This window comes from Sorex fumeus, unplaced genomic scaffold, assembly GCF_029834395.1.
Source record: "Sorex fumeus unplaced genomic scaffold, SorFum_2.1 ptg000018l, whole genome shotgun sequence".
Taxonomy (NCBI): Eukaryota; Metazoa; Chordata; class Mammalia; order Eulipotyphla; family Soricidae; genus Sorex; species Sorex fumeus.
The window spans coordinates 8,896,704-9,040,882 of record NW_026606075.1 but is presented as its reverse complement, the minus strand read 5'-3'; positions in this window follow the sequence as shown (position 1 = coordinate 9,040,882).

The window sequence follows — 144,179 nt, the reverse complement described above, 5'->3', positions numbered from 1 at the left end:
ATTTCAATGGAGGTGAGGTATTAGTTATTAATGTCTATCAGGGGCTGGACAGATAAAGTGTAGTTGAAAAGGTATGTGTTTTGCACTCACCTAATCTGGATTCAAACCTTGACATCACCAGTTCTTCCTGAGTGGAGAGGCAATAATAAAGCCAGAGCACAGTCAGGTTTTGGCCCCCCAAAGAAAAAAAAGGACAGCTATTAAAGAAGTTGTTGTGAAAAATGGTTCTATCATTTCTCCACAGTCATGAAAATAAGTACTTATAGAATTCTAATCATTGATTAGAAGAAATAGCTTTTCTTCTGTATAGAGCAGATACTTTTCCAATTCTGAACAATTGTTACATAACTGTGACAGAATTTTGGCAGAAGTAAGAATTTTTTATCCGTTAAAAAATTACTCATTAATCAGCAAAGAACTAATCAAAGAAACTGCTTCTGTTTTTGTTTCTATCACTTATTATCTTATCCTTTAAACCAGGTCTTCCTGCCCAGTAATTAGTTGTCTAAGAGACCACCCAAAATAGTTATTTTTTTCTGAAATCATTATACTTACTAAGACATCACCTCTTTATGAAGTTACATAGTCTCAAATAAGAAGCTGCATTTTATTTTTAAATTTATCTGTGATCACGATATTTAATTTGTATCAAGGTACTAAAAATTATGCAATCTTGTTTCTCAAAATTATAGCAGAAACTTCTTTTTGTACCTCATCTTCCTAGTGCTTTTAGAACATTTTAAAAAGAAATAATTATTGGATTTTTGAAATATGAAGAAACGATATTATTTTCCTTGTCCCATTCACTCTGCAAACATAGCCTACTCCATATCCAAAATTACCAGTCTCAGTGAATGACACCATCATAGCAGTTGTCATCAAAATTACAAAAATACTCAGAAATCTTTTTACATATGTATTACATATATACAAGGAGCACACTCAATATTTTCATATCTAGTCCTTATTTTAACCCCTTGTCAATAATTTCATACAAATTCTAATAAAAGAAAAATAAACAAAATTCACAATATCCCTCACATCACTGTCATCCCGTTGTTCGTCAATTTATTCGAGCAGGCGCCAGTAATGTCTCTATTCTTCCCAGCCTGAGATTTTAAAAGCCTCTCCTTACTCGTTTTTCCCAATGATTTGAGGCTCTTTCAGGGTCAGGGGAATGATACCTGTTATCTTTACTGTTTTTAGCATATCAAATATGCCACGGGGAGCATGCCACGCTCTGTGCAGGAAACAAAATTACTAAATCAAATTAAGAAGCTAATGCATTGCAAAAGGAACAATGATGAGAATAAAAAGACACTCCAGAGACTTGGAGAAAATATTTGCCTATTCCTCATCTGACAAGTGGTTAAAATATATAAAACACTTTAGAACCTTAACAAAAACAATATCAAAGCAATCGACCCCATCAAAAATATGGGAAAGAAAATGAACAGAAACTTGCTCCAAGTAAACATACAGATATCCAATAGATCCTTCCCTCTATCTCTCTTACTCTCTCTCTCTATGTGTATATATATATACATACATACATATATATACATATATACATGCATATATACATACATATATACATATATACATGCTTATATATATATAATACTGTGTATCTCTTATCATCAGGGAAATGAAAATCAAAACAAGAATGAAATATTACCTCCTACCAGTTAAACCAGCACATGTGAGAAAGAAACAAAACAGTCAATGTTGACATGGATGTGGGAAAAAAGGAACCCTCATCCATTGTTGGTGGGAATGTTGACTGATTAAACTGACTAAAAAACAACAGCGACACTTTTCAAAAAAATAAGAATTGAACTCCCATACTACCCAATAATTCCACTTCTTGGCATCAATATCAAGAGCCCCAAAACTCTACTCTGATAAAGCATTTAGTTCTCAATGCTGTAATATTCAAAATATGGAAACAGCCAATGTCCAAGAAAGAACTATGTTATATATACAAAAGGAATAATACTTGGCTACAAGAAAAGTGAAGTCATGCAATTTCCTTTTAGATGGATGGATCTGAGGAGCAGTGTGTTAAATTAAAAGCAAGGGATATGTACAGAATAGTTTATCCCTCTACATATGGGATAGAAAGAAACACAGTATGGGAAAAACCGATGACCATAGGCACCAAATCATGAAAACTGGTCTAGAGAACGACCATAGTGGGAGGCAAGGGAGTCAGGGATTGGGGCCTGAGGGGTGAGTCTGGTGAGAGAGGGGTGGAACATTGGAACATTGTATGCATGAAACTTTTTCAGTAACAGTAATGTAAATCATGGTGCTTTAAATGTTAATTTTAAATAAACCACTTTTAAAGAAACACAAATTCTCCTAAATTGCCACCTGCACAAAAGCCTTTTTCCCTTCAACAACAGTTTTCAACATAAAATGCAAGTCCAAACAAATTGCAGCTCAGTGACCTTTGGTATCTCCACACAGACTTCAGGATAAAATCAAATGCCTTAGTAGATCCCAAAACTCCTTAGCTACCATTTTTCATACCTTGAAGATTTGTGTACTGCTTTATCTATCCTTTATGTTTTCACATAGAGTTCTTACATCATGATTATCTTCCTCTTATTCTCAATCAAAATTCCACATGCCTAAGCACAACTCTTCACTCTAATTTCTCCAAGATTCTTTCACCACCAAGCATCCAATTTATATGGTCTGTATACTAACACTCAGCCCATTTAGTTATTTTTATATTTCCTGTTTACACTGAACTTTGAACTGTTCTGTTCAAGAAAATTTCTGTTTGTTTCAACTGCTTGGAATTAAATTAGTATCTGTAAAAATAGAAACTACCAAAACACAATAATTGAAAATTATGGAGATTTTGATAAATACCCTGATTTTAATGAAAACAAAAAAATAAATTAAGGAAACAAAAAAATACAAGAGTAGAAATAAAGATAGTATGTTTCTACCATGAATAACTAATGTTACACATCGCATATAGAAAAAATATTAATCACTTAATCACTTAACTTCCCGTTAGTCGTCGATTTGCTCGAGCGGGCGCCAGTAACGTCTCCATTTGTCCCTGTCGCGTGCTAGTGTAGCCCAATGGTATCTCTTCGCTCCGGGAACATGGAGGGCCTCAAACCGATCGTTCATGATCTTGACAAAGAAGTCTGACCATCTGGTAGGTGGGCGGCCACGCGGTCTCTTGACATCCCGTGGAATCCAATCAGTAACAGCTCTAGTCCAACGGTCATCTTTAAATCTCATTACGTGACCAGCCCATCTGATTTTCGACACCTTGGCATATGAGACAGCGTCCCTGATTCTTGATCGTCGACGGATGTCAGAACTCCGGATTCGTTCTCTCATTTGAGTGAAACGTGATATTCCAAGCATAGCTCTTTCTATTCTTCTTTGGGAGACCTGAATGGCGTTCTCATCTTGTTTGCGTAGGGCCCAGGTCTCTGAGGCATATGTTAATGCAGGAAGAACAGTGGAATCAAAGAGATGTGCTCGGAGCCGGAGTTTCTTCGTCCTCTTAGCTATTTCTTCGACGTTCTTGAAGGCGTTCCAAGCTGCTCTCTTCCTCCTGCTCAGCTCGGGTGCCAGGTCATTTCTCATGTTGACTTCTCGACCTAGGTACACATAGCTGTTGCATTCGGAGATGGTCGTTCCATTGAGAGCGAATGGGGCGTCAGGAACAAGGCTGTTTCTCATAAACATTGTCTTCGTAAGATTCAGCTGTAGTCCTACCTTTCCACACTCACGGTCAAAGTCGGCCAGCATTTGTGCCGCTTGGCTGATGTTTGGTGTTATTAAAACAATGTCATCAGCAAAGCGGAGGTGGTGTAGTTGCCGACCATCTATCTTCACTCCCATTCCTTCCCATTCCAGTCGTCGCATGATGAAATATTAGCATATTTTAATATTAGAAATTATATTAGAAATTATATTAGAAAAAATATTAGCATATGGAAACAATATGTAAAGAGCTTACAAGTTATTACTCCATTCAAACACAACAAAAAAGAAGGGCCATTTTGAAAATCACTTTCGCAGACTTTTTCAATATCTGAAGTTGTGAGTTCTGATATTATTCTCAGATCAGAACAGAAGAATAAGAGTAACCTAAGATACAATCTGAAATATTATTAGATGAAGCAAAACACATTTAAAGCTCACAACTGCAAGACAAGGCCTACTGAATCAAGAGCTTAAGGAACTTGATTCTAGAGAGAGATGACAGCAGAAGAGCTTGCCTTTCCTGCAGCTAATCCAGGATTCAATCCTTAATATAGCACATTGTTCCCAAGCCCTATCAGGAGACAAAACCAGGAGCAATCCTGAGCAATGCTGTCTGTAGCAAAAAAAAAAAAATATATATATATATATGTATATATGTATATATATACAGATATGGGCTGGAGTGATAGCACAGCGGTAGGGCATTCGCCTTACAAGTGGCCAACATGGCCGACCCGAGTTCGATTCCTCCGCCCCTCTCGGAGAGCCCGGCAAGCTACCGAGAGTATTCGATATGCCAGACACAGTAACAACAAAGTCTCCAATGGAGACGATACTGGGCCCGCTCGAGCAAATCGACGATCAACGGGAGGGCCTTTACCTTTACCTTTACCTATACACATATATATATATGTGTGTGTGTATATATATATAACACATATATAGTCACACACGGGGTTAGTTTAATTACTATACAATAGAATATTTCCACTGCTTCAAATCTAATAACCATATCAATACTACTCTGTTACAACAATGATTTATAGCTACAAGAGTGGTAAGACACAAACTTCTGTGAAACGTTAGAGAGGCCTTAGTTGAGGGGAGAAAAAAAAGAACCACGGAGAATTCTGAAGCCCCTGATAACTACAACCACCGCACACATAAAACACAATCAAAATCCTTGTCAGATTGCAATAAATCCTCCCAGTGAAGACCTATTTACTTCAACTGCAATCATTCAAAAGAGTGTGTCCGACTTTCAGAGAAAATTACAAGACATGACAAGAGGTAGGAAAAAAGAACAATCAAAAGAAAGAAAGCAATTATTAGAATCAGATGTAGGACTGACAGAGAAGTTAAGGTAATTAATATGTTAATAGTTTTAATGGGGAAAGAAAACACATTCAAAAACAGAAATTTGACATAATTACAATGATGAAGGCTAAGCAAGAATTCAAAAAAGGGCCGAAGAGATAGCTCAACAGGCCAAGAGCATAGTTTTCATGCTAGAGGCCTGATTTAATCCCTGACATCACAAGTTCTTTAAAGCACTGCCTTTTACAATCCTCAAGCACAGAACTAGGAGTAGTCCCAAGAACAGACAGGTATGTGCTCCGAAAAGGAGATAAATAAATAAATAAGTTTTCAAAAGAAGTGATAGAATTAAAAAGAGAGTACAGACATGAAGCATGTTTTTTAATATGAACTCATTAGGAGACTGGCATGCCAAGTAAAGAATTAGTGAAATTTAAGTAAGCCAATCAAAACTTCCCAAACTGAAACACAAAGAAAAGAAACCAAAAAAATATACAAAGCAGCAAAATACTTTCAAAAGACCAATAAATAGACTTAGATGCGAATAGCTCTGAAGAAGCAGAAAAACAAAGCAAGAAAAAAATATTCAAAATAAAATTTCCAAGATTATTGCTGGAACTTAAATCACAGATTAGAACAAATCAACAAACAAAAAGTTTACCTAAGAATGTCATATTCAAATAGCAAAAAGGGAAATATAAAAAGTCTTTGAAGAGTTAGAGGACAAATAACCTTATCTAGAGATATAGGGATAATAAATATAGTTGGCATTTAACCACAATCTATGAAAACAAGAAGAAAGTTGTTACTGTGATCGAGTGGGCCCAGTAACGTCTCCATTGGAGACTTTGTTGTTACTGCGTTTGGCATATCAAATGCGTCACGGGGAGCTTTCCAGGCTCTACCGTGCGGGCGAGATACTCTTGGTAGCTTGCTGGGCTCTTCAAGAGGGGCGGAGGAATCGAACTCGTGTCAGTCATGTTGGCTGCGTGCAAGGCAAACGCCCTACCGCTGTGCTATCCCTTCAGCCCTAAGAAGAAAGTGATGTATTTAAATTGCTAAACATGTTCATTTTCGGAAACTTCATTTATTCCAAATAGAATGAATCCAAGAATCAAAGAAATGTAAAAGAAATTTATATAATGCTTCTTGACCACAAACCCAAGAGTACTCAGGGATTACTCTTGGCTTTTTTGGCTCTCTCTATACTCCCTACATTTTGAAAATTAAAAAATCATAAAAAAATAGGCAGTCAACAAAAGCAGTACTGAGAAAAAATTTTGTAGTATTCACTTTATAGAATAGAAAGAAGAGACTAAAATAAATGACTCTCCTGGTTAGGAAATAAAAAATAAAATCATGGGACTTCCCGCGAGTCCACAAGTTGCCACCATGAGCTGCTCTCTGGCATGACCATGGCCCCAGAGGCACACGAACCTAATTTGTAACCCAGCAGCTTTTGGCAGAAATGTGAATGAACTATGCATTAAGCTACGGTGCCGTGCTCCCCCAGGAGGGAAAGGGTGTCTGTCTCTTCCGCCTTCCCCCACTCTCCCCCACCCCATGGCGGCCACCACCTCAGAGCTAATTGGACAGCCAGGTATGAGCCGGTGGTGACGGGGCAACTGCGGCCTCATGGGATGGAGGGTGGAACTGACACATCCTTCCCACCCCACCGAGACCATGAGTTGCCCTCCCCCCCCTCCACGAGTGGCTCTCCAGCACGGCCATGGTCCCAGAGGCACACAAACCAATCTCAGAACTATTCAGCTTTTGGCAGAGGTCCCTCCAGACTTAATTAGTAAAATATCAGAAATCCAAAACCGCACAGCCACTATACATCACATGGTCTTCATAATCAGCAATAGAAAACAAATTATTTCAAGATGCCTTTTCAGCAAGTTTGATTGATGAGGGAAAATTCCAAATAATGATGGTGCATCTTTTGCCAAAATGATGAGTATAGTCAAAGTAGAGAGTTAAGTGGAGATCATCTGCCTCACAGGCATGGGGGCAGGGGTTGGGATGGGGGTATGTTGGGGTTCTTGGTGGTGGAAAATGTGCACTGGTGAGGGGATGGGTGTTTGATCATTGTGTGACAGAGACTTAAGCCTGAGAGCTTTGAAACTGTTCTCATGTGATTCAATAAATAAATTTTTTAAAAATTAAAAATTAAATAACATTTTAAAAAATCATGGTTGCTGGAGTGATAGCACACCGGGTAGGGCATTTGCCTTGCACACGGCTGACCCGGCTTCGATTACCATCACCAGGGATAATTCATGAGTGCATGAACCAGGAGTATCCCCTGTGCAATGCCGGCGTGACCCAAAAAGCAAAAAAAAAAAAAACACAACAAAAATAAAATTATGTATTTCAAAATAAAAATTAAAACTAAGACCATAAATTAATGAAATTTTAAATATAATAAAGAAAATTTATTTTAACTTTACTTACTTGTTTTAAAGGGCTGGAGCAATAGCACAGTAGGTAGGACATTTGCCTTGCACATGGCCGAATGGGGTTCGATTCCTCTGTCCTTCTTGGAGAGCTCGGCAAGCTACTGAGAGTATCTCGCCCACACAGCAAAGCCTGGCAAGCTACCGGTAACATATTCAATATGCCAAAAACAGTAACAACAGTCTCACAATTTGTTGTGAGACGTTACTGGTGCCCACTCAAGCAAAATAGATGAACAACGGGAGGACCACCATGCTACTGTGCTATTTGTTTTAAAAATGATAAAATTTATAAAATCTTAAATAATCCACACAAAGTATTAAGAAAAGAGTATTTATCATTATCAAAGACAAAGCACTGTCCTGTAGCACTGTCCTCCCATTGTTCATCGATTTGCTCAAGCGGGCACCAGTAACATCTCCATTGTGACACTTGTTACTCTGTTTGGTATATCCAATACGTCACGGGTAGCTTTCCAGGCTCTGCTGTGCGGCGGACGAGATACTCTCGGTAGCTTGCCGGTCTCTCTGAGAGGGGTGGAGGAATCGAACCCAGCTTGAACGGGCCGGCTGCATACAAGGCAAACACCCTACCCCTGTGCTATTGCCCCACCCAAAGACAAAGCATATGTAGCGATATGATAATCATCATTAAAACAATAAGAGGTTGGAGAGATAGTAGATGAGTAAGGTTCTGGCCTTGCACATGGCTGAGCTGGGTTCAATCATCAGCACCTCCTGTATTTCCCCTAGCTTTTCCAGGAGTAATATCAGAGCATAGAGCCAGGAGCAAGCCCTGAGCACTGCCAATTTTGGCTCCCAAATCAAAATAAATAAAATAAAATAAGGGCTGGAGCGATAGCACAGCGGGTAGGGCGTTCGCCTTACAAGCGGCCAACATGGCCGACCCGAGTTCGATTCCTCCGCCCCTCTCGGAGAGCCCGGCAAGCTACCGAGAGTATTCGATATGCCAGACACAGTAACAACAAAGTCTCCAATGGAGACGTTACTGGGCCCGCTCGAGCAAATCGACGATCAACGGGAGGGCCTTTACCTTTACCTTTAATATAAAAGGATAATAAAAGAATACAAAATAACACTACACTCACAAATTTATTAATTTAGGTAAAAAAGAGCAATTCCTTGAAAGTCACAAATAAATAAAACTTATGCATAAAAAGTAGCACTGTAGCACTGTCCTCCCATTGTTCATCAATTTACTCGAGCAGGCCCAGTCACGTCTCCATTGTGAGACTTGTTGTTACTGTATTTGGCATATCAAATATGTCACATGTAGCTTGTCAGGCTTTGCTGAGCAGGCGAGATACTCTCGGTAGCTTGCAGACTCTCCAAGATGGGCGGAGGAATAGAACCTAGGTTGGCCAGGTCGGCCACATGCAAGGCAAACGCCTTCTGTGCTATCATTCCAGCTCTCCAGCCTACATAAAAAGTACAAAAGTACATAAGCAAATAGCCTATACCTATTAAAGTAATTAAAACATCAATGGATGGCTTTCGTTTAAAAAAAAAAAAAGACAGCATCAAATCCAATGGTTCCACTGATGAATTCTCCCAAAAACTTAAGTGATAAAACCAAGTCTTCATCATCTCTTCCAGCAGAGAAACCAATTAGTTCATCTTAAAATTCCAGCATTAACCAAATATCAAAATATAACAATATTATCTAAGAAAAAAATGCTTTAAGCCAAACTATCCATATTCTGCTAGTGTGAATACTTTGGTATCTGAATAACAAACACTACAGGGGTTGCCCTGCTTGTCCCCAGAACTCCCTGTTCAAGCAGCATTGTGTCATAAGGCCTGAGCCCTGAGCAATTCAAACTTCTCCTGTTGGCTGGGTACTGTTGACTGGGATCCCCAAGACCCATAAAGCTGCTCTGAAAACCTCCCCTGACCCAAATTAGAATATCTGCAAAACCTACATCTAATAGTTAATGGTGAGAGATTGTATACGTTCTCCCTAAAGTAAAGAACAAGACAAAGATAATTCATCACCACAACATTGTTGTAGAATTTCTAGTTAATTTTTTAAAGCATGCACACACACACAGAAATTGCGAAGGTAAATAAAATTGTTTGCTTTCAATTTCTTTTGTTCTGGAAACTGATTTATTTTCTGGTATTACCTGATAATTTATGTAGAGGATATCAAAGGATTACAAAATGTTACAAAAATATTTTTAAAACTTTTTAAAAACCAACCTCTTGGACAGAATAAGCAAATACGTGACATTTTAACATCTGACTCTAATTACAAGGGTCAATTGTTTTCATTCTAGAAACAATGAAACACTGGAAATAGAATTTTAAAATACCATTAGTAGTATATAATAACAAGCTATTCTGGTATGTGAGTCTAATAAAATATGTGCAGGGTCCAACTGCAGAAGTTACAAAACACTGGTAAAAGAAATAAGATATGTAGGGACCAGCAAGGTAGTATCACAGGAGAGTGATTGCCTTCAATGATCTGACTTTTGTATCAGGCATTAGAAAGAAGTCTGAGTTCATTTTTTTTTTTTGCATACAGCCACCCTGTTTTTCCAGAAACACTTGTTGAAGAATCTTCCCTTGTTCCACTTCATATTTCTTATTTCATATTTCCCTTGTCAAAGATTAGGTGATATATATTTGAGAGCTCATGTCAGGACATTCAACTCTGTTCCACATGTCTGTCTTTAATTACAGTACCATGCTGTTTTAATTATTGCTGCTTTGTACTACAATTTGAAGTTGGGGAAGGTGATACCTTCCATCTTCTTTTTCTCAAGGATTGCTTTAGGTATTCATTGGGGGAAGGGGAAGGGTTGTTGTTTCAAATAAAGCACAGGAGTGTTTGATCTATTTCTTTGAAACAAATATCATGGTATTTTTATATGAACTGTTGAATCTGTACAATGCTTTGAGGAGTATTACCATTTTGACAATGGTAATCCAATCCCTGAGCAGGGGATGTGATTTTGTTTTCTTGTGTCCTCTTTAATTTCTTGAAGCAGTGTTTTGTAGTTTTATTTGTATAGGTCCTTCACTTTTTCAGTAAAACTGATTCTGAGGTACTTGATTTTCTGAGGCATGATTGTGAATGGCATTGTCTTTCTGACATCTCTCTTTACTCTTTCATGATTTGTATATAGGAATGCCATGGACTTCTGGGTATTGATTTTGTAACCTGCCACTACTGCAGAAATCCATTGTTTCTAGGAGTTTTTTCATGGAGTCTTTAAGATTCTCTACATATAGTATCATGTCATCTGCAAATAATAAGAGCTTGACTTCTTCCTTTCTTATCTGAATTCCTTTAATATCTTTATCTTGCCTAGTTGCTATACCTCCAGTACTACATTGACTAGAAGTGGTAAGAATGGGCAACCTTGTCTTGTGACTGATTTTATAGGGAAGGCTTTTTCCCCATTGAGGATATTTTTTGCTGTGGGATTGTGGTAGATGGCTTTGACTATACAGAAGCAATGACCAAGATAAAAAGACAGCCCACAGATTGGGAAAAAAATATTTACCCGGTGCCCATAAGATAGGGGTTTAATATTCAAGATATGTAAGATCATAGGTAGAACTTACAAGAAAAAACATCAAACAGCATCAAAAAATGGGGAGAACAAAAACTTTGTCAAAGAATTACAAATGGCCAAAAGACACATGAAAAAGTAACACATATTGCTAATCATCAGGGAAATACAGATCAAAACAACAGTGAGATATCATCTCACACCACAGAGACTGGCAAATATCAAAAAGAACAAGAGCCACCAATCCTGTCATGGATGCAGGGAGAAAGGGACTCTTCATTGTTGGCAGGGATGCAGACTGGTCCAGACTTTTTGGAAAACAATATGGGCATTCCTCAAAAAACTAGAAATTGAGCTTCCACACAACCCAGCAATACCACTTCTAAAAATATACCCTGGGGTTCCAAAACACACAGCAGAATGCTATCTGTACTTCTATGTTTATTCAGCCCTATATACAATATTCAGAATCTGGAAACAACCCAAGTACCTGAGAACAGATGACTGATTAAAGAAACTATGTCACTTCTCATCTTTTGGCCAATAATAGAATACTATGAGCTGTTAAGAAAAAATGAAGTTATGAAACTTGCTTATAAATGGATGGCCATGGAAAATATCCTGGTGAGAGAAAAGAATCAGAAGGAGAGGGATAGACATAGATAGAATGATTGCACTCATTTGTGGGATATTAAAAAAAACACAATATGAGACTAATACCCAAGGACAATAGAAACAAGAGTCAGGAGGATTGGTACATGGTTGGAAGCCTACCTCAAATTATGGGACAGAAGGCAGTTGTATTAGAGAATTGACTACCATGACAAAGATAGTTGGAAATGATCACTCTGGATTAGAACTGCATTCTGAAAAGGAACAATCATGATAACTTCTCATCTTTTGTCCAATTTGTATTTCTTCGTTGAGAAAGTTTTTATTCATTTCTTCTTCATATTTTTTATGGGGTTGGATGTTTTTTCCCTTGTAAAGTTCTACCAGTGCTCTTACATATCTTGTAAGAATATATAGTACCTCTATTATAAACCATAATGCCTCAAACCGCAATGCCCCAAAGGAGAGAAAAAGAAAAACAGAGAAAGAGAGTAAAAGAAAGAAAGTGCCTGCCATAGAGACAGACTGAGGGTGGAGGGTGGTGGATGGTAGGAGAAAAACTGGGAACATTGGTGGTGTGAAATGTACACTGGTGTAGAGATGGATGTTGGAACATTGTATGACTGAAACCCGACCATGATCAGCTTTGTAACTCTTTATCTCACAGTGATTCAAATAAATTTTTTTTATTGAACAAATAAATAGCATTGTAGCACTGTAGCACTGTCCTCCCATTGTTCATCAATTTGCTTGAGTGGGCACCAGCAACATCTCCATTGTGGACTTGTTAATACTGTTTTTGTTATATCAAATATGCCACGAGGAGCTTGACAGGCTCTGCTGTAATGAATAAATAAATAAATAAATGTACTTTGGCATCCTGGTGTACTCTTGACACAAAGGAAAAGAATAATTGTTAAAAAGCAAAGATAAAATGAATAGACATGTACCATAATCATGCTGTATCAATACTACTTGATTCTTTTGATAAACACACTATACAAAACATAAGATGCTAATAATAAAGGGAAATTATATAGAGTATAAATAAGCGGTTTACTTGCTTTACAATTTGTTCATACAGCTGAAACACTGAAATAACTTTTTAATTAAAAGGTAAAGGTAAAGGCCCTCCCGTTGATCACCGATTTGCTCGAGCGGGCCCAGTAACGTCTCCATTGGAGACTTTGTTGTTACTGTGTCTGGCATATGAATAGGTCAGGGGAACTTGTATAAATGGATACATCTTTCCAAGGAATTTCCTTACTATGAAGTTGTTAAGACATTTTCTGGGGCCAGAGAGATGTTACAACTGGAACTTGCCCTGTACTCAGCTGACCCAGGCACCCCATACAGTTCCTGAGCTCTTTTGGGAGAGATCCCTGAGCTCAGAGCCTGGAATAAGCTCTGAGCACACTGGGTGTGGTCCAAAAAACAAAGAAAAAAATGCTTTCAATTATCTGTACATAACTTATTTATGTTTTGCTTTGTAATTTTTGGGAGAGGCAGGTTGGAGTCACACCCCTTAGTGCTCAAGGGTTCTTCATGGATCCATGCTATTTATGATCCAAATGGATAGCACAGTGTGTGCTCCTGTTTGTACAATGTGTGCTCCAGCCCACTAAGCTCTCTCTCTGGCCTTTAAACATAATAGATCTTAATATACATTGTAATTCATGCTTTAGTTAGCAAATGTTCTAAAGCATTTCAACAAACCCTGGCATACAAGCTTGACCTTTGAAATTTTCATACATTTTGGCATAAGAAAAAACTGATTCCTTGTAATGAGTTTGATCTTCTGCTATGCAGCCCATGACCGTGACTAATCAGGCCTGGCAAGGAATCGTTGTCTTACTCACCCCACACCAGCACCAGCCTGGCCCACCCAGATCTTCCTCTCTACCTCACTGCTCACTCTGGTGAGGCTCCAAAGTGTAAACTGATTTGGTACCTATAAGCCTCCCGATGAGCATGGGTGAGGCGGTCATTGGCCTAGAACACTTGCATCTAGCCTTTTCTCCTGCAGAGATGAGAATGCCGTTGAAAGTAAAGCAATCTTGAGTTGAGCTTTCAACAAAAGAACTCCAGAAACAACTGAAGCAGAACCAAAGATCACTCAGTGTCTTCATTTCCGTTGCACTATATGCTAAGCGATCTTCTCAAATGTTACCTCACGTCATCTCCTTAGGCACATACCCTAAGGGAAGGTCTTAGCAAATGTTGATCAAAGCTTGGCAGGTAAGGTCAGTGTGGTCCAGGTGCTAAATTACCCCCAGGAGATGCAGGTGCTGAAACTACAACCAGAGTTTCCAGCTCTTGGAAAAATATCCTTGACCACATTTATACCCTCTATTCTTATGCTCAGTGGGGACAACCAGAGGTCAAAAGAGGCCTCAGGAGGGCAAGAGTGAGAAAGAGATATAGACAGTCTTTTCTTGGCAGACAAATATTCATGTTTATGAGTTAGAAGCCTCCGGCTCCCTCCCTTGAATCAAAGCCTGCTGCAAATCAGACTGCAGCAGGATGTATTTGTCTTTCCCTGCACATTATTATTTTATTGTTATTGCTCTCATTCCTTCCTAACTGTGAGCCAATGAGCAGAATTATTTTTATTTACTCTGATTTTTTGGATGCTTGAATATATTACTTCAATATAGTTTATAATCCCTATAATAGCACATAATGGTTATACTTTAGACATTTAAAAGCAATTGAGCACATTCAATATGCTTGTGACATATAACTTTATAATGCTCTATCTCTTTCTGTATTAAATGTTTCATGTTAATAAATTCTAGCCTATTTTGTATGTTTCATATTTGAATGTATAAACTCATAAAAGTAATAATAACTGGCATGCATTTTTCTATTATACCTATAATGTGAAAATGTAATTGAGAACAGTTGATACCAGAGGTAAAGCTCTATAATTGAGGAAAGTGAGTAGAAAATAAAGATATCTTAAATTCAGTTTAAATAGGACTCTGACCAGATCCAAAAATAAAATCTCATAGATACATTTGAGTTGGGCTGGAGCGATAGCACAGTGGTAGGGCATTTGCCTTGCGCGCAGCCAACATGGCCGACCCGAGTTCGATTCCTCCGCCCCTCTCGGAGAGCCCGGCAAGCTACCGAGAGTATCTCGCCCGCACGGCAGAGCCTGGCAAGCCACCCGTGATGTATTCGATATGCCAAACACAGTAACAACAAGTCTCACGATGGAGACGTTACTGGGCCCGCTCGAGCAAATCGATGAACAACAGGAGGACCGTGACTGTGACATTTGAGTAGAATTTTTCCTAGTGTCAAGAAAAAAATATCCTCTACATTATGTTGGGCTCTGCAGATGAATACAATATTTAATCCAATCTTCTGATAAACATAACTTTTTTGTGTAAATTAATTTTTACGCAAAGTCATAGTTTCAATATCATCTAGGTCACTAACACATGAATCCCAAATTAAGGCTTTGTCTCATGAAAGCTCTGTCATCTCACTCACTAACAAGTTCTAGAAGAAGAAACAATAACGGAGATGAGAAAGCATGATGCTATGACATCATCCATTAGGTGACTCAGAACAGAGTGCCAGAACAGAGCTCACAAGCCTGGTGTTTGTTATTGTTAACTGTATCCGCTGTTCCCCTTGTCCCACCAAACAGATGCTGGAGGATAGAAAAAACGAGTGCTGCTGGCCAGAGGACGGTCACCAGAGGAAGGGACATCCTTGGAACTCACTTTGAGTAGCCTAGACGTCTCTTTATTTTTCCAAAAGAAACACATATCTCATTGTACAACCATAAGAAAACTAGGTTGTGAAACAAAAGGAAAAGCAACTTAAATAAACTGGCCAGGAAAGTTTCAGGAATTTAATAAGCATATTTTTAGTTGCTAAATTTAATCCCTGTGTCTGCACAGAATAACCCTTTACTTTTGTGCTGAAAGCTTTTCTCTCTGGGTCCACGACAACATTCCTGCTTTATAAAGCTAGACTGAGTCATAAGAACAAAAGTATTTCCATCAGTTTCCTTCATTGATAGGTTCCTTGGTCTAATTGTCACTGTCCTCTTGTTGTTCATTGATTTGCTCAAGCAGGCCCAGTAATGTCTCCACCGTGAGACTTGTTGTTACTGTGTTTGGCATATGGAATATGTCACGGGGAGCTTGCCAGGCTTTGCAGTGTGGGCGAGATACTCTCTGTAGCTTGCCGGGCTCTCAGAGGGGCGGAGGAATCGAACTCAGGTCGGCCATGTCAGCCGCGTACAAGGCAAACGCCCTACCCGCTATGCTATTGCTCCAGCCCACCTTGGTCTAATAAGGTATTAATTTTCTGAACTAGATTTTGTTTTTCCTGTGATAACTTCAGGAATTTTCTTCTTTGTTGGCACTGCACAAATAATACCAAGTGAATAATAGCAATACCTCGCGCCAAGTCAAGGAAAATATGATTAGCGCGTGTATAAATTACTTATGAGAAAACAGTAGTTAACTTTCAATAGGTGTTTAAAAATGACTATTTTGTTAGATAATAAAATTTTGATTTTTAACGATTCTATGTAACTTAATTGAACTTTTTATGACTGTGGTGGCTAAAGTCTCCTTGAATAGCATCAAAACCAGAATTATACTAATATTTAATTTTAAAAGTAATTAATTTATAATAAAAAGATTTTAATGCAATTTAAAGATTTATTTTTTACTGTTTCTTTTACTGTTGAAAATAAAGATTAAATTATATCATTAGAGCCCAGCAAGCTACCGAGAGTATCTTGCCCACACGGCAGAGCCTGGCAAGCCACCCGTGATGTATTCGATATGCCAAACACAGTAACAACAAAATCTCCAATGGAGACGTTACTGGGCCTGCTCAAGCAAATCGATGAACAACGGGAGGGCCTTTACCGTTACCTTTTACCTTATTAGTAGAGTATTTGGGATCAAAGAATAAACCTTAGATAAGGAAAAATGGCTAAACTAAGATAGTTGTGGGTTGCATATTTTTGAGGGTGGTGGTGGAATTGGGTCACACCCTGACGATCTCAGGACTTACTTCTTACTCTCAGTTTTGTCTTTATTTATATACAACATCTAGCAAGTACCACAAGTGTTGCCACTCACTTCCAAATTCCTAATGCTCTGAATAAATTACAGTGTGCCATTACTCACCTGCAGCAATAGAAAAATGCTGTATTCCAGTGACTTCGAAGAATGATTATGGTGTAAACACACACAATCACATTCAGTTACTCATCCATATTCCTTTTAAGCTAGGGCTCTGTTAAATGGAAGATATACTTTTACTTTTTATCTTTCTATAGTAGGCCATTTTATTCCAAAGTTGGAAGGTATGTAAACCAATTTTATGTTTTTTATATATTTAGGACCATAGAATTAGATACTAAAGAACAAGAAATTGTTGTTATGCCTCCTTAGAGATATATTTCTTCACTCTAATGCTCATCACTTCTACAACAACTTTTTTTTAAATCTTCCCAACTTGTCCATTAACTTCTTGAGTCAAGTGACTATGATTTTTATCTAATTCTATTTGCCTAACATGAAATATAAGACACAGAAAGTATTCAATAATTGAAATTATTGGAAGACATATATGAAGAGTAAATGATTTGATATGTGAATTGTTAAGGAAATTAAATTGGAGAACTGATGAGAATTAAAGACCATCTAATAAAATGTTTTTTGTTTCTAAATTCATTTCTAAATTCACTATTCTATAAAACAAACTTCAGTCCTTTTACCTTCAGAGAAATGAAGAAGATTGGTTGAAACAAAAAGAGGTACTGTTCCACTTCTCAGACTGAGGATTAGAAGGAAAGGGCTTAGTACCTCGACCAAGGTTCAGAGCATTAATAAAGTTCTCAATACCATCAGGAATTAGAACAAACTTGGCAACTATAATAGAGAAATAATGCTAGATATGCCTCCACCACAAACTCAATTCTATCCCTGTTTATGGGAAACATATCACAAACAGCTGGGTGCTTGCTTTGAATTTTTAACAGGATAGAGATAAATCTCATGTGGTGCCAAAGGATCATGGGGATGGCCAGGTGCAAGGCAAGTGCCTTAATCCCTGCACTATCTCATAGGTCACACAGGTTAATATAGAAAGTATCTTTATTTAAGCTTTGTATAAGTTCTTTTGGATAATACGAATCCTTACGTTAAGATCTTATTTCAAATAAAACTTCAAAGAAAAATTATATGGCAACAAATTTTCTCTTAAGAAAAACTGAATTGAGGCCAGAGAGATAGTACAGTGGGTAGGGTGCTTGTCTTCCATGTGTTTGACTCATTGCCTTCCACTGTGATTCTCCGAACCCCTTGTGGTCCCCTGAGCACTGCCAAGAGTGATCACTCTGAGCACAGATTGATATGCCCCCCTAAAAGAAAACTGAATTGGTAGTAATAAACACATTGAACACATTGTTATATTTTTTAAATAGTGTACATGTTCTCAGGATTTTAATAGAAGCAGAAATCGTTTCCAGTTCAATAAAGTTTGACAGAATATATGTATATGTTTAAAATTTGAAATGTAGGTCATAGTCTTGAAGCACATTTAGGGATGCACATGTTAACTATTCTCTGTAAAGCATAGAAAAGTTTTTAATATGCTAAATATTAATTAAAAACAACAATCACATAATCACATAATCACATAAGTTCCCGTTAGTCGTCGATTTGCTCGAGCGGGCGCCAGTAACTTCTCCATTTGTCCCTGTCGCGAGCTAGTGTAACCCAATGGCATCTGTTCGCTCCAGGAACATGAAGGGCCTCAAACTGATCGTTCATGATCTTCACGAAGAAGTCTGACCATCTGGTAGGTGGGCGGCCACGCAGTCTTTTGACATCCCGTGGAATCCAGTCAGTAACAGCTCTAGTCCAACGGTCGTCTTTAAATCTCATTACGTGACCAGCCCATCTGATTTTCGACACCTTGGCAAATGAGACAGCGTCCCTGATCCTTGATCGTCGACGGATGTCAGAACTCCGGATTCTTTCTCTCATTTGAGTGAAACGTGATATTCCAAGCATAGCTCTTTCTATTCTTCTTTGGGAGACCTGAATAGCGTTCTCATCTTGTTTGCGTAGGGCCCAGGTCTCTGAGGCATATGTTAATGCAGGAAGAACAGTGGAATCAAAGAGATGTGCCCAGAGCCGGAGGTTCTTCATCCTCTTGAGCTTTTTCTTCGACGTTCTTGAAGGCGTTCCAAGCCGCTCTCTTCCTCCAGTGCAGCTCGGGTGCCAGGTCATTTGTCATGTTGACCTCTCGACCTAGGTACACATAGCTGTTGCATTCGGAGATGGTCATTCCATTGAGAACAAATGGGGCGTCAGGAACAAGGCTGTTTCTCATAAACATTGTCTTCGTAAGATTCAGCTGTAGTCCTACCTTTCCACACTCACGGTCAAAGTCGGCCAGCATTTGTGCCGCTTGGCTGATGTTTGGTGTTATTAAAACAATGTCATCAGCAAAGCGGAGGTGGTGTAGTTGCCGACCATCTATCTTCACTCCCATTCCTTCCCATTTCAGTCGTCGCATGATGTTCTTGAGGGTGGCACTGAAGAGTTTTGGTGAAATGGCATCCCTGCCGCACCCCTCTCTTGACATCAACGATCACTTCTTTGTAGAATGGTGAGATCCTGGTAGTGAATCCACAATACAGCTCATGGAGGATCCTGATGTATTGGGCTTGAATGCCCTGATTGGCTAGGGCTTCAATGACCGCTTCCATCTCAACAGAATCAAAGGCCTTCTTTAAATCAATGAACGTTAAACAGAGCGGCATCTTGAATTCCCGAGAAACCTCAGTGAGCTTGGTTATCGTGTGGATATGGTCGATGGTGCTGAATCCTTTGCGGAACCCTGCTTGCTCGCATGGTTGTCCTTCCAATGTTCTGCCAATCCTATTTAAGATGACTCGAGTGAACAACTTGTAGATGACAGACAATAGGCAGATCAGGCGATAGTTGCCAATGTCATGGATGTCTCCCTTCTTGAACAGTAGTATGGTCCTGCTGGTTTTCCATTGGGACGGAACCTTGCATTCAGACAGGTAGCGAGTGAAGAGCCGAGCCAGTGTATTGATGAGTTTTTTTTTATCCGGTAAAAACAACAATATATCAACTAGTATCAACTATATACCTGAAATTTAAAAAAAGCAATGATATCCATGTCTCAAAATATTAGTTTATTTGAAAATTAATTTTCTGGTGCTAAATACCACCATAGAGTGATTCCAAACTCAATTTAAAATATAAGTTTGGTCCTATTCCATAAGGTTAGTTTTGGGTAAAGTCACTTAGTTTTTCTAGATATTACTATTTTTATTCTTGAAGTATTGATAAGATGTATTATCATTTATTCAGTATAGATTTTTGGAGATGGTGGATTCATTTTTTTTTTGTTTAGTGGCTACCTTTGAGTCAGGTTGATATTTTACAGGTAGACCTCATAATATCAGTCTTATTGTAAACTCTGACTTTTCTTATATTTCAGATCCATGTCATGAAGGAATATCATCCAAACCATATTGTCTTCAAATATTTCTAGTTACTTCCTTCAATACTTACCAGAACTTTTTATCACAAATTCATCTTTAACTATATAGCTAACCTTTCTATGCAAACATTCTCCAAATATGTAAAGCCTAACATAGCTTTATCCTTCTACCTTCTACATTGTATTGCCTAGAACATCCAATTATTTTTCCTCCCATTCTCCAAAAATATGTTTGTTTCTTTACATGATTTCATACATATATAAATAATTCTGCTATTATTTTTTATTATTTCTATTTGTGTTTCATTTTCTTCATAAGATAACATATTTGCTTTTGCTCATTTGGTATATTTTTCTAATTATTTTTTACAATGCCATGAATTAGACCCAGGTCTCCTAGATATTTTACCACTGAGTCACATCCCTGGCCCTAAAATATATTTTATATTTTAAATGAAATATCAGAAAGTCTCTATACATATAAGAGCACTGTTTTTCTTGCCTAAAAATATTGTCATTGGTTTTTAATAGTCACTTTTCTCAGCCCAGAAATCCATGCAATAATATCACTTTTCTTAAATTCTTTTTTTCCTTTTATTTATTTTTTACTGAATCACTGTGAGGTAGACCCTTACAAAGCTGTTCATGATTGGGTTTCAGTCAATGAATTTCCAATACCCATCCCTCCACCAGTGTATATTTCCCAGGACCAGTGTTCCAGGTTCCCTCCCATCACCCCCCATCCCTCACCATCTGCCTGCCTCCATGGCAGATGCTTTTATTCTCTCTCTCCTCTCTCTCTCTCTCTCTCTCTCTCTCTCTCTCATTGTGGTTTGCCATATTGATACTAAAAAACTCATAAAGAATATCCCTTACCTACTTTTAACCCTCAGATCTTGTCTAGCATGATCATTCCCAGCTATTACTGTGGTCTCTTTATCCTACCTACTACTTTCAGCCACAAACACACTTGTGTTTAGTTCTAACCACTTACCAGTTCTTCTAATCCCTGTTTTTCCTGGCCATGGATATTCGTCTTTTACTATATTTTTATATACCACAAATGAATGTAGTCATTCTATATTTGTCCCTTTCCTTCTGGATCATTTCACTTAGCATGATATTCTTTATGTCCATCCATTAATAGGCAAAAGTCATGACTTCATTTTTCCTGAAGCTACATAATATTCCATTGTGTAGGTATGTTATGTGATTTTTATTTATTCATTTTTCTTCTGGAGCGATATCACAGCGGTAGGGCATTTGCCTTGCACGCAGCCAACATGGCCGACCCGAGTTTGATTCCTCCGCCCCTCTCGGAGAGCCTGGCAAGCTACCAAGAGTATTTGATATGCCAGACACAGTAACAACAAAGTCTCCAATGGAGACGTTACTGGGCCCTCTCGAGCAAATCGATGAATAATGGGAGGACCGTGACCATGATTTCTCGGAAAGCCCGGCAAGCTACCGAGAGTATTCGATATGCCAGACACAGTAACAACAAAGTCTCCAATGGAGATGTTACTGGGCCCGCTCGAGCAAATCGACGATCAACGGGAGGGCGGCCATTTTTCTTCTCAGTATAATTTATTTATTTATTAATTGAATCACCATGAGGACAGTTGTAAAGCTTTCAGGTTTAAGTCTTGGTCATACAATGATCAAACACCCACCAGTGCACATGTTCCATCACCAAGAACCTCAGTGTACCCCCATCCCAACCCTCCTCATGCCTGTGTGGCAGATGATTTTCACTTTACTCTCTCTTTACTTTGATTACATTCAATTTTTTGACAGAAGATCCACTATTATTATTTGGAATTTTCCCCCAACAATCAGACCTGCCATAAAGGCATCATTAGATAATTTGTTTTCTATTTGCTGATAATGAAGAGCATATGATTTTGGATTTCTGGTATTTTGTAAGTAAATCCAGAGCGTTTTCTGCCAGAAGCCGCTGGGTTCTGAGATTGGTTTCTGTGCCTCCTCTGTTCAGGAGCAGAGGAGCTGGGCGTGGGTGGCAACTCGGGGGTCTCATCTCGGTGGGGGGAAGGGTCAGTTCTGCCCCATAGTTTTCTTAAATTCTTTAAGGGAAATTATTTACAGTCTTTGAGAATTATTTTCAATAAGTTTGCAACTATTTGCAAGAAGTTGTGTTTTTTTTTTGTCTATTTGAATTGGGGACTTTTTCTTTCTCTTTATTATTTTTATTTATCATATCTGACCCATCAATATATCTTTAAAAATTTTGTATTTTGAATATTCTTTCACTCATAAACATGTTTCAGACCTTATTAATCTAAAATTTTACTTTGTTTATGTTTTTACTCTGTATTAAGTGTTTAATGGACTTTTTAAATCAAAACTATCTCTTTTTAATGATCTATATTTATCTATACTTCACTATGTCTCATTTAAAATATTTTCCACAAATCAGCCTTCCAAGTCATAATTATCTGTTCATCAGTGTCTATAATCATATTGTTTTCATCTTAATAAAAATACAGTTACTTTTTAGAAATAGGCTTGATTCTTCTTCAATATTGCATCTCATTTATTATCCTTGTGTAAGACTTCCTCTTTGTAAGAAGTTTAGAATAGAAAAATATTATTGGCCTATACCAAGATTTCATCTTTCCTCAGCTATATCAGTAATAAAGTCTATTTTAATATCTTATTTTTCTTCTTAATTAGATTTTAGTATTGGCAGCAAATTGTTGCTATGTAGAATGTAGATCTGCTGTTGGCAGATATTCTGATTTCCAATGAAATCCAAATATGCTCATTTCTCTGTGCAGTTTCCCCAGACCTCAGTGTGGAAAGCCAAGCAATTTTAGGCAGTTTCTGGTGACCATAAAAGCATGGTCTACAAGACATATTTACAAGCTCATATTTGGAAATCCAACAAATACTGATTGATACTTTAGTTTTTAGGAAGACATTTACTTAAATTCTCAAAGCATTAGTTTCTGAATCCATAAAATAAAAGATCACAATGTTACAATATGTAAATCATAAAAATCAGGCAATGGATCTTAAACAGAATTAAATAAGCAGAGGTTATCTAATAAAGTTAATATTATTGAACATAATATTCCTTTTTGTTACTGCTGCTGTGCTTTGTTTGCTTGTTTGGGGGTGTATCTGGCAATTCTCAGGACTTACTTCTGACTTTGTGTTCAGGGAACATTCTTTGCAGTACTCAGGAAGCCAAATGTGGTAAAGGAAATCAGATTTGGTGGACTTGTGCAAGACAAGAGCCTTAAACCCTGTACCATCTCTTTGAAATGAGCATAGTATTCTTAAGGCTGTGGCTATTAAATTTTATCCCCTATATCTTAATAAATAGATATTAATAACTCAACAACTACCAATTAAGTGAAATATTCATTTCAGCAGAGCAAAATTTAATTGAAAAAGTTAATAATTCCAAATATATATAAACTGTAGCACAACAGAGTTAATTGCTATTTCATAAGTTTGTAAAATTACTGTAAAACATAAGTAATTATGAATTGGTTTATACATTTTCCTAAGCTATTTTATAAAAATTTTAGATAAAAATATCCATTGCATAAAATATTTTAGATACCAATAGTTATATTAGCTAGTTTTATTTACATACAAGTAATTATTAGTTACTAATTTATACAAATATTTGAACATTGTAGTTCTGGGAGGAGAGGATAGAGAGAAACAATACTTTTAGAACTTTTCACTGGTTCACAGAAGTTTATAATTTGGTAAGAAAGTATACATATAAACCAAAAGGGGTGAATAAAATATGCAGAACGTGAAATGGGAAGAAAACTGTAATTAAAGCACAAAATACCAACAACCCCAACTTTTCAAATAATGCATTGGTTTCCTGAAAAGCAATGTTTAAAATCATCTTCCACAGCCATAGTTATTGGCAAAGCACACTAACAAAATCACAAGGTTGGGGCTGGAGCGATAGTACAGCAGGTAGGGCCTTTGCCTTGCACACGGCTGACCCAAGTTCAATCCCCGGCATCCCATATGGTCCCCCAAGCATTGCCAGTTGTAATTCCTGAGTGAAGAGCCAGGAGTAACCTCTCAGCATTGCTGGGTGTGATCCAAAAAGCCAAACAGAAAAGAATCCAAAATCACAAGTTTAAAGAATGAGCTCTTGAGTTAGTCTTTTAAACACTATCTTATTTACATGTCTGAAGTCACTGCTCTACAATAATTTTATTTTATTCAAGAATACTTGGAAGCTCAGTCATTAACATAGTTCAGCTCTATTTTAAATTATTTTTGGTATGTGAATGTGGAGAAAGTTGGAAGCAGTTGGGCCATACCTGTCAGTACTCAGGGATTACTCCTTCTTCTGTGCTCATGGATCATTCCTGGAGGCACTTGGGGGTTAATATGGATTCCTGAGATTGAACCCAGGTCAGTCATGTGTAAGCCAAGTGTCTTACCAGCTATAATGTCATCCCTAAATGCCTTATTATTTATTTTATGATAAAAGAATCTCAGACTGGATTTAGTTCCTTGTTTTGTACACATTTTTGGAGGGGTAAAGTTCAATGGAAAGTTATGCCATTTCTTTATACAGTTTAGATACATTTGAGTGAATTAAAAAGTTTAAGAACTCTTCTGTTATTCAAGCCTTCTAGATTTTCTAGTCTTCTCAGAACTAAAGAATTCTTCATAGATTATTGGTCTATGGCTTTTCCTAATTCTATGAAAATTTGGATACTATCAACATGCCTTTAATAAGGACAGAAAACTAAATTAATAATGTTTAGTTTGTAAAGTGGGCTGGAGTGATAGCACAGCGGTAGGGCATTTGCCTTGCACGCAGCCAGCCCGGCCGAGCCAGGTTCGATTCCTCCGCCTCTCTCAAAGAGCCCAGCAAGCTACCAAGAGTATCTCGCCCGCACGGCAGAGCCTGGCAAGCTCCCCGTAACGTATTCAATATGCCAAACACAGTAACAACAAGTCAAAAAAAATGGAGACGTTACGTTACTGGGCCTGCTTGAGTAAATTGATGAACAACAGAACAGTGTTTGTTTGTTTTGTTAGTTTGTAAAGTGCTTAAAATACATATAGAATAATTTCATTTCTCTTTCAAAGCTTTAGTCCCAAATGTATATAATTGAAAATAATTTCATAACACCGAAATGAAATGAAAATAAAAATACATTTCTCTACATGCTATAGTGTATGTTGAACTTTCATCTGCTTGCATTTTGTTTGTGCTTATGTAAAGTTTTACATTTTTGTCATCAATATGTTACATTGTATTATACTAGCAAATAAATCTAGACATAAAGGTGGTAAATTATACTCTTTTACCAACAATTTAGTTGACTAATAAAATCTGATATGAAAATTAACAAAGATCTGATAATTTAATAAAAATTTACTAAGAGCATTTGCCTGGAGTAAATTTTTACATGAAAAGCATTGGCAATTTCCTTAAAGAATAACGAGATAAAGAACAATGTATTTTCATCACAAGTGAGAAATAAGTTCACACATGGCACAAAAATTCTAAATTGCAAAAACGTTTTTCTTTTGTTGCCTTTCATTCTCTCTTTTAAAAAAATACTCCAATTGAGTTTCTCTAATATTTTGATCTATTTTAAGTTATTCCTATATCTCTACTTTATTTTGAGTAGTGGGAAGAAGAAATGGTACATAGAATTAGAAACATACAAAGAATGAAGACTTATGCATACAGTAATGAGTATACTCAGATATTTGGGGTTTACATGAGAAAAAAGTTTTATTTGTATAATAAAATAAATAACAAACTCAACTTATTGTGGATATATAAATTACCATATTCATATATATACATGCTAGTATATTCTTTACTGTCTTTATGATCAAGTATAGCTTCTGCAGGTAATAATAATAGCTTTGAACTACAATTGAAACAACTTAAAGCAAAAAATATAGAAGCCAACTATACAGGAGATTTAATTAGCAACAAACGGCTTCATAACTTCTGAGACAAAGACTTAACAACTCCATGATCAGATATAATAATTTTCACATTTAAAAATCATATTTAAGTACTTATTGATTTTAATATTGGAGCTTTGATTTCTAATCAATTTCAACTTCAGAATTGTATCAACAGTTGTGGCATTTGTAAACATTAAAATAAATAAAAACTTTTTTAAAAGGATTTAACTCTGTGGTAGCTAGGGGATGATAAGCTCAAGTTAGCACTACTGTCTTCAACCAAAGTTAACGACACTTAAAATCACTGGACAATGAAGAAATGTTTCCAAGCTCAGAGGACACTAGGTATTGTCTAAATTTCTTTTCTACCATTTCTACTATATACTCTCTCCTCTTTTTTTGTTTTGATTTTTTTGGGATTTTTCTACAGTTCCCAATTTTGTGAAGATTTCTATTGTTAAATAAACTTCACTTTATGTTCTCTAACAATCACATATAAAAATTACAATTTTGTAATATTTTTATTGCACTGACCTACTAAAATTCCAGCCAAAGTATCCTCTCACACCATATTAAATTCATGTTCAATATATACTTGATTGCTATATATTAAGATATATTTATATGTGTATGATATGCATGAAAAATAGATTTATAAAATATATTTGAAGATACAGATTCCAAGTTGTTTTAACTCAAATTCAGTCACAGAAACCTTTCGTGTACATACAAAGTATAATTCTCAAGATAGAAAATTGAAAAATAAGTCATGCTTTTGCTAACTATTATGCATATGTGCTTAAAGCATAAGTTCATAATGTCGGAAACAGCCAAAACCCTATAAGTAATCTAAAAAAACAATAACACATGAGTAACAAATTATACAGCAAACATAAATGCCTGGAAAGGGGGAGGCTTCAGAATAATCAGCTAATACAATTCTATGCTTGTAACCATTGTTCACAAACAGGCTTAGATATTTTTCACCAGGAAAAATAAACTCTTATCTTTGGATTGACTCCCATGTGACAGAACCAAGGCGAGGTATTTATTGCTATTCTATAACTCTTTGAAAAAAATCAATTCAAAAGGGAAATTCTGAAGAAGACCCATCTTCTTATTTTTCTGGTACTCAGTACTCTGAAATGAACTAAAGGGAAAAAAGAAAATGAAAGAGCTGCAGAAAGAAGCAAAGAGATAGAGAAAGTAAGTAAAACCAATGCTTCCAAACATCAAATCAGAGAGTGTTGCTCTTGTCCAGGCATTCCCTGGGAGTTACTCAGGACAAGAATCTGGTCCACTGAGATCAAAGCCAGGAAGAACAAAGAAAGTCAGAGTGACAAACAGCCTACTAGGGTGAAATAGCAAACAAGAACTCACTGGAATGAAGGGAGAAAAAATCAGCTGTTCAGATTAATCTCTTATTTTCACCATCAAAGTCAAGATGGAACTTGCTGTGCCCCTAATGACAGGTGAGAACTTTCCCAAAATTAAACAACCTTAAATCAATACATATTTTTTGGCTCAGTCAGACCAGGTCATTCTTGTTCCTGCCCATGCAGAGAATCCCATGCAGAGACAAAGTTGTATCTATTTTCACAGTAGAGCTCCTGAAACAATGATTAGCTAAAATTTTGGAATAGTATCACACATACTAATTTGTTCATGATACTGATTTTTTTCTGTTGTCTGGCATACAGATTGTTCACACATAATACTAATAGAAAGAGATTCATTGACTTACCCTGTTCCCTGATTATGTGGGACAACTAAATATACTTACATCCGTATGGAGAAATTCCTTTTTCTAAAAGTGAGTTAATCAAAAAAATTATTTTTATCATCCATAATTTATACAGTGTCCTAGAAATTTTGCCCAGTTGAGTAACAGTAATCTAACTTAATAATGGAAACAAACTTATGGGTACTGTGAGTCTCCTGCCCCCGCGCCTGACTGTCCTCGCCGGGGCCCCTTGGAGGGGGGCGGGTTGAGTTTCCCTGCCCGCCCCGACCAGGGCTCCGGCAGCCAAAGACCTCCAGAACCAGCCACAACCATGCTGAGACCACTCTCCACACACATGAAGGTACCAGTAGAGGAAGAAAAGCATGCGGGTCCCCGGGGCTGAGATCTCCAAGCCTGCTCGGATCGAGGCTGAGCATCCTCCACCCAGATCCTCCATCTTCCAGTAGGCGGGGTCACACCCACCAACTGGCCCCCTCACGCCGTGTAATCCCATCAGGGGCCAAGACCCAGAGACTATAAAACCCAGCTCCCGGAAGCGCGGCCGCAAATGTGACTGTGCAACATCTTATTATCCCATTCTTACTTTGGACAACCTGGCAGACTACCGAATGTAACCGGCCCACATGGCAGAGTCTGGCAAACTCCCCGTGGCGTACCCAATATGCCAAATATCAGTAACAATGATGGGTCTCATTCTCTAACCCTGAAAGAGCCTTGAATATGGCACTTTTTAAAATCTCAGGGCTAGGACGAAGGAGACGTTACTGGTGCCTGCTCGAGGCAAACGACGAACAACAGGTTGATCATGATCGTGATCGTATTTCTAACTAGATAACTCAAGAAAATATTCAATCATTGTAAAGATCGACTCCCTACTCCTGCCCCCCTCCTAGAAGGAATTGTGACATGTAGGGCAGAGTTGGCCTGATGTCTTGTGCAATGTTGTATAGCAAACAAGAAGGGCTTTTCTGTGTTCGTGTATTCTTCAGGATCTTTGAAAGTCTATGGCTATAGAGTGGCAAAATTGTGTCCTAGACTATTAACACTTAAATCTGCATTCATTCACCTCAATCACTGTGAGAGTTATCCAAATCACCATGTCAAAATTCACATGAAAGGTAGCATGTTTATTCTTAACCAATCTCTGATGGCCCCCAACCACACCAGTAATTAGTTACCCTCATTGCAACAAATATTTGTTCCTGTCTGATATGAGCATGCTGTGGAGAAATGACCACACTGTCCCAAGCTCAAAAATTTTGCCTCTTTTTTTTTCCAATTCATTTTTATATTCATCTGCAGAGTACAGAAAGACAAAACAAAGCACTAAGCATTATTGAACAATGACAAACTCTTGGTTTGGGGTTAAAAAACTGACAAGCAGTGAGGAGAAAGAAAAAAGGTCAGGGGTAGCATAGGGAAGTGGCAGCAGACCATTGGCACATTGGTGTAGGGATGTATCACTGTCATCCTTTTGTTCATCGATTGCCCCAGTAACGTCTCCTTCATCCTAGCCCTGAGATTTTAAAAAGTGCCACATTTGAGGCTCTTTCAGGGTCAGGAGAATGAGACTCATCATTGTTACTGGTTTTTGGCATATTGAAACACCAAGGGGAGTTTGCCAGACTCTGCCGTGTGGGCAGGATACTTTTGGTAGCCTGCCAGGTTCTCCGGAGTAAGAACTAGATAATAAGATGTCACGTGCGCGCTTCCGGGAGCAGGGTTTCATAGTCTCTGGGTCTTGGCCGTTGACGGGATTACATGATGGGGCGGGGGGCAGTTGGTGGGTGTAACGCCTAAATACTGGAAGATGCGGGATCTGGGTGGAGGAGGTCCCAGTCCCAATCTGAGCAGGCTTGGAGATCTACGCCCCGGGTCCCACACACCTGGGTTCCTCTGCCAGTTCCTTCATGTGTGAAGCTCGTCTGAACGTGTGGAGAGTGGTCTTAATCATGGCTGTGACTGGAACCAGAGGTATTCAGCTGCAGGGGCTCTGCTCGGGGTGGGGAGGGAAACTCGGGGTAGGGATGAAGATGCGATAACTTTGTTAATTACACCATAATCTTTAACAGTATTTTAAGTTTAACAGTTAATCTTTAACAGTATTTTAAATTTTTAAGTTTATTTGCATATTTCTATTATTTAAAAAAGCATTATACTTAGGTAACATTATACTTAAGTAACATTATACTTAGTGTTACCTAAGTATAATGCTTTTTTAAATAATAGAAATATGCAAATAAACTTAAAAATTTCAGAGAAAACCTTCAACATATTATATAATTTTGGTATGTGAATATGTAGAGTTCTGTAATTAGACAACAGTATGCATCAAAGAGAGACATCTTACTGTTTAACACTTCTAATAAATGGTCAAAGATATACTTTTGGTTTAAAACAGCTGGGGGGAAAGAAAAAGGAAGAAGCAAATTAGAAGTGACATAAGGACAGTGAAGAGGGTTTGGGGCACTTTGATGATGGTAAAAGTGAATTAAGTTTATACAAAAATCATCAACATTAACACATTTGTAACCATGTTATCTAATCTAAAATAAAGTAAAAATTAATTAGTTCGGGTCAGGAAGATTGTTCCATAGTTGGAAGCCTGCCTCATGATGGGATGGGGGGAGCTTGAAGGAGGGGGAGCAGAAGGCAGCTGGAATAGAGAGGGGATCACTAAGAAAATGAGGGTTGGAGGAATGGGTCGGGATGGGAGATGTGGCCTGAAAGTAAATAGAGGAGGAAGCATGATAACCTCTTAGTATCTGCATTGCAAACCATAATGCCCCAAACCTTGCCTCTTATTACAAACTTCACCACCAGTGCATATGCTCTGAGATGTCCTATATGAACAATCTCACAATGATTGAAGAAAGGATGCAGAATATACCAGATTAAAAATGATAATTTAATTTTTATTGTTTTGTTTCTAATTTATCTTTCCTTTAAACCCTAAATATCAAAGGTTACACATTTTTATTCAATTATTTAAAGATTTTCTGAGAGAGTTGTTGACCTCATGGTTGAGAGTACCATCCAGAAAAAATATCACTCCTATACTTTAGAAAATAGGATCTAAAGCCTAAAGACTTGATTTTATTTTTTAAAGAAAATTTGAAAGTTACACATAAAAAATGTACAAAATGGACCAGTTTTCAAATAAAATTCTAAGTATATAATAAATACTAAATAAAGGCCTTGTCCAAGAATTTATGTGGTTTCTCACTGTAATATAGAAAGTCAAAGCATCCTTGGGTGGGATCACTCAGAAAAAACTGCAATTTATCTGAAAATAATTTTAGGATATTAACCATATTATGTTTTGTATTAAAAGTTTAGATACACAAAAGCGTTAAAAATGTTCATTACTTTTTCTTTTTCACCACACCAGGATGAAGAGTATCATGAGACCTATACTAAGTCAGATTCTTTAATTTATTTATTTATTTATTGCTTTTTTGGGTCCCACCTAGCAATGCACAAGTGGTTACTCCTGACTTTGCACTCAGGAATTACTCCTGGCTGGCAGTGCTCAGGGGACCATATGGGATGCTGGGAATCAAACCCTGGTCGGCCACATGCAAGGCAAATGCCCTACCTGCTGTGTTATCGCTCCAGCCCCCGAAGTCAGATTCTTGTACCATTATCCTGCCAAATAAATAGACATTTAAAAAATGCTCTTTTATCCTAAGATATGTCTCCGAACAATAAGCGGTGATATTTAATAAGTGGTGCAGAGCAATTAGAATTCAGGAACAACTGAAAAGTTTAAAAGAATGAAGGATGATTATTTGCAGTTTCAATAAAAGATTTTATGAATAACACTACATGGCAACTACCCTGAACCAAACACAGTATAAAATCCTGTAAAAAGTCCTTGAATCAGTGATGGCTTTCCCCAGTACCTATTTTCCATATGTCTAAAAAGTAGGCAGGACTTAAGTTCAAGAGTGTCAGGTACGGGGGAACAAACCAACACAACAAATACTCCAACCCTCCGTGTCTCTAAAGGTTTTTTTTTAGTGAAAGGTAACCACCACATGTTTTCTGAGGAAATTAATTTAAAATTTTAAAATAAAAGGAAATTGTCTCTTAGAGTGGCTGAGATGGAGATAAGAAGGGCCGCCTAGAGAAGACTGACAAGAGTACAGCAGGTAGGGTGTTTGCCTTGAGCACTGCAGATCTTGGTTAGATCTTTGTCATCCCATATGGTCTTAGCATCACCAGGAGAGATTCCTGAGTGCAGAGCCATGATTAACCCTTAAAGACCCCCAAGTGCCCCCCCCGCCAAAAAAAAGCAAGCAAACAAAGAGACGTCTAAGAAATATCTTAGGCGCGCAGGAATTCAGAATTTCTGGGAAAGATATCTGATAATTGTGACACAAGAGCCTTTAGTTGCTCTTACTCACCTCCTCAAATTTTATTTCTTTGTTCTAGGTGGATATTGTGTTTTAGAAGACCCTAGTCAATGGGCTGGAGCGATAGCACAGCGGGTAGGGCGTCTGCCTTGCACGCAGCCAACATGGCCGACCCGAGTTCGATTCCTCCGTCCCTCTCGGAGAGCCCGGCAAGCTACCGAGAGTGTTCGATATGCCAGACACAGTAACAACAAAGTCTCCAATGGAGACGTTACTGGGCCCGCTCGAGCAAATCGACGATCAACGGGAGGGCCTTTACCTTTACCTTTAGTCAATGTCAGTTGAGATATGCCAGGAGTCATAGGGTATCTATGTAGGAAATAAGTGGACTGGAAGAAACTTTCGGCTTGAAGAAGAGTTAAACTTCTCTATATCTCAAAATGAGAGAAAACAGAAGTTCAATTATCACCTACTAATCTTCATTAATTATGAACCTGATAAATAATAAGCATCACAATTTGACAGTTATTAAACAGGCTATTCATAAAGTTTCCTGTGAAAAACGTATCTGGATCATCTAGAACAAAACAATTTCATGTACTAAAAGTCATTTCAAAGAGACCTAGATTTGGTTCTTCACACATGCACACCTCCTAATGAAAATAATATTAATTCTTTGTAGATAATTTAATCAATACCAATGTCCTTGGGGAAAAGAATATATTCTATCTCAACACTTGAGTAATCTTGCCTACGGCAGATAATCATTGTCAATAAAGATATCCTATTAATTATTTTGTGCATTTATTCAACCAATAATAAACAACTACTGTGTCAGACATGCTTCTACGTTCAAAAACTGAACATTTCTCAAAACAAAATTCCTTGTCCTCTTGACATTGATGGTAATCACCATTTCAGTTTCTAGACTGTTCAGGAAATTATGTAAGATTTTGTAGCAGCAGCATGTTTTGTTAACCATTTTCACTTGAAACACTCTAATTTCCCTGAATATATTTTTATTATATTTTGAAAGTTATTTTCAATGTGTTTTATCTTGTTATTTATTAATCATGGAAGTTACATAATATTATAAAATAATAAAACATTAAATCAATTCTTTTTTTAAATCCTATTCATCCATATCTTGTATTGCTTTAGAATATTAAAGTCACTCCACTCTATTAATTTGACTAATGTAAAAATTTACATGTCATCTTCAAATCTATCCTGTAAGTCATTCTATTGATTCTACATTCTAAATTCTTTTTTAGTATGCCTTTCTATTTAGTTATTGCTGGAACCATCTGGTTTAAAGACTCGACCCTAGTTACTAGTTACTTAGATCCATTGTCGTGCTACTCACTTTGTTTCATTCCTTTAAAAAGATACATCCTTAAAATAAATCTTTTAAGATTAGGTTATTTTACCAGTTGGTATTTTACTGAACACAATATGCCCATCTACTGGAATCCCCTTTGACTTTCCAATAAAATGTCTATACTAAAAGTTTTTAACATGATACATTATAAGTGGGAATAAATTTAGTGTGTTTTCTACTTTATTCTCAATATTTAAATTAAAATTTCATAATAAATCCACCAAAGACATGAAGATTCAGTGGAAAAGGTGATAATAGAAGAGTTTTTTAATTCATCAAAAAATTACTATAGTTAAATTGGATCAAGTTTCACAAAAGATGGTGAAGTTAAAAAACTGCCCTTAAAAAGTTTTTACTTAGGGCTGGAGCGATAGCACAGTGGGTAGGGCATTTGCCTTGTACACAGCCGACCCGGGTTTGATTCCTCCATCCCTCTCAGAGAGCCCAGAAAGCTACCTAGAGTATCCTGCCCACACAGCATAGCCTGGCAAGCTCTTAGTGGTGTATTCGATATGCTAAAAACAGTAACAAGTCTCACAATGGAGACTTACTGGTGCCCGCTCAAGCAAATAGATGAACAACAGGAGGACAGTGCTACAGTACTACATATCAAAGCTAAAAATGGAATAATAAAAATCAGTATGTTATGGGGCTGGAGTGATAGCACAGCGGTAGGGCATTTGCCTTGCATGCAGCCAACATGGCCGACCCGAGTTCGATTCCTCCGCCCCTCTCGGAGAGCCCGGCAAGCTACCGAGAGTATCTCGCCCACATGGCAGAGCCTGGCAAGCTCCCCGTGACGTATTCGATATGCCAAACACAGTAACAACAAAGTCTCCAATGGAGACGTTACTGGGCCCACTCGAGCAAATCGATGAACAATGGGAGGACAGTGATGACAGTGATGACAGTATGTTATGAGTAAAGAAGATAAAAATGAAGACATGGAAGAGTAGATATTTAAGATTATATAAGAGGGAGAAATTTAGAAGAAAATACTTAGACGAGAAAAAAGTGTCCTTAATAATTTAGAACTGAAATGGGCAGTCTTTTTCTCACCTTTTTATTTTATGCATTAAACCATATTTTATCTTCCCACAGTTGGTCAGCGCAATATACCTCAAAAATTTAAGTTTGGGCATTATCTCCAAAATTTTATACATTTCAGTTTTATTATAAAAATTATTACCTCATGTAATTTTTGTAATACTTTTGCTAAAATAAGTAATATTTGAGGATATTATCTAATAATATTCTTAACTTTTTGCATGACATATTTTGTAAGCTTTAGAATTTTAAATAATTTTATTTTTCACCAGAGGCTTGCGACATTGTCATTTTCCTTCAAGTGACACTGTATTTCTGAGTTCAATACTATCTTCCCCAAATTCATGTCCGTTTTAAACTCAGAATAAAGCTGGGGGTAGAACTCAGCAGAAGAATGCAAGTATCACAAAGTGTGAGCCCTGGTCCCAGCATCACAAAACAAACAAACAGAAAACTCAAAATGAAAATTTAATGGAAATCTGGTTTTACAGATGGGTGCACTGAATTAATTTGGGCTATTTATTCATTGACTGTCCTTATAAGTAGATATAACTGGGCAGAAATACAGACACACAGAGATAATATCATATTACAACAGTCATAAAGCTTTAAGTGTTGCTTGTATAAGCCAGCTACAATTATTAGTAGAAAGATTAGAAAGATGCTTTCCTACAATTTCAGAATAAAGATGATCTTGTTGCTCATTTGCTTATAAACCTCTATCCTCCAAAACTATAAAATATAATTTTCCATTATTTTAAGTTACTAGTTTGTAATAATCTGTCACACCAACTATAGGTAACTAAAGTACTAATTATTTTTACATTAAATTATTCGGAAATGGAATTGAAGAAAACATCATGATGACTTGGGTTAAAAAATTCAAACATATCTCAATAACATTTATACAATAGGTATGATTGTACTGTCTCAAATTTTCCCCTTTCCTGAGTCAAATATTGTAGATTAATAAGTACATTTAGAAAACTACCAATATCTATGTAATTGAAACATAACTAGAGTGAGTAATTCAGTCCAAGGATATCGGTCTTCTTCTTTTTTTTCCCTTCCATGCAATAACCACTTCTACCACAAATAAAATAGATAAAGCTTATTCATGGTATCACAAACAGACAGGATCAAACCCAAGGTCTCTGGAACCATTCAGATCACCAGAGGCTTGCAACAGTGAAGACGGTTAAACTTTACTCTCAAACGCTTACTTCAGAAATGGTTCAAAATCTATAACCTAAAATGAATTAATCTTTCCAAAGGAAAGGGGACCTTGGAATACATTTTTCATTCCTCTCATTTAAAAGATAAACTGAAATAAAATTAGTTGAAGGAGCTTTCTCTGATAATATATTATATCTTATATCTTTCACTTAGCAGTCTGGAATAACATTTTAATATGTCAATGGGTTGAAAGTAAATTCAACAGTAGAAATGGAAGATTATTATGAATTGTGTTTATAACCAACAGTGATATTATAGTAAAACACACATATAAAATGCAATAAAACATAATCATACAAAATACAGAAATAAGACATATACACTCATATATAAGTATTTATATATGTTCATATGTACACACACACACATATATAATGCAAAACTGCCTTTGAGGATCAGAAATATTCGCACAGAAGTACACCAATCCAAGGGGGCCAAGATTCAAGCTTCATTTATGACAAAGAGGACATGATAATTAGATAAATGTTTCAAGTACAAAATCAAATTTAATGCAAAATATTTCAGATGTCAGACTTGATAATTTTAAGTAGATGAGAATGAACAATATACTAGATTGTATTAAATGATTTGAATTTATTTATGTGCTTAAAATTATATCACAATCACTACAATATGAGTTTTGATTTATTTTCTGATAATTCCATTTGCCATTTAAGTTTTGTGGGAAAAAGTAACAAGAAATAAATTTATAATATGACTTTCCAGGAGGCAGGCTGGTGGGATGGCAGGGTACCTGGGGTGGCAGGTACACTCTTGGAGAGAAGGGGACATTAATGGTGAGATTAATGTTGTAACATTGTATGCCTGAAACAACTCTACCATGAGAAACTTTGTAAATCACTATGTTTTAATTTTTTTAGGGGGGTCACACCTGGCCATGTTCAAGGGTCACTTCTGGCTTTGCACTCAGGAGTCACTCCTGGCAGTGCTCAGGGGACCATATGGGATGCTGGGAATCAAACCCTGGTCGGCTGCATGCAAGGCAGATGCTCTATCCACTGTGCTATTGCTCCGGCCCCTAATTTTTTTTTTTTAAAAGAATTGAAACAAAAAAAGAAATACACTGTAAATAAGAAGCAATCAATAGTCAAGTTCTGACCATACTTGCCATCAAGAAGAAAAATAATGGCTAGGTGAATAACAATGAATCACTGTATTTACATAACTATCATTTTCCTTTGTAATGAGGTACCCTGGTGAGTGTTGTAACACTTGTCAATTAGTTCTAATTACTGTTTCTGCCTTTGAATGCTTGACTCTATTTTCAATTACAATTGTGCATCTTAACAAGTACAATAGTAGATATGCTGGCAGGAAGCCTGATACATTTTAACCCATGAAATATGTGGCCCCTCCATTACCACCCAATTTAGGTAAGCAGTGCCATGATTTTCTTTCTTTTTTTTTTGGAGGGGGAGGAACTAGAAATTATATATATAATATATTATATACAATATATATAATTATATTGTATATAATATATATTATATATTATATTATATATTGTGTATATATTGTATATAATATATAATATATATTATATATGTATATACATATATATAATTTTATTTATTAAATCACCGTAAGAGCAATTACAAAGCTTTCGGGTTAAAAAGTCTCAGTCATACAATGGAAAACTGTCCCTTCACCAGTGCCCATTTTCCACCACTAAAAACCCCAGCATACCCCACATCCCACACTCTCCCCCTACCTGTGGGGCAGATGATTTCCACATTACCCTCTCTTTACTTTCATTACATTAAATATTTCGACCAGACCCACCACTATTATTTGGGATTTTACCTCAACACTCAGATCTGCTGAAAAGGCAACAGTAGACAATTTGTTTTCTGTTGCTGGTTAAGCATAACATGATGTTGTGCAGCCACAGGAGTGGCCCCGCAATTTTGGAATTCCAAAATTTTAACAATAAATCTGGAGGGATTTCTGCCAAAACCTGCTGGGTTCCGAGATTTGTTCCTGAGTCTCTTGGATCATGGCATTTAAGCAGCTTGATCAGGAGCCAGAGAGGACGTTTGTGGACTGCGACTTGGGATCTCACTAGGGCTGGGAGGAAAAGGCCGGCTCCACCCCCATCTCCTGAGACCCCGAGTTTCTTGTCACTGAAGGCCCAAACCTGACTGTCCAATGTCCTCTGGAGGATAGCGGCCACTGAGCCGTAAGGGGGATCAGGCCAAGGCAGGAAACCTATTCCCTACTGGGGTGGCCCAGCGACAGTCACCTATTGCAGGGACCGGGTGCATCTCTGTCAGAAGCCATTGGGTTTCAAGATTTGTCTCTGAGTTTTTGGGTTCTGAACAAAAGCACAGCAGCAATTTTGGGGTATCTGGAAGTCTGAAGGGGCCATCAGGCTTCTGATGCATTCGCCTCACAGGTACAGATTGACCTGCTGGCAGCACCATACACCCCAGAGCCATGATTTTCTATCTGTAGAAGTGGCAGTTTCTAGGACATCATATGGACATTGAGGGATGAATTATTGGCTACCCTCAAAAACACAAATCAAGCTTCCTCATATAGACTCAGAAACAACTAGAAGTTTAATTAGAATAATTTTGTACAATTTCACCTGTTTAATTGTTATTGCTTGGTATATACATATGAACTCTGAGAGCAGAGGTTTAAGAAATGAGTAAATGGAATGATCACTTAATCACTTAACTTCCTGTTAGTCGTCGATTTGCTCGAGTGGGTGCCAGCAACGTCTCCATTTGTCCCTGTCGCATGCTAGTGTAGCCCAATGGCATCTGTTCGCTCTGGGAACATGAAGAGCCTCAAACCGATAGTTCATGATCTTGATGAAGAAGTCTGACCATCTGGTAGGTGGGCGGCCACGCGGTCTTTTGACATCCCGTGGAATCCAGTCGGTAACAGCTCTAGTCCAGCGGTCGTCTTTAAATCTCATTACGTGACCAGCCCATCTGATTTTCGACACCTTGGCAAATGAGACAGCGTCCCTGATCCTTGATCGTCCACGGATGTCAGAACTTCGGATTCTTTCTCTCATTTGAGTGAAACGTGATATTCCAAGCATAGCTCTTTCTATTCTTCTTTGGGAGACCTGAGTAGCATTCTCATCTTGTTTGCGTAGGGCCCAGGTCTCTGAGGCATACGTTAATGCAGGAAGAACAGTGGAATCAAAGAGATATGCCCGGAGCCGGAGGTTCCTCGTCCTCTTAGCTATATCTTCGACGTTCTTGAAGGCGTTCCAAGCCGCTCTCTTCCTCCTGCACAATTCGGGTGCCAGGTCATTTGTCATGTTGACCTCTCGACCTAGGTACACATAGCTGTTGCATTCGGATATGGTCGTTCCGTTGAGAGTGAATGGGGCATCAGGAACGAGGCTGTTTCTCATAAACGTTGTCTTCGTAAGATTCAGCTATAGTCCTACCTTTCCACACTCACAGTCAAAGTCAGCCAGCATTTGTGCCGCTTGGCTGATGTTTGGTGTTCTTAAAACAATGTCATCAGCAAAGCGGAGGTGGTGTAGTTGCCGACTATCTATCTTCACTCCCATTCCTTCCCATTCCAGTCGTCACATGATGTTCGCGAGGGTGGCACTGAAGAGTTTCGGTGAAATGGTATCACCCTGCCACACCCCTCTCTTGACATCAACGATCACTTCTTTGTAGAATGGTGAGATCCTGGTAGTGAATCCGCAATACAGCTCACGGAGGATCCTGATGTATTGGGCTTGAATGCCCTGATTGGCTAGGGCTTCAATGACCGCTTCCATCTCAACAGAATCAAAGGCCTTCTTTAAATCAATGAACGTTAAGCAGAGTGGTATCTTGAACTCCGGAGAAACCTCAATGAGCTTGGTTATCGTGTGGATATGGTCAATGGTGCTGAATCCTTTGTGGAACCCGGCTTGCTCGCATGGTTGTCCTTCATCTAGTGTTCTGCCAATCCTATTTAGGATGACTCGAGTGAACAACTTGTAGATGACAGACAGTAGGCAGATCGGGCGATAGCTGCCAATGTCATGGATATCTCCCTTCTTGAACAGTAGTACGGTCCTGCTGGTTCTCCATTGGGACGGAACCTTGCATTCAGACAGGTAGCGAGTGAAGAGCCGAGCCAGTGTATTGATGAGTACTGACGGCAGGTTCTTCAGGTGTTCAGGTCTGACCTTGTCTGGGCCGGGTGCTGTTTGTTTCTTTACTGATGAAATGGCATGTCGGATTTCGGAAGGGAGAACGTTGGGAACGACACATCCATCCTGTGGAATTTGGTATGTCGGCAAGTGGACATGGCTATCGAAGAGATTTGAGTAGTAGTCATTGATAATCTTCTCCATTGCCGTTCTGGAGGATGTGATGGATCCATCAGGACGTTGGAGGGCAGTCATCTTGGTCTTGTAGTTGGCAAAGGATAGGCGGGCGTTACGAATACTTTTCCTGGCTTCTGCCGCATCTACCAGTACTTCTGCTCTTCTCTCTTTGAGGTCTTCCTTGATCGCATCTCTGCACTGCTTTGCGAGCTCGGACATTAGCTTGTGGTTGCCTGAGGCATACGCCAAACCACGCTGGCGAATTAGCTCAAGAGTTTTCGAAGATAGGCGATTTTTTGTGGCTATCTCTCTTTTGGCGTTCCTCGCACATTCATGGAGGTACTGAACCAGTCGATCGTATTCCTCCTCAATGTTGTCAACAATGGCATCTTCCCATGTTGCCGCAATAGTACCAAAGAGTTCCCAGTTGTTGGTCGTTCTGGGAGTAATCTTTTTGAACTTTGCAGCCCTTTCTCCCCGCTCTGTGAAGTAGAATTTTGCATGAAGGAGACGGTGGTCCGATCCCATTGGAAATTTTGGGACAACAGTGACATCGGTCAGGCAAAACCATCAACTGAATATGATGTGGTCTATTTCGTTGTGGAATCGTCCACCGGGAGACTCCCATGTCCATCGTTTAGATTCTGCCTTCTGGAACTCTGAGTTACCATGGATGGTCTTGGTCAACATGATGAACTCAGACAGTCTCTCATCCTGTTCATTCCATTCTAGGCCATGGGTCCCAATGTGAAATTCTTCAGCTGATCTTCTCGGTCCTATCTTGGCATTAAAGTCACCCACAATGATCTTGTAGAAGGTGTGGTCTTCTTTATAGAACTTCTCTAGCTCCATGTAGAACTTCTCGATTTCTCTTTCATCATAATGAGATGTTGGTGCGTAGACAACGAAGATAGAAACTGCAGGCAGTGAGCCACATCTATTCAAGTGTAAACGTCCGATTCGGGTTGTTAGGAATTCGAATGAATCAATGCTCTTGGCCAAGTTTGTGTTGACAAGGACACCGACGCCTCCAACACCTCTTTTATCGCATGTTCCGAGGAACAATTCTTCTCCAGTGTCGAAAACAGCATGGTGAGATTCGTGCCTTCTTGTCTCGGTCAGACCAATGATGTCGCGCTTGATCATTCACACTTGTACCATCAGGTCCTCGATGGATGCATCTGATACTAGGGTACATGCATTGAAAGTACAGACGATCATTTTTGTCTTCCTTCATTGTGGCAGCCTAGTTCGGCCTTGAGATTTTGTCGGCCTCTCCTTTCTCATCCTTCTCAGTGCTGCCATGTCGGTGAAGCCTTCAGGGTCAGGGGAATGAGACCAGTTGTAGTTACTGGTTTTGGCATATCGAGTACACAGCGGATAGCTTGCCAGGCTCTTCCGTGCGGGCGGAATACTCTCGGTAGCTTGCCAGTCTTTCCGAGAGGGATAGCGGCTTTTGGGGCGACCTCTAATCACCCTTGTAGGTGTTACCATATTTGAACCCTATCAAATATGGTACGACAATTCCGGAAGATGGGTATTTAGTGTCTTATGATGTGTCGCACTGCTGCGAAGTGGCCACGCGGGTCCGGAAAGCATCCTGGAGTGTGGCGGCGGCTGGGTAGTGGAGGTAGTATTGATAGTGGAAGTCTGCCAGTGGGGTATTTATCTGGGTAGGGTGGGTATTCATCTGGGTAGGGTGATACTACCTCCACTACCCAGCCGTCGCCACACTCCAGGACGCTTTCCGGACCCGCATGGCATCTCTGGCCGAGACTCACGCACGACTGAAGACCCACAGAACAAGATAAGCGGAACTCTCTGAGACCTTGGACTCCAGGCTCGGTGGACCCAGGGACAGAGCTTCTCTGCTTACTCCCATCACCACAGGTGACAAAGGGATTCCAATCAGGAGCCCCACCCTACCCTGCCCTGTCTGCTTCCATCAACCACCCAGGGATCGAATTGAGCACAGAAGACCCACCCTACCCAAATGGGATGATGCATAAAGTAATTAAAATACAAATTGTGAAATAAGCTTTGTCATTTGTTAGTATATTTGTAGTAAGTTGTGATTATCTAGAGATGTGAAAACTGAATTTTATGTGCTTCTCTAGCTTTTCTATGCCAATAGAATTCAGATTTTTTGAGAAGTTAAAAGGTACTAATTTTTTTTAATTTTATTTTATAAAGTAGTTCACAATATTTGATTACATTTAACACTCAAACACCAATCCCACCATCATTATACCTTCCCACTACCATATTTGGGATGTTTCCATACCAAACCCCAATCCCTGCCCCAATGTGGAACCGAAATAATATTATTTTGTATTTTTTGTTATAAAAATCTGCTGATAGTGCTAGAAAAAAGTATTCTAGGAGGAAAGAGTGTGAGGATTATTGTATTTCACCCACAGTCCATTAAACCCTTCTATAAGAGATCAATAATGTGTTGTTAAAGGTTGAGCCTTGTGTGTTTCTTATATATATGTCCATATATATATTTCTCTATATGATTGGTTGCCTCCTATTTTGAACCCTGTCAAATGTGGTGAAGTAATCCTGGAGTATGGGTAGAGCATTTGGTTCAAAGTATCATGTGGCCTTGAATGCAACCCTGTGGTCCAGGAATACATGCACTTGTGGGTGAGACTTCACACCAAGTGTGTGAAGAGCGGCTGTGAGTGTGGTAGCAGCTGAGTTATGTAACTTTTCGGCTGCCAGTGCTGGGACCCTTGGGGCAGGGAGGAGTCTCATCTGTCCCCATCCAGGTTGCCCCTGGTGCCAGATCCAGTGGCATGGTTATGAAGAGCATAGTGTTGCTACCTTCCGGGAGAGAAGGACATGCTATCTGCGTGGTGGCCAATGACGTGATTATGCGGCGCCAGCCAGAGGTGGGTTATGGGCATGACTGCTGAGTCACCATAGAAAGGGGGATAAAGATGGGATGCCATAGAAAGGGGGATAAAGATGGGAATCTTCATTCCTGGTCCCGTTGAGAAAAGGCACTAATTTTTACAAGGTGTTTCGGAAGTATGAATTTTTAGGTATCTTCTTTTAAGAGACTCATGAAAGAGTCTAATTAAGTGTTAATGACCATAGTTTCCTTTATCTTACTTTAACTGTTCTGTATACACTTTCATCTCTATACACTTTCATCAGTGTATAGAGATCTCTGCTCTTTTAGTCTTATGAAAGAGGAGAGCACTATAAATGAATAGAATATAACACTAAAGGGGAGTGTTATAAATGAATAGGGTTGAGCAAGGTTCCATTTATTTCTCCAAAGACCTTGGAGAGATTTGTCAGTTCCGCAAATAGGTCATGGCCTTCTGGGAAATCGCTGATTGTGCATTTTACCTGACTCATAACAAAGTCTGAACAGACATCTACCAATAAAGTAAGACTAAACTCTCTGCTGATTCGAAAGTCTATCAAATGTTTCCTTTTCAGGGATGAAAAGAGAAAACCATCAATTTTATATATCAGAAATAGCAACCGTCTTTTATATCCTGATTTAAGTTTAGAAACCAAAAAATATTTTTAGAAGATTTTTCTTTCAATATCTCCTTGTGAATATAAGATTATTCCAAGGTTTTTTAAAAAAGGAAAGTTTGGAAATCAAGTCAAAATTTCCTCATGAGAAATAGAAGGAAGAAAGTTTTCTGCCACTCAATTCCTCTTTTGCAAACCACAGAACCCAAAAGGAGAGAGAGAACAAAAGGGAGTGCCCTGCCACCGAGACAGGGTGGGATGGGGGGATGGGGGTGGGAGAGATTCTGGGATTAGTGGTGGTGGAGAATGGGCACTGGTGGAGGGATGGGTACTCGATCATTGTATAACCCAAGCACAAAAATTCGTAAGTCTACGACTGTACCTCATGGTGTTTCACTAGTAAAATTTTTTTAAAGTAAATAAATAAATAAATAAAATACACACACACACACACACACACACACACACACACACAAAGAAAGTTTTCTGGCCTGAGAGATAGTTCAGCAGATAGGTCTGCTTGCCTTGCATGCAGCCAACCTGGGTTCAATTTTGTCGTCCCATATGGTCCCTCGAGCACTGCCAGGAGTAACAAGAGTAAATTCCTGAGTGCACAACCACTAGGATCCCCTAAGCACAGCCGGTAGTGGCCCAAAAATAAAAACAGAAAGAAAAAGAAAGGTTTCCATTATCTCTATTAAGAAAAATTTTATTTCTCCAGTTTTCACCTAAAGCATTTTAACACTCTTAAATCAGAAGTAACAATTTTAATATCTTAAAATTGAATAATATCAAGTATAATATCAAGTTTTCACTGATCACAAAATTGAATCAATAAATAATGGAAGAACAAGAGAGAAAGAAGGAAAGAAACGAAAGAAAGTCTATTTTGCATGGAAAAGCTAAAAAGCTAATTTTATATATACATATATATATATCAAGATACTCCTGAATCCATTAATATACTGTCAGACTTTTTTAAAAATAATTATTTTAAATGGAAGCAAATTTTTGAAAGTACAACCTTCACTTCCATATATACTCAAGAAACCTTAAACAGTTATTTGGAAAAAAACCAAACAGGCAGAATTAAGTTATTGTGGGATATACAGAAGGTGGTGGTGGTTGTTTATTAAAGTTCAAATAACTTAAGTTTTTTTTTTAAATCCAAACAGAAAGTATAATCACATCTGATAGTTTGAGAAAATAAGTGTTTCTTTAATGAAGAATTATACCAAACTATGTTTTAGGTTATAAATTACTATGATAAACTGCTGAATTACCATTATACATTGATTCATCCTTTTTGGAAGAAAAATGCAATTTATACTAAATATTTTATAACTTATTTATAAAATTTTCATCATATACTAAGCATTATTCTAAGTGCTAATAGTCTAATAAAAACTACATATGGTAGGTACTAATATATTTCATTTAATTAAAAGGTCATTAATTAAAAGGGATATTTATACATAGACACACATATATGTATAATCTTAATTTAATCAATTAGTTGAAATTATTTATATCTGAGGTCCAATGTGTCTTAGACACTTTTGAGTACTTGTAAACCATATTGATTCTGAGTGGTTAAAATTTTAAGTATTTGAGTTAAAAATGTGCGTTCTTTGTAGGCCAGAGAGATAGCCCCCAAATGGCCACGGTGCTTGCCTTGCATGCAACTCACGAGGATTCGATCCTGGGACCCCAAATGGTGTCCTGAGCACCACAAGAGTGAACCCTGAGAACAGAGTCAGTAATAAAACCCCAAACCCTGAGTATTTAAACTGGAACCAGAAAACCAAACCCCCCAAACAGTGTTTTCTGTAAAATTTTTGACTAATTTATCAAGACTATTGGTGATGCAGCACTTTTTTATAGAATTCTTTTATTTGCTTTCTCATTTTCCACACTTATTCTATAGCATTTGTGACCGTTTCCTTCCTCCACTCCGTCCTAGTAAATGAAGGTGTAAACAGAAAGCTTCCAGAGGAAAAGATGTTGCCCATCACATGTCTTATTTATTGTTAGACCTTGGGATTCATATACAACATCACAAAACAGTAATAATTTTCTTAGAAAAGGAAAGGAATGGTTTCAATAAACAACCACTGTTCATATCCTCAATTTAACATTGGCAACCGGTTTGCTGAATGTCAGGATGGTCAATACGGGTATCTAGTTACATAACAAGTAATAATAGCAGAAATCTCACAAAAGTCACCAATGGCACGTAATATCTATTGTTCAGACAATAACTTAGAAGAGGATTTCAACTTCAGAAATATTGAACTACACAATAATTTAAAAAAAACTGGGGCTAGAGATACAGTACAATGGGTAGAGATCTTGCTTTGCAAGCAACTGACCCAAGTTTGATCCCCAGCACAGCACATAATTTTTTGAATATATCCAGTAGTGATCCCTGAACACAGAGCCAGGGGAAAGCTTTGAGCACTTCCAGGTGTGGGCCAAATTATTTAAAAAGGAAACAATCTGAATATGAGAAATTAGAAAAATATTAATGATAGCTTCATAAAGTTTTGACATATATAACCTAGTTTGACTAAGTAGCTACACAAATTTGGGTAGGTTTTAAAACTTTAATGTTCACTCATTATTAAAATTAGTATAATAAAAGCAGCCTCATGTTTCAGGATTATATTGAAAAATCAAAACAGTAATAAGGGATTGGGGGAGAAACCTCTAGTGGAGAAAAAAATGCGTAGCATGCACAAAATCCCGAGTTTGTTCCTGGTACCACCTAGTCTCACAAACAATATGAGTGAGCCAGGATACCCAAGTATTGCCAGGAATGGCACATTTTAATAAAATATAAAACAGTAGTAGCTGATTCATTTCTGCATTTTCTTTCTTTCTTTCTTTCTTTCTTTCTTTCTTTCTTTCTTTATTGAATCACTGTGGGAAAGGTTACAAAGCTTTCACGTTTAGGTCTCAGTCATGCAAATATCAAACACATTTCCCTTTACCAATACTTATTTTTTACCATGAAGAACCCCAATAAAACCCCACCCCCACCCCTCCCAGTCCCTGTGAGGCAGATGAATTCTAGTTAACACTCTATCTGCTTTGATTAGATTCATTGTTTCAATAAAAGATTCACCACTATTATTTAGAGTTTACCCCCCCCATCAGACATACTGAAAAAGCATTGTGAAGTGATTTGCTTTCTACAGCTGGGTTCAAGAATTAAATGTTGGTTTTGGATTTTTGCAATTTTACTTATTGATCCTGGAAGTATTTCTACTGAAAGTCAGATAGTTAAGAAATTGGTTTCTGTGCTCTGGAGTCGTGGCCGTGCTGGAGAGCCACTCGTGGGGGGCAACTGGTGGCCTCGGTAGGGCATGAAGGGCGGACCAAAACGCCCCCCTTCCCATGAGGTTTTAGTCGCCACCACACCCCCGGCTCATACCTGCTGTCCACAAGGCTCCCATGCGGCCGCCATCTTTCTTTCCAGAGAAGAGAGGGCAAATGGGGCAACACCCTTTCCCCTCTGGGCAGACATTATGGACTGGATTAACGCATAGTCCGTTCACTTTTCTACTCCAAGATGCCGGGTTCTGCATTAAGTCCTTGTGCTTCTGGGGCTGTGGCCATGCTGGAGAGCCGCTCGTGCGGGGCAACTGGTGGCCTCGGTAGGGCGTGAAGGACGGACCACAACGCCCCCCTTCCCATGAGGTTTTAGTCGCCCCCACACCACCGGCTCATACCTGCTGTCCACAAGGCTCCCATGCGGCCGCCATCTTTCTTTCCAGAGAAGAGAGAGCGAATGGGGCAACACCCTTTCCCCTCTGGGCAGACATGATGGCCTGGATTCACGCATAGTCCATTCACTTTTCTGCTCCAAGCTGCTGGGTTCTGCATTAAGTCCTTGTGTTTCTGGGGCTGTGGCCGTGCTCCAAACTTAACTCTGATTTTCAGGGAGAAACGTTGGGTGGTTTACTTCCCATTGAACACTTTGTATATAGAGAAATGTCGCGCGGCCGCATAAGCGGCCGCGTGGTTTTGAGGAAAAGTCCTAGTTCCCGCATACTCGAGCTGTGCTTGTAGAGGCTTCTGGTCACCGGGGTTCCATCTGGGGGAGGCAGGATGCGGTACCTACCCCATCTGCGACTTCCCGATGATCTCGGCTCTTTTTGGAACCTGTTTTTTTTTTTTTCCTCCGGGAGCTGTGGATCCCACCCTCCATGTGGCCCTTCTCTTCGGCTGTATGCTCTCTGCATATTTAAAGGTAAAAGGTAAAGGCCCTCCCGTTGATCGTCGATTTGCTCGAGCGGGCCCAGTAACGTCTCCATTGGAGACTTTGTTGTTACTGTGTCTGGCATATCGAATACTCTCGGTAGCTTGCCGGGCTCTCCGAGAGGGGTGGAGGAATCGGAGAGGGGCGGAGGAATCGAACTCGGGTCGGCCATGTTGGCCGCTTGTAAGGCGAACGCCCTACCGCTGTGTTCTTTAGAAATTCTAATAAATGGTTCAAAGACTTAGTACAGAAAGTAAGATGCTTACTTAAGATGCTTGCATGCAGCCAATGTAGGTTCAATCCCCGCAACACATATGATCTCCCAAACACCGCCAAGAATGATCCATGACACAAAGCCAGGAATAAGTCCTGAATACTCCAGGGACCCTAAAATAATAAACAAATAAAAATTTTATAAATACATAATTATATATAAATATTGAGATGGAAATGTATATATAAATAAATATGTGTTTCATGTTAAAAATTAGAAACGTTGAGATTTCTATTATGTTATTTATATGAATTATGGTTAAATGGAAGCATCAGAATATCACATAACTTTTCCAAAGTTGAAATAGATACATATATGCTAACGTAAATAATAACCAAACTACAGTAAATGAGAGAGCAATTTTCTAGAATGACTCACTTCTAAAATATATAAGCAAGTAAGTCATTTGATCACTTGATCACTTGACATCCCGTTACACATTGATATGCTCGAGCAGGCACCAGTAATGTCTCCATTCGTCCCTGTCACATGCTAGTGTAGCCCAATGGCGTCTGTTCGTTCTAGGAACAAGAACAGCCACAAATCACTCATTCAGGGTCTTGACAAAGAAGTCTGACCATCGCATTGGTGGGTGGCCATGAGATCTTTTCACATTCTATGGAATCCAGTTGGTAATGGCTCTAGTCCAGCAGTCGTCTCCAAACCTCATTAAGTGTCCAGCCTATCTAATTTTGATGAGTACTGATGGCAGGTTCTACAGGTGTTCAGGTCTGACATTGTCTGGGCCGGGTGCTGTTCGCTTCTTTAAGAGAAAATGGCGTGTCAGATTTTGGAAGGGAGAACACTGGGAACAACATATCCATCCTGCAGAATTTGGTATGTGGGCAGGTGGATGTGGCTATCGAAGAGATCCGAGTAGAAGTCATGGGTAATCTTCTCCATTGCCCTTCTGGAAGATGGGATAAATCCATCAGGATGTCGGAGGGCAGTCATCTTGGTCTTGTAGTTGGCGAAGAACAGGCAGGCATTGAGAATGTTTTTCCTGGCTTCTGCCGCATCTACCAGCACTGCTGCTCTTCTCTCTTTAAGGTCTTCCTTTATCACTTCTCTGCACTGCTTTAAGAGCTTGGATGTTTACTTTCAGTTACCTGATGCTTGTGCCAAGCTACATTGCCGAATGAGCTTGAGAGTTTTTGAAGACAGGTGTCTTTTTGTGGCCATCTCTCTCTCGGCATTCTTCGCACAATCATGGAGGAGCTGAACCATTTGATCATATTCCTCATCAATGTTGACAATGACGGCATCTTTCCATATTGCTACAATAGTGCCAAAGAGCTCCCAGTTGGTGGCCATTTTGGGAGTTCTCTTCTTAAACTTTGCAGCCCTTTCCCCCTGCTCTGTGAATTAGAATTTTGCATGAAGGAAATGACGGATCTATCCCATTTGGAATTTGGGGACAACAGCAACATTGGTGAGTCAAAACTGTTGATTGAATATGATGTGGTCAATTTCGTTGTGGAACCGTCCACCAGGAGACTATCATGTCCAATGTTTAGATTCAGACTTCTGGAATTGTGAGTTACCATGTATGGTCTTGGTCGACATGATGAACTCAGACAGTCTGTCACCCTGTTCCTTCCATTCTAGGCCATGGGTCCCGATGTGGAGTTCTTTGGCTGATCTTCTCGGTCCTATCTTGGACCTACAATGATCTTGTAGAAGGTGGTCTTCTTTATAGAACTTCTCCAGCTCCATGTAGAACTTTTCGATTTCTCCTTCATCATAATTTGATGTTGGTGCATAGACAATGAAGATAGAAACTGCTGGCAGTGAGCCACATCTACTCAAGTGCAATTGTCCAATTCAGGTTGTTAGGCATTCTAATTAATCAAAGCTCATGGCCAATTTTGTGTTGACAAGGACACTGACACCACCTACATCTCTTTTGTCGCTTGTTCCCAGGTACACTTTTGTCCAGTGTCAAAAATGGTGTTATATGATTGATGCCTTCTCATCTCAGTCAGACAAATGATGTCATACTTGATCTTTTGCACTTTCACCATCAGGTTCTTGATGGATGAATCCGATGCCAGTGTGCGTGCATTGAAAGTACAGAGTCATTTTTGTCAACCTAATTCTGCCCTGAGATTTTATCAGCCTGTCCTTCCTCATCCTTCTTAACTCTGCCATATTGGTGGCACTTTCAGGGTCACGAAAATGAGACCCATTATATTTACTGGTTTTGGCATATCAAATGCATCACGGATAGCTTGCCAGTCTCTGGCGTGCGGGCAGGACACTCTCAGTAGCTTTCTAGGGGTCCTAGAGGGATAGAGGCTTATAGGGTGGCCTCTAATCCCCCTTGCATGTGTTCCCATGGTTCAAACCATATTTGAACCCATTAAATATGGTGCGGTATTCTTGTATTAAGTGCTTTATGATGTGTCGCTTGGCTGTAAAGCATCCTGGAGCATGGGGGCAGCTAGGTAATGGAGGTAGTGGAGGTCTGCCGGGCTGCTGGGAGCAGGCAAAGGATCTCTGTACCCGGGTCCATTGAGGCTGGAGTCCAAGGTCACAGAGCTCATCTCTCTGGCTCTGTGGGGCTTCACTCATGTGTGAGTCTTGGACCGAGTGTCTGGAAAGCATCCTGGAGTATGGAGGTGGCTTGGTAGTGGAGGTAGTGGACCTCCCAGCAGCCTGGAAGACTTCGGCTGTCTCCACTACCTCCACTACCAAGCCCCCCCCCCCCATGCATCCGGACGCTTTCTGGACACTCGGGCCAAGACTCATGCACGAGTGAAGCCCCACAAAACCAGGGAAGTGGAACTCTGTGACCTTGGACTCCAGGCTCAAGGGACCCGGGAGCGGGGAACCTCTGACTTCTGCCAGCAGCCCGGCAGACCTCCACTACCTCCACTATCTCCACTAAACAACTGCCCCCACGCTCCAGGACACTTTCCGGACACTCAGGCCTAGACTCACTCATGAGTAAAGCCCCACAGAACCAGGAAAGCAAATGAGTCATCATACAATTTCATATTTAAGTTTCATTATATGAATGCATTCAAATATAGTTTTAAAAATGGCTCAAAGGTCATCGCTAACATTTAATAGCAGTTGTATTTGAGGAATTAAATTATCGACACCTCTGAAAATTTCCTACTTTTATTATTTTTAAAAATTTTATTTTTAATTTCCTAATTTTAATATCTTACATTGAGTTCTAAGATCCTTATAAACAGGGAAAAAAGTGAGCTATAAACTAGCTATGTTAAATGATTTAAGTATATATACCAATAAAAAGTTCAGGAAAAAATTAATGTAATAACTTCCCTGAATATTTAATTAAAAATTAAATTTTCTTGGCTAATTATAAATGGATGCATTTATTTTTTAATATCCTCTAAAATTCCTTGCTCTACTCATCCTTTTTTGCTATTTTGCACCTAAATTCAGAATTTTTCAACCCTAATATCTCTTATCTAGCTATGAGAAACTCCTTTTCTCCTCTTTGTATAAGTAATCCAACCAAAACTGTGACCCATTTCTGAGTTTATTCTCTAAGTATGAAGTAAAATAACCATCTCTAACTTTTTTTCACAAATGATGTTTGGCTGAAAATCTCTTCGTAGAATTTCACTTTTACTTTCCTGGATCAAGATGATAGAAACATACAGGCATTTGCAACATGGATGCTCTCTTCAGAGTAAAGCCCCAGATCTTCTCTTTAAGAACACATTTTGAGTCTGCATGTGATTTTCCAAACTTTAGTTAAGCAAAATTTATTGCATATAGAAACAAAAGTGATAGATATTAACAGATGGACAAATAGATAATGTGGCATTTTATGATTAGAATATAATTTTTAGTGCTGGTGCAATAGTACAGCAGGAAGGGGGCTTTCCCTGTATGAAGCCCACCAAGTTCAGTTTCCAGCACCCCATACAGTCCACTGACCCCATCAGGAATGATCCCTGAGCACAGAGCTAGGAGTAAACCCTGAGCACTGCCATGTGTGCCCCAAAGACCTAACAAATTTGACATTTAAAATATTTCATATAATATTATTTTAAATACTTCCCTAAAGAGAAAGCCTGAAAACAGAAGTTTACAATGATCTCCAATTAATAGCATTTCTTTACCACTATTTTATTAAAATTTCTTGCTTATCAACTAATGCAAAATTTTCTCTAACAATACTCATATTCCTCTTCAAATGATTCTTCAATTCATGTATTAAATTGTAGGATTCTTAACGCAAATATCTTGACATTTATTGTTAGCATTCAGATATGAATTGGCACAAGTCTTTAGAGAGGTAATTAAGAAAAATATTCCTTATTCAGGTTTCTAAATTAACATCATAATCATACCACTAAGAACTAGTAAGAATATTAAATTTTTAACTAAACTTAACTAAGTGGTTTAGAAGGTTTACCCTGTAATGTATTGGTAAAATACATGGTGTGAAAAAGTGTATTCTGCTCTCTAGAAAGGAAAATAAAAGTTCTAATTTATAGCATCTGCCAATCTGAAGGTGTGAACTATTGATTCTAACATACAACTCTAAAAACTTCCTAAGTTATTAATAATCAGTAAGCTTTAATACATCATCTCATTCCATCCTCAAAACATTATTTTATAATAAAAGTTATTTCCCTCTTTTGTAGATATTCAAACTAAAATAGACAGTTGTGACATAATTTGCGCAGATTTCTTTATGCCTTTATATATTGATCATAATTATAATCCTTTTCAGAAAACTGCAAATCAGAAATAAATAATAAGGTAAATAGGAAAAAATTTACTCTAAGTCAAAAATTTCTTATGGTGCGCTATTTGCCAAGAAAACTTACTACAGTAATAGATTCCAATGGCATGAGTAAACTGAATGGTTAAAAAATCATTCAAGTCTGAAAATAGAAAAAATAACAGTACATGCTTAATATAATTGTAAAGATTTTTTAAATTGTGTTTAGTGGCCCCAAAGTAAAGAGTTAATTAATTTTCTAAAATTGCTGGATCCATATTATGGTGATTGCTGGTTGGAAAAAGGAATAATTTTTTGTAATTATTAATCATTTAGTAAGAAATACCATGCTATAATATAATAAATATTCCTGTAAAAGAGTTAAAAAGAATAACTTATGGAAGATTTAACAAAATCTTCCGAAGCAAATGATATATAGAAAGAATTGCATTGGTGAATTTTCCATAATAATTATAAGCATTATCCTTTGAAGAAAATCATAGATCTAACATAGCAACAAAATTAATTACTAGGAATATGGATCACTCCACACTAAAACTTGAGTTTGAATCTCAGTATTTCCAATTGGTTCTGTTTATACATAAATAAGTTATTTATCGTTTCTCTGAAAAAAGAAAAAAAGTAAAAATTTTCCAGATTTCAGATTCAAGTGATATAAAGGTGATGTAATATCTAATATTATTTGTCTAATGTCTCCCTGAGTAACTATATTTACTGTGACAAGGATTCCCAATGGAACAGTTGATAGAAACATATTATGGGTCTTCAAATTAACACCAGTGTCAGGGAGAATTTACATGATTAGAATTTCTCTTAGCTTAATGTTCTTTATATTTATTTATTTACTTTCTTATTTATTTATTTTCTCTTTTTTGGTCAAACATAGTGATTCTCAGGGGTTAAACTTGATTCTGAACTCAGGAATTACTCTTGGAGTTGCTCCAGGACCATAAGGGATGTCGGGAATAAACCTGCATGGGTCAGCCCAAGGTAAACACCTACTGGCTGTACTATTGCTCTAACCCCAGCTTAATATTCTTGTTTGATTATTTTCCACCATTTCTAGGGTTGAAATTTATTTATTATTTTTATCTAATAAAGGCAACATTTTTAGGATGATCTCTGTTTAGAACATCCCACATATATGAAACCTTATGCTCCAAATTACAAGGGAGATGAGGACAAGTCATTATCTTATAAAACAAAATAGAAATCTAACAAGGAACGCATGTCCTATCATAATGGATTGGGAATGCAAGGCTTCATTTTTATAGGGCAATAAATATAATTTGTCTCAGGAGTTGCTCTAAGCTTTTAAAAATCATTTTTTTATCTTTGAGTTTTTTTGAGAATAATTATTTTCCTTCATCATTGTCATTTTTCCATTGTAATTTCTAATTCCCCAATTTCCCTACTCACATTATCTTCTTTAACATGTTTTTTTTCTGTCAATTCCATTAAGAATTTGGTCAAGAATAGTAGCTTAATTTTTCCTTCTTCTGGATCCTTACATAGTACCCGGCATATAAAGGAAACATTTTATATATATTGCAGATAAAGGTTATTTTTTCAGTGAAACTCTCCTTTGTGTAAACTAGCACTAACATCTAAGACAGAGGGTGGTGGTTGGGAGAGAAAAATGTATGTTCCTTAAAAAAAATTTGACTCCTACTTATTATCTAGTTTGAGGTATTTTTGTTCTTTTTTTTTCTTTTTGGGTCACACCGGGTGATGCACAGGGGTTACTCCTAGCTCATGTACTGGGAAGTTACTCCTGGCAGTGCTCAGGGGACCATATGGGAGGCTCGGAATAGAAAACAGGTCGGCTGCGTGCAAGGCAAATGCCCTACCCGCTGTGCTATACCTCCAGGCCCGGTATTTTTGTTCTTGATTATTGTTTTAGCATAATCTGAATACTGTCGAACAACATGTCTTTTTGTTCAAATAGAGTTATTTTCAAGAGAGATTTTGAAAAGAACTTAAAGGGATTTTTCTCTCAACAACTGGCAAGCATGATTTACTAAAATAGTGGATGGGGAGTGATAAATTAGTATGACAGTAGGATCTTTGAAGTCCATAGAAAAAAACATCACATTTATGAGCCAGGGGCATAGCTATATACCCAAAATATAGATTCAACAGAACTGAAAATATGAGATCTAAGAGGCAACCATTGGAACTTTGTAATATGTCTGTCAAGTTGACAGGTGGAGGTGAGTGAGGGGTAGGATCCAGAGGGAATCTGGGAACACTGATAGAAAGAAGTTGACATTGGAGGAGAGATGGTTGTTGAATTATTGTATGCTTAAAGCTCAACCATCAGTAACTTTGTAAAACATGGCTCTTTAAAAATTAAAAAAAAAAGCATCACATCAAAGCTCCCCTCTTCTACATTAAACCCAATGATTGTGTCATCAGTCACATTAATGCAAGAGATTAATAGTTTATTGAATTTAAAGATGTATCTTTTGATGAACTATGAATCAGATACTGTACTCCATCTTTCTGGATAAACCATACAGTGAATACCTTTCTAAACCCCCCCCTCCCCTTCACCCCCACCGACCCGAGCCTCCGCAATTGGCACACCTAAGTATTGTTCCTGACTGAACAGATCTTAAGATTCTATTACAATACATAATCCCTGTGATACTAGAAAAATAAATTTCATGTTTGGTCAGTTCCAACCCCAAAATAATATGTTTCAATTCCTCATACTTATGTTCGGTTTTGGTATAACTCCAATTTGCTAGATTAAGAATTCTGAGCTCTAGAACACCAGGTCAAAAATGTTGCCACCTACATCTGTTTCCTGCATGGTGAACTTTGCCTCCAATCCCCTTCAGGGCATCAGGCCCAGGGGATGTGACCCTCTCATTTGTGCACACTGGGCCTTTGACCAATTACCTCGCAATTCCAATGACCTCACTATTACCTCCAATTACCTGACCAATTGCCTCACAATTCCAAAATGCACAACCACACAAGCAACCAGGTAACAATAGTACTCCATTTTCACACAAATTCAAAGTCCTGTTGGAAACTCTCAAACTTTATTCTAGCAACACACACACACACACACACACACACACACACACACACACACAACACCATTACAACATGAGACTTCGGTCCTGATAGACAGTACAGTGGGTAAGGTGCTTGCCTTGTACATGACCCACCTGTGATGGATCTCTGGCACACCGTATGGTCTTCCCCAGCACTAATATGAGTTATCTCAGAGCACAGAGCCAGAAGTAAGCATTGAACATTGCTGGGTAAGTGTTCCAAGAATTCAGTACCAAAAATCCAAGACCTCTACAGATACTTGCCTATCTCCAATACCAGTCGGAAAGGTATGTCTGAACACAGACAGCACCAGTGTAGTTCAAACCTTCTCAGTGTGGAATATAACACCTAAGATGAAAGGGAAATTAATGAACATAGAGATGGCAAGAGATGACAACTAAAACCCAGGGAAATAACCAATGATAGCATACCTCTGTAATCTGACTAAAGAAGTATTTAAAACTACAATTACATCAATCCTAAATGATTAGGAAAACAACCTTGGTTTAAGAACTAATTTAGTGAGAGCTAAAAAAAAGAATGAATCACATTATAAAAACTTAATAAAGGACCATACGTTTCTGTTGCAATAATGGTTACCCTACTGGGTGGCTGGCTGATTTATTTCTAGTCTCTCCTTATAAAGCACTGTTAAACTAGAAATGACATAAAACTATAAAGTGAGTTGATCATAGTGAACTTATAAGTATTCCAGAAGATGATGCAGAACATACTGTTAAAAATTAGTACTGCCAGAGAGGAGATAGTAGTATTTAGAACTTTATTTGGATATCTCTGATTAGAGTTGTACATTAATGGGATCATGGAAGCAAAGACACATTAAACATTTGTACTGAAATAAATGGTGTATGGATGACAGAGGTTTGTTTGCTCTATTATAGGTATCAATGCATCAAAAAATATTTATTGTATGACCTGTATTCATAGCACTAAGGAGAAACACTTTTCAAATTGTTAGTTCAAGGAATACAATTAATGAATTAGAGTGTGCCTTATAAAATAGTATTAACTAATGAGAAAAGAATAAAGTTAATGAAATTTCAGAGCAGGGAGAGATAATTTCCATTGAAAATCTTCAGTAGATTCATAAATGATCTAGATTTTCAGTTGGATGGCCAGACAAAAGACACAAAGAATAAGGAAGTGTATTAAGTATAACCCAGGTGTTGTAATGGGAAATAGTAGAAGAGAAAAATAGGAACATGTAAATCATATTTAAAGTGTGGATGAGATGATAATGAGAATACAATGATATATACACACATATGTGTGAGATATTTATTTATCTATCTGCCTTCTCATTCTGTTCATATTATTATTTCTTGTCTTGACTGTAGCATTAACTAGAATTTTGTTCTTGCATATGTTATTTAACCTCTCTTAATCTCAGTTCAACTGCAAAATAAAAAATGATTCTTACTAACTTACTAAGTTGATGTATAAATAAAACTGAATTCCAATATGTTTGGAATAGGGATTAAACCATCTTAAGTACTCAAAGGATATTTGTTGATATTATTTTTTTACTATCATATTCTTTATACTATTTATGTGTATCATTTCTTATCAGATTTTGAGTTCTCTGAGGGCAGAGATGCTAGCTTGTAAATTTCTGGCTCAACATCCATCACAGTCAGGTATTACATGAATTCTCATAAGCATCTCTTAACTAGTTCCTGACTATACATGCAAATACATATTTATATATTATGAATTTTCCATTTTCACATTACCATAAATTCTCTTACCAACTACTCTTATTCTCCCTCCTTCCTCATGCTAAAGGGATTTATTCTCTATTTTGAAAAAAAAAACTAATATATTAAGATTGTTGTTACTAGTTTCACCAATGAAAAGTCTGAGCAGGTAGTAATAGTAACTAGTGATCTATGGTTTGTGGTCTATGATTCAGGCTTTTTATCTCCCAGATCTATATAAGAAGTAAAGCCTGCTCAAATATGAACCCCAAATATTAAGTCTAAAAATAGTAGCTAGTTGACAATCCCTGCAAGTTCCACCCCGATAATTTACATTTCTACATTAAAATACTTTTTGACATTTTTTAAAGTACAATTGTGCCTGCTGAGATCATGGAAAAGACCTATTAACATCTACATAGTCTGGAGGATTAAATCTAAGTTAAAATATTATTCCTTTCCTCAGCCATTTATATTTACCAAAAATGATAGCCATGTAAGACAACTTTGCCTTTTCTGACTTAAAAAAATTGTCTTCTTGCTACCTTTTTTTATCTGAAGCTTGTAGGCAGATTCTAATTTGGCCCTACAAAAAAGTCTGTTTGGCCCTGGGCTGAGGGAAGATGTTAATTTTCATGACTGTTTTAGAATACATCAAAATTCAGTATGCATTTTTTAAGGATTTCAAAGCAATATGCTTAAAACATGCAATTTAGAACTAGAACATATAGAGCATTTAAATATACTCAGGTTAAACCGAGAATTCATCCGGTCTATTATGGCAATAAATAGAATAAAAAGATACTTTGGTTGTGAATGAAACTCTGTACTTAGAAAAGAGTTCAAAGTAAAAAATTAGCTTTATTAATTCTATAGAAGTTTTCCAATATTGAGATTAGAAATTTGGCAGCATTAGAAAGAAGATGTTTATAAAATTGAATATGCATTGTTATTGTTAAAACATTGTTATTGTTAAAACATTTGAAATAATATGACTTCCAGTTTTTAAGGTCTTTAATATCTGAGATAACATTCTTACTTTAGTCAGTAAGCATAACAAAATGGGACTGATACTATGAATCGTTTCACCACAAGGTCTGGTAAGTTAGACATACTGAATAATTCCAAGGGTTCCAACCACAATATTTTTGCATTTCAGTGATAAATTCTTCCTGAAATGTAAGAATAAAAAAAAAACAGTGGGCCAGAGAGATATTACAGTGGGTAAGGCACTTGCCTTGTATTCAAACGATCTATACTCTGCATTTGGACCCCTAGCCCAGGAGTGATCCCTGAGCATAGAGCCAGGAGTAAGCCCTGAGCATCACCAACTGTGGTGCAAAAACAAAACAACACAAAAACTCTAAAGAAAATCTGACAAAAGTCAATTTGTACATTGTCAACTCATATTTTTCGGAACACAGTTCTAATTAGTTTTAACAAAAGTGTTCCTCCAATGTTTGCAGTATCCTGCCCTCCTTGAAATGTCAGATATCAGACTGTGGTTATAGATGCTAAGCTGTTTTTAGAAAACTGAAATGAGGTCTACATGCATTCAATTATATTTTTGCTCCTCCCACCCAAAGTCTATATATTTCTAGTTTCAAAATAAAATCAGGATAAAATACAGAAATTCCCTTATATTCACGTAAAGACTGCAGAACAAGCCCAGTTTAGAAAACAAAAAAGCAAGAGAGAAAATGTGCAATTTCACCTCAGCTCCACTTTCTTACATGAAAACCAATTTCTGCTGATTTTGTTTTCAAAGACAAAGGACAGAAAATCCACCTTAATGTTACCTCTGAAATACAGTATCAATGTAAAGCTTTTACAGAGGCAACAGGATTTCTATCATGGATGTTTTTCTAATGCAAACATGCTGTGGTATGTTATTTCCTGGAAATAGATGTTCTAAGGTAACACTTTTTTAAGGGCATCTATTATGCCAGGCTCTCTGCCAATATTTTACATATATCATTCCATCTCAAAAATGACCTGTAACATAAGTATCACTGAAATACATTCACAAAGAAAGGAGCTGAAAGACACAGACGAAGCTAGTCCAAAAGATAATAATTAAGGCAGGAAAACTTGAGATCTGAACCAGCAGACCAATCAGGGACTTCACCTACCAGACACCTTTGCCTCAGTGCACTGATGTGCAAGAAACGAAAAAAAGTTACAGAGAAAGAGAAAAATCGAATTTGAATGAGGTGAAATTTGGAAAGATAGATATATGTGAATGTGGAACTGAAGGTGGACCTATTTTACTAAAAAAAGCTGAACACTATCATACAAACTTTGTCAATAAAATCTCATTACCATCCCAAATGCAAGAAGGATAGTAACCATGTTTAGATCTCGCTCCTCTTCACCTTCTTTCTGGTAGTATTGTATGATCAGGGGGAAGAATTAAAATGATTGGAGCGATAGCACAGCGGTAGGGCGTTTGCCTTACAAGCGGCCAACATGGCCGACCAGAGTTCGAGTCCTCCGCCCCTCCCGGAGAGCCCGGCAAGCTACCGAGAGTATCTCGCCCGCATGGCAGAGCCAGGCAAGCTACCCGTGACGTATTTGATATGCCAAACACAGTAACAACAGGTCTCACAATATAGACGTTACTGGGCCCGCTCGAGCAAATCAATGAACAACAGGAGGACTGTGACGTGACCATGATTATGTCTGTTTCCTAGACATAACAAGATGTGGGCAAGAGTGATGGTACAATGGGTAGGATACCTGGCTTGCACACAGTCAGCCTGAATTCAACTCATTGGCACCTAATGTGTTCCCCCAGGACACTACCATGAATGCTCCTTAAGTGCAGAGCAAAGAGGAGATCCTGAACATAGTTGGGTGTGAAACAAAAAACAAAAAAAAATTTAAATAAATAAACTGGAAATCTAGAAGTCATCAGGTCATCTGCCTTCCTGGACAGTGATGTGTTTTCTATGTATCTCCTAAAATGCAACTTCTTCTTTTTTTTTAATTAGTGAAACACCATGAAGTACAGTTGTAGACTTATAAACTTTCATCCTTGGGTTTAAGTTATACAATGATCGAGTACCCATCCCTCCACCAGTGCCTATTCTCTACCATCAATGATCCCAGTAGCCCTCCCATCTCCCCCATTCCAGCCCCTCCACCCCGCCCCACCTCTGTGGCAGGGCATTCCCTTTTGCCCTCTCTTCCCTTTAGGATGTTATGGTTTGCAATAGAGGTATTGAGTGGCTATCGTGTTCGGTCTATAGTCTACTTTCAGCAAGCATCTCGCATCCCGAGCAAATCCTCCAAACATCCTTTACTTGCTGTTCCCTTCTCTATCTGAGCTGCCTTTCAACCCAGCATTTTCAGCCAGCTTCCAAGCCATGGAGCAGACCTCCTGGTACTTATCTCAACTATTCTTGGGTGTTCATCTCCCATTCTGTTACTTTATATTCCCCACATGATTGCAGTCTCTCTATGTCTGTCCCTCTCTTTCTGGCTCGTTTCACTTACTAAAATGAAACTTCTAAGTGATCCCGTACTCTCCATACTCTGTTGCTATTTTTCTTTTCTTTTTGGTAGATAAGTGGTAAACTGGGATTTGAAAGGCAGTTTCTGAGTGAGTTGTAACTTGTTGCTATTTTCTGCAAGGGGATTATAGCATATTTACTGTTGCTGCAAAGAACTTCAAAACAGTGGGAGGTATTTATTATATTTAATATAAAAATATCAATATCAGAATGAATGGCAACTTTGGAATTATGGACTCAATCAAGCAACTAGCATAAAGGTCTGTAGTCAGGAGGCACAAGCGGCACCCAGCACAGTGGAATGTGACTTACTTGGAGCGAAAACAAGGCACACCCAAACAGGATGAGTCAAGGGGATGTTTTAAGACATTATAAAAAAGATCAAATAATATAAATCTGCAACTATTTAAAATCACAGCAATGGGGATATGTAACTAACATTCTACTAAAAATAAACACGATTGCACCAGGAATTTTCTGCTAGTCGGTCTGGAAGTTTCAGGTGGCAGGAGGTGAAACACAAAGGTGGTCACTGAAATGACATTGTCCAATGCATTTGAAATCTTTTTGAAGCCTTTTATGAAACTATTTGCAAAACCTCATGACTTAAAGTCGCCATCCCTTAAGAGAGAATTCATACTTTACCAGTTAAATATAAGTACTTTATAGTGCAAATTTTTTAAAGTGATTCATTTGACTTAGTTTTATTATAAAATGAAAAATTAGTTGTATTTGGTTTGTCATTCACTGTTGTTTTCCAAGTCTGCCATAAAATTATCACAAATTAAAACTAGGTGACTTAAGTGACAGTTTTTTATTTATTTGTTTTGTTTCAAGACTAGACACCCAAAGTTTAAGTTAGGTTGATTTCTTTTCAGACCTCTTTCCTTAACTCAAAGATGGTCACCCTTGCATTATGCACTAACACGGTATTGTTTTACTTATACAATTTCTTGATGGAGTCCTCAGCATGAGCTAGGGTTCTCTTCAAATAAGCCCAACAGTAGGATTGATTAAGGTCCCACTCTATTAGTCTCATTTTAACCAAATTACTGCTTTCAAAGCTCTATCTTCTAATATGTTTACATTTTTGAAGAACTGGGGTTGAAGGATTCAACAGGTAAATGTTGAAGGAACTCAATTCAGTGGTATTCATCAAATCACTGGAGTGTTCTGATTTACCTCAATGTTATATTAATAACATACAGGATTTGAATTTGAAAAATAAACATGGGCACAGGCAGAAAGACAAGCATATATGTAAATGTAGATAATATATATGTAATGCCAATAAGATGCAGGCTAGAATGATAGTTCAGCAGGTAGAGTGCTCGCCTTGCAGGTAATCAACCCAGATTTGATCCCAGCATCCCATTTGATCCCTTAAGCGCCACCAAGAGCAATCCTTGAGTGCATAGCCAGGAGTAAGTCCTGAATACCATTGGGTGTAAACCCAAACCAAATGAATACATAAATAAAGCATAGGATGCGTTATATATAATCTTGCTGTATCAAGAACTTAGAGTGTTCTGGGCACTCTGAAGAGGTAATTAAGTGTACATTTCAGCTATTTTCAAGAACAATTCTTTAAGGTAAAGACTGTTATCCTCGTTTTACTAATGGAAAAAATCCCTCTAAGTTAGAAATTTTGCTTACTTTGTCACATATTACATACTAGAGACATACCCTACTTATGAATACAAGTCTAATGATAACCAAAGACCAGGTGTCTACCAATAAATTGACCTATCTCCTGAAATTAAAAGCTTCAGTGATTAAAAGCTGTTAACGCTCAGCTCTGTCAAAGGAGATGTGTTGTAACTGGATAGCAATGTTATAATAAGGTTGTTTTTGAAAATATAAATCTGACTTATATTTGTCTATTACCTAGAATTATTAGAAACGATACTAGGTTGAGGTAAAGGTGGCCCATGAATAGGACAAAGTCCTTTAACAACTTTACAATGTGTAACAACAGAAGAGTTCAGTGTCCAGAGGCACATGCCTTGCATGTACTAAATGCAAAGTCAAATCCCTGGCACTATATAATGTGATTCCATAGTATCACAGATGTAGCTCTGGAGTTTCAGCCCCCAGAGTCACTGAGTGTGGTACTTCTAGATACCAACACTAGTGTGCCTGGTACCTCATCACAGGACCCTAACACTAAACCATCTCAATTGGTTGAGTATGACCATCTGTGACCCCACCCTTCAGACTTCAAAATCTGATCAGAGAGACAGATACATGACAGAAGTGTAATGTCTAGAGACATTTTTAAATCAAGTCTCTAAAAAAGCAAAAAAATAAAAAGTAAAGAAATAATTCAGATTAGTGTTTCTAAAATAGGGAGTAGCATCCCTTGGAACACTGAATGGGTCCAAGGGATCAGGAGTAGCCTAGGGTATAAGTAAGGCATTAGATCACTTTCCGTTTGTTCACTTAAAGAAGGTAAATTTCAGGGTCAGAGAGGTAGTAAAGGGGTTAAGGAACATGCCTTACATGTTTCTAAGCATTGCCAAATGGCCTGAGCCCAGCTATGTCATATTCTCAGTCCCTCACAATGAACACCAGCCTGGTTGGTAGAAGTTCGTAGGGAGTGGAACCTCTTATCTAGTTTATTAAATAAACAGCCAATACCACAATAGTTTTTACCATAAAACTAGAATATCATTGTAAAACAAAATAGACAAATAACAAGGAATCCTGCTTACACATGTTTAAGGAACAATTTTACACTTTCTATTTCAATTTCAACAAAGCTCTGCTGAATTGTTTCATTTAACTTTTACTATAACATTTTTACAAACCACAGTTTCTGATCAATGATGCTTTGGCTATGGAACAAAGTATGTGGTAATACTTATCCTTCTGTACTTTTAAATCCAGCTCTCTATTTACCAAGCATAAAGGCAAACGTCAGTTAAACTACTCTTCGTTCCATCTTTCTGATGTTCAAGTGCAGGAACAATTATCTCCATCAATATTTAATGGTCTAATCCTAAATAGACAGTGTAGGCAATAGCCCTGTTAACATGCTGTTAATTTTTAAGCATAGAGGCAGAAATGGACCACACAGTTACTGAAAATGCACAGCAGTACATTTCCCTAAGGTAAAATTTTCTCTGCATTCTCTGGTTTACCTTCATTGATAATAAGAGAACTAGAAACATTTCAGAACTGTATTCAGTGGATTTAGCATCTTCACTCTTTAAAATTCATGGGGAGAACAATGCATAGCAAGTCTTTCCATTTTTTGGAAATCAAGGTTCCGAAGCTTTCTGATTCAATACACAAATTTCATGACCACACCAATCTGCAGTTCTATTCTGTTAAGTTTAGTCATTTTCGATTTAATACTTTAAGTAGTCATTACATAATAAAATTTGTTGCATAGAGACTTGAAATTCAGATCATTGGACTTCAACTCGAAATCTTGCTTTGAAATATGAGATATAGATGCCAACAACACAATCGTCAGTGGGAAGTTTCATGCAATTATTTTTACAACTACAGCATGGAGGAAGAGAACTTGAGCAGACAATTTCATTAGGAAGATATGTATCAACAGTATGGCTAGTAATCTTTCTCTTTCTTTTCTTTTTTTTAAATAAAAAGGTATCAGGGAGTGTGTAAACAGTAAGTCACAAAAATAATCCCTTGGGAGAAAACAACATGGAAAAAAATAGGTAATGGAATCATACAAAAATTCAAAGAACAAAACCACAAGTAGAAGAAACAAAAGTTTTTTTTCTGTTAATAGGCAAAATACATTCCTGATAACTATATTCAAAAATAAAGTTTGGATTAACTTTCTTTTGAGTGCAGGACTGACTTTCAAAAGCCCTCTATACCCCGAATAACTTGTTTGTTTTGCTTCTTTGGGGACCATACATGGTGGAGCTCAGTGACTACTGCCCTATAAATACTCAGGTTTTGCCTCTGGCAGTGCTTAGGGTAACATGCAGAGAACTGAATCCAGTCTCCTGAATGCGAAGCAAGTACTCTGGTCCCCTGAGCTAGCAGTCTGGCTACTGGAACATTTCATTTTCAGATGAGAATGAATTAAAAATTTTCATCAAATAGAAAATTTCATATATCTTTTATTTTCAGGATGATATATTACTTAAAATGTAACCAAGACACTGCACCGATTGTTCTTCTCTTTTATAGTTCATAATATATAGATATATACCTATATATTATATTTTGTATATATAATATATCTGTATATTATATACATTTATATATTATATACGTATATATTATATTTTGTATATATATTATATTTTGACTAAAGTCCAAAAACATTTATCTTAAGAGCAAATGTAAAATAATTTTTAATATTGTCACACTAGTTTAAAGTAAAAAAGTTTAACTAAGTTGGAAATCTGGTTGACTTGGGTAAATAAGGAAAAATATACTCACTTTCTACAATTTTGAGGAAAAGGGACATTATATCTTTATAGAATTCTATACTTCAAGTAAAAGTGCAGAATGTCCTTGTAAGAATAATTTTTGTTCTTTTGCCAAATATAGTTCGTAAGTACTATGTTTATGTAACCATCTGCCATGTTTACATAACAGAACTCAAATGCAGAAATCTCTCATTTGTCAGAAATGTGGTCATGCCCATAAGGCTATCTATTATATAAATTATTTCAGAGATTAAAATCTTCCTTCATAAATATTCATTAACGTAAAAGCAGGGTCAGAACCAATGTGAAATAGAGGATTGGACAGTTTTGTCTTTAAAAACTGCCTCGTGAAGGTATGGTGCCACCAGCAGGTCAATCTGTACCTGTGAGGCGAGTGCATCAGCAGCCTGATGGCACCTTCAGACTTCCAGATACCCCAAATTTGCTGCTGTGACTTTGGCCAGACCCCAAAAACTTGGGGCAAAGTTTACCAAGAAAGTGAACAGCCAAAAGTTAGGTATGAGGGAAACACATCCACAAACCACCTCAGGCTCAGCTATATAATTGGAGGCATGGCCTCTCTGGTTCCTGATTGAACTGCTTAATAGCCATGATCCCAGAGACTCAGAAACAAACTTCGAAATCCAGCAGCTTTTGGCAGAAATGTGTCCGGTCCCTGCAGTAGGTTACCGGTGCTGGGCCAACCCAGGTGGGAATAGGTTTTGTGCTTTGGCCTGTTCCCCCTGGTGGCCCGGTTGTCGCCATCCTCCAGAGGCCACTGGACAGTCAGGTTTGGGCCCGCACTGACGAGACATTTTGGGCCTCACGGGATAGGGGTGGAGCTGGTCCTGTCCTCTCCACACCAACGAGACCCTAAGTCATCGCCCATGAACTGCCTCTCTGGCTCCTGATCAAGCTTCTTAACGGCCATGATCCCAGAGACTCAGAAACAAATCTTGAAACCCAGCAGCTTTGGGCAGAAATGCGTCTGGACCCCGCAGTAGGATACTGTCGCCGGGCCACCCCCGGGGGGAAAAGGTGTTGTCACTCTGCCTGCTTCCCTCTGGCAGCTTGGTGGCCGTCATCCTCCAGAGGCCATTGGACAGTCAGGTTTCAGCCCGCAGTGACGAGACACACAGGGCCTCACGGGATGGGGGTGGAACCAGTCCTTTCCTCCCCACCCAACGAGACCCCAAGTCATAGCCCATGAATGGCTTCTCTGGCTCCTGATCAAGCTGCTTAACAGCCATGATCCAAGAGATTCAGAAACAAATTTTGAAACCCAGTGGCTTTTGGCAGAAATGCATCCAGACCCCACAGTAGGTTACTGTCGCAGGGCCACCCCAGGGGGAAAAGGGTGTTGTCCCTCTGCATGCTCTCCCTAGGTGGCTCGGTGGCCACCATTCTCCAGAGGCCACTGGACAGTCAGGTTTGGGCCCTCAGTGATGAGACACATGGGGCCTCGTGCGATGGGGGTTGAGCTGGCCCTTTCCTCCCCTTCACGAGGCTACACCAAGTCGCCGCCCATGAACAGCCTTTCCAGCTCCTGATCAAGCTGCTCAATGGCCATGATCCCAGAGACTCAGGAGCACATCTCAGAACCCAGCAGATTTTGGCAGAAATCCCTCCAGATTTCCAGATTTAAGTGTTAAAATTTCAGAATTTCAAAATTGCGCAGCCACTACTGCAGGCACTCGACATCATATGTTATTCATAACCAGCAATAGAAAACAAATTGTCTTCTGTTGCCTTTTCAGAAGATCTGAGTGTTGGGGTAAAATCTCAAATAATAATGGTGAGTCTGGAGTCAAAATATTGAATGTGATCAAAGTAGAGAGAGAGAGTAATATGGAAATTATCTGCCCCACAGGTAGGGGGAGGATGTGGGATGGGGGTATACTGGGGTTGTTGGGGGTGGAGAATGGGCACTGGTCAAGGTATGGGTGTTTCATTGTATGACCGAGACTTAGAACCGAAAGCTTTGTAACTGCTCTCTAGGTGATTCAATAAATAAAAGGATTCAGCACCATCTACCATATCCACACAATAACAAGGCTCATTGAGGTTTCTCGGGAGTTCAAGATGCCTCTCTGTTTAACATTCATTGATTTAAAGAGGCCTTTGATTCTGTTGAGACGGAAGCAGTCATTGAAGCCCTAGCCAATTAGGGCATTCAAGTCCAATACATCAAGATCCTCCGTGAGCTGTATTGCGGATTCACTACCAGGATCTCACCATTCTACAAAGAAGTAATCATCCATGTCAAGAGAGGGGTTCGGCAGGGTGATACCATTTCACCAAAACTCTTCAGTGCCACCCTCGAGAACATCATGCGACGACTGGAATGGGAAGGAATGGGAGTGAAGATAGATGGTCGGCAACTACACCACCTCCGCTTTGCTGATGACAATGTTTTAATAATACCAAACATCAGCCAAGCAGCACAAATGCTGGCGAACTTTGACCGTGAGTGTGGAAAGGTAGGACTACAGCTGAATCTTACCAAGACAATGTTTATGAGAAACAGCCTCGTTCCTGACGCCCCATTCACTCTCAACGGAACAACCATCTCCGAATGCAGCAGCTATGTGTACCTAGGTCGAGAGGTCAACATGACAAATGACCTGGCACCCGAGCTGCGCAGGAGGAAGAGAGCGGCTTGGAACGCCTTCAAGAACGTCGAAGAAATAGCTAAGAGGACGAAGAACCTCTGGCTCTGGGCACATCTCTTTGATTCCACTGTTCTTCCTGCATTAACATACGCCTCAGAGACCTGGGCCCTATGCAAACAGGATGAGAACACTATTCAGGTCTCCCAAAGAAGAATAGAAAGAGCTATGCTTGGAATATCACGTTTCACTCAAATGAGAGAAAGAATCTGGAGTTCCGACATCCGTCGATGATCAAGAATCAGGGACGCTGTCTCATTTGCCAAGGTTTCAAAAATCAGATGGGCTGGTCATGTAATGAGATTTAGAGATGACCGCTGGACTAGAGCCGTTACAGACTGGATTCCACGGGATGTCAAAAGACCGCATGGCCGCCCACCTACCAGATGGTCAGACTTCTTCGTCAAGATCATGAACGATCGGTTTGAGGCTCTTCATGTTCCCAGAGCGAACAGATGCCATTAGGCTACACTAGCACAGGACAGGGACAAATGGAGACGTTACTGGCGCCTGCTCGAGCAAATCGACAACTAACGGGAAGTTAAGTGATTAAGTGAAGTGATAGAAAATGAAAAAAATTTAAAGTGGAGTTTATGCCCAATTCAATCAGCTAATCAGTGACTGAATAAATAGCAGTACTTCTACATAATAAAATAAATAAATAAATAAATAAAACTGCTTCTCTTCTGCTACCCTCCATTAGAAATCTAGTAACTGCTGATTGTTGGGTATGTTTTGTTCTACACATCACGTAGACACTGTTCCTGTGCGTACCTTGTCTTTCTTCTCATTTATTCAACAAATACCTGTGGCACTCCTTCCACAGTGTCATCAGACACTGTTCTAAGCTGGTGTTTATGTTAGTTACATCAATGACGCGAATGGATATACATGTCTACTGGAAAGTATATTTTATGAAGGGAACGGGAAAATAAATAATACAGGCTTTTAGCAAGTAATATAACTACTGAAAAACTGAAAGGTGTATCAAGATGTAGAGGAAGAGTGAAATACAAGGATTGTACCCTCCGATACAGTGGTCAAAGTAGGACTCCTTAAGAGCTAAATTCTGAGCAAAGATAAATATAGATTTAGAATTAAGAGGTAGAAAGTAGTCAATTATTGACTTCAAGTCTGTACTCCAAATCAAGTATTGACTCCAAGTCAATAAAAAATTAATTTCAAAGACATAAACCTCTTTACTTGATAAAGCATACTTTATATGAAGAGATATTAATAAAGATGGGCATTAAATAGTAAGGATATTCATACAACAGGAATACATATGCGTATATATACATATATATATAGGCACTTAATATAGATGTAAAGGTAAAGGTAAAGGCCCTCCCGTTGATCGTCGATTTGCTCGAGCGGGCCCAGTAACGTCTCCATTGGAGACTTTGTTGTTACTGTGTCTGGCATATCGAATACTCTCGGTAGCTTGCCGGGCTCTCCGAGAGGGGCGGAGGAATCGAACTCCGGTCGGCCATGTTGGCCGCGTGTAAGGCAAACGCCCTACCGCTGTGCTATCGCTCCAGCCCAATATAGATGTACCAAAGTATATAAGGAAAATACTAAAAGACCTATGAAGAAACACTGGAACAAATACTAATATTAGTGGAGCTTCACACACCACTTACAACAATGACAGATCTTTCAAACTTTCAAACTGAAAAATATCCAAAGACACAAAGGTTTTACACCGTCTTAGGATAAAAATGAACTTAATAGATATCTACAGAACATTTCATCCTAAAAAATAATAAATATTATCTTAAAGGGATACATGGGGGGCTGGAGCAATAGCACAGCGGGTAGGGCATTTGCCTTGCACATGGCTGACCCGGGTTTGATTCCCAGCATCCCATATGATCCCCCAAGCAGTGGGTCCTGATGGCAGAGCCAGGAGTAACCCCTGAGCATTGGCTGGGTGTGACCCCCCCAAAAAAGTATACATGGAACATTCTAAAGGATATGCCATATGTTGGTACATAAAATGTTTCAATAAACTTAGAATGATTGAAAACATATGAAATATCTTTTCTGATCACAATGGCACAAAATTGATAACAGAAAAAAAAAGTAGTGGGAACCACCAGCACCAGGACACTAAACTACATACTTCTATGCAGCCTTGGGTCAATAATTAAATCAAACAAGAAATTTTAGAATTCCTGGACAGAAAGAAAATACAGATATACATTATTTTAACCATATATTATATCAGACACAAATAATCATATATTAAAAGTAATATTAAAGAGAAGTTCACTGAAATCCAGATCTATAATAGGAAACAAGAAAATATATCAATCTGAGTATACATTCACTTAATCACTTAACTTCCCGTTAGTCGTCGATTTGCTCGAGCGGGCGCCAGTAACGTCTCCATTTGTCCCTGTCGCGTGCTAGTGTAGCCCAATGGCATCTGTTCGCTCCAGGAACATGAAGGGCCTCAAACCGATCGTTCATGATCTTCAGGAAGAAGTCTGACCATCTGGTAGGTGGGCGGCCACGCGGTCTCTTGACATCCCGTGGAATCCAATCAGTAACAGCTCTAGTCCAGCGGTCGTCTTTAAATCTCATTACGTGACCAGCCCATCTGATTTTTGAAACCTTGGCAAATGAGACAGCGTCCCTGATCCTTGATCGTCGACGGATGTCAGAACTCCGGATTCGTTCTCTCATTTGAGTGAAACGTGATATTCCAAGCATAGCTCTTTCTATTCTTCTTTGGGAGACTTGAATAGCGTTCTCATCTTGTTTGCCTAGGACCCAGGTCTCTGAGGCATATGTTAATGCAGGAAGAACAGTGGAATCAAAGAGATGTGCCTGGAGCTGGAGGTTCTTCATCCTCTTAGCTATTTCTTCAACGTTCTTGAAGGCATTCCAAGCCGCTCTCTTCCTCCTGCGCAGCTCGGGTGCCAGGTCATTTGTCATGTTGACCTCTCGACCTAGGTACACATAGCTGTTGCATTCGGAGATGGTCGTTCCAATGAGAGCAAATGGGGCGTCAGGAACAAGGCTGTTTCTCATAAACATTGTCTTCGTAAGATTCAGCTGTAGTCCTACCTTTCCACACTCACGGTCAAAGTCGGCCAGTGAGTATACATTAAATGAGTATACATTAAGGAAACTAAAATGAAAGAAATAAAAAAGCCAAAAGTCACTAGAATGAAGAAGACAACAAAAACATGAGTAAAGGGAAGAAAACTAACTCAAAGGCCTTGAACACATGCTCTAAAAGTTTTGGTAGTCACCCAAGCGCTACCAAGAGTGATGCTAAACAAAGAGATTAGCAGAGTAACATCTCTAGAGGTGAGTTAAAAATAACAAAATTAAAAGAAGAGATTAAAAACTTCAAAAAATACAAAATATAGTTCTCTGAAAGGATAAATAAAACAAACTTATACACAGGCTCACAACAAAAAGAAAGTAAAAATAGACACTAAAGAGAAGTTAGAATAGATGGTATAAAATGCAAAAGCTCATAAGAATATTTTTAAAAAACTTTTGGTGGCAAATGGAGCTAGAGAAGGGATCAGAAAGATGATTATAGTTGAAAATGATAACTCTAGACAAGAACTGAGTACTGAAATTAGGTAAAGGGATATACACGGTAATCTCTCAGTGCCCATATTGAAAACTATAATGCCGAGAAGGAAAAAGAGAGAGATAGAGAATAAAAGTCACTGCCATAAAAGCTGGCTGGGACAAGGTCATGGGCAAAGGTAGGGATAGTGTTGGTGGGGATATTGGTGTTTTGAAGTGTACACTGGTGAAGGGATGGGTATTGGAACATTGACTGAAATCCAATCAAGAACAACTTTGTAATGGTCTTTATCACAGAAATTAAATTAAAAATACACATAAAATTCTCAGAAACATATAACAATCCAATACTAACTCAGATATAAATAGAAAATCTATATCTATTTATCCGACCAATTATAATACAGTGAAAACGGTAATTAAATTTCTCAAATCAAAAATCTAGGACTAAATGGCACCACCCATAAAGTTTTACCAAACTTTCAAAGAACTACTCATTCTCAAACTTTTCTCAAAATTTGTTCATAATTCATTTGCTATGGTAAATTAAATTCTAAAATTGTATATATTTCAATAAATTACAAATTGTAAATTTATCAAGCTAGTAGCTGAGTATACAATAAATGAATATAATATTGAAATGTTAAAAAAAAGTTGAGCAACAGGGAATGCTTCTAACCATGTACCCTCTAGTCAACATTTCTGATTCCAACACTAGAAAAGAATATCTCACAACAATGACTGGAGAAATAGTGCACTGTGAAAGGTATTTGCCTTTCATTTGGCTGACCTGAACTCTTTCCCTGGCAGCATATATAGCCCTCTGAAGCACTGCTAAGAGTAAGCCCTTAGCACTGCTGGCTGTGCCCACTGTCCAACATCCCTCCAGAAATGAAAGAAGAACAAAAACCTTAAATACTACAAAACAACTTCTAGAAAAAAAAAAATAACTTACACAGTTAAGTGACAAGCTATAAAATTAACCAGCAAAAAACCATGTTGTTCCTATATGCAAATAATAAAATAAAAATTAGAGAAGTTAAAATAGCAATCTCATTCACAACTGTGGCTCAGAAAATTAGTACCTTGTAATAAGTTTTATAAAATATGTGAAAAATTTATACAAAAAACTACAAATCACTACCAAAAAAAACGACATGAAGAAATGGAAACATCCTCGTTTGTGAATTTTAAGGACTAATATCAGAATGACAATCTTGACCAAAGCACTATGAAGACACAAGGCAATTCTGTAAAAATACCATTGATATTTTTTAAAGACATAAATTAACTGAAATTTATGTGGAGTAATGAAACCTTATAGTCTCTGGGTCTTGGCCTTTGATGGGATTACATGGCGCCAGGGGGCCAGTTGGTGGGTGTGACCCCTGCCTGCTGGAATATGAAGGATCTGGGTAGAGGATGCTCAGCCCCGATCTGAGCAGGCTTGGAGATCTCAGCCCCGGGACCCGCATGCCTTTGTTCCTCTGCCGGTACCTTCATGCGTGTGGAGAGTGCTCTCAGCATGGTGGTGGCTGGTTCTGGAGGTCTTTGGCTGCTGGAGCCCTGGTTGGGGAGGGGAGGGAAACTCAAGCCGCTCCCGTCCTAGGGGCCCCGGCGAGGACAGCCAGGTGCGGGGGCAGGAGACTCTGCACTGTTCTCTTCTGGGAGCTGGGTTTTATAGTCTCTGGGTCTTGGCCGTTGGTGGGATTGCACGGCACCAGGGGGCCATTTGGTGGGTGTGACCCCTGCCTACTGGAATATGGAGGATCTGAGTGGAGGATGCTCAGCCCTGATCCCAGCAGGCTCAGAGACTATAAAACCCAGCTCCTGGAAGAGAACAGCACAGAGTCTCCTGCCCCTGCTCCTGGCTGTCCTCACCAGGGCCCCTAGGAGGGGAGTGGCTTGAGTTTCCCTCCCCGCCCCAACCAGGGCTCAGGCAGCCAAAGACCTCCAGAACCAGCCACCACCATGCTGAGAGCACTCTCCACACACATGAAGGTACCGGCAGAGGAACAAAGGCATGCGGGTCCCGGGGCTGAGATCTCCACGCCTGCTTGGATCGGGGCTGAGCATCCTCCACCCAGATCCTTCATATTCCAGTAGGTAGGGGCCACACCCACCAAGTGGCCCCTTGGCTCTGTGTAATCTCATCAACGGCCAAGACCCAGAGACTATAAAACCCAGTTCCCGGAAGCGCGCAGCCACATTCATGGCCCTGCAGCATCTTATTATCTCATTCTTACTTTGGGCAAACTGGCAGGCTACCGAATGTAACCTGCCCACATGGCAGAGTCTGGCAAACTCCCCGTGGCGTACCCAATATGCCAAATACCAGTACCAATGATGGGTCTCATTCTCCTACCCCTGAAAGAGCCTTGAATATGGCATTTTTTAAAAAAAATCTCAGAACTAGGATGAAGGAGACGTTCATGGGGCCTGCTCGAGGCAATCGACGAACAACAGGATAGTCGTGATCATGATCGTGAATGAAGCCTTCAGATTAGCCAAAACAATTCTAGGGGGAAAGAATACAAAAGATTTCTGTTTGCCATTTTTAAATTCTACTGTAAAACTGTATTATCAAAACAGTATGGTACTGTGATAGGACAGATTAGTCAACCAGTGGAATAGGATGAGAGCCCAGAGACAGATCCTCAGGTATACAAACAGATAATCTTTGTGAAAAGAGCAGAGTATGAAGTGAAGCAAGGAAGCCTAACCTTCACAACAAATAATGTTGAAAAAAACTGGTCAGCAATATGAAAGAAAGAGGGAAGGAAGGAAGGAAGGAAGGAAGGAAGGAAGGAAGGAAGGAAGGAAGGAAGGAAGAGAAATGAACTCAGTATTTTTCTAGCACCATGCACAAAAGGAAATTCAAAACAGACTAAAGACCTTGATATCAGACTTAAATAAATAAATTATATTAAGAAAAACATAGGCAGTCACTGGATCTTAATGCATCTTCAATGGTTCAATGACATTAGTAAACCAGACAGAAGCAAAAATGAACAAATGAGACTATAACAAATTAAGAAACTTCTTCACTACAAAAGTTGATGATGACCAAAATAGACACCTCACATACTGGGAGAAAAAGTTTGCCTGCCATTTTATGATAAAGGGTTAATATAGAAGATATATAAAGCATTAGTAGGAATTAATAAAAATATAAAACCCACTCAAAAATGGGGGAGAGATAAACAGAAATTTCTTCAAAGATGATATATTTATGGTCATAGGTATATGAAGAAATGCTCTTCATCTCTTATCATTAGGGAAATGCAAATCAAAACAGCAATAAGATAAGAAATGCAATTCACATCAGTAAGACTGGAAAACATCATAGAGAACAGAAAAGAACGCATGTTGGCATGGATTTGGGAATAAAGGAACCATCACTCATTGCTACTTTGAATGCTGGCTGGTCCAATGCTTTTGGAAAACAATGTGGACACTTTTTAAGAAACCCTAGAAATTGAATTTCCATATGGCTCAGCAATTCCACACCTTGCCATCTAACCAAAAGGACAAAACCTCTCTATTCAAAATGAACATTTGTACTCTTCTGTTAATTTCGGCACTATTCACAATAGTCAAAATTCTAGAAATAACCCAAATGTCCAAGAACAGATGACTGGATAAAGAAACTGGTACATATACATATACACAAATGGACTACTACTTGGCTATAAGAAAAGACAAAATTATGCAATTTTCTGCTACAAGGATGGATTTGGATAATTTTATGTTGAGTGAAGTTAGTCAGAAGGAGTATAGACTGAGAATGATCTCTCTCATATGCAGAGTATAAAGAAACATGGTAGGGTAATAACAAATGCCCAAAGGCATCAGAAACTGAGAATAGGTTTTTAGTAGGAAGTTTATCATGGAAGGGAGATGGAGAGAGGAGTAGAATAAAGAGGGAGAAGAAGCAGACACCATGCTGGAGGGTCTAATGATAGATTGTGTCATGCATCAAACCCTACAATTAACAACATAATAAATCACGTGACTAAAATGAAAATTTTAAAACAAAAAAAGCTGCCAAATATTTCCAGTACAGATGTAGCATTGTGCATTCTCATTAAGGTGTGATTGTTCCATTTGCTCAACCATCATTTTATCACTCAGTATTGTCAACACACTTGTCATTTATATATCTATAGATGGTAATATCTCATTGAGGTTCAATTTGAACTTTGATAATTGCTAAGAATGGTGTAAACCTTCTCCATTTATATATTTTCTTTGGTTATTCAGATTATTTTTATGCCCACTTTTTCTTTTCCTGCTCTATTTTTGTTAATCTCCTTTAGATGTCTAACATGTAAAGGAAATATAAAATATGGCTAGAGTATGTATGGCTGTAAGTAGGTAAGTTAAATACATAATTAAGTCATGCAATATATCACATAAATAAATGCCATTTAAAATAATTTTGGTTGTTTCCTGAATATGTTTTGTGGTACATAAAAGGCACAAAACATTGTATCTTTCTCTTTTTATAATCTAAGTATGACATTTTCTAAACTCGAATGGAATCTAGAGAAAATAAGTAAATCACTGAAATAAGACAAAACAATACTTTCAACAAAGAACCCCGTGGAATTATTCTTTTGAAATGTTATTACATTTTTGTATGCATTTGGGTTTGCCAACTGCATTCTGCAATTCCTGATCTCTGCCAATTCTGTAGATAGTGCCAAAAAAGCTGTGTGTTTTTCTATCTACTTGTCATCAAAGTTTGACAAAAGTCCCTTAAGCATCAAGACTACTTTTAAAAATTATAAAGCATGATCTGAAAAAGTACTCAGTTTGCAGAATTGGTTCTGCATTAAACCCAAAGCCTATATTAGGCTTATTATCAGCACCAACATAGTTACAAATTGGGGATGATTTCAAATGAAATAATTCATGCTCTGTATAACAACTATAAAAGATTTGGTTACACTTTATACTTTCAATTAACTTTTTATTTGAGTTTGTAATGCACATGCAAGATTCACAACTTAAAAAGACATATATGAAAAATGTACAACTAAAAAATTTCAAGAAACAGTACATTACATAAACTATAAATGAACTATCATCTTATCCTTAAGTTAGAGCAAAGTTTCTAACAGTTCTAATGGGAAATCACTGTACCAGACGTACTTCAAATGAAGTAACACTAAATTTCTAAAATCAAACGTACTAAAGGCTTCAGTGAGGTCTATATGCTTTGAGCTTCTCTGAGGGATTATGACGCTAGTCCTGCAAGCATGAGTGTTGGCCCTGTTTAACTCCCTTTCTCCTAAATGAATAAAGATTTACCATGAGACCAGACTGTAGTTTAGCAGAATTTAAAAAAAAATTAAAACTTCTTCACTTGCTTATGAAATGTAAACTTCTTTAGGATAGACTAATGAGAGTTAGAAATGATCACTCTGGATAAGAACTGAGTGCTGAACGTGGGTAAAGGAACAAATACGATAACCTCTTGCTATCTGTATTGCAAACCATAGTGTGCAAAACAGGAGTGGTGACAAAGGGGAGAGACAGAGACAGAGAGAGAAGAAAAATGCCTGTCTGGAGGGAAACTGGAGTCATTGGTGGTGGGAAATGTACAATATACATGAGTGGAGGGGTCGGTGTGGTTGTAACATTGCATGACTGAAACCTGATCATGAACAGCTTTGTAAGTTTGTGCCCCACAGGTGACTCAATAAAACAGAAATAAAAGCCAGGTATACGGGCACCTGTGACTGAGATATCCAAGCTCGCTCGGATGGGTATACTGGGGCTTCTACCCTCAGTTCCCCAGTTTTCCAGTAGCTTGGCAGTCACGCCCACAAACTGTCCCCTGCGCCATGTAATCTCATCACCAGCCAAGACCTAGAGACTATAAACCAAAACACCCAGAAGAGAGTGACATAGAATGACCTCTTATACTTTATCTCCCTTACTTATCAAAATTAGCACACATTTGTTTGGTTTTAACATAATTGCTTGTATTCTCTTATCTACAAGCTTAAATGGCTCCAGAATGAAATACAACAACCTTCACACACTTCCCTCTTATTGTGGTGGGAAGGTGCTTGGTGGTGGGATTGTGTTTGAATATTATCTGTAATAAACTATTGTGAACTACTTTTATGAAAGTAAAATATATATAAAAGGAAAAAAACTGAAAGAGAAAGATAGAGTTGGAGAAAATGGCTGAAGAAGGGGAAAGAGAGAAGAGAAAGGAAATGGAGAGTGAGAAAGGAAGTAAGGAAAGAAGACAGGAATAGGATTCTGGAACACAACAAACTTGTACTTGGAGTGAATGAATATTTAAGGAGTTAATGAATATAAGTTATGGTAAAGGTAAAGGCCCTCCCGTTGATCGTCGATTTGCTCGAGCGGGCCCAGTAACGTCTCCATTGGAGACTTTGTTGTTACTGTGTCTGGCATATCGAATACTCTCGGTAGCTTGCCGGGCTCTCCGAGAGGGGCGGAGGAATCGAACTCGGGTCGGCCATGTTGGCCGCTTGTAAGGTGAACGCCCTACCCGCTGTGCTATCGCTCCAGCCCAAGTTATGGAATTAATGAATATAAATTATTTAAAAGAAGGCATCATGTGAAACAATCAACATATAAATGATAGCTGATTTATTCTTCATTGCTAGTATCGGTATGGATGGTGAAGAAATAAGTAGGATGGGGAAAAGTCTTAACTCTACTTATAAAGCAGGACCCTAGTACAGGTCACTGAAGTCAATTGCATACTGCATGAATTTTCTTAGAACCACCAACTCAAATTATCTTCTTTGCACCTGATTACTAGATGTGTTATGATATATTCACATGCACAGATTTCAAAGTCAGTTTTCCTAGATAAAAATACAGTCACTGATTATTTACACTCTGCCCTATGCCATGCCATCTCTGCATCTTAGTTTTCTCACTTGCTCAGTGAAGATAATGGTTGTTATCTTCATTTGCTCAGTGGAAATAAAGTGGTTAACACTGATATACAGTGTTTTAGATCAGTTTAATTATAGGAACTAAGAATTAAAATGAGCAAAAAGAGTACTATAAGCAGTAAAGGTATACCAGGCTATAGTTAGGGTGGTATAAAGAATGAGATCATCCTCTTTGTGATTATGGAGACTTAAAATGTTGAGCTGAATATATTAGTAGAAATATTTACATTGTGATTATTTAACTGATTTTCACAAACAACTAATCTATCAGTTTAAACTCCTTCCCCCTTATTAGACAAAGGTTCACGACAATAAGTTAAATACAGCAACTAGAATCACAAGATTGAGAAACACACGGGATAAAATTATTCTTATGATGTTGGAAGAGACAATCCACACAGCCCCTTTTACTGACTTGCAGTTGTTGAATAAAACTAACTGCTGTGCATAGGAATAAGAAACTTGCTGTGGCTCAGGTCTGAAATACAATTATCAATTATTTATTGCTAGTAGAACTTCACAGCAAACTAAGAAAACAACTGTTCTCTCCCAGTAAAGTTATATTGCATTCTGAGGGGGGAAATGCATGTTGTTTAAATTGGAATTTGACCATATCATGTAAAGTTTATGTTCATAAGATTGTAAAAATTATTGGTGATGATAAAAAAATAAGACCATATTTTTGTATTTTCATTTTAATCCAAAGAGAGAAAAACTCAGCAGAGTTGGCAGGAAAGGCAATTGGAAAGAATTCAACTCTTCCAAATATTCGTCAATATAGAAATGGGTTTGAACACAAGTGATAAGAAAATCCCACAGACTGTGTTGGCATAGATTAGAGATACTGCACAAAATGTTGAGGAGCTTTAGTCCACACAGAAAGACTCAGTGCTTAGGGAATGGAACTTCCCTAAGCAAGCAGGGATATATAGTGCACTAAGTCCCTAGTTTATTACTCACAGACAACCTTTCAATATTAATTTGTTCATTTTTTTAAACAGCCATCTACAAATCAATCAACAGTTAATAAAAGAGACAAAAGACAAAATTGTCCATCGACTGAAGCAAGAGTTTTCAAAATTACCAATCAATCAATAGTGATCATTGGTACAAAAAAATTTTCTTACCTTTAGGGATTTGCTTAACCACAGACTTTCTCTGAAAGCAGTCTAACAATACAGCATCCCTTTGCATCTTAGAAACCTCATTAATGGCTGCCCTGTGCTCCCTGTCTACTTTTAATTTCTTCTAGTAATAGAAAATACTTCATAATGGAAGATTTAATTAACTGAGTTTCCAAAAAGCTATTTACAGTGAACTGGGAACATTAGGTTTAATTTTTATCGTTCAAGAATAAAGACATCCTTTTTACAACAGATTAAATGCAGCAGGAAAACAACATTTTAACCACACTGGAGTGTGGGAACCCACTGGTGAAAGTCAATTGTGCTGCTGAGAAGACAAAGGCAATGACAATCTAGTGTGAGAGGAGAGACCACTTGAAACTCTGTCCTTTTCTTAACTTTCCTTGAATGACTCTTAACAGGACCTGTTTCATAGCTATAAGAACTCTAGCCAGGCTCTCTATCACCAGAAACGAAGTCTTCTAGTAAGGTCTGCAAAATGAGGTTTCTGTTTTCCTTCAATGCTTAGAAAATAGAACCTTCCACAGTTTCAAAATAAACGTACATAATTTTTTCATGCTCATTAAAAATATGTCACTTACAGAAAGACCTAGTTTTTAAATAAAATACGATGTTAAAGAATGGAGCAGGGAGCAAGATCTTTAAAAAAACAGAGGTCTTAAAATCAATCAGCTAAATCGTTCTGCAGAAATTTTTTTTTCTGCATTTATTTTCAACATTTGAGCTTGTCCAGTTACATGTCTGTTTACACGTAATTTTGTTGGTTGTTATTTACAAAGAAAATGATAAAGCACAATGATTCTTCCTAATTTCTCACATAAACACATATTTAAAGCATATGTGCATCCCTCGTTGAAATAATGCTTTTAAAACCTTCATGGAAACTGGATGCCAAATATTACACACCGGCCATTTTTCAAAATGAATATCTTTCACAATTTTAGCTTTTTTATCATTTACAAAATTAAATCAGACCAAATTGTAGACTGATACCTTGTGAATTGCATTTTATTAGATCACAGCCTGTTTGAATTATGGAAGCATATGTACCCAGAAGCACAAATGCCCTGTGCAAAGACAAAAAGGTGGCTCAAAGGTTTATAACCCTAAGTTATCTATCCATCCATGAAAGACCTGTGTTCAATTGTCTTCTTTCATCCTGAGTGAAACTGGCATTCATAGCTCTATCATGACATGTCACAAACCCAAACTATTGGTTCAATAGGAAAGTAGAAAGTGAACACAGATTCAGAGTCACTTGCAGCAAGTTTCAGTAAATGTGGAAATCATGAGTTTCGGTCTATTTCTGAGAACCCTTTGTAAAGACTAGAAACAAACCTTGTTTTTAAGAGCTGAAAAATATATTCTTCAGCAAAAAAAAATTAATAATTTTCACCTATGGCATCATAAGAGATGATAATTCACCAATTACAAAAGTGCACAGTAACCAGGCTATAGAGATTAATAAAGATGCCTGAATCTCTTATTGAAAAAGGTTTTCAATATTGTAGGTTTTATTGTTTGGGCCTCTGAAGCAACTGATTTAAGACTTAACTTTTGTAGGAGTTTACTGCTTCCCCAAATAATTCATTACCAATGGTTATTCTGCATTGGCAATTAATCAGGTTTGAAAGTGCTTCGTTTGGTGCATTTGTATTGTTTAAATAAATCTGGAAACACTAACCCTGTCACGTTCTGGGGTCGAGTGTGGGAATGAATCCATAGACACAGAGGGTAAAATACTTCAAGGCGTATCCCCAAGAGATCTCCAGCTGGACAATCAGAATTTATTTTCCAAGAGGATGGTGTCCCCATGCAAGAGAGCTCTGTGCTATGTTTTAAGGTCTCCTTAACCTGTCTTGGCAAATTGCATAAATCACAGCAATAAAGTCTTCCTATTCAGCATGTTGGGACCAGGGAAAGCTGACCAGCTTTTGACCTCTTATTCTGGGCCCCAACTGACCCTAACTTAGAAGTTCAAACGGTCAATTGCAGGTCACCAAGGGCACTCAGAGAGCCTTTTTAATTCTACTCATGCTGCAATATTAAATTTATGCAGCACAGGTATTTTCCTAGGGCTGTGCTTCTTCTAAAGTCCACACCTAGATGACCACAGGGTACAGGACAGAGAAAGAAAGAGAAAGAAAAATAAATTTGTCTTGGTACCCTCCTAACCAGCTCCACTTTAGTATCCACCAAGTTGGTCGTTTATCAGTATAATGGATCTACAGACAGCCTTAAACAATTGTCAAACATTCTTTTAAAAGCCATTAGTTTTTCAACTAATATATATCTGTTTTGTGCATTTGCTGAACCCTTCACTTGTCACTGAGAACGGCCTGTTAAACTAAGCAGAGGCCTGATCAGTTTTCAGTGAGCACTGAGCCTCAGGGTTCACCTGGGTCAGCCACAAGATTTATGAGGCCCAGTGCCAGTATCTGATTGGGACTGTTAGTGCTAAAGAAAGCTGACACTTCCTCCTGTTCCCTCCTCCTCACGCGCGGCACACAAAGTCCAGTGACTTAACTTGTACATTCCCACTGGCTGCCTAAGAGGCAGCAAAATTGATGACCTGTACAGACACCAAAGTGGACATCAATAAAAAAAGATGGATGTGAAGGAATGGAGTGACATGCCTCATTGCTGAGTGGATGGGGAGGGGAGAGAAAAGGTTAAAAAAACACTGGAAAGTTATTTATATAAGCTTCAAGGACAAGGATTTTGTCACTACTTGTCTAAGGAATTGCTCTTAAAATATTCTTTCCTCTGGCTTCTATCTTTCTTCAGTTGGCAACAAAGTCTGGGGACTTCTGGTAATTGCTATTAATTTATATTTGTTGGCTTGAATTTAGAAAATTTTATTAATGTCTTTTTCACAAAAGAGATGTACCATAATATGGACCATAAACTTGAAATGCATGCAAGAAAAATGTGGGGTTGCATTTTTTAAAGTATACATGATTGATTAAGCATTTCTATTGCACTTGTTAATAAAAAATGGCTAAAAGCCTCAAAATATTTTATTTCCTATAATCAATAGGTATACATGCTTTGAAAAATGTAGACTTTTTCAAACATTTTCCTAGGAAATGTCCTTAAAAACTCATGAACTTCAAACCCACTGAAGAATTTATAAATGAGATGAATGAAAATACTGGAATAACCGTTGGTATATTGGACTTTTTCTACCTTAAAAAGAACAGAATTATTTGACAGCTTAGCTATTGCACCAAATTAGATGGAAAAAGGACAAGTAACCAATAAAAGAATAATTTTTAGGGTTTCTCTTATTTTTCTCTTGATTTGCCTCTGGGGTATTTCCTTCATGCTTCTGTATTATGTAAATGAGATCTAAATCTAAAGTGTGATTAGTGTACTTGGAAGTGATTCTGTCCCCAGCCATATAAAATAAATGGCACACTCCCTAGATCCACAATGTTTACAAGTTGGTGTTCCACAGAAACTCTGGCTTGATTTGATGTTTTCTTCAGAAAACATGGTCTGTTTTATTATTATAGAATATTATAATTATAGAAAACTACAAATAAGAGATTCATTTTTAATAATTTTGGTTAGTTTTAGTATTAAAAGGTTATTTTTCTTAAGCTAAGTCCTTATTAAGTTTAAAATCAAAGCATTCTGCTCCATTTATATTGAAATTGAGTTTGACACCATCAAGAACCAAAGTTTGAAGTTCTTAACATTTTAGCTATGTTTAAAATGTGTTCATTTCAAAATCTACACTTTCTCAGTGCTTTCAATGATGGCATCAGAAGACATAGGCTGACATCACAACTGTAACAGAGTGTAGGGAGAAATCATTATCTTTGGTGACTTTGTTTTGTAGCTCAGAAGAGCCATTTCTTGCAAAAATCCTAAGTGAGGGTATCTGTGACTACCACACTCTTTTACCTCATTCCTCACTCAGTTCATTCACATTTGCTGTATACAAAATCCATATAATAGCTTTGCGACACATTGAATTTACTATTATGAGTAATAATTGATAATAACCAATTTTTGTTAGTATACCATCAAATAATCTATCAATAGAGGACATCTTAACCATGCTGCTTTGCTTATAATAGTGAAATTTTATAAGTGACATTGCGTTTGGTCTTAGCCCAAAAGTTTGTTTACAATAGCTAAAAGCTATTGTAAAATAACCCAAGTATCTATTAATAGATAAGAGGATAAAGAATATATGCCATCTACACACTATAAAATAATATTCTACAAAAATCCCTGACATTAGCGACATAAATAAAATTTCTAGTTTCTCTTACTTTGTATAACTTAGCCATATAAAAGAAGATAAACACCTTTTGATTTCATTATTATTTTGCATATAAAAATGAATTAATAAAAGTAAGCTATGCTTTACTGCTGTAAAGACAGAAAAGTCACTGGGAACTTCAGTGAAATCCGGAGGAAGGATTTGCAAAGGGAATCCCAAGTTAAAATTATTACCTAATTTAATTGAAAACAGGAAGATGTGAATTTATAAAATTCCTGATTCAACATCATGTAGTTTTTAAGAGTTTCATGTGACCTAATTATTTCTTACTTATTTAGAAAGTATTGCTTTTAATTCTTTCTTATTTAATCTATAGTAATAAACTACTCTTTGCTATTTGAGCTTTTTTTGCCCCTCTTCATAAAAGACACACAGTTTTCAAATTTGCCTGCAATATCTATTTGAACCAAGTAGCTATTTTATATATTTTATTTAATTTACTTTGCTCTCTATCTTTTTGCATAGGGTCATGATCCCTCTGCATTATGGGGTTTTAGGGAACTTTAGTGAAACATATATTTACGTGTGTGTGTGTGTGTGTGTGTGTGTGTGTGTGTGTGTGTGTGTGCGTGTGTACTTTCACCTCAGTTTGGGAGTTTGGGTTATTAATCAGGAGGGTAAAGTAAAAAGTCTTTACGTTCTCCTAAGTCTCTAAAGCATCTAAGAGGATCTTTGAAACATCTATCTTGGATCTCAGTACCTGTTCATTTTATATGATTATCATTGAAAACTTCATCAGAAGAAGATAATTATATATATCAAGATGATGTATATATTTTCTTGGGCTGGCAGTATCTATATGGTCATTTCAAATGGTGACTTCTTCCCAAAACTAACACTCTATGGGACTCGGGGTATCTGGATCGAAGAAAAATTAAGATTTTAAAAAGGACAAAGGTAACTTTGGCTCTTAAAGGACTTACTACAGATTTCTTATGTACCCAGGCACTTCTGATATCCTCTTTGCAGAAACATTACAACTGAATTTTCTATTAACATTGGACTACTCAGGTTGTGAATCTAATAAATTGTTTTCTGGTTGATCAGATCCATGTAAAAAAAAACCTTAAAGAAAATGTTGAAATATTTCTTTCAGACTTGCTAGAGTAAAACATAATAGTTCCTAAATTCTTATCTCAGGGTTGAGGGTATGCTAGAATATTCTCAGACTCAAACTGACTGGCATCTACAACACAAATGATCTTAAAATTTTGTGTTACCAAAGTAAGTTTTAAACCTATGTCAGGTGGCTTTAGAGACTAACCTTGGTCCTCTTTGGGCTGGAAAAGGATATAAAGAAAAATTATCTTCTCCTAGCTTTGTGAGATTATGGAAAGTGGCATGACAGGCTTTGTTCAAGAATATATTTGTTTGTTTGAGGGATACACCCAGTGATGGTCCTAGGTGACTCCTGACTCTTCCCTCAGGAATCACTCCGGCAGTGCATGGAATCCACGTGATATTGAACCAGGGTGGACCATGCAAGGCAAGTATCTAATCCACTGCACTATCTCTCTGGCCCCACTTTGTTCATTCTGAGGCAAATATTTTGTTATGTCTTTCTTTATCTAGAAGAAAAAGCTGATGAAAATCCATTAGATGTCATTTTATGCAGTATAAGTTTTCTGCAATTTAGAACCATGTCCTTCTTCTTAAAATCATTCATTTTACCAATACATTATAAAAGGTTAAAAACCACCTTACAGGCAAACATGAAAAGAGTACCAGATTCCTTTGTATTGTTTTTAACTATGAGTTCTCTTTAAGAGATAAAAGATACATTTCTTTCCCCTTTGTTGGTATTTTGTGCTCTTTTTTAGATCAAGAAATCAGTTGTAGTGGCAATAATAATAAGATCTAAGAAAAGAAGAACTAAAATAAAGAACACAGCATTTCTGGTGATTTGGTGGAATTTTCAATCAAGTAAAGTTTCTTGAGTTTACTAATTTGTGTTAATGTATTATTTGGAAAACTGAGTTGTAAAGTTAATATCACTGTTTTATATGTGTATGTATAGGACCTCTGTTTTATATGTGTATGTATAGGAATACAACATATTTCACATTTTGATTTCTGAATATAGATCCTAACATGACCCATTAACAATACCAACACAATATTAGATTTCTGTCCTGGTATCTTCTCACAAGATCAAAGTGTTCCAGACAACTTAATGATTTAGAATCTATATTACATCACCAACAAAGTTTCTCCAACTTAAAATACGAGGGAAAAAAACCACTGTAAACTTTCTGTCGGAAAATAAAATTTTGTTAATCTTACAATTGACAAATATAGAATTGTCAGGATAGATAAAGAAGGCTTTTGAAGGTTTAATTTTTAAATATTTCTTTACTTCCTTCCAGGTAAATTCATGTTTGTTGTCTAGTGATTGGATATTCCTGGTGTATAAGAGTACTTCTCAAGGACTGTTTTGTAATAGTAACAGAGAATTTTTTTATATCCTACAACAGTAAAAAATATCACCACAATAATCAAAATTTTATTTCTACTTAAGCATGTCTCAAAGAAATAAATGTTTGCTTTCAAAATTTCTTTGTAAGTTTCTGTAATTCTACAAAGTAAATTTTTGTTAAGCAAATACTAATTCATAAAATAAAATTTTTCAAAATAGATACAATTATAGACAGCCTCTCTACTTTTTTTTTTTTTGCAGGCTGGGACAGAGGACTATTTGGGCCATACACATTGATGGTTAGGGGCTATTTCTGGCTCTGTACTCACAAGTGATACTTGACAGTGTTGGAGAACAGACATGTTGAGCACTTGAATGAGGGTCAGTAGCGTACGTAGCAAGTGCATTAGCCTCTGTACTTTTTCCAGCCCTAGCCTGTCTACTTTTAAATGGAAATATCTCAGTTACTTTGAAAGATAAACTTCTATTACTTATTATTTTTGTTGTTATTGTTAAGAGAGAAAAGAAAAGAAGAAGGTGGAGGCAAAAGATAAGTCTTATGAACAAGAAGAAAGAAAAGAATCTCATTTTTGCTTAGGTGTTTGCTGAAATGTTTTTCATCATTTCACTTAAATGTCAATTTTACCTGCATCTGGGATTCTAATCAGTTCTTTGAATCCACCTAACACTAATTCTGAAATCAAAGTCCAGTCAAAGTGTGGGGAAAATGTTACTTATATATATTTAACGTCATTAAATGACTATCTTCATTAATCAATTAAAAATCCATATAAGGGTCAGAATGATAGGAGGTAAGGCACATCCAAAGGATGGAAATGTCCTCTTTTTATATTTTAAATTACATTCTACTTGTTATTCTACTCCACAGCAATAAAAGAAAGACACTGTATTGAAAACTGTGGGTAATACTTTGGACTGTCATTCCCAGGATAACATTTTTAACTATGTTGTATAGGTCCTGATTGTGCACATTTGACTGGTACACATTTTACAAACCTTACACCACAATAAACAGCAAGTCTGCACGTTATATTAGAAAAGAAGAATTTGTAGTAAAAAGCACAGTTACTTTTTGACTAAAAAAAAAAAACCTGCAGTGCAAACTGGAAAATGGGAGATTTCCCTCAATTGTAGAGATTTTTTCCTATCATCAAGTTTTCTCTCATTTCCATGAACTGTTTTTTCCTATTAAGATCTACTGGGGAAATAAAAGCAAAAGGAGGGCAGAACTTGCTGCTGATGACAGATGGCTCTTCTTTAATGACTTATAAAAAAATGGCATCTGACATTTTCCTTTATGGAATACAGAAGGAAAATGCTAAGTGATAGTATAGATTTTATCTAACATGCCCATGTTGCTTATTTGTGAAAATACTACCAATTTATTCTTATGATTTACACAGTTTACAGAGTTCCAAGGTGTATGCCTATCAATCTTTAAAAAATTTTTAAAAATGCTAACCAAAATCCTTTTTCTTTCCAAATTATTGGGGGTTGGGGTAAGAACACCTGACTTTGCTCAGGATTTATTCTTAGTTCTGTGCTCAGGCATCACTCCTGGTGGTGTTCAGGGGACCATACGGTGCTGCCAGAGATCATAAGGTAGGGCATATGCAAAGAAAGTAACTTACCCACTGTACTATCTCTCTGGCCTCCTCTAAATTACTTCTAAGAATTAATGCTCTTAAAGTACATTGTCAATGTACAATGTTTATGAGAAACAGCCTCGTTCCTGATGCCCCATTCGCTCTCAACGGAACGACCATCTCCGAATGCAACAGCTATGTGTACCTAGGTCGAGAGGTCAACATGACAAATGACCTGGCACCCGAGCTGCGCAGGAGGAAGAGAGCGGCTTGGAACGCCTTCAAGAACGTCGAAGAAATAGCTAAGAGGACGAAGAACCTCCGGCTCCGGGCACATCTCTTTGATTCCACTGTTCTTCCTGCATTAACATATGCCTCAGAGACCTGGGCCCTACGCAAACAGGATGAGAACGCTATTCAGGTCTCCCAAAGAAGAATAGAAAGAGCTATGCTTGGAATATCACGTTTCACTCAAATGAGAGAAAGAATCCGGAGTTCTGACATCTGTCGACGATCAAGAATCAGGGACGCTGTCTCATTTGCCAAGGTGTCGAAAATCAGATGGGCTGGTCACGTGATGAGATTTAAAGACGACCGCTGGACTAGAGCTGTTACTGATTGGATTCCACGGGATGTCAAAAGACCATGTGGCCGCCCACCTACCAGATGGTCAGACTTCTTCGTCAAGATCATGAACGATCGGTTTGAGGCCCTTCATGTTCCCGGAGCGAAGAGATGCCATTGGGCTACACTAGCACGCGACAGGGACAAATGGAGACGTTACTGGCGCCCGCTCAAGGAAATCGACGATTAACGGGAAGTTAAGTGATTAAGTGATTAAAGTACATTGTCAATAAAAGGGGAATTCACGCAAAATTAACTAATATTGTTAATTTTTATTATTTTTTATTATTTATTATTTTTATTATTATTTAATTCATAGTAAATAGCACTCTATTTGTTGCATAAAAATTAATTTGCTTCAACATATCCTTATTGATATATTGCTAAGTTATTTCAGATATGGGGATATTATTTTCTAGTGCCTTTTATAATAATAAAGTTGTTTTCTTAAGTCAAAGCTATTTTGATTTAAAAATGAAAGTAAACTTGTGGCATGGGAGCAAATAGTATACAGCAGGTAGAATGCTTGCCATGTATACAGCCAATCCAGATTCAGTCCCCAGAACCTCATGTTGACCCCCCAAGTCCTACCAGAGATGGTCCCTGAGCACAGAGCCAGGAGTAATCAATGTGCACATCTAAGTATGGCCCCCAAACCAAACCAAACAAACCATCAAATAAACATAAAATACACTAGTTTGTTATTCTATAGTAGGTATTTTATGACATAATTCTCATAAAAATTAAATAAAATGTTATCTCAGTGAGGTCATAGGCAAAATTATCTGTTAATACACCATCATGCCCATTTCACAGGGACTTTTGGAATAGTCCTTAATAGCAACACACCATATTTTTTCCTCTAACATTTTTGTTATAATATTCACATTCATTGCAAAGCAAAATCACTAAAAGTTCAATATTTGCCATAATCAAAATGCCAATGAACATTCTTATGAATTATCTCTCTAGCTATTTTACATATTGACAAACATATAACTATAAACATAGGTAAGTATAAATACATGCAAAATCATATTTTAGTAATACTTATTAAACAAACTATTTTTAAACTCAACAATATAGTTTCATACCAAATAATGTCTATATGGCATGATTTTTATTATTATTTAATTCATAGTAAATGGCACTTTATTTGTTACATAAAAATTTTAATTTGCTTCAACATTTCCTCATTGATACATTGCTAAGTTATTTCAAATATGGCGATATTATTTAATAGTGCCTTGAAAAGCACTATTGTTTATTTGTCTCACATTTTAGATTATATTTAGAAAAGAAAAATAATACATGAACTTTAAATATTGTGGTATAATATCAAATTTCTGCATAAAGGTAATTTTTTTATATTTCCTCCAACTGACATGGTATTTCCTCATTTCTTAAAAAATACAATTTTTTTCATTCAGACTATAGTTTATTATTCTTTTATTTTCGTTCTTTCTTACTAAAGACATTTATATTTTCTCTTTCGTGAGTCTTGTTATTGCTAAATTTATTTCTAATTTACTTATAAATAACTTTTAATATCAAAATGTTAATAACAAATTTTTCCACCCTTCTTTGTCACGTATACAATTACTATTTTTTAATCTATTTATGAGTATTTTGGGTCATTAGATTTTGTTTGTTGAGTTGGAATTTTAGGTCATACCCAATGGTACTCAGGGGTTTTTCCAGGCTCTGTTCACAAGCCTGAGCTCAGCCCAGGGACCATAGTTAGATGTACCCAAAGAAAGCACTTACCTCCTCTGCTATCTCTCCTGCTCCATAATTAGATAGTTTTTTTTTTATTACACAGCAGTCAGATATTCTTTAATAAATAGTTTCTGGTTCACATGACATGCAACAAAATGAATTTATAGTATGTTGGAAAATTTTGTAATATTCTATAGAACACTAGAGTCCATGATCTTTTAAGGGAATGCTTCTTTAGAAATACTCATTGTCATAAAATTCGCATGTATAGTCAAGGACTGGGGATGTGAGTCACTGGTAGAACACTTTCTTTGCATGTGCTAAGGGCCTGGAATTTATCCCCAGCACAATCAAAGTAGATGGGGCCAGAGAGATAGTGCAATAGGTAAAGCCCTGGTTTAGCACATAACTGACTCAAGTTAGAGCCCCAACACAACCTATACTCCTCTGATTACATCCAGGAATGATCCCTGAACAGGAGTAAATGCTGAGCACCGTGAGGTGTGACCCCACTGCCAACACTCAATCAAAAATGAGTAACTAAACTAAATGGCACAATTCCAAGGAAAATTGGATATTCATTATAGTTACCTTGTTTGTTCATATATTATATTCAGAATATACCTGATTGCTTGGGCTGGAGAGATAGCATAGTGGTAGGGCATTTGCCTTGACTCAGCTGGTCGGGCCAACCATGTTCGATTCCTCCGCCCTTCTCGGAGAGGCCGGCAAGCTACCAAGAGTATCTTGCCCGCACGGGAGAGCCTGGCAAGCTCCCCGTGACGTATTCGATATGCCAAACACAGTAACAACAAGTCTCACAATGGAGACATTACTGGGCCCACTAGAGCAAATTGATGAAAACAGGAGGACTGACAGACAGACAGTCAGACAGACCTGATTGCTTAATTAAAATACTATATTGTGACTCTAAAACCTTCAATTCCTCTTTATATTCTGTTTAATTAATTTGCAGCCTTTCAAAAATGAAGAGTTCAAATAGCAAGGTCCTAAATTATAAGAATTACAGTTTAGATAAGGAAAAATTCTAACAATTTTTGATATGATACTGTATACACTACTTCTTCCTTAAAGAATCCCCAAGTAATATATCTCCTTTAATATATATCACCTCTCTTTATCTTATTTGTACTTAAAAGACCTCCAATCTTAAAACAATTTAAAATATGTTACAAGATCATGAATCAGTCAAATTCACACATTTAGAGAGTTTCTAAATCATAGTTTTATTTATAAGAACTAAATAGTCCCAATTTTATTATCTTATCCTATTGGACATCTAAATCTTTGTACATCACTTGAAAAGCTTGGTATTATCCTTTAAATTATCTAACTCAATGTTGTCTGTTTTGTCTGAGACAAAGACCAGGAGACTCTTTTCCTGTGTTTTTAAACTAGTACATAACTTCTGTTTAAGGGTCTAGTGACAACTCTAATGGATAATTTACAACCTACAGGGCTTCTGGATTAAATAACAGAGGTTCTGTAAACCAACAGGCTTCAGAGGTAGGTGAAAGCACCAGTAATTTGTTTATTGCCTTTTCTCAGTTCTTCAATTACAATTGATCTCTGCTAAACTGTCTAGTGTTGCTAATTGTTGGGAAAGAGAAAAAAATAACTTAATCTTTATAGGCATCTCCTAGTTAAGTATTTGTCCTTATAATTCAGGGCCATCATCTCACCTAACTAGAGATAAATGAAGTACATCCACCTGATCATAACAAGTACTTACAACGTTATAAACAGCCAAAGTTGAAGGAACTATGTTTTGGAACAGAAGAAATGGTGACTGATTGTCTCTGAAATTAAGCCAATGACAGACAAACAAGAGCACTTGATTAGAGCTCTTGTACTGACAGATCACATATTTGAATTCTACTGATAGGAGTTTAATCAGCACTTAATCTCCTTATCATGTCTAGGGTGTTGACCAACTCTAAGTAGTTAACATAATACAGAACCCCACAGGCTTTTCCACTTCAAACCTGAAGTATAGGGGTAAGGTGTCCCCTAATCTTTTTTTTCTTCCATTAGCAGTGTTGAAAAGTAATACCTGTCATCAACAACTGAGCGTGTCCTAACTTAGTCTGTTCAGCTTCTGAAATGTTTGTTTTAGAAAGGTTTGACTTGTTTATACTAAAACTTCATTTTCTTGAGATACCATTTAAAAAAACTGAAAATATACCACACACTTACATGTGTATAAAGCATGTTCCAATTTACACTATTTAACTTTTGAATTGTTTGTTTTAAAATGATTTGATTCGTTTATTATAAACCTTTATTTTGTTGAATCAAAATTAAATAAAAACAGGCACAAATACCATATATGTATTTGTACTTATACTTTAAATTCTAGCTTCTTGCTTTAACACAGTAGAGTGCTAGAATGTTCAAATAAACAAGATACATTTAAACACAAAGCAAAATCATTCTTCAGATTTTCCAAAATTTTGAATTTCAGGTGAAGTCCAATGACAACTTTTGTATGTTTTATTTGAGTTAATAAATAATTCACTTTTCTAGACAAAGTAAGTTTTCTCCTTTAATGTACAGTAGCCTAGTGAGAGAAAGCAGATTTCTATGTATTCGCTCAAATTGAAAACTTCTCATCTCACTATAAAGTAACCTTTTGAGGTATATCTTTTTAAAATTATTTTTGCCAAAATGTAAATACTTGCTATATTAATTGTTTTCATATTTCATAACAGACTGAAATCACATTTTTCTAATTGAAGTAAAATTAATGAAACTGGTAACCAAAATAATTAACATTCCTAATGCAGATATTATTTCTCTGAAATTGAGAATTTTACATTTTTGTCTAGCAGATTCATTTAATTATTTAATTATTTAAATGTTCAATTATCTATTTAATTTATTGGAAGCATATAATTCTAATAGTACATGATATCTTCATTTTGTCTAATGTTTGTCTATTGGAAAATTTTATCAAATGAGAACAAGTACTTTACTATTGAAATTTTACTATCTGAAATAATTTTCCATAAGAAATTAGCACCAAACAGAAAATGTTCTTCATATTTTATTATTCTTCAATTATTGTATTACTTTTACTAAGTCAAAAATATTATACTTTGGAGACTTTTTTTATTTTGTCTTCTCAAATTAAGTTTGCTCAGTTCTAATTTTGTAAGGCTAGTCAAATGTTAAATAGTCAGTTATCCACATTGCAATCAAATGTGACTGATTTCAGTAGAATTTTCCTGTGTGTGGTAGAAAATTAAGACCAATTATATAAATTTTAAATGTCAAAGGAGGAAAGGCATTTTAATTTGCTTGCTTCAATTTTTATGGAAAAATAGCAACTTTGTTTGACGATTTCTTTAAAGAATCGTAATCACTACTTTATAGAATTTTACCTTGCTCAGAATGGTGAGCTATAACATATGTCCCCAAAGTCTCAAAAATAAAATTTTAGGAGATGAGTTGTATTGTGAATAAAATTATTCTCTTAAAATAGGTGCACTAAAGATCTGTCACTGTCACTGTCCTCCCGTTGTTCATCGATTTGCTCAAGTGGGCCCAGTAACGTCTCCATTGTGACACTTGTTACTGTGTTTGGCATATTGAATACGTCACGGGTAGCTTGCCAGGCTTTGTAGTGCGGGTGAGATACTCTTGGTAGCTTGCCAGGCTCTCCGAGAGGGCTGGAGGAATCGAACTTGGGTCGGCCATGTTAGCTCCGTGCGAGGCAAACGCCCTGCCCTCTGCGCTATCGCTCCAGCCCGCACTAAATATATTTTAGAATTTAATTTTTATGTTGCAAAAACCTTACTCTATATAAATGATATTTTGATTTTGTAATTGTTGCTAGGATTTGTTGTATTTAAATTTGGAAAGGTTGTCCATTTCCAAAAAAATGGGTAATATTGAGCTAACAATAATGTTGGCTAAGTAGCACTGAAGCATAAACAGGAAAAAATAAAAGTCTATTATTTCTTAACTGTGAATGCTTTCTAAAGAACTGAGATGCTTCCATTGTATTTGAATATTGCTTTTTGTTTCCTCTATTAAGTAGTGCTTAAAAACCACAACTTCAGTCAATCAGTAAACAGGATCATTACTTCTAAGTGTTTCAGATTCTAAATCAGGGGTTTCATTTAATTTTCCTAGCAGAATAATGCATATAGATGAGGATGTCAAATTGCAAATAACCTGTATTAGAATAGCATTTACAGTGCTTATGGTAAGTAATCAACATTATTGACTTAGCTCAGGGATTTCAAATACTGAAAAACACTAACAGAATAAATTGATTGGAAGAATAGAGAAGTACATCACTGTGTTAAAGATTTGAAATGAAAGTGAAATGCATTATATGATTTTGTAGTTTAAAAGTACATGCACATCTATAGATACCCACGTAGCTGGATAATGTGGTCATTATTGATTTAAATTCTCTATTGGGATTAAAGGGAGAATGTCTATTTTTTTCAATGGTAATGTTGGTATTCATTATCAATATGATAAAATACAAATTGGTTGCTCTGTAATACAGATTTAATGCCCCTGTTGAACTTTTTCCATTAGTAGCTAATGGCTATTCCTGTTTACCTTCTGTGACTTCAAATGCTCATTTCATTTCTTTTCTGTGATCATCATGCTTATTCAGGAAATGATTTGACTTAAAGTGAAAATATCCTACTTTATTTTAAAAATGATACAAGCTGCATCTGTAAACATGACTTTAATCTATGCCTTTCATGATGTGTCAGCATTCTCCAAAAGAATCTTTTTTCTGTTTGTAAAATAGAAGTGAAACATTACAAGGCTTGAAGTAGTAAGAAGAAAAATTCATTGCAATTATTAAAGTAAAACCTTTTGCTCTCAGAATATTTCACATATCTAACATATACACATAAGCATTTCTTTTTCACTATTAAAAATGTCACATAAGAACAAATCTATTAAACTGAACTGCTTTTTTATACTCTACATTCTAATACTTTATTTTCAAGATGATGTTCAACTAAGTTGGATTTATTTTAAAGAAAAAGGGCATAAAACTCATATTAATTTATTTTAATTAAGCCCATTAAAATAATCCCTGGGGAGAAAACAATTAAACATTGGATAAGAAACAATAAAATATCAATTTCATTTCCTCTTTGCAGTTGAGTTTCCTTAGTCATCTCTTTTTCTCAAAATAGAGTTTTAATTTCTAAAGATTTTTAGGTGAAATAACATAATTTCCAATACAGTTATAATACTAGGAGCTAATATTATTATACATCTTCTGTACACAATACATTATTTGAAGTACTCCTATAATTCTTCCAATTTATGATTTAATATAGATAATCACATTAGAAAACAGACAAATATTCTAAATAAACAGTTCTCTAAGAATATACAAATGGCTAATAAGAACATTAGAAGAAGCTAAACAATTTCAATTACCAAGGAAACACAATTAATTAAAAAGGCAATGAGATAACTATTTTTTACCACTATTATGACTCTAATAAAAAAGACAAGTGTTGGTGAGGATATGGAGAAATTGAAACCCACATATACTGTTGGTCTGAATGTAAAATGATGCAACTTCCATTGAAAACAACTTGGAATTTCCCTAAAACATAAAATAATCCAGGGGAAATTCAAAGTAGATACTCAAGAGAAATTAAAAGACATATCCACACAAAAAACTGATACAGTTGTTTGTGTGAATGTTTTGGGTTTTTTTTATTTTATTAAATCACTGAATCACTGTAACATAGATCCTTACAAAGCGGTTCATGATTGGATTTTAGTCATATAGTATTCCAACACCCGTTTCTCCATCAATGTACATTTCCCAGCACCAGTGACCAGTGTTCCCAGGTTCCCTCCCATCACGCCCCCTACCCCCTGCTTGCCTCTATGGTAAGCACCTCTCTCTCTCTCTCTCTCTCTCTCTCTCTCTCTCTCTCTCTCTCTCTCTCTCCCCTTTTTGGGCATTGTGGTTTGCAATATTGATACTGAAAGGTTATCAAGAATATCCGTTTACCTACTTTTAACCATGACATCTTGTCCAGCATGACCATTCCCAGCTATTCTGGTCATTTTACATGCTGGTCTCTTCTCTATCTTACCTATCCTCAGCCCCCCACACACTTGTGGTTAGTTCCAACCATTGACCAATCCTCTTAACCCCATTTTCCCTGGCCCTGAACATTAGTCTTATATAAATTATATATATATATATATATCATAGAACTATATATATAATTTATATACCACAAATGAATGCAGTCATTCTATATACTTCCCTCTCCTTCTGAGTTACTTCGCTCCTTCATTCAGCATGATACTCTCCATGTCCATCCATTTATAGGCAGATTTCGTGACTTCATTTTTCCTAACAGCTGCATAGTATTCCATTGTGTATTTGTGCACAGTTTCTTTTTCCATGTGTCTGTTTTTGGGCACTTAGGTTGAATATTTTCGTAAGAGCCAAATGTGGGCACAACACAAAGTTACATCACATGCTTTTTTTTTCCTGCCAAAATTATCTTACATTTTAAGTTTTTTGACTTGCTATATAAATTTTACCAAGTAAAGTTACATATACAAACTATTAAACAAAATTTAAAGACTCTAAAATACATAACAGTGAACAAAGGTCGAAAAAAAATGTTTTTAGTCTGTATCATTTTAGTTCACTCCATTCAGATACATCATAGAACAAGCCCACTGCAGGTCTCTCAATTCCTAATCTGTCATCAGATTTTAAACTCCTCCACTTTGAACTCTGAACAGAGTCATTTTGAATTGAAAGTTCTGTCCAAGATCATGGTACTATCTCATATTACAATAATTACATGAATATAATACTGTTACTGTCACTGTTATCCGACTGTTTGTCAATTTACTCAAGCGGGTGTCAGTAACGTCTATATTCATCCCAGCCCTGAGATTTTAGCAGCCTCTTCTTATTTATCTTTCCCAAAAATTGGAGGCTCTTTCAGGGTCAGGGAAATGAGAACCGTTATAGTTACTGGTTTTGGCTTATCAAATACGACAGCTTGCCGGGCACTCCAAGAGGTATACATATATAATCTGCTGCGTATTGTCTGAATTCCATAAAACACGGTGTGGAAATTATGGACAATGGGTAGGAAGTGTCTCACGATATGTTATAAGGCCGTGAAGTGGCCACGCAGTCCAGAAAATTGGGTAGTGGAGATAGGCTGCCAAGGCTGGGTCCCTTGGGGTGGGGAGGGCTCTCTCCTGCCCCTCTATGGAGAGCCCTGAGTAAAAATGGCCTCAGAATATATCCCAGAGAGGCAAAAAAGTATAGTCAAAGTGACATCTGCATTTGTTTGCTCATTGCAGCGCTGTTTACAATAGCCAGAATCTGGAAAATACCTGAGTGCCCAACAACAGATGACTGGTTAAAGAAACTTTGGTACATCTACAAAATGGAGTAGTATGTATCTGTTAGAGAAGATGAAGTCATGAAATTTACATACAAGTGGTACTACATGAAAAGTATCATGCTAAGTGAAATGAGTAAGAAAGAGAGGGAAAGCCACAGAAAGATTGCATTCATCTGGGGAACATAAAGTAACAAAATAGGAGACTAAGATCCAAGAATAGCCGAGATAAGTACCAGGAGGTTCACTCCATGGCTTGGAGGCCAGCCGCACATGCTAAGGGAAAAGGCAGCTCAGATAGAGAAGGGAGCATGAAATAAAGGGTGTTGGGAGGATCCTCCCTGGATGGGAGATGCATGCTGAAAGTAGACTATAGATCGAACATGATTTCCACTCAATGCCTCTTTTGCAAACCACAACACCCAAAAGGAGAGAGAGAATAAAAGGGAATGCCCTGCCACAGAGGCAGGTTGGGATGGGGTGATGGGGCGTGGGAGGGATACTGAGATCCGTGGCAGTGGAAAACAGGCGCTGGTGGAAGGATGGGTACTCGAACAATGCTTAATTTAAACCCAAGCACAAAAATTCGTAAGTCTACAACTGTGTCTCATGATGTTTCACTAATAAAAATTTTTAAAAATATGGCCTGGTGTGGAGTCCAGAATATAATACTAATCTACTATAATAGCATATATCTATCATTATTTTCCCTTTGAGAAATAAGTTCCCTTTTCTTTCCATTTGTATTGATAATATTTGTATGTTCATAAATTTGGTTTGATAATAACCAGTTCTCCCCTTAGAAAGGTAAATCAATTGAACCACAATTTCCTTTGGGGTTTTTTCTTTTTCTTTCTTTCTTTTTTTTTTCTTTATCTTTGAATGGGTACTGTTGACGTTCCAAATTGGTTCTTTTGAAAGAGTCAAGTGACTTTTAGTTCCCTAGTATCTGTCCCACATGAAAATATAAAGCAGTGTTTGTATTGTTTAAATTTATACATTTGTGAAAACAAAAATGCATTGTTCGCCCATTTGGGGAATGTGGTCCTTCGCTTGAGGCCTAAGAATATTAGGATTTCCACTCATTTCTGCTGGAACTGAAAAATTTAATCTGTCTGTGGTAGTCTAGACTGGAAATTCGCTCCATGAAGTTGCAACTCAGAACTGAATTTTTTGTGTTATTATATGGCTGTTGATACTGATGCTCAGAAAAGCTGCACCTGGGATATCTCACATTGTGGCTAGACACACTTGGGAACAGTATCTCAAAAGATAGTGGATCATTTTCCTCATATTCCATGGGAGACCCCTATGGACACAATTTTATGCAACCATTGATATGTGCCCCATTGACCATGACTCCATCCACTCTGTTGGTAAGTCCTGGTAAGTCTTATTCAGATCATGACAGACAGCTAGCCTCAAACTGGTTTGTTGTTTTCCTATTTATCACTGTTCCTTGAATGTCTTTCTTAATCTCCTTAAGTACCATCATTCAAAATCTTAAAAGTTCACATACTGGAGCTGGAGTGATAGCACAACTGGTAGGGCATTTGCCTTACACACGCCGACCCAGGTTCAATTTCCGGCATCCCATATGGTCCCCTGAGCACCGCCAGTAGTGATTCCTGAGTGCATGAGCCAGGAGTAACCCCTGTGCATTGCCAGGTGTGACCCAAAAAGAAAAAAATTCACTTACTATGAATAATTTAATTGTTCTAGGTTAGGACAAACAAACTGGATTACATTAGGTTAGTTGAGAACAACCTGGATTCTTTCTAAAACGAGAATTTCTGAAGCTGGGGAGATAGTGCAATGGGAAGAGCACTTGCCTTGCATGCAGCTAACACGGGTTTGATCCCCACCATCCCATATGGTCCTTGAGCACTCCCAGGAGTAAATTCCTGAGGACAGAATCAGAAACTACCCCTGAGCATCATCAGGTGTCACACACACGCACACAGCACACACACACCCACAAATACACACACACACATACACACAGGAGAGTGACAATTTTTGTAATTTTAGTTATTTGAATACTGAAAAAGATTTTATAGAACTTCGAAGAGCACACTCAGAAAAACTAAAGAGCTCTATTAGGTAGGTTTTCCTTTTTAGGAATGTTTTGTTTTGCTTTATTCAAGTATGAGAGCATAAGTGTGAAATGCATTACAGTTTTATCATTTCAGTCTATCAACTTTGAAATGTATCAGTATTTCAGGTTCACAATCCTTTCTCCATATTTTCAAAACTCTAAGGATCTTAAAACCAAACATTATCATAAGGTGATTTCAAAATCCAAACAGCAGAAAAATTTTCTTAAATTACATGGATTGGGGGTAAAGCAATAAGACTACCAACCTGGGTCTGATGCTGGGCATCCCATAGGGTTTCTGAGCCCCTCTCAGAGTGATCCTTGAGCATAGAGTCAGGAATAAATCCTGAGTGCCGCTGGGCTAAACCCCTCCCCCCCCCACACACACACACCACCACCACCGCCAAAAAATTTACGGAAAGCTACTTATTTACTTAGAATTCTCAGGCAATTTATTTTAGAAATATTTATAAATTTGCTTTTGCAATATTACCCCTATACACACCATGAAATGCATATAACAACATGATATGTACATCTTCTAAATTCAATATTTACTAAACTGTAAATCACCTACTGTCCCAAGAATTTTGTATAAATATTATGAATCGGTACTTAGATTAATGAATAATATAATATCTACTCATTTATGTTTGTAGTAGTTCAGATGGTAGTAAACATAATAGCTATGACTGACACCTAATACATATTTATATATGGTTCTATTTTCATAGCCACTAAGTTCAATTGCACCTGTTTTTTCAAAAGCTTTGTTTATATATCAGTAAAGACATCAGAAACACTAAAGAAAAGCTCTACATACATACTTCAATGAGAAAAACAGTAACAAAGTCTCAAATGCTGAATAATCGCTTGCCCTTCTTTGACTGTGTGTATAGAGCTGATGCTGTGTTTGTTCGCTCTGGTGAGTAACAGTTCAATTCATGAAGAGAAAATTACAGAGAAAAACACAGAGAAACTTTAGCATTTATGGTGCTTTGTATACAAAGATGATGTTATTGACTCCCTGACACCGAAGAAACTTCAGTATTTCTTCACGGCTGCAATTACCCAATTTGGGAAATGAACCAGACACCATAGCTTCATCTAGATGATAGCTAAAGACATAAAGTGCTGTGGCTGCCATTTTTTTCAGCTTTTATTACACGCAACCAAGCAATAATGTACAGTCCTAAGCTTCCATCCTCTTTTAATTGCATATATACTTTTAAATAAACAGAACTTTTAATTAGGAATATAAATATTGTCACTCAGATAACTATTGGCCATAATTTTACTATTATTCTGAAATATTTTAAAAAGCATATAAAATATTATTTTATTGAGGTGCTGCAAAATAGGAAACAAATCAATTATGAGGAGTCATCAATACAGACTTTTTGTATGAATTTATGTCATTGACCTTTAAAGGCCAATCTAAATATGGATTTAAACTAGCCATACCAATCTTCAGGTATCAAGGATACATAATTCTATATGAAGAATAATCCCTTCCAGATTGAAAATTTATAGTCAAGGTTATAAAATACTATTTTAGGTTGAGAAATTTCTACTACAATCACTTTAGTATACACAGTTTATCTCTTTCCCTTCTCTCTCTCTCTCTCTCTCTCTCTCTCTCTCTCTCTCTCTCGCTCGCTCTCTGTTCAATTTTGGGAGCATTCCAAGATGTGCTTAGGGATGACTCCTAATGGATCTGGCAGCAATATGGGGTAGCAAGTATTGAATTTGGGTCTGCAGCTTGCTAGCAAGGAAATCACCCAGCCCACTGCACTGTACTATCTCCTCTCTCTCTCTCTCTCTCTCTCTCTCTCTCTCTCTCTCTCTCTCTCTCTCTCCCCCTCTCTCTCTTAACTTTAAAGCATAGGTTATAAAGTGTGCTTGGAGAAATCATATTCTACTTAGTAACAATACTCATTTGAAGTTAAATAGTAATAGATTTTTATATTAAAGTAAGTCAAAAGAGGTCACCAGCCTATACACAAACACCAAACATCTATGAGTATTTTTAAATCAGAGCATTAATTACTACAATTTGGGCATGCAAGAATTCAAGGAGACAGGACAAAGAAGGAGAAAGGGTATCAGATATGCCTTAAAGAAGTTACAAGATACAAGTAAAGAGAGGAGATTAGTATAAATTATCATATAGAGTGGTTATAAACAAAGATAATATAATAGCTAAGATTCTTCTAGAAGTTTACCATGTGTCTTTGCACTATTATTTAATTTTCAAAAAAAAACTAGACTCAAGTAGTTCCATTTGAAGGACATATTTTATTTGGTTTCATTATTAATTGTTCGGGCTGGAGCAATAGCACAGCGGGTAGGGTGTTTGCCTTGCATGCAGCCAACATGGCCGACCCAAGTTCGATTCCTCTGCCCCTCTCAGAGAGCCTGGCAAGCTACCGAGAGTATCTCACCCACACGGCAAAGGCTGCCAAGCTCCCGTGGAGTATTCGATATGCCAAACACAGTAACAACAAAGTCTCACAATGGAGACGTTTCTGGGCCCACTTGAGAAAATCGATGAACAATGGGAGGACAGTGATTAATTGTTCATTGCATTTTAATAGCAGGGAACAAAATTAGAACTGAAATTTAATGTCATAATCCAAAGGGATTGAATTTTTTACTAACATTCTAAATTTTATATGCCCAGAAGTCGAAAGATAAACAATAATGTATCTGTCATGTGTCTAGGCTGGAGCGATAGCACAGTGGGTAGGGCGTTTGCCTTACAAGCGGCCAACATGGCCGGCCCGAGTTCGATTCCTCCGCCCCTCTCGGAGAGCCCGGCAAGCTACCGAGAGTATTCGATATGCCAGACACAGTAACAACAAAGTCTCCAATGGAGACGTTACTGGGCCCGCTCGAGCAAATCGACGATCAACGGGAGGGCCTTTACCTTACCTTTACCATGTGTCTAGGTAGTAGTGAGGAAATCTAAGCCAAGAGTCAGAACTTAAAGGGATTCTGAGATTAGTCATAAGTATATTAAAGTGTGGAAAGGTTTTACCAGTATATAGGGGGGAGAGAAAATATATACGAGGAATTACAGAGGAAATTTAATTTTTGTTATGTAAGTTGCTCTGCCTTCAAGGTTTTCCACACACTTCTCTCTGGGAACCTTTGCCTCAAAGACTGGTATAAATCTACATTCTTTTGGGATTCCTTTGTATGGAATTCCTCCAGTAATTCTAAGCCCAGGGCCTTTGAAACACTTTTCTCCTGTTCACATAGTGTCACATTAGAGTGTAATCTGGTTCCGTCACAGGGAGAGAAACTTAATATCATTGTCTTCTGGGAGCTCCTTGAAAGCTGAGAATAGATTGTATTCATCTGTTTATCTACCATAGTACTGGGTACTTATAGCACTAACATTTATTGCATGGACAGAGCAGATACCTGAGATTCTCATTTCTGTGTGTTAGAGGAGGCCTTCTTACAGAAATACGTACTTCAGTACAAACAACAGGTTGAAAGAATTGACAAACAGGGATGAGTCAAGGAGAATGGTGAGTGCAATTTTCAACACTGTATAAGCTGAAAAGATCATTAGAGCACTGTAGCAGTGTCTTCCTGTTGTTCATCAATTTTCTTGAGCAGGCACCAGCAACATCTCACAACAAATTGTGAGACTTGTTGTTACTGTTTTGGGCATATCAAATACGTCACGAGTAGCTTGCCAGGCTTTGCCCTGCGGGCGAGATACTCTCGGTAGCTTGCCAGGCTCTCCAAGAGAGGCGGAGGAATTGAACTCGGGTTGACTGCGTGCAAGGCAAACGCCCTATCTTCTGTGCTATCACTCCAGTCCAACAGACTTAACAGTTTACAAATTATCTTTGCAGTTCATTGCTCAATAAAGCTGGACAAGAACAAGAAAAACAGAAGTGCCTTTTGCAGATTGTACTGTGGACGAGTGCTGGGAACAGTGTGGCTTCACTTTCAGAAGAATCCAAGGGGCAGAGGCTAGGAGCAGGGATATGGCTCACCCTGCCCCTGGGGTCTTTGGCCCACTGGAATGTCATGTGGAGGTGCTTTGCCTGTGGTGCAGAAACACAGACAATGGAAAGGGAGCTCCGAACCCCATGCTAGGCTCCCCCTTAAACAAAGTGCCAGGAGAGAACAGCACTGGATGGTCAGGTGGCTGTCCTGGTGAGGCTCCTTATCCTGCCAATGAACCATGGATGGTTCCCATGGGAGCCTTGTGCCTGGGGACGCCAGGTATCTAAGGCAAGAGGTGGATTTCTGCCCCTTATCCAGGTGGCACTGTGTGCCAGGAGCCAGGAGATCACTAGAGATTCAAGTTAAATTCTTCTACCGGAAGCAAGGGGCAGGACACTGAAGTTCTGTAGTCCAAGAGAGAAAGACATGTGATTTAAGTATAATGATGAAACTTGATAGGGTAGATGTGGTCTCTAAATTTAAAGCAGATGTAACAAATAAGAGACCAAACAGCTAAGAGATAAGTGATGGACCAAATCTATACAGAAGTAAAAAGGCAGAGCAACCCGATGGAGAAACAAAATAGAACTTACAATAAAACCTCCTAGCCTAACTTTATGCAAATTTGTTTTGCAAAGCTTCTTAGCCAGTAATATTGCATACTTCTTTTCATATTCATAAGCCAACTTTTCTTAAGGTAAATATTTATCATCATTTATTAAACATCAGAATGATCTTTCACTCTATCATATGATTATCAAATTGTGTATATTTTTGCATATATGTATGTATTCACAGCTAACAGGAAATTTCTTAACATTTTCCATCTGATCAGATACCATATATCCATCCCCAAAAAAAACACAGATGAAAAGAAAACTGGAAACTTCAAAAAATTTTTTGATTATCCTTAATCATACACATTGCATTCTTAAATTAGTCTAATAGGTATTCAGTATGCAATTCACCAGCAAAGCATAAAATCGACATTATAACTGTTTTCTAAACTATTTTCTAGGGTGATTTGTAAAGCATTTCACATAATAGAAGACTAAAAAATCATAAAATATTAGTCAGGTACTAACATAGCCATTAATAGTCCTCTTTAACAAAAGGCAATTTCACGGCCTCATTTACCAACTAGAATATCCCAAGTCTACTTCATAATTATGCTTTTTATTCTCCTTTGTAAATTCTGTTTACTGCTTTTTGGCAATTTTTAACATAAATGCCATGGATGTTGTTAAATTAAATTAACAATTCTATGAGTAATGTATACATATATCGAATACAGATACTTAATTTTAGATTACTCTATTTGTGACAATCAATTTTTAGAGTAACCCATTATATACTTAGAATTTATTCTACTGCAACTAATTTTTAACCTTGATGTTTTTTCAACATCTGTTTATGGTATTAGTTTTATAAATAGAAGTTTATGGAGAATTGGGTGCTTGTGGTCAGCCCTAGATCTCTTCACATTGTTTTGGCCTGAGGCATGCCTGAAGAGGAATCACTTCAGGTGAATTAGAACTCAGATAAATAACCATAAAATTCTTTCAACAATATCTTCTCTTTAAAAATACATATTTCCACTCCTTCAATGCGGACAGAGTATCAGAGTAAACAGCTTCATCAGGTTTGTGAAAGCACATTTTGGAGAAAGTACATTTGACTGAAAATTATAAGCATCTTTCTGCATCAGCTTTTTTGGAATTTAAAGACAATCTTTCAATTAACTGAGCCTGCTGCTGCATACTGAAATGTAGTTTGAGTTAACAGCAGTTTGACTGGTCATTCAGAATTACAGCTTCTGGAACTTCTTAAAAGGTCATCTACTTATTTTCCCTGCACTTAAGCAATTAAAACTGCACTTAAATATATATTGAGAAAATAGATAGGGAAAAGCAAATTTATCGAAAACAAGCAATAGCCGACCATTGTTGGTTCGAAGATGAATATCACATCAAATCTCAACGAGTTCCTAAGCTAACTTGGTTTGTGGGCATATAACCAAATAACTGAAAATAAAAATGTATGGTTTTTGCATCGTGCTTGGCATATAAGTGCTGAATTGATAGGAGCCCTTATTTTACCTCTTAATATAGTGCTCCCAACTGCAAGAATTCATCAAGACAATGTATTACAGTTAAAAGAAAACATGCTCACATTTCAGATTGCGGGTCTCAAATCTGAGTGGTTTCTTTATCTCATTCATTCTTCCTAGAAAAGATTTAATTAAAGTATACACAGGTAACTGTCTTTCAGTCTGAGTTCAAAATGAGCAGTTTTCTCCCTAGGAAAATGGGGAATTGTTATTTCATAAGGGGTTTTTGAGAATTGATGAATACACATGAATTATTGCATCCACAGAGAAAATACTTTATGAATTCAGGGAGTATTAATTTAATTTAATTTTATTTTTTGAACACCTATCACCAACTTTTCCCTTTATTTTTAAAAAATATTTCATATTTATAAAGTAATTCACAATATTTGATTATATTTAATGTAAAAACACCAATCCTACCATTTTTATACCTTCCCACCACCATACTTCAAATATTTCCATCCCCAATCCCATCCCCTGCCCCAGAGGAGAACCAATATAATTTATTTTGTACTGTTGTTATGAAAAAACCATTGAAAATTCTCCAAAAAGGTTTCCTTAGAGGAAAGTGTGTGAAGATTGTTGTATTTCACCGTGGGGCCATTAATCCCTTCGATAAGAGATTTCTAATATGTTGTTAAGGGTTGAGCCTTGTGTGTAAATATATCTGTAAAAATACATTTCCCTCTAAGATTGGTTGCCTTCTACTTTAAACCCTATCAAATGTAGTGCCCTACTCTTGGAGTGTGAGTGCTATAAGGTATGAGAGTCCAGAAATAGGTTCTCTAATGTGTGAGTCTCGGCCAAGCATGTGGAGAGCAGTAGAGAACAAGGTCTAAGTTGAGTTCTGGAGGTTTTCAGCTTCCAGGGCTGGATCTCTTGGGGTGGGGAGGGACTTCACTCATCCCCCTCCGGGTTGCCCCAAATGAAAGAGCCTGGCATGGGGTCGACAGCATGGCTATGGATAGTCATTTCATATTCTCTTCCAAGAAATTTATAAGTCTCTGGATCATCGGAGTATTACTTTTATAGAATATGCATTGAGCACTTACAGGCAAAGTACTCAGTATTCTGAGTACTTTGGGTAGAAAAGATTATGGTCCTTACCTCAGCCACTGCTCTGACTTCACTCTAAATCAGCACCACAGACAGTATAGACGATTCTCAAAGAATTAGAAATTGAGCTCTTCTTCAGTTTGCTCCTCTGATCTATGACCTCCATTTACTTATTTATTTTCCTGTACAACACTTGCTAGTTTATCATGCTCAAGTCAACTCTCCCTTTATTTGAGATGCTTTTCCTGATTGTTTAGTTTAAACCTTGTTTGTGTTTACCTCCTATTATAAGACTATACTGTTATTTTCATGATTTTAATTACAGTATTTTCTCAACATCGATCTTTTCTACTAGAGTATAAACTTAACAAAGAAAATCATCTTGAATAATTTTCTAAAAATTATTTCCTTGTTCTTAGAATAGTGAAGAACATAGTAACCCTTCAATATACATTATTTAAAGAAATAAAGGTGATAATCATATATCCATTTTAGCTATATAGAATCTCATACTTTAAAACTCAAGTTGGGAAATGGTAGCTAAGAAAGTAGGTTCATAGATCCACCATCTCATTTCATTTTTAAATCACGACAACCACAACCATCCTGTTGTTCGTCGATTGCCTCAAGCCGGCACCAGTAATGTCTCCTTCGTCCTAGCCCTGAGATTTTTTTTAAAAAGTGCCATATTCAAGGCTCTTTCAGGGTTAGGAGAATGAGACCCATCATTGTTACTGGTATTTGGCATATTGGGTACGCCACGGGGAGTTTGCCAGACTCTGCTGTGTGGGCAGGTTACATTCAGTAGCCTGCCAGTTTGTCCAAAGTAGGAATGAGATAATAAGCTTCTGGGAGCTGGGTTTTATAGTCTCTGGGTCTTAGCCGTTGATGTGATTACACGGTACCAGGGGGCCAGTTGGAGGGTGTGACCCCTGCCTACTGGAATATGGAGGATCTGGGTGGACGATGCTCAGCCCCGATCCGAGCAGGCTTGTAGATCTCAGCCCCAGGACCCGCATGCCTTTGTACCTCTGCCGGTACCTTCATGTGTGTGGAGAGTGGTGTCAGCATGGTGGTGGCAGGTTCTGGAGGTCTTCGGCTGCCGGAGCCCTGGTCGGGGCGGGGAGGAAAACTCAACCCGCTCCCCTCCAAGGGGCCCCAGAGAGGACAGCCAGGCATGGGGGCAGGAGACTCTGCCTTCATTTTTAAATAACCACATAAAATTTTTATTATAATTTATATTTTATTTGAAAATACACTATACCCGAGAGTGTTCAGAAAGCACAGAATTTTACTGAGAAGAGATTATATTATGCTACTTTTTACTGCTTCTACTTTTATTAAAAAAAAAAGTGCGATGGTGAAAGTTGCACTAATAACCACAAGGCCTCAGTTGATATACAATAGGGGATTGTAGATAAAGCTCCAGAAACTTAAAATAGGTCATAACTATGATTTATAAAGCATGGATATAGTATTTTATCTCCCCTCTCCGCTGCTATGCTGCTCAATTTCAGTATTGGGTGCTACTCTTCTTATTTGTTCATATAGTAGGTCACTCTGAATTTCTTTTGAATATTTTTATAACTTCATTGACAAGAACTAGAAAATGGCATATCGTATCTGTGTGATGTGGTCTAATTTTGAGTCTCTCATTTACTAATCCCCACCCCAAGCAGAGCCCAGGCAGCCAAAGACCTCTGGTTCCAGCCACAGCCATGCTCAAGACCACTCTCCACACATTCGGACGAGCCTCAAGCCTAAAGAAACTGGTAGATGAACCCAGGTGTGCGGGACCCGGGGCGTAGATCTCTAAGCCTGCTCAGATTGGGACTGGGGTCTCCTCCACCCATATCCTCCGTCTTTCAGTATGTAGGCATTACACCCACCAACTGTCCCTGGTGCCGTGTAATTCCATCAATGGCCAAGACCCAGAGACTATAAAACCCAGCTCCCAGACATCTTATTATCTAGTTCTTACTCCAGAGAACCTGACAGGCTACCAAAAGTATTCTGCCCACACGCAGAGTCTGGCAAACTCCCCGTGGCATGTTCAATCTGCCCAAAACCAGTAACAATGATGGGTCTCATTCTCCTGACCCTGAAAGAGTCTTGAATGTAGCACTTTTTAAAATTTCAGGGCTAAGATGAAGGAGACATTACTGGGGCCTGCTCTAGGCAATCGATGAACAACAGGATGACAGTGATACAGTGATACTAATCTAAGATCACAAATACAACTTATTCAAACTGTTATCTATGTGTCCTTAACTTATAATTTATGAATCCCTAGTATAGCAAACCATTTTATAGAAACATTCAGAATATTATTCTGACTCTTTAGTGATTTTTTTCACTGGCTGTTATATTTTTATTTATATAAATATGACAAATTTTCAACACTTAAATTATGATTTCTTGGTTTTCTATAACCTTTAAGATTCTAAAGCATGCATATATTAGTTTAAACAGAAATTTATAATACAGGTATAAAATCTTCCATTTCTAAACCATTTTCTGTTGCATTACCAGAGAAAACTTCTTTTAATGACTAATTTTTATACTGGAGATTATGGTCCTTAGTATTTAAGTAAAATAGTTAAAATTCTATCATTTTCAGATAGAAGCTACTAATTTTCCACTATAAAAACATTTAAACCAATTATAATTATTTGTGCCACTTGTTTTGTTGCTATTGTATAATTTATCTTGTAGCTATATTTTATAATGCAATATTAATCTCATCTCTATTTAGTTTTTATCATCTTAGACTAACTTCTCTGCACTATATAAAATGAAGAATTTAGTACATCTACATTTATATTTTGTCTGCCTGTTATTTGCCAACTTCTAACACATAAACAAATATAGACAAGAACTTAATGTTTACATTCTATTTTGTATTTATTTTTACTTTCTTATTTTTGTTTATAAATGAATCCAAAAATTGGAAAAAATAGGTAGTTTATAGTAGTAGCTACTATTATTGAATTTTGGAGTTACTATTATTCAATTACTAAAATAAGAATTATTGCTATTACATAAATGAATTTACTGGAAATTAATAAAATTACTAGAAGGTTTCATCAGTTTTGAATATAATGGCCACCACCTAAATTTTACTTACTAGACATATTGAAAAATATATTTGGACTGCAGAAAAAAAATAAGATTATCCATAACCTTTGTCGATTGCAGATGTAGGAGATCAAAAAAAATCCAAAAACTCCAATTTATATGCACTGGCAGAAGCAGAGGCAGCCTCTGAGCTCCTTACACTTGCAGAGAATTTTACACTAACTGCCACGGCCTCTGAGCATCTTCCAGGGCAAAATCAGTGTTGAGAAACAATTCTTCATGAAATCTTGAGTTTCTACACATTTTGCAAGTCATTTACTATACCTCAGTCCAGATTATCTTTTCATGGATGTTTACACAACAGAGTCTAGGTAAACAGAAATAATGTTAAGAACGAAAAAACAAATGTATAAATTGGGTTTGCCTTGAAGATAAAATAGTGTGGAACAGACTACTTAGTGTCCATACAGAACATTTGGACTTTCAAAGATTTGCATTCCCTTACTGTAACATGACTGGCTTTGCCCTGTGGCCCTCTTTGCATTGCTCTACAGAACAATCCAGAACAATCTCTCTCTCTCTCTCTCTCTCTCTCTCTCTCTCTCTCTCTCTCTCTCTCTCACACACACACACACACACACACACACACTCATGTCACTATTGCTATTAGTAATAAACAGTCCTTTATCTACTTTTCAGGAACCAGATTTCTTCTACTAGCATCCATAAAACTGTACTAGGTTAATCTACAGGTAAATTTTCCTTAAAAAGTAAAAAACAAAAACCTTCATTTTCATAAATATGGTGACTGAGGAAAAAAGAAGAAAGTATTTTGCAATCCTGCTGGTCACCAAATCCATATAACATCAGCTATTAGTTTACCATAAAAAGATATAGTCCTATCTTGATTAGGAATTAATGAGAGTAAGAAAAGATCTGAGAAAATTGTTCTCAGAAAGTCAAGAGAAGGGCCTTGAAAAAAACATGTGATTGGATACAGTTATTTATAGAAAAGTAGTAATCTGGGAGAGCAGGCATAAAGAGTTTATAGTGTCCCCCAGAGGTCAGTGGAAAGAAGGAACTAGAAAATGATGCTGATGCTGGTTCCTCTGAAATAAGAAAGTATAATTAGAAAATATCTATTATAATAAATATAAAATTATACATACACACACACACATATATATATATATATATATATATATATATGAGCGATAGCACAGTAGGTAGGGCGTTTGTCTTGCATGCTGGGGTTAGATTCCTCCGTCCCTCTTGGAGAGCCCGAAAAGCTACCAAGAGTATCCCGCCCACACGACAGAGCCTGGCAAACTCCCATGGTGTATTTGATATGCCAAAAACAGTAATAACAAGTCTCACAATGGAGACATTACTGGTGCCTGCTCGAGCAAATCGATGAACATTGGGAGGACAGTGCTACAGTGCATAATTGGAAAAAAACAACAAAATTAAATGATATTCTCTTGAAAAAAATGAGTCCTTTTCCTTCATTATAGCAAGAATTAGGGGGGAAAAGATGCAATTAGAAGGAAGAAATCAAGTAAGTCTCAATTTTCCTCCTCTCCTAAATATCTCATTATCTAATATACGGAGCCCTGGTAGATCTAATAAAGGTAAAGGTAAAGGTAAAGGCCCTCCCGTTGATCGTCGATTTGCTCGAGCGGACCCAGTAACGTCTCCATTGGAGACTTTGTTGTTACTGTGTCTGGCATATCGAATACTCTCGGTAGCTTGCCGGGCTCTCCAAGAGGGGATCTAATAAACCACAATGAAAATGTAAATCCCTCTAAGTAGACATAATATAACAAAATGCCATTTTCTGGTGTCAGTACTATAAAATTCAAATTAACTTTTAAAAAAAACCTCAAAAATAGTCTTCTACTTTTAAAATATCTATGTAAAAACTCTGGCTGGAGCGATAGCACAGTGGTAGGGCGTTCGCCTTACAAGCGGCCAACGTGGCCGACCCGAGTTCAATTCCTCCGCCCCTCTCGGAGAGCCCGGCAAGCTACCGAGAGTATTCGATATGCCAAACACAGTAACAACAAAGTCTCCAATGGAGACGTTACTGGGCCCGCTCGAGCAAATCGACGATCAACGGGAGGACCTTTACCTTTACCTTTACCTTATGTAAAAACTCTGGCCTAGAAAATGACTCAATGGCATGGGTCCCAGAGTTGACCAGTCTTCACCCCTCATAGCACCCTGAACACCACTGGGAGCTACCCTTCCCAGACCTTTCAGGAGTAGTTCCCAAGCACCATGGGGTATGTCCCAAACAAAGAAGATGAAAAAAATAAATACATGAACATATTTACAAAATTCCTAAAATAATACTATGTAATGAACCTCCATAGAGATCTATAAGATACATCTAAAAAAGTGCATAGAAAAAAATTTTATTGACTATAATATTTGTATCGATTAAAATAATACAAACAACAACAAAAGAAACCTCATACTAAAAGCAAGAAAAAGATAAAGACCATTTAAATGAAGAAAATTTTTTAAATTATGAGACTACTTTGTACAAGATGATACAAATAAACTTTAAAACAAGGAAGCATTTAAAAAGACACAAAATTTAAAGAATAAAAGCTCTCAAATAGTTGTTCTTCAAAACACACCAGTCCTACATAGTTTCTCATGGGAAATCTATTAGACTTTAAACGTCAGATAACCCCAATTCCAAGAAACTGATACAGAGCATATAAACAGGAAAATATAAATACTTTAAGTAAAATAAGTAGAATATTTATACCTAATCTGACAAAATAAATTAGACAAGCAAAGGCAACTAAAGTCATACTTCATAAATATTATGTTATTTTGCTAAAGACGCTACATCAAAATAACCCTTATGGGGTAGATTTCAAATAAATAATTAGTTTTCTCAATCCTAGAGGCTGGATTTCCAAGTTTAAAGTGTTGATCAGTTTGGCTTTCCTTGAGTTCTCTCTCTTTTGTCTTGCCAAAGGTCAGCTTCAAATGGCGACCTCTCAAGACCTTTCTCATGGTACACATCCCTCATATCTATTCCTTTTTTTTTTTTTTTTTGGCTTGTTTTTATTTGAATCACACCCTGTGGTGTTTAGGGCTTATTTTTGGCTCTGAGCTCAGGGATTACTCTTGATAGGCTCTGGGACCATATGAGCTCAGGGATCAAACCCAGGTGAGCCAAGTGCAGGGCAAGAGCATTACTAACTGTACTACTGCTCTACTCCCTCCTCCTCTTCTTAAAAGAATAAGTGGCAGATTGAGTTAGTGTAAAAACTCCTCACCCACACCGAGCTATGTAAACTCCTTCACTCGGGAATCACACATTAAAGGATGTTCTCAAGCTCTAGGGGAGGCTCTCTCTCGCCTCCTGCGTTCGTTCTCTAGAGTCGCTTACCCACCAGAGACAGCTGTTGCCTTGGACAGACAAAGGAAGAACGAGGGCCAAGCTGGTTGCTGATTAGTTGCCATTTATTCAATGTCTCATCTCTCCCAACTCTCTCCAACCCTCTCTCTAACTCACTCTACAACTGTCTCCGTGACTCTTCTCCAATCTCCCCAGCCACTCCTAATCTCTCCTGTCAGCCTTCTCTCTAATTTGCAACCTTCTCCTCTAACTGTGTCTCTTCTCTGTCTCTGTCTCTTCCTCAATCTTCCTTAAACTCTGTCTCACTCAGTCTACTTCTTCTGTCTCTGTGTCTCTTTCTCTCTTCTCCCTTTCTTTCCCTATCGCCGCTCTTTTTTATCCTGTCACCATGCCTCCCCACTCACGCCTCCCCACGAGAAGCATGATCAAAATGTTTTTCCAGTCTTCCCGACCACCTGCAGTCCTCAAGGGTAAAACAGCCCTTAAGGTGCGTTTGTCCTCTCCTTAGACCTGCAACTTGATTAACATCTTTAATTCTCCTTCCTAATATGTATCATTTTATAAGGACACAGTAATAAACACTTTTAGGCTTGTAGGGTGACTCTCCTGGGGACATCTTGCTACAGACTCAGACTACAGTGCTCAGGTCAGACTAATCACTCCTAACCCCACCAGGGTCCAAATCTAGTTATTACTTTTGGATCGTGACAGAATTTATCCATGACCAAGCTCTTAACTGACAGTTAAGCCTCATGGCACTTCCGCCAAGCCCATTTCAATGCCAGGGTAGCTAGCTCACCTCTTGCCCTGGGTTCATCTAGTCCCTCATCTGGGGATCCAGGAAGTAAGGGCAACTGAGGTTTAAGTTGAGAGAGCAGATGTCCAGGAGGTAATATTATCTGGAGTCAATCAACCCCCCCAAGTCACAGGCTTGTCTTTTTAACTGTCTTCTTGTATCCATACGAAAAGCAACTGCTCTGAAATAACTAACCATGCAAAGAACATTAGGGAGAAGAGAAAGACATTATTTACAAGTCATAGTCTGATCAGGAGACAAAGGTAATTGACAGGTTGGGGGGCAATCGATAAACACAACCTCCCAGCAGCCAGGGAACAAGGGCAAACCAATATTATTTTACAGGTTAGGGTCCCAACTTTAAGTAATTTTTATCTTATTTGCCTATCTAAAGACCCTGTCTCCACATATCATCACAATGGGGGCTAAAGCATTACACAAGAATTTAGCGATTCAGTCCTTAAATTTATACACACATACACATATATAAGAAAGAAGAAAAAGTGCACACACACATATTTTGGGGATAAAAAAAGTGGCTATGGCATGAGAACAGCAGGTAATGGGATATTATTGATAATCCCAAAATATATCTTCAATTTTAATTTTGAATGTGAAACTATTTTACTCATTGAGAAAAATTGAAAGAGAAAAATAATAGACTTTTGATGGGTGTGATGTTAGAATACTTATACAGAAACCATCATTAGCAGTACTGAAAATCACAGTACTTCAATCAATTAATAAATTAAATAAATAAAATTTTTAAAAAGACTCTAAAGAAATAAAAGCAAGTGAAACTAACTGCATTAAGTTGGCAATAGAACCACCTAGAAAAAAGACTTAGTTTAAGTACCTTTGAAATACACTATTTTGTACATTCTTTATGGGCTAGAGTTTAATCTCAGAAAGAATTAAAAAATAAATCTGAAACTACGAGAGGGAGAGGGGAAAAGAGACAAGGACCTGGAATTTGGTGAAAGTGTAGTCAAATCCTTAGTTGAAGAAGGAAAATGTTAAATATTTTGTTTTTAATTGAGTTTAAAAAAAGTAACTATTGCATTCACTTTTAAAGGTGAATCATAAAAGGCCCAAACATTCTGATCTCTTAGATTCCTGATCCATTTTTCTTTAATGATCTGTTTCTCCAACTGTCCTTGGCTTCCCATCTCTGTAGATGGTGAGAGGCAGAGTATTTTATTTTTTTTGTTTATTCTCTTGTCTTACGTTCTCAACCCTGCACGCCCATTAGCATTACATGGGAAAGCATTAATAGTTACTCAGGTTTGAAATTTACTCTAGAAACAAGTTGTATGAAAGGCAGGGGAGAATGGGGAAATTTTTAAAATTTCACAGTTTTTTTCCCAAATATGCAATAAAGACTGAGAATTACTAAACAGATCCCACATGCTTCTTGAGCACTGAGTTGTCCCTGACAATGCTGATGAGATCTGAATGATCTGCTTTCTGAGTACAAAGTATTTGAGAGCTCTGATTTACTGAAACAAAAGGGAAACATATACTAAACCATTTATGGAATTCTGGGTACTCATCCAAAATAATAGTAATGACTTAAAATTTATAAATAATATTTGTCCAAAAGCATACAAATATTTGAGTAAATATTCATAAAACTTTCAAATCTAGTTTTATATAATAAAAATCAACAAGATTTTCTCCTCCAGGTCTGGTACTAAAAAATTTTGCTGATTAACATACAAACATTTGACCCCAGAACCTGACCTAGTAACTACTCTTTGCTGAAACACTTTATAAAAGGGTTCCTTCAGTGTGCTAGTTTTGAATTATAAACATATACTCTAGGGTTGAATGTCTTAGAGAAATAAGTGAGGAACTTTGTCACAAATGATCCACGATAGAAGACAAAAGAAATGCAGTTAAATATAAATAAATATATACTTTGTTTTCTTGAGATTGAAACAAGTGGTAGAAAAAAAACTGTGGTAGATCTTTTAATCTGTTGCTATGCCAACAGAAAAATTTTAAATGGATCCAAGAAATGGAACAATTTTCAGGAATATAAGCACAGTCTATTTCAAATAAGGAAAATTGTATTCATATTATCCATACCCCCCAGGGGATAGAGACTTGAGGGAATTAGTGCAGAATTAATTGATCAGGATTTTCTCCCTCTAACCAGTTGGCAGGAGGCACAGAATCTCACGCTATATTGCTATATTTTTTGAGATCTGGATCTGGATTTAGGTTAAAGTTTTAGAGGATTGTGGGCAGCAATGTTCCCCAGTGTGTAGGTAGTAGGGTAGCATGTTTCTACCATTTTAAGACTGATTAACATATATAAGAAGAAACAAAAGTCAATAAATCTTGACCTATATTTCTCAGCATGATACCAGACGATGTCAGTTTCAACTATGAAAACATCTTAATAAAATACATTGCATGTGCAAATTGCTTGCATCCTTTTTGAGTGAGACAAAGGCAGGCATTATCTTTCCTAAGCAGAAATAAAGATTAAAATAAAGAATGACCTGAAATCTAAAATTATATAACATTAAAATCATAAATTTATCAAATTAGGTTCAGACATGATAAGATTTTAACACTTCGCTATTCACTGCAATGACCAATTGTGCTTTCTCCCAAGTAAAATCAAGCTTTACTTTTGAGGGAACATTGATATGTTATAAAAATGTATTTTAATACATCTAGAGGGTGTCTCTACTGTATAGTAAGTTAAGAATAGGTTGCCTCAGCAAAATAAAGATGAAAATTTAGTTCAGCTGCCTTTCCTGAAGGTATTTCTGTAAAGAAAGAAACAGACAATTTACAGCAATTAAGAAGTATTTTCAATTAAACGCTTGTCTGTTTGGGTGAGTCTGCTTATTGCCTTTGAGAAAGGGAGGAGGAAAGTCCTGCTTCAGCTTCTTTTAAAATGTTTATATTTAAATGACTTAATTATCAGATGGAGTGACTCTGAACTATGATTCATATTGTGATTAGTTCTTTATTTTGATAAAGAAACATCAGAAACATGTGAATGAGCAGTTATGAGGGGGAAAATGGCATTTTTTAAAATTTTTATCTAGATTTTTATCATTTGTTCTTAACTCTTCTTGTTTTTAAAATGTGAAGAGCTGAGCATTTTACAAATATACATTCACAGCTCATCTTTAAATCCTGAGCATATTCACATAGAAAGAATGATTGCCTGTTGGCCATTGAATATCACTCGGTTACACTTTGTCTTTGTTTTCTGAGTAGTGAGTCACTATGATTACTTGTATGAATATTACAGGATAAATTACAGTTTTAGTGTTACCCTATCACCCTTTTGAAGTCAACTAATGTGACTGTTAAAGGGTGCATTTATGCATTGCCTAAAAATATAAGCTCCACGTTCTATATCCAGTGTATGTTTCTTATTGGTTAGTTAGTTTTCATAGAGAATAAGGGAAATATACTGGTTAAAAAAACATTCTAAGATTGAACAACATACATGGCAATTTTTTCCACAGTTTTTTTGGACCATACCCAGGTGTGCTGAGAGCTTAACCCTGACTTGAGTTCAGTGATAGCTTCTGGTGGTGCTCAGTGGACCATATACAGTACCAGGGATCAAACCCAGGTTAGCCACATTCAAATGCCTTACCTCTATAACATTTCTCCAACCCCAAAGATGATTTTCTTATTTTTAAATAGGCTTATTTCACAAACTGTTTTTCCCCCAAGTAGTTTTTTTTAATATTAATAAGGGTATTGAATGTGTACAGAAGAGTCTAATTCATACCATGGCAGTCAGGCATTTAATGATGGAGCATTTTCTTCAAATGCAGTTTCCTAGTGAGCAGAACCCAATATGTAAAATAAACAACAAAGGCCCTACATTCTTGGCTTTCCTGGACTTCAAGTTGCGTAATAGGAAACATATACTATAGTGAGTTGTGAGTTGTAAATCATTAATCTTAATTTTTATTATATTCTTTCTCTTTTCTTGGGCTGGAGCAATAGTGTTTGTCTTTCTCTTTTCTTAATATTCTTTTGTTATATTTTTCTGCCTTAAAGGTCTGAAACCATCTGCTATATTAGTTGGATTTTGATTCTTCCATTCCATAATTTATTCCAACATTATTGCTTTGTTTCCTCATCTGTAAAATGGGTATTATAATAGTACTTAACTTTTTGAAATTATATTTATACATTAATTATAATATAGGATTAATATTAATATTCTTTAATATCATATGAGCATAAGTTTCTATAATAAATATTTGTATAAGGAACTATGGCAGAACCTCCTGCCCCCACACCAGGCTGTCTTCACTGGGGCCCCTCAAAGTGGGGCAGGTTGAGTTTCCCTCCCTGCCCCAAGCAGAACCCCAGTATCTGAAAATCTCCAGAACCCAGTCACAGCCATGCTCAAGACCACTCTCCACATGCTTGAATGAGCCTCACGTATGAAGTAACCAGCAGAGGACCCCAGGTATGCAGGACCCGGGGCTGAGATCTCCAAGAATGCTTGGATCAGGACTGGGCCTCCTCCACTCAGGTCCCCTGTTTTACAGTAGCTTGACAGCCATACCCACAAACTGCCCCTGGCATGATGTAATCTCATCAACAGCCAAGATCCAGAGTCTATAAAACAAAGCTCCCAGAAGAGACTGAAGCAGTATTTCCTGGCGTCCCTGTTAAATGCAATTAGAGGTCATCCCAAAGCCTCCTTCTTTCTTGGAGAGCCTGGCAAGCTACTGAGAGTATCCTGCCCACACAGCAGAGCCTGTCAAGCTACCCACGGTATATTCAGTATGCGGAAAACATAACAATAACAGATCTCATTCCCCTGACCCTAAAAGAGCCTCCAATATGGCAAAGTTGGGAAGGACAAGAGGAGAGGCTGTTAAAATCTCAGGGCTGGGATGAATGGAGACATTACTGGCATCCACTCGAGCAAGTCAATGAACAACGAGATGATAGTGATTGTAATAAGGAACTATAAGTAATGAAGAGCATTCCCTCCCCCCATATATTTATTGGGGGCTGGAGTGATAGCAGAGCGGGTAGGGCGTTTGTCTTGCATGCAGCCAACATGGCCAACCCGAGTTCGATTCCTCCACCCCTCTTGGAGAGCCTGAGAGTATCTTGCCCGCTCAGCAAAGCCTGGCAAGCTACCTGTAATGTATTTGATATGCCAAACACAATAACAACAAGACTCATGATGGAGACGTAACTGGGCCCACTCGAGCAAATTGATGAACAACGGGAGGACAGTGTTAGAGTGATATTTATTGGCTCTCTGCATGTCTTTTTTGAGAAGACATCTTTTAATCTCTTTTTCCATTTTTGACAGATTATTAACTGGATAGTCCATCTGATACTTTGAACATTTTAAATTGAAATGTTTTAACTTTCTCTTTTCACTCTTGGGACAAAAATAAAAACAGCAAATTTTGTCATGAAACTTAAGAAAACTTTTTAAAAAGACTTAGTAAAAATATAAAACTGTACTCCAGAGGAGATTCGTGAATGAGTTGTGAAACAAATAATTAAACTTGTAAAACTAAGTGGTTAAAATTCATCCTAATGGGATGTTAATATAAGCCAACTCTACAAAATTTTCTTATGTACCCTGTCTGACGTCATTAAGGCGAAATGTTAAAATGTTAGCTAACAATTTGAAGTGCATTACTTAATTTCTATGCAACAAATATTTAGTGAGCACCAACAATGGAAATGTCACTGTGTTAGGCAATGTGCTAGATTGTATAGGAAAGACAACAATCACTAGTTCTTCATGCCATTCTCTCTAGTAATATACAATTAGCGAAGAAAATGTCACACATCCACAAACAACTATCACCAAAACTATTAATAATCCTTTCTAAGAACTGTGAAAAATACTCTCCACCTACATTAATACTTTTCATCCTTACCACAATCTTCAAGTTTAAGAATGAGGAAACCAAGGCATAAAGGAGTTTAAAAACATTCAAAACCCACAAAATTTTTCATGGCAGAGCAAGATTGAACCCATGTGGTCTGACCCTCAACAGCCTCCTCTGAGCTGCTCTTCTTTTCTATTCTGCTAAATGAAATTGTATGTTCTGTCAAATAAATAATTAAATAATAATGAAAAAAGAAGATATATGCAAAGGTATATAGGATAATATATTTCACCAACACTAAATTCTAGAAGTTTGTATCTCCTTCTAATTTTGGTCAGAATATAATGTATTGATAATAACAGTCACTAGGAATAATAATCACTTACGTGTTTTAGCCCATTCGAACAGTTATATCAAAATACGATGGAATTGGAGGCTCATAAACAATAGAAATTCATTTCCCACATTCTTCAGGTTGGGAGTTTAAGATGCCAGCATGGCTATGTGAGGGCCTTCTTTCAAATTACAAATCTCTCATTTGTCCTTCTGGCAGGAGGAGCAAGATCACTCTTTGGAAACTCATTCCTAAGGCAACTAATCATATTCATGAGAACTTTACACTACATAAGCTAATCACCTTTGAAAGACCCCCTAATAATATCTTACTTGGCATTGGATTCCAATTGTTGAGAAATTTGGATTTAGATTGGCACATATTGCCTGGATACAACCCACCCCCACCATCTCAATGATAACAGAGTCCAGTCAGAGAACTTGTTTTCTGGTCCCAAATGAACAGGACATACTCACATCTCCTTCTACACCTTAGCTCATTTTATTTCTTCATAGGCAATTCCCTCTTCTCTGTTCTCTATTTGACCAACAACACCCGTTTCTCAAGACGACTGTTGTCTTCGAGTAGTTGTCTTCAAAGACTGTTGTCTTCGAGTAGCCTCTTCACTATCCTAGGAAGTTTATTATTCTGAAAGCACTGTCTGTTTACTATAAGGGGACCTAGTAATAACAATGACCACGCCACCAAAAAATACATACTTCTGTTTTAGTTTAAAAGAACTACCTTCTATTGGCAAGTCTAGAAATTCTGTCAACACCAACCAAAAGGGCAAAATCCTGGCAGTTCGAGTAATCACAATTATACAAAGAGTAGTTCTGCTCTCACTTTCTTGATGTACAGCTTTTATTTTGGGAATTCTTCCATGTGGTCAATTTCATGAGTTGGTGCCAATAAGTATATCAATCAAAGAAATCTTATATTAAGCCTATTTCTTGATATAACTACAAAATGTATTACTCTCGATAAAAAAGTATAGTGGGCTGGAGAGATAATATAATGGATAAGGCCTTTGTTTTGCAACTGGTGGACTCAAGTTCGATCCCCAGCACTTCATATGATCCCCCAAGTCTGCCAGGTGTAATCCCTTAGTGCGCAGCCAGGATAAACCCTTAGCACAGTCTTATGTAACCCAGACATCAAAATAACCGTTCAAAATAATAAATGCAATAATATTATCATGATCGTCAAAGAAAAGAATTACAAACTTTGAAACTTAGAAGGACACATTCAGAGCATAGCAATACATTTATGAAGTACTTCATTTTTAGTGACTTAATATAGGCATAATTATTTCTATTTTATAGATAATAGCCTGCACGGCAGAGCCTGGCAAGCTACCCGTGACATATTCGATATGCCAAACACAGTAACAGCAAGTCTCACAATGGAGACGTGACTGGGCCCGCTTGAGCAAATCGATGAACAACGGGAGGACAGTGACAGCGACAGATAATAGGACAAAAATGCGAATAGTTTCAATATTTCTCCAAAGTGTCACAATAACAAAAATAATACCTAGAGAAATGTCTCCAATGTAAGACAAGGCAATGAAACACATTATTTCAGAAGCTACAGTGATAGTACAAAAGGTAGGGTACTTGCCTTGCACATAGCTGACTTAGAAGTATTGAAGGTAGACTTGAAGTAGCAACGATACAACTAATTTTTAATCGAGAGCTTTCTCTGCCCTCGCTACATACTAGAAATAGTATTTTCAAAAAAGAAACCTCTTTCCTCTCTTGCCTCCTTAACCATCCTCCCCCTTCTCATTCCGCTTTTGTTATTTTGTCTAAAATTGAACATATATATCACACTGATATTTCTTCCTAATGATAGCAACGCTTATTCCTGGAGGCTTTCTTAGCTAACCTGTTTCACCTGTAGCGGTTTTAGGTAAATCTCAGATTGAAATTTCTATGCCAATCTTAATGGATCCTTTCTCATCTTGCCCCGTAGGCCTGTGAGGCCTGGGATCTTCAGTGTGCTCTGATTTTCTTCAATGCTAAGGCAGGAGGAGAGATTAGATGTGTTCTGAGCTGTATTCCTACCTCTTCTTTTTAGTTGCCTAGGAGAAAGAAGAAATCTTTAGGAAAAAAATTATTTCAAAAAATCATTTCTGAATTGATATGTACTGCATTTCTCCTTTTTAATACAAGGTGACAGTGTGTGCAAGATGTAAAGATGAGTTTGCTCAGGCAATTACCCCTTGTTGATAGCAGATTATTTCCTCTGGCAAACTCGAAAATAACTTGTTGGTGTATAAGTTACTGCTGTTCTGGGGATGTAGTAATTTACTCTCCTGCCTTTTTTATGAGCACATTTATTTTAATCAGTAGAGTTCAGAATAGCTCTTTTTCATCTAACTCCATCTCTTTTGGAGTTATACACTTTCTAACATATAATAAAGGAAGGTCCTTTTGCACACATAGGAGGGAAAAAAAGGTATGATATATTACTGAAAAAATGGTCTTTGCCCGGGAAATCATATCCCATGATCTTTTCTCCCATGTTAAAAACACAACATCTATTCTCTACAGCTCTAGCCCAAATTATTTTTCTGATGAAAACGATGTCTTAGCTCTCAGAACAACTCAACATTATCTTTCATCCTGGTGACTGATAACATAGCATAGTTACACATGTAGGATGAAGAAAAACATGAAAGAATTCAGGTTAGCAAAGCCTATATACGTTTCGAAGAAATATTGCAGGTTATATACTTTACTGAATGCTGCAGTATAAAAGCAAGCTGGAGACTTGTACTCCTTCCACCAATTTGCAGATGAAAAAAGGAAAAAGAGATCTACCAAAGAAAAATAAATTAGTTCCATGGCAAGGGAGAACTTTATGAGAACCAAGCACTGTTTTAACAAAGATCTCAAACCTTTTCTATTATATGGTTTCTCCTAAGGGAACCTATAATCATCCCTGAAATATTCTTGATATTCTAATGAGGTGATATGAAATCAAAATAAATTTTCTTTAAATAAATTTCCTTTCTCCCTCCCTACCTCCCTCCCTCCATTCCTCCCTTCCTCCCTCACTCCCTCCCTTCTTTCCCTCCCTCCTTCCCTTCCTTCCTTCCTTCCTTCCTTCCTTCCTTCCTTTCTTCCTTATTTCCTTCCTTTCTTTCTTCTTTCCTTCCTTTCTTTCTTTGCCATACCCAGCAATACTCAGGGGTTACTCCTAACTCTGCACTCAGGAATTACTCTTGGAGGACCTCAGGGGACCATATGGTGTGGATGAAACCCCACTGGGCCACATGCAAGGCAAGTGTCCTACTTTCTGTTCTAATTCTCTGGCCCCCAATAATTTTTTAATATACCTTGATGGCTAATTCTAGTAGAATTTCATAATTTACTTATGTTGAAAGTTCATAAAAAAGAGTTGGCTCATTTCTTTTTCTCTTTATACAATAACAATGAGAAGGTCAGTAATCTCACAATTCAGGTGTCTCCTACCAAAGATGAAACTTTGCTAATAGGACATTGACAACAAAGCTATGTGCCATGTATTCCTGATAGCATGTTCCTATTAATATGTCTGCAAGTAAACACACACACACACATACACACACACACAAATACGCATGCACAAACACACACAATAGTGATTTACCTCTTCATTTTAAGGGTTATTAACTTGGAAAAAATAAAAACAGGGATGTAGAAAAATTTTTGTTTTCTTCAAAATAAAAGAACAAAATAAAATAACTAAAAATTGAAGGCACTATTGTCTTGTGTTTCTTCATAAAGAGTTTTTATTTAGGGAAAAGGAAAATGTCACAGATAACTTTCTTGTTAAACAAAATTAGGGGTTGGAGGAATAGTCCTGTGAGTAGAACATTTGCCTGCCATGCAACTGATATGGGTTCTCCGAGCACCATTTTGGTCCTAGAACCCTACCGGGCATGATCCTGGAGCACAGAGGGAGGAGTAATCCCAGCATACCATTGGGTATGGCCTAGAAACTGTCACTGTCCTCCCGTTGTTCATCAATTTGCTCGAGTGGGCCCAATAACATTTTGAGACATTACTGTGTTTGGCATATCTAATACGTCACGGGTAGCTTGCCAGGCTTTGCCGTGCAGGCGAGATACTCTCAGTAGCTTGCCAGGCTCTCTGAGAGGGGCACAGGAATCAAACTTAGGTCAGCCGTATTGGCCGCATAGAAGGCAAACTCCCAACCCACTGTAAAGAGAGAGAAAAGAAAATGAGGAAGAGGGAACATTAAAAATTGAAAGATTTTTTTAAAGTGTTTAAGAATTCTTCATATAAATAAAGTTCCTAGGCAATTTAGTAATCTAAGTGAAATTACCAGCACAAATCTATAAAGTCCATTACATATAAGTCTGATATTAATACATAAGTCTGATAATAATATATCACTGATATTATTTCCATCCAAAAAATTACATGCATTTAGTGTTTTTAGTACATTATTATTTAAATAAGAATTAAGGAGGTATCATAGGTATAGGATGCTTGATTTGCATGGGGCCAACCCTAGTTTGATCTATAGCACTGCATTTGGTCTCTAAGCACCAGATGGAGTGATCTCTGATTATAAAGTCAGGAGTAAGCCTGTAAGTCCATTAGCGATTGCCCAAAAATCAAAATAAGACATAATTTAAAATAATAGATTTTGCATTTCTTTCATTGAATAACTATTTAGAATTTTTATATATACTTATGCAAATTTACTTTCCAGGTCTAAGTAAAGAACTCAGCTCAAGTTATGTTGAAACAGAAATGCTTGCATGTTACATATATGTGTTTTTATATTTCTCTATATGTCTGTATATATTTTCTATATTCTATATTTCTCTCTATATATATATATTTCAAAGTTGGTGAGTTTGCAAGTATATTATCTTAATAGACTATTATTAATTCTGGAAAAATCTATTTAGCTGCTCAGTTTTCTCTAACACAAACCAACATAAAGTAGAGAATAATAATTGCATATATATCTAAATTCATCAACAATTATGTTTGTGATTAACTTGTTCAATAAACTAATATTGAATATTATACACTTAAATCATGCAGTCCAGTCTGTCAAACTTTTTATTATAAGCAATTTAAATTTTATATACTATGAATGTCATTCTTATTATTGGACTGATATTTAAAACTAATGAAATCCATGAGAATTATTTTGTTTTAATGACATTGTTCTCAAGTACTTTGTCAGTAAGAATGCCACTGAAATTTCTATTAACTAGATTATTCAATGTGAAAATTATAGAAAGTTATATTTTCGGCAATTTTTGTCTTATGATTACCTGAACAAATGAGGTTGAAAAGGGGGGTGGTGAAGGAAAAATAGAACTTTCTAGTAGACATACAGAGATCTCAGGGTGTAAAAAGTCACATTACCAGGACTGGAGCAATAGCACAGCAGGTAGAGCATTTGCCTTGCACGCAGCTGATCCCAGGTTCGATTCCCAGCATCCCATGTGGTCTCCCGAGGACCGCCAAGAGTAGTTCCTGAGCTCAGAGCCAGAAGTAACCCCTGTGTATTGAATTACCAAGGGTAAGGGCAGAATAGGGTGGCTGAGAGGGAACCCCCAAGTCAGTGGTAGAGGGACCCAGACATTCTGGTAATCGCTTCCTCCCCATATTCCCTACAAATATCCATTTACTTCCCCCATCAGAAAGTGTCTTTTACTCTATTCTGGCATCTGTTCTTATGCCACTGCTCTAACTAATTTTGTTAAAAGGAGAGTTGGATTCTCATGTGACTCAATTTAATCACTTTAATCATATATATAAAAAAAAAATCCCAAAAATTTAAGTATTTTTCCCCACCCAACAAAAACTTTAAATAACACAATTGGCCAGAAAACTTTTTGGGATTTGAGCTATTTAATACTATTTAAAAATATTAGTATTAATTACTATCAATTACTTTTATAATAATATTATGTTAATATATTAATATATGTTACCGTTAATTGCTATTAATAAATAATACTATTAATAACTATTAATAAATTTATTTAATATGCATCTCCTCAATGTAAATTATATAAGTTAAAATTTCTCTATCACCTGTAGTAATTTAGAAAATTTAAAACTGAATCAGTAAGAATGACACATAACTACCATTATCTGTTGAAAATACTGAGTGACAAAGGAGAGAAGGAATAATCAAATCTATTATAATGATAATCAAAAAATGATTTTATTGGCAACACTTATATCAGAATGATCCAGCATGCTTTTTCAACAAGAGAACATATACAATAATGCTATACCCAAGGAGCTGTATGATAAAAGATGAAGCCATTGATTGCTATTGATGTTTTCTTCCTTGTTAGTTTTGACTGATGATGCTTGGGACACATAGAATCTGCTTCAGGAAAAAGTCCATCTACTGGAGAAGAGAAACACCATCCACTTTGTGATGAAAAGAAGAGTCCCTAAAGCCAGTAACTTGAATTTGAATCCAAGATCCCAGGGACGCAGGTTATCAGCTTAAACCTTATCTTATTAGCTTTCATTTTCTCTACCATGGATAGGGTGTAAGAGTAGGGTTGAAGGATGCCACTCGGGATTGGGGGGAGGGCAGGGGGATGAAAGGAGGAATTGAAACAGGAGGGATCCCATGTACAAAAAATAGTTATTTACCTCCTTGGAAAAGTAACTACATTATTGCACTTATTAAAAATACAACAATAACTTGCATGAAAATAACGGTTAGACAATAATTTCTCAAAGTATATTAGTTAACGTAGCAAAAGCAATAAATAAAACAGGAGACACATTGGTGGCCACAGCAATAATATTTCACTTCCATGGAACATGTGGGATTTGGCTGAAGCAGGTTCTCTTTGAAGGAGACATCGCGGTGAAGTGGAAAATAAATTGGAAAAAGAACTAAATTTTTTTCGGTCCTCGTTCAGTCATTACCTGGCTCTGTGGCCTTGGATAAGTCTTTTAACATTTGTGCATCTAGAAACTAAGGAAATTTCAATAACTATAATATAACCTTGTCTATAATGTCTAAGAAAGAATAATCTGACAGCTACTGCAAGGTCAATTATTAAAGATAGGTTTGTTTTGTTCTGTTTTGTGTCTTTTTCTCTCAGTGAATTCAAACAAGCACCAGAAGCATGTGGTGGACACTGTATTGCAATAAAATAGAATCTTGCCCTCAATTGGAATGGCAATGTATTCCAACATTCTCAGAACTTCATGTGTGTATTCTCAGATATCTGGACTCAAAATGTTATGTACTGAAGAGTAGTGTACCATACCTTGGTGCTCTGATCAAATAAATTCCTACCACACAGTGAATTTTTAAATTGAGACATTTATTCTATTTCATTAAAATGTGTAAATTGTTACTTTATACTCCAGTGCTCAGAGGTAAATTGAAGATGTATATACGAAGTGAAACTATTCCTCCAATAAAACCACTGACATGTTAAGAGGGTTCCCATTTTAGTTATTTATGCTGTTTTCTTTCATTTTTAAAGATGACGCTATCCTTTATTACACATTCTGAATGTGTGTTATACTTGTACAACATATTTTCTTTCCATGACCCATTAAAGTAGCATAATGCTTTCTATATTCATGCATCTCTTAGCACACAACCTATAGCTTTAAATATTTTTGCATTCTTTCTCAGAGGGGAAAAAAATGAGTTTTGTAGTAAAGAAAAAAATCCTCGCCAATTATGTCATTTTTATCTCAGTTTCAACTTAGCATTATCTTAGGCTTAGTAGTAACAAATGATAAAATGACAAATAAATTCTGACATTCCCTGCATAATCTACATTCTTGGCCATCGAATCTCCCTTTTACCAGTCTCTTAGGAACTTGCTTTTAAAAAAAAAAAAAAGAAGAAAGAAAGAAGAGAGTCTTAAGCATGACTGCCAATCTAACTATACCATTCTGTATGTCATACTGCTGAAGCGGACTTGGAATCTAGAAGTACCAAGTGCCACAATTCGTCTCCTGTGACTCGTAGCACCAGATGACAAGCAAGTCTCTGTCCTCCAACAGCACCAGAATATTGGAGGAGCCCCGTGGGTGTCCAGGGCATTGTGAATAGAGCAAGTGGGAGGCAGTAGGCCAGGACTCAGGCTTCTAGTATGTACCACTATACTGACAGATGGCATATTCTTGGCCAGATTCCAAGGACCTTGGTCACCTAGTGAACTTTCCCTGACTCCATGCTATACTGCTATCCCAGGCATTTAAGGGATACTGACCTCTCTTATGAATCATTCTGCTAGAGGCTGTCTCTGTGTTTTCTGAATGGATGCTTGTAAAGGTATTTTGCCTGAACCCACTAAGAGTGTTTCACACTTTGTCACACACTGATCATGGTTTGTATCAACATAGAAACTGTGCTTTATCGTTCTAATTTAGTCTTAATGAATTTCTGACCCATAAATCAATGAACCTGTTACAATTGAATAATAATATTTGCTTCCTGAAAGCATGTTTGATATCAACAAGGTCACAGTTTACTGTCATTTTTAATAGAGGAAAAAGCAACATACTCAAGGGGCATTTAACATATTTTGACAAGGTGACCCACAATTATCCATTAACATTATATTTGTCTAAGCTTTACTGCATTGATATGCAGGGACCATGTAATAGTTCACTGATGTCCCACTTGGGGGTGGAGAATAAGGCAAGTGGGATCTTTCCAAGGTCTTTCACAACGAGAATGCATCTTTCTGTTGCTATATTGATTAAACATTTGGGTAGTTAATCAACACAGCTCAGCCCTTTTCACGTGCTATATTCAGAATACTAAAAATTGTTTGCACAGAAGTCATTGAGATATATTATTTTAAAATTTCACAAAGAATATATTTTTTTGATAATAGAAATATAATAAAGTGTTTGGTATGGTTGTCAAAGGTGTCTTTTTTTCCCCTATGGTTACCTGACTTCTTTATGAAATCTCATATTCTCTACTACAGTGTCCAAATATGTTCTTTACCATCTAAAAATCACTTTATTTATGATTTTTCAGGAAGAAAAATACTAAACTTAAAAGCAGATCTTAAATTAAACTCCCCACTTGGGAATCACTGCTTTATTTTTACCCTCTGGATTTGCCTTTGTGAATAAGCATCCTAATTTTTTTTTCAATGCCACTATTAAGTATGGAAAAGCAAACAAATCAGTTTTTGTACATTAAAGTACTCAGTTTTAAAAAACATTTCTTTTGCTAAATATATTGCCCTGTATTGATTTATTTTCATAACTGAACAATTATAATTTTTTTAGAAGATCATCCTTCATTCTCTTCTTCATTTTCTTCATTCTCACCAACTCTTAAGGAGCAAGATTTGCACCACTCACCTCATACTTTGCCATGAAGATCTGTTTGTACATCAAATGATAACCTCAACTGAATGTATTTCACAATAATGATTGTTTACACTTAAATTTACTTCAACTGGGTATTTTGTTGAGCAATTATTAAATCAGTTTTTCCCATTCAAGACCTTAAGAATCACCTACTTTATATCCAATTAGCATAATCTTGATCACTTGACTTCCCATTAATCGTGGATTTGCTCGAGCGGGTGCCAGTAACGTCTCCAGTTGTCCTGTCGCGTGCTAGTGTAGCCCAATGGCGTCTGTTCGTTCTAGGAACACGAAAAGCCTCAAATCGATTGTTCATGATCTTGATGAAGTCTGATCATCTGACAGGTGCGTGGCCACGCAGTCTTTTGACATCCCGTGGATCCCAGTCGGTAATGGCTCTAGTCCAGTGGTCGTCTCTAAATCTCATTATGTGACCAGCCCATCTGATTTTTGACGCCTTGGCAAACAAGACAGCTTCCCTGATTCTTGATAGTTGACGGAGGATTCTTTCTCTCATTTGAGTGAAACATGATACTCCAAGCATAGCTCTTTAAATTCCTCTTTGGGAGACCCGAATAGCATTCTCATCCTGGTTGTGTAGGGCCAGGTCTCTGAGGCTTATGTTAATGCAGGAAGAATGGTGGAATCAAAGAGAAGTGCCGGAGCCAGAGGTATTTCGTCCTCTTAGCTATTTCTTCGACCCTCTTGAAGGCATTCCAAGCCACTCTCATCCTCCTGCTCAGCTCAGGTGCCAGGTCATTTGTCATGTTGACTTCTAGATCTAGGTACACATAACTGTGCATTCGGAGATGGTCGTTCTATTGAGAGCGAATGGAGTGTCAGGAAAGAGGCTGTTTCAGATTACGGAGAAGCATAATCTTATTATCCAAAAATAGAGGTTAAGAATATATATATTTTTAAGACTGCACTCATCTGGGGAATATAAAGTAACAGAACGGGAGATGAACACCCAAGAATAGTTGAGATAAGTACCAGGAGGTATGCTCCACGGCTTGGAAGCTGGCAGCACATGCTGGAAGAAAACGCAGCCCAGATAAAGAAGAGAATACCAAGTAAAGGGTGTTTGGAGGACTCGCTCAGGATGAGAGATGCGCACTGAAAGTAGACTATAGACCGAACATGGTGGTCACTCAATACCTCTATTGCCAACCACAACACCCTAAAGGAAAGAGAGAGCAAAAGGGAATGCCCTGCTATAGAGGTGGGGAAGGGTGGGAGGGCTACTGGGTTCATTGGTGGTGGAGAATGGGCACTGGTGGAGGGATGGGTACATGATAACTAAAACCTAAACACAAAAATATGTAAGTGTACAACTGTACCTCATGGTGTTTCACTAAAAAAAAAAGGGGGGGGAAAGATAAAAAAGAATATATTCCTTAGGGGCTGGAACAATAGTACAGCAGGTAGGGCTTTTGCCTTGCACGCAGCCAACACGGGTTTGATTCCCAGCATCCCATATGGTCCCCCAAGCACTTCCAGGAGTGATAACTGAGGGCAGAGCCAGGAGTATCCCCTGTGTATCTCCGGGTGTGACCCAAAAAGCAAAAAAAATAATTCTTTAACAAACACATTGAGAAAATCTCAGGATGCTTATGGTTCATTATTCATCCATCATTTACAAGACCATTGATAATCCTGTTGATTCTTTAAAAATTTATTCAAAATATATTTGAAAAATATTTTTCTAATTAGGTGTTTTAATTTGTCATCATGCATCAGTTAATGAACAAAAACATGTTGTAATAAACATCATTAGATGATTTACTTGGTACTAATAGCATAGACTTCATGAAATTTTTTTCTACCTCCTCATCCTAGGCAAATCCTTTGAAGTCAGGGACAAATATTCTGAGTGTTCTCTTCCACATGCTACTCATTCACTCACTGATGACATCACTCCAAGCTCAAGCAAGATTCTCATGCAGTCATGGAAGTTGTAATCTTTTCAAAATTTCATTACATTCCTCATTTACAACAATAGTCTGGGCAAAGATCATTTGCAGATAGAAAGCCTTGAAAACTGCTATAATTTCTTGGTATATTGGTTGGAGCACTGAGTTAGTGTTGGGAGGGAGAAACATTGTTTCATTTTGCGAACATTACTGACTGAAGGAGCCAGTTCAGGAGCATTAATAACAAAAAGTAAAAACTCCTTAAATGTTGTTCTTCATGTAGCAATTCATGAAAGGAACCTAGAAGACAACTGAGTCATTTATTGGCTCTTATTTATTTAATGGTTTTATGCCTGGCTGTGCTCAGTGCTTACTCCTGACTTTTCATTCAGTAATCACTCCTGGCAGGGCTCCAGGGACCATATGGGGTACTAGGAATAAAACCAGGTTTAGCATCATGCAAGCCAAGGGGCTACTGAGCTGTATTATCTCTCTAGCCCCATCACATATGATTTATTATTGCTCCTGTATCATACCTTCATTTTGCTCTTATGAATATGTTTTAAATCCCTGGGGCTTTCACTATGCCAGATAACAAAGGTTTTTAATTTATATCCTGCAACATATCCCTTAAGCAAGATGGTCATCCTGTCCTTAAAAGCTTAGAAACTTAGAAACACCACTGACGTGGTGTCCTTAAGGATGAAAAGTCTTTCCAGGCATTGGTTTACAGACTTAGGAGGTCTCATCCATAATTAGAATTTGCTCCAGCAAGTAATTTCCCTCTACCATTTATTTAACTGGAATTTTAAAAACAAATTTGGCTTCCTTCACATTAATGTCTGTAAACTCATCATTCATTTTCATATTTTTTAATGAAGAAAGACTCTTACATTATTTAATCTACTTAGGAAGGCATAGAAATAAATTCAACAATGTAGTTGGGTCCAGTCTTTTCTTTTAATGTCATATACGAACTGTTCTGGTTATGATCATAATGCTGGTGAAAAGGAAGAGTTTCTGTATCCGGTCTTCATCCAAGCCATCAGAAGTTCCTCCATATCTGATATAGGTCCCTCTCAAAAATGTTGGTTCCCTAAATTTCAGTGAGTCAAGTCCTTAAACAACAGCTTATCTTTTATAGAGCCAAAACTAAGTGAGGGAGCTGGAGCTATGGTACAGGGGGTAGGGCATTTGCTTTGCATGCAGTCAACCTGGATTCAATCCCCAGCATCTCATATGTCCCCCAAAATTACCACTTGGAGTAATTTCTGAGTGCAGAACCAGGAGTAACCCTTGTGCATTGCTGGGGTGTGACCCCCCAAAAAATACAGCTGAGATTTTTCCCTCACTAAGGTTTTGCTCTTCAAGATCACAGATTTGACCCAATGAGACATCCCTGACTAGTGAGTAATTCTCCACTTTTTTAGTACTTAGTCATTTTAAATTTAGTTTCCACAGTTATTATTTGACATAACCTCACACTAACATCATTAGAAATGAGTTCTATATGCTTAAGGGCTTGATGAACAAAACAACAGAAAAATCAAGTACAAGAGTAAACAATGATATCAGTACACACAGTAAGGGCTAGAGAGAGAGTACAGCGGTCAAGGTACACAGATTTGCATTAGTCAGCCCATGTTCAATCCTTAGCACCACATATGGACGCCCAGTGTTTCCAGAAGTGATCTCTGAGCCCAGAGCTAAGAGCCAGCCCTGTCCACAGCCAGGTGTGGCCTACCAAAGACAAAGGGAAAAATATATACAGTAAACAAGAGGTATGAGGCTTTTATTGGCCTGAAACACTATAATGTTACAGTATCTATGATGCTACAAACCAACAGTAATTTGGGATCATTGTGGTAGATGAAATCAGTAGCCAAAATGTTATTGTGGGACAAACACATGACTGTGTTGAAGAGTTGATGAACAGCATTTTGCATATATTATCTTCACTGCCCTACTGTTAAGTTCATTATGTCTGATTTTTGTTTTTTAAGATTGAGATGTTCCTGATCCTGTATATGTGATCATGTAGATTGGGATACCTTTCTTGAAAGAAAACTCCTTCCTCATTTTGTCTCTGACAAAGCAAATTGCCACATTGTTGGTTGTCATAGGTAACAGTCACACACCAAGGAAAAAGTGATCTTTCACAAGCAAGCAAGAGGAAACTGAGACTTGCAGTTTGGCTGTGTGAAAAGAATGTAATGGTACCAACAGTCATGTAAATTTAGAAGAGGATCTTTCCCCCAGACAACTCTCACAGGAAACAAGCCCGACCAGCCAGCATCTATGAAATCCTGAAGCCTAGAATTCAGCCAAAATGTGCCCACACGCTACTCCCATAGAAAATTTTAAGATTAAAAAGTATCAATTGTGTTGATTGTTGAATTTATGGTAATATTATTATAAAGGAATAACAAGAAATTCATAATATTTTTACTTCATAAATCTCATTGAATCTCATACCCTTAGTAATCTGGTGATACAATCTTATTCTATAACTGTCCTTCCAATCTGAACATTTATATTACATTTTTGTGAACCATATGAAGTCAGTATTTTTTTATTTTTTATTTTAGTCACAATGAAATACAAAGCTGTTCATGATTGAGTTTAAGGTAAACAAAACTTCAACTCAATTTGCCCATTTCACATCCATTCACCCATCGTTCCATTTGCCTTTCACCTACCAGCTTGCTACTGGCACTTTTTTAAAAACATATATAACTTTTGGCACTGTGGTTTATAGTACTGTTACTGTTAGGGATTTTTTTAAATTTTATTGAATCACTGTGAGATAGTTACAAGCTTTCATGCTTGGGTTACAATCACACAATGATCAAACACCCATCCCTCCACCAGTGCACATTCTCCACCACCAATATCCCTGGTATACCTCCCCTTTCCCATCCTCCTTCTGCCTCCATGGCAGACAATATTCCCCATAATTTCTCTCTACTTTCAGGCATTAAGTAAGTAAGTAAGTAAATAAGTAAGTAAAGGCCCTCCCGTTGATCATCGATTTGCTCGAGCGGGCCCAGTAACGTCTCCATTGGAGACTTTGTTGTTACCGTGTTTGGCATATCGAATATGTCACGGGGAGCTTGCCAGGCACTGCCATGCGGGCGAGATACTCTCGGTAGCTTGCGGGGCTCTCCGAGAGGGGCGGAGGAATCGAACTCGGGTCGGCCATGTTGGCTGCGTGCAAGGCAGACGCCCTACCGCTGTGCTATCGCTCCAACCCATTAATCACTTAATCACTTAACTTCCCGTTAGTCGTCGATTTGCTCGAGCGGGCGCCAGTAACGTCTCCATTTGTCCCTGTCGCGTGCTAGTGTAGCCCAATGGAATCTCTTCGCTCCGGGAACATGGAGGGCCTCAAACCGATCGTTCATGACCTTGACAAAGAAGTCTGACCATCTGGTAGGTGGGCAGACACGCGGTCTCTTGACATCCCGTGGAATCCAATCAGTAACAGCTCTAGTCCAACGGTCGTCTTTAAATCTCATTACGTGACCAGCCCATCTGATTTTCGACACCTTGGCAAATGAGACAGCGTCCCTGATCCTTGATCGTCGACGGATGTCAGAACTCCGGATTCGTTCTCTCATTTGAGTGAAACGTGATATTCCAAGCATAGCTCTTTCTATTCTTCTTTGGGAGACCTGAATGGCGTTCTCATCTTGTTTGCGTAGGGCCCAGGTCTCTGAGGCATATGTTAATGCAGGAAGAACAGTGGAATCAAAGAGATGTGCCCGGAGCCGGAGGTTCTTCGTCCTCTTAGCTATTTCTTCGACGTTCTTGAAGGCGTTCCAAGCCGCTCTCTTCCTCCTGCGCAGCTTGGGTGCCAGGTCATTTCTCATGTTGACCTCTCGACCTAGGTACACATAGCTGTTGCATTCGGAGATGGTCGTTCCATTGAGAGCGAATGGGGCGTCAGGAACAAGGCTGTTTCTCATAAACATTGTCTTCGTAAGATTCAGCTGTAGTCCTACCTTTCCACACTCACGGTCAAAGTCGGCCAGCATTTGTGCCGCTTGGCTGATGTTTGGTGTTATTAAAACAATGTCATCAGCAAAGCGGAGGTGGTGTAGTTGCCGACCATCTATCTTCACTCCCATTCCTTCCCATTCCAGTCGTCGCATGATGTTCTCGAGGGTGGCACTGAAGAGTTTCGGTGAAATGGTATCACCCTGCCGCACCCCTCTCTTGACATCAATGATCACTTCTTTGTAGAATGGTGAGATCCTGGTAGTGAATCCGCAATACAGCTCACGGAGGATCCTGATGTATTGGGCTTGAATGCCCTGATTGGCTAGGGCTTCAATGACCGCTTCCGTCTCAACAGAATCAAAGGCCTTCTTTAAATCAATGAACGTTAAGCAGAGCGGCATCTTGAACTCCCGAGAAACCTCAATGAGTTTGGTTATCGTGTGGATATGGTCGATGGTGCTGAATCCTTTGCGGAACCCTGCTTGCTCACATGGTTGTCCTTCATCTAGTGTTCTGCCAATCCTATTCAGGATGACTCGAGTGAACAACTTGTAGATGACAGACAATAGGCAGATCGGGCGATAGTTGCCAATGTCATGGATGTCTCCCTTCTTGAACAGTAGTACGGTCCTGCTGGTTTTCCATTGAGATGGAACCTTGCATTCAGACAGGTAGCGAGTGAAGAGCCGAGCCAGTGTATTGATGAGTACTGACGGCAGGTTCTTCAGGTGTTCAGGTCTGACCTTGTCTGGGCCGGGTGCTGTTTGCTTCTTTACTGACGAAATGGCGTGTCGGATTTTGGAAGGGAGAACGTTGGGAACGACATACCCATCCTGTGGAATTTGGTATGTCGGCAAGTGGACATGGCTATCGAAGAGATTTGAGTAGAAGTCATGGATAATCTTCTCCATTGCCGTTCTGGAGGATGTGATGGATCCATCAGGACGTCGGAGGGCAGTCATCTTGGTCTTATAGTTGGCGAAGGACAGGCGGGCGTTACGAATACTTTTCCCAGCTTCTGCCGCATCTACCAGTACTTCTGCTCTTCTCTCTTTGAGGTCTTCCTTGATCGCATCTCTGCACTGCTTTGCAAGCTCGGACGTTAGTTTGCGGTTGCCTGAGGCATGCGCCAAACCACGCTGGCGAATTAGCTCAAGAGTTTTCGAAGATAGGCGACTTTTTGTGGCTATCTCTCTCTTGGCGTTCCTCGCACATTCATGGAGGTGCTGAACCAGTCGATCATATTCCTCGTCAATGTTGTCAACAATGGCATCTTCCCATGTTGCCGCAATAGTACCAAAGAGTTCCCAGTTGGTGGTCGTTCTGGGAGTTCTCTTTTTGAACTTTGCAGCCCTTTCTCCCCGCTCTGTGAAGTAGAATTTTGCACGGAGGAGACGGTGGTCCGATCCCGTTCGAAATTTTGGGACAACAGCGACATCAGTCAGGCAAAACCGTCGATTGAATATGATGTGGTCTATTTCGTTGTGGAATCGTCCACCGGGAGACTCCCATGTCCATCGTTTAGATTCTGCCTTCTGGAACTGTGAGTTACCATGAATGGTCTTGGTCGACATGATGAACTCAGACAGTCTCTCACCCTGTTCGTTCCATTCTAGGCCATGGGTTCCGATGTGAAGTTCTTCAGCTGATCTTCTCGGTCCTATCTTGGCATTAAAATCACCCACAATGATCTTGTAGAAGGTGTGGTCTTCTTTATAGAATTTCTCTAGCTCCATGTAGAACTTCTCGATTTCTCTTTCATCATAATGAGATGTTGGTGCGTAGACAACGAAGATAGAAACTGCAGGCAGTGAGCCACATCTATTCAAATGTAAACGTCCGATTCGGGTTGTTAGGCATTCGAATGAATCAATGCTCTTGGCCAAGTTTGTGTTGATAAGGACACCGACGCCTCCAACACCTCTTTTATCGCATGTTCCGAGGAACAATTCTTCTCCAGTGTCGAAAACGGCATGGTGAGATTCGTGTCTTCTTGTCTCGGTCAGACCAATGATGTCGTACTTGATCATTCGCGCTTGTACCATCAGGTCCTCGATGGATGCATCTGATGCTAGCGTACGTGCATTGAAAGTACAGACGATCATTTTTGTCTTCCTTCGTTGTGGCAGCCTAGGTCGGCCTTGAGATTTTGTCGGCCTCTCCTTTCTCATCCTTCTCAGTGCTGCCATGTCGGTGAAGCCTTCAGGGTCAGGTGAATGAGACCAGTTGTAGTTACTGGTTTTGGCATATCGAATACACAGCGGATAGCTTGCCAGGCTCTTCCGTGCGGGCGGAATACTCTCGGTAGCTTGCCAGTCTTTCCGAGAGGTATAGAGGCTTTTGGGGTGACCTCTAATCACCCTTGTAGGTGTTACCATATTTGAACCCTATCAAATATGGTACGACAATTCCAGAAGACGGGTATTTAGTGTCTTATGATGTGTCGCACTGCTGCGAAGTGGCCACGCGGGTCCGGAAAGCGTCCTGGAGTGTGGCGACGGCTGGGTAGTGGAAGTAGTGTCGAGAGTGGAAGTCTGCCAGTGGGGTATTTATCTGGGTAGGGTGGGTCTCCTGTGCACACTTCGATCCCTGGGTGGTTGATGGAAGCAGACAGGGCAGGGTAGGGTGGGGCTCCTGATTAGAATCCCTTTGTCACCTGTGGTGGTGGGAGCAAGCAGAGAAGCTCTGTCCCTGGGTCCGCCGAGCCTGGAGTCCAAGGTCTCAGAGAGTTCCGCTTACCTTGTTCTGTGGGTCTTCAGTTGTGCGTGGGTCTCGGCCGGAGCGGCCGCGCGGGTCCGGAAAGCGTCCTGGAGTGTGGCGACGGCTGGGTAGTGGAAGTAGTGGAAGTATGGTTTGCAATATAGACCCTTTCGGGCATTATGGTTTGCAATATAGACCCTGAGAGGTTATCATATTTGGTCCTTTATCTACTTTCTGCACACATCTCCCATCCCAACCGGTTCCTCAAGCCATCATTGTCTTCGTTATCCTTTCTCTATTCCAGCTGTCTTCACCCCCTTTGCTCATGAGGCAAGCTTCCAGCCATGGAGCAATCTATCTTTCCTGTGTATAGGCTATCCTTAGATATCCTTAGGTATCAGCCTCATGTTACGTTGTTTTATACTCCAGAAATGAGTGCAGTCCTTCTATGTCTGTCCCTCTCTTTCTGACTCATTTCACTTAGCATGATACTCTCCATATCTATCCATTTATAAGCAAAGTTCATGACTTCATCTCTCCTGACAGCTGCATAGTATTCCATTGTGTAGATGGACCAAAGTTTCTTTAACCAGTCATCTGTTCTAGGGCACTTGGGTTGTTTCCAGATTTGGCTATTGTGAACAGTGCTGCAATGAACATATAGGTACAGATGTCATTTCTACTGTGCTTTTTTGCATCCTCGGGATATATTCCCAGAAGTGGTATTGCAGGGTTATATGGAAGCTCTTTTTCTAGTTTTAGAAGTACTATCCATAATGTTTTCCAGAAAGGCTGGACTAGTGAGCATTCCCACCAACAGTGAAAGAGCGTACTTTTTTCCCCGCACCCACACCAGCACTGGTTGCTTTTGTTTTTTTGAATGTGTGCTAGTCTCTGTGGTGTGAAATGATATCTCATTGTTGTTTTGATTTGCATCTCTTTGGTGACTAGTGATGTAGAGCATTTTTTCACGTGCCTTTTGGCCATTTGTATCTTCTTTTTTTTTGAGGAAACTTCTATTAATTTCTTCTCCCCATTTTTTGATGGGGTTGGAGGTTTTTTTCTTGTACAATTCTACTAGTGTCTTGTATATCCTGGATATTAATATCTTATCAGATGAGTATTGGGTACATAATCTTTCCCATTCTGTAGGCTCTTTCTGTATTTTGGTCACTGTTTCTTTTGAAGTGCAGAAGCGTCTTAGTTTGATGTAGCTCCATTTGTTTATGTTTGTTTCCACTTGATTCTTCAGTGGTGTTTCATCCATAAAGATGCTTTTAGCTTCAGTGTCATCGAGGGTTCAGCCTACATTTTTCTTCATGTACCTTATGGATTCAAGTCTAATATTGAGGTCTTTAATCCACTTTGATCTGACATTTGTGCCTCACGTTACACAGAGGTCAGAGTTCATCTTTTGTAGGTAGCTATCTAGTTTTCCCAGCACCACTTATTGAAGAGGCTTTCCTTGTTCGCTTCACATTTCTTGCTTCTTTGTCAAAGAGTAAGTGGTCATATATTTGGGGGTCTGTGACAGAATATTCAACTCTGTTCCATTGGTCTGCAGGTCTTTTTCTGCTCCTAGGGTTTTATGAAAAAGATTTTAGCACCTTTCAGCAACCTTTCTTCCTCTTGGTTACACACTTTTCCATTTTCTCCTTCCCTGTCCTATTCCACCCATAGCATGCCTAGGCCTCTACTGGCTGTGTTCAGAGATCACTCCTGGCAGGGTTTTCAGGGAACCATGTAGGGTGCTGGAGATTAAATCTGGGTCAACCACATGCAAAGCAACAGATTCACTAATATACTATCTATCTGGCCCCTGAAGCAGGTAATTTATTCAGTTGGACAATAAAAATATAAATAAGTCAAAAATATTTTTACTTGCATTTACTTCTAAAAAAATACATGATGGAAGAGTTGGAGCAAAATAATATTTTTTTTTCTTTTTGGGTCACACCCAGCAATGCACAGAGGTTACTCCTGGCTTTGTACTCAGTAATTACTCCTGGCGGTGCTTGGGGGACCATATGGCATGTTAGAAATCGATCCCAGATTGGCTGTATGCAAGGAAAAACTCCTACTCACTGTACTATTGCTCCAGTCCAGTATAAGTTTGCTTTTAAAGGTTAACTAAATGAAATAAAACAAGCCGCCTAACTATCAAGTCAAAAGCCATGTTATTATTTGTATCAAAAATGTGATTACACAGCACACAGTCGCAGAGTAGAAGGGCCACATGGAGGGCTGGCTCCACAGCTCCCGGAGAAGACACCAGGTTCCAAAAAGAGCCGAGATCACCGGGAAGTCCCAGATGGGGTAGATGCTGCATCCCGCCTCCCCCAGATGGAACCCTGGTGACCAGAAGCCTCTACAAGCATAGCTCGAGTATGCGGGAACTAGGACTCTTCCTCCAAACTGCCGGGACCACCCCGGCTCCCAGGTAACCTCTGATCCCGGAAGTCATGCCCACGGCCCGCCCCCCAGCGCCATCTTTAGAGCACACAGCCGCAGAGAAGAAGGGCCATGTGGAGGGCTGACTCCACAGCTCCCGGAGAAGACACCAGGTTTCAAAAAGAGCTGAGATCACCGGGAAGTCCCAGATGGGGTAGGTGCCGCATCCCGCCTCCCCCAGACGGAACCCCGGTGACCAGAAGCCTCTACAAGCATAGCTCGAGTATGCAGGAACTAGGACTTTTCCTCCAAACCATCTCCATATATACAAAGTGATCAATGGGAAGCAAATCACCCAACGTTTCTCCCTGAAAATCAGAGTTAATCTTGGAGCAGAAAAATGAACAGACTATGTGTGAATCCAGGCCATCACGTCTACCCCGAGGGGAAAGGGTGTTGCTCCCTTCTGCCCTCCTCCCTCTGGAAAGAAAGATGCAGCCCCATGGGAGCCTTGTGGAGAGCAAGTATGAGCCGGGGGTGTGGGGGCAACTAAAACCTCATGGGAAGGGGGGCATTCCGGTTCATCCTTCACGCCCTACCGAGGTCACCAGTTGACCCCCACAAGCAGCTCTCCAGCACGGCCACAGCCCCAGAAGCACAAGGACTTAATGCAGAACCCAGCAGCTTGGAGCAGAAAAGTGAACGGACTATGCATTAATCCAGGTCATCATGCCTGCCCGGAGGGGAAAGGGTGTTGCCCCATTCGCCCTCTCCTCTCTGGAAAGAAAGATGGCGGCCGCATGGGAGCCTTGTGGACAGCAGGTATGAGCCGGGGGTGTGGGGGCGACTAAAACCTCATGGGAAGGTGGGTGTTCCGGCCCATCCTTCATGCCCTACTGAGGTCACCAGTTGCCCCCCACAAGTGGCTCTCTGGCACGGCCATGACTCCAGAGCACAGAAACCAATCTCTTAATTATCTGACTTTCAGTAGAAATACTTCCAGGGTTAATAAGTAAAATAGCGGAAATCTATAACCAACATTTAATTCTTGAACCCAGCTGTAGAAAGCAAATCATTTCATAATGCTTTATCAGCATGTCTGATGGGGGGGGGGTAAACTCTAAATAATAGTGGTTCATCTTTTATTGAAACAATGAATCTAATCAAAGCAGATAGAGTGTTAACTAGAATTCATCTGCCTCGCAGGCATTGGGAGGGGTGGAGGGTGGGGCTTTATTGGGGTTCTTCGTGGTAAAAAATAAGTATTGGTGAAGGGAAATGTATTTGATATTTGCATGACTGAGACCTAAACCTGAAAGCTTTGTAACTTTTCCCACAGTGATTCAATAAATAAATAAATTATTTAAAAAAAATGTGATTACAAACTTCGAGAATTGGGTCATATTAGTTTTTTAGGGTGCCTTTTCTTTAGGTTTTCGAATCTATTAACAAGTTATATGTATGTCCTAAACTTTTGCCAAAGTACTGTTTACAAATGAATGTTTAGGCAGTAACCAACACAAAAAGTAAATGACTGATATAACCAGGAGAAAGTACTGTCATGATCTTTCTGGTCCCTTAATCAGTATGATCCGAGTTGTTGGAAAGCATAAGTATTGGGGGGAAATAGCACATATGTTCAATGTAGCAAACTCATAATCACCATGGACAGGTTTCCTCAGTTTCCTAAAAATAGAGATCCCATTGAGTGGTAATTATCTCCCTAAAGGTTTAGAACAAGATGAGAATATTCCTCAAAAATAGGTCACTATTAACTGGAAACTGTGATTCTAGTCTTAAAAAAATGACTAGAAAATTAGTAGTGGGCATTAATTTCTTGTTATTTATGAAAGCACTTTGGGAGCAGGATCCACTGAGACTTATTTCCTTTTTATGGAACAGACACCATTATTCAATTTTGTCCTATCTTTTTATTAATAGGTATAAAATACCCCCAGGGAGTTCCAAAGCTGCAGCAGAAACCAGGAGCAATATAATAATTCTACTCATTCATTCTTCAACATAGGAGTTGTCTTATTCAACCTAGGAGTTCTCCAACCCAAAGGGAACCCAAGTACGACCTTTTTAGACTGGTTTTGCCTTCAGGAGGGACAAAATGACATTATTTGAGCAGCAGTCCCAGGGGACAGGAATTTACTACACAATCTTACATTGTTTCTTTTACAGCTTCTCTGTTTTGTGTTAAGAATGACTGCATGGCCAGTAGGTATATTAAAATGCTGTGCATTATCACTTGTTACAAGGAAAATACAAATCAAAATGACTATGAGAGTTCTTTACAGAATAAGAATAGCCAATATCAAAGATAAATAAATAAAGGCAAACAACATTGATGGGGATAGAGTGAAAACCCTCATTCACTCTTGGTGGAAATGTCATCTGATTTAGCCTCCACAGAAAACAGGATGGAGACCTCAAATAATTAAAAATTGAATTTCAACACACCCAGAAATTTCACTGCTTTCTATCTATCTCAAGAACACAAAAACACTAACTCCAAAAGATACGTGAACACCTATGTTCACTGCTGCACTATGTACAATAGCTAAAATCTGGAAAGAATCCCAATGTACAGCAGATGAGGAGCATTGGAAAGTTGTGTTTTATATACAGAATGAAGTACTATTCAGATATAGAAAAGATGAAATCGTGCCATTTGCTATAAGGATTGAATTAGACACTATTTTATTAAGCAATATTAGTCAGAGAAGGGCAAAATGACAGATGATCTCATTCATTTAAAAAACAAAACAGGATGAAGAGATAGTACAACAAGAAAGGCATTGGCCTTGCATACAAATAAAACAGGTTCTATTCCTGGCAGCAAACCAGGAGCCACCCATTAAGAGAGGTAAGAGTAAGCAAAAGAATGGAGAAAAGGAAAGAAAGAACGGAAGGAAGGAAGGAAGGAAGGAAGGAAGGAAGGAAGGAAGGAAGGAAGGACAAAAAATATATAAGTGAATTTTTGGTATGGCAGGAATAAAACTCAGGATCTCA